The following is a 132,930-nucleotide window of genomic DNA, read 5'->3' as shown; positions in this document are numbered from 1 at the left end:
GGCTCTCCGTGTGTGTCTCTAGGAAAGGCAGATGGGGGGGAGGGAAGAAAGGAGAATAATTATAAATAATAATAGAAAAAGAACAATGAGTAATGTTCATAGTAGCAATGTCATATATTGTCGTCTTCGCGCACACCCCCCCCCCCCCGCCCCACTGAAACATTGAAAATCAAAAGCAGTCGATGTTCTTTGCTCCTTCTCACTTCCAACTCTCGCTTTTTTTCCACTCCTCTTCATTACTCTGCTCTTCCTCTTCGTCTTTTTCTATCGCTTTAAATCACAGGTCCCACTAGCAACGTCTCGTCCTCTTGTATCTTATTAAGTTTAATGTTTCTGACCTAGGAGAACAGGGCGATAAGTACACCAATATAATTATCCCATTTTACACTGCCTTAAAATGTCACTGGGAATCAGAGTTATGGCGTTAATACAATAAAAAGGGCTTTTGGCCATGAGAGATGATGACTTAATACTGGACCAGTCAGAATTTATCTGCTGTACTTTTCCTCCCTGTGTAACACTTATTGTTAGCATTCTGTCGATTTAGCTGTTCATACAAAATTAAATAATGTGATCGCTTATTAACTACTTTTAGCCACTAAGCACATTCTACACTTCATTTAAGCACATCATTTATCCCTGTGCATATTATATGAAATATTGATTGAAATGTCACATTTCTAAGTGAAACTCAAATTGTGATTACGCATTGTTATGTTAGAATATAAAATACAGAAAGCGTTTATACATCCGCATCGTTATAATCATTTAAAACATTTCTACCTGTAGCTGAAAGAACCATGATTATATTTTAACCAACCCTATGATTCATTATAAATTTCTCCTTTGCGAGCAGAGCTCAGAATTACACCATATTATATTTAGATTCTCGCTGTTTTCCAGAAAGCTGGCCGGCGATAGTGCTATTTACTGTGGGGCTGACGGAGGCACATTTGGGAGCAGTTCAAATTCAAAGCCGTGCCAATCTTCAAATTTTTCAAGTTGTTTCATCTCTGTCTCTCCCTGTCTCTCTGTCCCTCTCCGCCCCCCACCAAACCTACACACACTCTCTTTCCCTCACCCGCTCTGGTCACCCCCTCTGTCCCCATAGATGTCGATGTGAAATATTTAAACACACTTTGTAGTGTGTGGGGGGACAATGCACCTCAGCAGATGGGCCCTCCCTGCACAGACGCAATGTATGCAAATCTCCATGCAAAGCAGCCCAGGATGTTTTCAATATAACACAAGCGCCTCCGGCCATGTTTTAATCCCCCTTTACCCGCAGCCAGTGCACCATTTCATCCAGTCAAACGCCTTGAGCACTATGTCAACTTGGACATCTGGCCACTTGACGGAACCCAAAAAATAGTCCGTGTTTCATCTGTCTGTGTGTGTGTTTGGGGTGTTTGTGTGTCTGTGTCTGTGTGTTTCTCTGTGCCTGCGTGTTTGTTTGTTTATGAAACAGCAAGTTTTCAGAAGGTTCCAAGGTGACGTAAAGGTGATGTAGGCTAGTGTGGTGGTGGTTCCTCCTGAGCCAGAGTCATCGGGCGCATGGCGTATGTGCGTGTGTGTGTGTGTGTGTGTGTCTGTGTGTGAGAGAGAGAGAGGGACAGGGAGAGAAAGAGACTATGCCGCCGCCGTTCTGTAGATTGTCTCTTAAGTTTGCTCCGCCGATGTATACTCTATTGGTCTTCCCGCCTCCCTCCACCTCTAGGAATACACAAAGCACACGAACCGCAGACAGACTTGCAGATCGGCAAAGAGTGTACAAACACACCTCCACACGCACACGCAAGCAAACAAACAAACACACACACACACACACACATGCGCGTGTACTGGCACCTTCACACAGAGTTGCCCCCCCCCTGCAGCCCTGCTAGTCAGAGCGGTGTGTTCTGCAGCGGTGACATGTGAAGGGTGCTAGCGCATCGCCAGGCACCTGGAGACACATGGCACCCTTCACTGCAGTGTTTGTCCATATCTATGGCCATGTGTGTGTGTGTGTGTGTGTGTGTGTGTGTGTGTGTGCGTGTGTGTCTTTGTGTGCGTGTGCGTGCGTGCGCCCCTGTGTGGGTGTAGATGTAAATGTATCTGATGTATGTAAATGTGTGTGTTTGTATGTATGTAAATATGTGTCTGTGTTTGTATGTGTGTGTCTTTGTGTTGCTAATGCATATGTCTGCCGATTGGATATATGAGTGTGCATGTATAGTTGCATGTTTGTTTGTGTATATGTATGTGAACATGTGAGAGAGAGAGAGTGTGAGAGAGAGAGAGAGAGAGCGAGAGAGAGTGTGCATGTGTGTGCGTTTTTTGTGTGTGTGTGTGTGTTTGTGTTTGTGACCTAGGTGTGAGGCCAGGTGTCACAGAAGGCCAACCCCCCGAGGGTCTCCAGCTATTTCCTGGATGGACCACAGGATCAGTTGCTCTCGGCGATGTCGCATGTCCTCATCGACCTAGATGGAACACAGTGGAACACTTTGCATCACGATGCACCGCTATGCACCAAAGGTTCTCAGGATAATGAAACCAAACGTATAATTTGACCAATATTCTCACCCAGAGTCATGACTTTGTATTTCCTTTAAATTATGTGTTGTCCCAGTGTTTCTGATATTTCTCGTAAAATTAAATGTAGGGTAAATTCTGAATTAATTTACCACAAACAAATAATTGTGAAATAAACAATTTATTGAAACATTTAGATTTAAGAGTGGAATACTTTAATAACAATGCACGGAAATATTGCATGGTAATAACCCTTATAGCAACGTCTGAGCTTAATGACTATATGTATTACTTCCTTTTCTTCTTTGTCCAATCAGTCATGTTAACAGGGCCAATGTGTCAACCACTGCCTTCTTCAGACATAAACCAAGAAGACAGCCTGAATCATTTTCAGGGTACACACACTTTCTACCAATGCCTCAAATTAGATTAGCCTGCATTTTAGCCTATTCTAGGCTTTGAAAACCGTAACCTTAGTTTGGTTACTACAAACGACATGTCCTAGAGCTGTGACTTGACCTGTTATTTACAGCACATCAATACCACAAACAAGATGGAATAAAAAAATAAACTATAATTGCCAATCCCAAAGGGAATAGCACTATGAAAAATACTTTGTCTCCATGTTAATGTCTAAGCATATTTTAGCTGTGCGATCGTGTCATCAGTGGACACAGCGAAGCTCTGTAAGCATATTCTTTTCTCTCTGTACTTGTGGCTGGCATGGTGAAGACTGCCTGCAGCTTCTATGAGGGTCCGTGGATATGTGTGAATTTAGGGGGGGGGAGGTTCCTGTGTATATTTGTAGTTAAACCCCAGGCTACAATTGAGTGTGTGTGTTTGTGTGTGAGTGTGTGTGTTTTGTCCTGTATGTGTGTGCGTTTGTGTTCAAGTGTGTGTTTTAGGTGTGTGTGTGTGTGTGTGTGTGTGTGTGTGTGTGTGTGTGTGTGTGTGTGTGTGTGTGTGTGTGTGTGTGTGTGTGTGTGTGTGTGTGTGTGTGTGTGTGTGTGTGAGTGTGTGTGTATCTGCGTGTGCTACTATATATGTGTCTGGTTTTGGGTGTGTTTGTCTGTGTGTGTGTGTATGTGTGTGTTTGCGTGTGTGTTATAGGTATGTGTGTGTTTAGGTATGTGTGTGTGTATGTGTGTGTGTGTGTGTGTGTGTGTGTGTGTGTGTGTGTTTGTGTGTTTTTCCCTGTGTGTGTTTGAGATGTGTGTGTGGTTTAGCTGTGTGTGTGTGTGTGTGTGTGTGTGTGTGTGTGTGTGTGTGTGTGTGTGTGTGTGTGTGTGTGTGTGTGTTTGTCTGTGTGTGTGTGTATGTGTGTGTTTGCGTGTGTGTTATAGGTATGTGTGTGTTTAGGTATGTGTGTGTGTATGTGTGTGTGTGTGTGTGTGTGTGTGTGTGTGTGTGTGTGTTTGTGTGTTTTTCCCTGTGTGTGTTTGAGATGTGTGTGTGGTTTAGCTGTGTGTGTGTGTGTGTGTGTGTGTGTGTGTGTGTGTGTGTGTGTGTGTGTGTGTGTGTGTGTGTGTGTGTGTGTGTGTGTTAGGTGTGTGTGTGTGTGTGTGTGTGTGTTAGGTGTGTCTGTGTGTGTGTGTGTGTGTGTGTGTGTGTGTGTGTGTGTGTGTGTGTGTGTGTGTGTGTGTGTGTGTGTGTGTGTGTGTGTGTGTGTGGGTTGGAGGAAGCGTGTAGGTAAGTGTAGAGGACACACCTGTCAGTACCACAGCTGGTTTCTCTGGCTGCAGGGCTCAGACCAGAGCAGGATGACACACAGCATCACGGCACCACTGCACAGGGCCTGAGGTTAGCACACCAACATACACTCTAGATTGAGACGCATACACACACACCCACACACGCACACACTCACACAAACACACACACACACACACAGGCAGCCACACGACTACATTCACACAAAGACCGGAAACAGAAATATTAAAACATTTAAGCATACACACACACACACATACGCAAGTGCGCACACATACACATACACACACATACACGCAAACACACAACTATATTCACATATACACCAAATAAAGACATATTAACACTTGAAAAAACACACGCTTACACACATACAGACACACAGACACGGACAGAAACCCACGCACGCAGACCTTGACACAAAAATCCCCCACCCTCACACAAACACACACACACTCACACATATATACACACACACTCGAACACAGAAGTCTGCAGACATGAACACCTTATAGTCGGATGTCCTCACCCGTGATGCCAGGAGAGCAGTGAAAAACACCACCTGGGCACATCATCATATCTTGTCAAGACATTTTTTTGTTTTTTCATTAAAGTGTTGGCTAAATGAAGGTGTGAATAACATCACAGACCAGATTGCCTGGCAATACACTGACCATCATCTCGTAAGGAAGTGGGTTGGTGGGGATGGGAGGGTTGAGGGGGGGGGGGGGGGGGGTTGTGTTTGGAAGATATATCAGGGCGGGGGTGGAGGGTGAGAGGAACACAGCTCGAAGAAACGAAGAAGAACCCCCCCCCCCCCCCCCCCCCTAAAAAAAAGAGAACACACCAGATAGATTGAGAAAGAGATGACGGGGGGAGGCGAGTGAGTTTTATTGTGTCTGCGTTTACACTTCTCCCTCAACAAAGCGATGTGTCTCCAAGTTGCCTTGTCTCTCCGCATCGTCGTTGAGATCACGGGACTCTGATGTCGGTCGCCGCTGCTGCTGCAGCCGCTACTGCTGCTTTTATAATGCTGGAGGTCGATGCGCTCTGTGAGCTGGTCGCTCCCCGGTCTGCTGAAGAGCATGCATCTCCCCATCCCCTCGGTCCTCCGGGCGAAGCGTTCTCCCAGCCCCCTGTGCTCTCTGGGGGGGGGGGGGAGGTTGGTGAAGCCTCAGGCAATGCCCCTCCCTCAGTGTCCTCATGCATTTCCAAGCGTGTCTTAGACAGAAGAGGAGAGGCCTCTGAGACTGCACTGCACTAGATGTTAAACTAAAGAGTTTAGTAGAGGTTTAACTAGGGAGTACAGTTTAGATATTAAACTAAAGAGTATAGTAGAGGTTTAACTAAGGAGTATAGGTTTAACTTGCTTGATTAGAGAGTATAGTGTATGTTTACCTGGGGAGTATAGTTAAGATGCAGGACTCGAAGGTGTATTTTGAGATTGAACTAGGTTGTATAGTTTAGATGTTTGACCAGAGAGTATAGTAAAGGTTTAACGGGAGATTAGTTTAGATGTTTGACAAGATATTCCTTGAGATTACTCAAGGACCTCACCCTTTAGGAAACCATGTTGAACTATGAAAGTATGAATTACACTGTAAAAAATTTGTTAAAAAGAAATATGTCTCATTGAGATGAGCAGACATCTCAATGAGATGTTATCCAGGATTGTTATTAAGTTACAGGTGTTTATTATTCTGCAGAAAGCTAATGGGAATGGGAAAATGAAAATTGTTTGGACAACCAAAACAAAGCCGTTGTGTTCTCTGCTGAGAATTCAAGTGAAAAAGGAACTAACTGGAGTCAATTATAAAGATAAAGTAAGCATGTTGACAGGAGAGAGGAAACTGTGTTTTGACTGCTGCTGTCATGGGAGGTTCCCTCTTCCCCCGTCTAAAGTTTACATACTAAATGCCGAGGCCTCGCTGATTGTGTGTGTGTGTGTGTGTGTGTGTGTGTGTGTGTGTGTGTGTGTGTGTGTGTGTGTGTGTGTGTGTGTGTGTGTGTGTGTGTGTGTGTGTGTGTGCGTGCGTGCGTGCGTGTGTGTGTGTTTGTGTTGGTGTGCTTGTATCTGTGTGTGCTTGTATGTTTGTGTATGTGTGCATATGTGCATGTGTGTGTGTGTGTGTGTGTGTGTGTGTGTGTGTGTGTGTGTGTGTGTGTGTGTGTGTGTGTGTGTGTGTGTGTGTGTGTGTGTGTGTGTGTACTCATGTACTCATGTGCCCCAGAATATGCGCCTGACAGTGCATGTGAGAATGGGCGGCTGTGCACGTTTGTTAGTGCAAACCAAATGATCAACTTCTGCTAAATACTAATTACTGAATAGTTGGTGCCGGTGCCCTTTCTATTGGGTCCCTTTAGTATAAACATTCATTATGGCTCTTCTCTCCTTTGTAGCCCATCATCATTATTCCACTGCATCCCCCCAGGAAGGAGAGAGAGAAAGAGAAAGAGAAGAGAGAGAGAGAGAGAGAGAGAGAGAGAGAGAGAGAGAGAGAGAGAGAGAGAGAGAGAGAGAGAGCGAGAGAGAGAGAGCGAGAGAGAGAGACCACGGTTGGCCCAGGTTGGTAGGATAGGAGGGGTGTGTGTGTGTGTGTGTGTGTGTGTGTGTGCGTGTGGTTGTGTGCATGTGTGTGTGTGTGTGTGTGTGTGTGTGTGTGTGTGTGTGTGTGTGTGTGTGTGTGTGTGTGTGTGTGTGTGTGTGTGAATGTGAATGGATGGAGGGGCTAGGGGGTGTGGGTGGGGGTGGGGCTGTGGGGTGGTGGGGTGGTGGGGTGGTGGGGCTGTGGGGTGGTGGGGTGGTGGGGTGGTGGGGGGGGGGGGGTACACAGTGGAACTAGAACGGCAGGACCTGGGAATGCACACAAGTGATATTTGTGTGCCGAGATCAAAAAGCATTTACCTTTAGATGTCGCCCTGATATGAATATTCAACATCCTTATTGAAATCTAATTTGGGTCTCCTTGTCTCGGGGGTCTTTTCATCAGTGGCTGTTGCCCGAGGCCACTGCTGATTGACAGCCAAACTTTAGTAAAGAGAGAACAGGGGGAGAGGGGGAAAAAAGAGAGAGAGAGAGAGAGAGAGAGAGAGAGAGAGAGAGAGAGAGAGAGAGAGAGAGAACAGATGAATGCTGGTGCGTGGGGATGGAGGGACGGATTAGGGGGCCTCACCTCTTCCACTGCGTGCACAAACAGAGTATAAAGAGAAATGGAAAGTGTGGAGGCGTTTTCCCGGACCAACAGTTTACGCCCGCCTGCCGTATTCTCTCCATATTCACCTGATGAGAGTCTGATAATGAGGGTGTCATGTGGACATGGTGACAAGAGATGAGTTGAAACAGCATATGGTGCATTTTTATTGTTTTGAATCCCTTTACTATAAGGGCACGTTAACCATTAGTCAACATATGTTAATGCAGTGATAACAAATATTCTATAGCATTAGCATAGTTGGTTAGGGCTAGGAATTTGTTAGCTAAAGTTCTTGTTTGTTGAAATTACTCTGGTCAGGGTTAGGGTTAAGGAAAGGGGGATGGTTATTCAGGGTTAGGGTTAACCATAACACTGATTATTAGAAAGCCTTAGTTAACATTAACACCATTAGTAAATAATTACTGCACAATTCGATACTTTTTTATTAACTGTAACTTAACTTATTACAGAATTAACTATTTTAATAGCTAAGCAATCTGCCCTTATTGTAATGTGTTCCAATACAAAAAAAGCGACATATGCAGTTTTGTTGCATTTAAATATTTGATCAACCTAAAAGTATTTATTTATTATTTGAATACACTGAATATTGAATGCATCTGAGCACGTTAAACAAATCAAAGGCAAAACCGCTTCACAATAATACAATAATGATGAGTATATTTTAATCTTCTCCCCCCTTCAATGTACCGAATCATGATTGAGTGTTTGTCTTACAGAATATGAATACATATGGCTTCTTATTTTCTTTTCACGAAATTGCCAAAGAATTAAAAAAATGTCCTACTGGTGGTTACGGGTCTGACCAAATGTCCACTACTAACGTTCATGGAGGTTGTGGTGTGGCCAGTGGGCGGAGTGGGGGTCCGTGGGACTGATGCGCAGGTGTGGGTCTTGTCCCTCAGGGTTCTATTAAAATGGTGGCCGGCTTCATTTGCTCTTTAGATTCAACACAGGCCATATGTTGGCAGCAGACAAACAGCTGATGGAGTTTAATTGATGGAAATCAAAAAATTTCGCGGGTTGCTTTTGTGTGCGTTCGTGTGTGTGAATTTGTCTGTGTGTGTGTGTGTGTTTGTGTGTTTGTGTGAGTGTGGAGGAGAGAAGTTGCTCGAAGCCTGCCTGCCTGGCTGCATATGTGTGTGTGTGTGTGTGTGTGTGTGTGTGTGTGTGTGTGTCTGTGTCTGTTTGTGTTAGTGTATTTGCATGCGTGCAATCATGTTTGCATCAACATTAAAAGAAGGGGTTCTGAGGAGTAAACTGACAAAAACAAATGAGAAAATGGTCCGAGAGATGTACAATCACCCTAAAAATACACTATAGTGAAGGGATCTGTTCCCCTAATTTGTGGGTTATGATTCCTACAGGAACCCTGCTGTGTTCAGAGTTTAAACTTCATGTTTCATCTGCCTTCACACAGAGAGTGTCCGTGACTGCAGTCAACTTGTACAAATTACCACTGGCATTGAGCTGATTTAAGCACAGAAGGGGACGCAAAACAGATGAGAATTTACATTCACTTTGAGGACAATGAACCCCGATCAGAAGGACGAACGAGAGAGTGGCGCAGAATTATGAATTAATCACACTGACCACGGACCCAAATATGCTACATTTCCACCCCAAAAAACATAGAACGGAAAATATTTTAAAATATATAAAAATAAGCGGGGAGTCACGAGGGACGAACCAACATCGGGTTATAACAGGCGCAACGCAATTAGCACATAAAACCTGCCAATGGCCCTAAATTCAGACTTATAAAGGCCTCCTGATCCATTACGACAAAGTGATTAATCCATCTCACAATAGACAGTCTTAAAATTGCCCTTTATATCATTAGTTATCCCCCTATATAGCAGCTCTTCCTTTAGCATTGCAGTAATTAGCATTCGTATCAGGGGCCCTGGGACCAGGGAGCTCACCGGCCCCTCCACCACACTGGCAGGACGTAGAATGAGGCGGCAACACACAGAAGAAATGTCATTAACTTGATGTTAATTACTAATTAATAGGGCCATTTCATTTACATGTATATCTGCCTCACTGATGGACCCTGCGTTACTCTGCTAGCCCCGACTCATCCAAAAGGTTGGGGGGGAGGGGTGAGGGGGGTGTGAGGGATGTGGGGGGGAGGGGGGGTCACCTCCCCTTCTCTTTGACTCCGTCCTTTCAGTGTATCATCTCTCTTAATTAAATAGTGGACCACTCATCATGATTATGTCTGTGTGGTTTTTATCGCATCATATCCTTATCAGCGAACGATACTCGTAAAAGTGACATTTCGAAGAGGCCTGGCAGATTTTAGTTAAATTAAAAAAGAGGGAAGAGCAGCAGCAAAAAAAGAAAGAAAAAAACGATGTAAATGTGGCAAAAAAAACAAAAAACACTTCAAGCGACGACTTTTACAAGACTTGTGAGTTTCAAACACTTGTCTGACCCCTCCCTTTCTTTTCATCACCACGGCAGCTACAAGCCACCCGTTTCTATGGTAACCTGTGCCATTCAGTCCCAGGAGAGAGAGTGGGCTGGGTTGACTAGCGTCTGGCCATTCACACGTGGGCAGTGCCAGATAGCCAACATGGCACACAGCATCCTGCCATATGGTGCCTCCCCATAAGTCCTTCTCTGCCTGGACCGGGGATACGGGCCTGAAATGGGCTACTGGTGTGAAAGGGACAGACTTACTCCAGAATTCGCCCTCCCCCCCAACCCCACCCCATCCTTCCCCCCAACAGCTGATCCACAACAGCTGAAACGCAACAGCATGGGGACAAATCTTCAGAAAAGCTTTACCTGTTCAAACAAAGTGCTAATTTCATTATAACGTAAGGTTGGGTTTGATAAAAAATAAGAGTGTTATAGTAAGAGTAGTTAGAGTAGATCACAAGGAAAGAAAAACAATGTGCCTAAATTGTCCATATCCAACATTTGCGATTATTGGCTCTTTGCCGTGGTAAGTAATGCAGAATGATTTATACTGTACTGCCCCTTTGTGGCGCTGAAGGGAATGACATGCATCGACAACAATTAAAGGTAAAGGCAGAGATGGAAGAGCTCAGCGCAGTTGATAAAATACATTTATTTAGAAGTTGAACACAATATCATAATTAATATAGAACAAGCTCTATTATGACAGAGGTGAATGTTGCAACCTATCCTACGTAATTCTTGCAAACGGCGATGAATAGAGGACATTCTAAATATTGCATTGCTGTATTTAGAACCCCTTATTTTTCTAGGGGAAAAAAACAAAGGGTATTTGGTTTGAAAAGGTGTTAACTGACTAATGTAACAGCAAACCCAAGCAGGTGCACGTTATGTGCAATGATCACTAAAAGTAACTCTTAATGCTTCTATGGATAAACATTCAGGTAAATAGACTTTAGGTGTACATTAAGGGGACAGAAAACCATAATATTGATTAGATTAGAATAAAATTAGACTCTTACGTAGTAATATCAATAAACTAATAAACTTTGCCAATGTTTTGGGAGCAAAGTGACAAATGCCCTTCTGATCTTGATCTTGATCTTGCCAGTATTAAATAAGTAGTATTTTACCACTGATTATGTTACCACTAATGAAATATGGCTAATTAGCTTGCAAATTGGCAAGAAACAGTGGAAATCTGTTTAGTACTTTACAACGCATAAATTAATGAAGGGTCAACATAGACGTAAGGAAAAACAACATTCATAATTACAGAGGGAGGTTTATTAAAATATAGAATCATATTGCATTAAACTTTCATCCTTGACCGTTGAAGCAAACTAAGCCCAACAATAGATCATATTTCTAAATTGTCAAGACTTTTTTAGCAGCGAAAACAGTAAGGCATATAGATACATACAGGTGCTGGTCAAATTATTAGAATATCATGAAAAAGTTGATTTATTTCAGTAATTATATTCAGAACGTGAAACTTACATATTATATCAATTCATTACACACAGAGTGATATATTTGAAATGTTTATTTCTTTTAATTTGGATGATTAGTACTGACAATTACTGAAAATCCCAAATTCAGTATCTCAGAAAATTAGAATATTAGTTACGACTAGTACAAAAAATGATTTTTTAGAAATGTGGGCCAACTGAAAAGTATGAACATGGAAAGTTTCAGCATGTATGGCAATCAATACTTAGTTGCAGCTCCTTTTGCCTGAATTGCTGCAGCAATACGGCGTGGCATGGAGTCGACCAGTCTGTTGCACTCCTCAGGTGTTATGAGAGCCCAGGTTGCTTTAATAGTGGCCTTCAGCTCTTCAGCATTGTTGGGTCTGGCATCTCGCATCTTCCGCTTCACAATACCCAATAGGTTTTCTATGGGGTTAAGGTCAGGTGAGTTTGCAGGCCAATCAAGAAGAGGGATACCATGGTCCTTAAACCAGGTACTGGTAGATTTGGCACTGTGTGCAGGTGCCAAGTCATGTTGGAAAATGAAATCGTCACCTCCATAAAGTTGGTCCGCGGCAGGCAGCATAAAGTGTTCTAAAACTTCCTGGTAGACTGCTGCATTGACCCTGGACCTCAGGAAACACAGTGGACCAACAGCAGCAGATGACATGGAAACCCAGACCATTACTGACTGTGGAAATTTTACACTGGACTTCAGGCAACGTGGATTCTGTGCCTCTCCTGTCTTCCTCCAGACTCTGGGACCTTGATTTCCAAAGGAGATACAAAATTTACTTTCATCTGAAAACATAACTTTGGACCACTCAGCAGCAGTCCAGTCCTTTTTGTCTTGAGCCCAGGCGAGACGCTTTTGACGTTGTCTCTTATTCAAGAGTGGCTTTACACGAGGAATGCGACAGCTGAAGCCCATATCTTGCATACGTCGGTGTGTGGTGCTTCTTGAAGCACTGACTCCAGCTACAGTCCACTCTCTGTGGATCTCCCCCACATTTTTGAATCGGTTTTGTTTGACAATCCACTCCAGGGCGCGTTTATCCCTCTTGCTTGTACACTCTTTTCTACCACATCTTTTTCTTCCCTTCGCCTCTCTATTAATGTGCTTGGACACAGAGCTCTGGGAACATCCAACCTCTTTGGCAATGACCTTTTGTGTCTTGCCCTCCTTCTTTAAAGTATCAATGGTCATCTTTTGGACAGTTGTCAAGTCAGCAGTCTTCCCCATGATTGTGTGTCATACAGAATCAAAACGAGAGACCATTTAAAGGCTTTTCCAGGTGTTTTGAGTTAGTTAGCTATTTAGAGTGTGGCACCAGGTGTCTTCAATATCTGACCTTTTCACCATATTCTAATTTTCTGAGATGTTGAATTTAGGGTTTTCATTGGTTGTCAGCTATAATCATCTTCTTTTTGGCAAAAAACACTTATAATGTATCAGTCTGTTTGGAATGAATGTATACATTCTACAGGTTTGACTTTCTAAATGGAATTAATGAAATAAATCAACTTTTTCATGATATTCTAATAATATGACCAGCACCTGTATATATATATATATATATATATATATATATATATATATATATATATATATATATATATATATATATATCTCCAAAATGATTATAACATGAGGTATTCGTCTTTCATGCAAATCGAATGACAATAATATCCTTTGGTCTTAAATTGTATGCAAAAAAAATATGAATCTAGACATTGGGAAACGTTTTGAGTAAAAGCCCAGTAACAACAAAGAGAACCGCCCCACCACAGCCTCCCAGATCCAAAGTGAATGACAAGATGATGAGCTTGTAACCATGGCAATGGGCACAACAGAGGGGCAAGTTGTACAGGACGTTTTAATGGCAGCCGGGTAATTAGTCACTCGGTAATGAGATGTCACTCCGACTGGTTTGTTGAGGAGAGGAGGATGGTCGGGGGGGGGGGCTTGTCACTTACTAATACAAAGTCCACAGGTGGGAGAGCCTTGCCGCACACACACGCAAAAAATACCCAGATGGGGTTCACTACCCTCAGGGTAAAGGAAAAACCCTCTTGGTCTGTGACATCTGTCAGAGTCCTCACGAGACATGTCCATCACCATCACGTTGTCATGGAGACCAACCTTGTTCAGACAAACACCAAAAAACAGAGGTGTGACGGAGGGGTGTGGTGGTGGGGTTGGTGGTGGTGGGATAAATAAATGCAATGAAACTACAACAGTAACATATGCCCAAATGTTAACAAAGGTCCAACAAAAAGGCTTTCTTTCAGTAAACTTAAATCTGTGTCCTGTGTAACCCAACTGCGCTTCCCACATTCCTGTGTCCATTGTTTCAAAAAGACTAAGTATCTAGTCTTGAACCATCACACATGTGACTAGACAGTAACATCTGGATGTGTTTTCAGCCGAAATGATTCAAACACGCAACGTAACACCCCAGGATTCTCTTGCCATTAGAATTTCAACAATACAACATACCTCCGGTTACACGGATAACCCATTACAATCCGACCAGTTTCTGAGTCCAGGTCCCATGGCACCCTGTCCCTCATCTCCTTCCTCAGGTTCCTGTTGAAGGTTCCCCCCATGGTCTCTGGGGGATCAGATGTGGATGTGGTTGTAGCGCTGCTTGGCCGAGTCGATGTCCACGCGGCGCGCCTCGGCGAAGGCCAGGAAGGTGAAGAGGCCGAAGAGGTTGACCACCGTGATGAGGAAGAACACAGACGCCCAGGAGCCCGTCGACTCGATCAGGTACCCAGAGAAGTACACCATCAGGACCCCTGTTGAGACACACACACACACACACACACGGGGGTCAGACAGGGAAGGGCAGGAGATGTGAGAAGAGCGCAAAGATGAAGTCAAGGAAGGAAAATATAACAATGATAAGAGCCTAGTTTCATCCAGGGGAGAGCTATGCCCAATATGTTCACAGATGACACACACACACACACACACACACACACACACACCATCTGGCTGTCTTTTTTTTTTTTTTTTTTCTATTATTCATTTGACACAAATTCCAAAAGGATTCCGTAATCATTTATGCATGGCACATAGACAGCAACTTGACAGACAGGAAATACACAGGCCAAAGTTTAACTTCAGACAACATATATTACGCTCGATAGTTAATGAAAGGCCAAACAAAAAGGGTCAACTCTGCGAACAACGATTCGATTCCAGTCCACCTCACCTGAGAAAGCTCCACACGTATTCATGACACCTGGAGAACAGAAAGGACACATTTTCACTTCAAAAGCATATCAAATTGAACAAAGACCTTTTCAGAAGTTGTAAAAATGAAACATCATAAATTATGTCAAGTGTATAATGCATTATGTAGTGACTCATTTTCAATCTTCCAAAAAACAACAACATTATTCCATAATTTTGTTTTCATCATACCAAACAAGGATCCGGCACAGGAAGGGGCCAGATCCTGGACATTTACCGACACCCCGCTGAGAGAGAAGGAAAGATCACGTCACATGTTGTCTCATCACAGCAGATCAAACAAGGGAACAATGTGAAAAAAATTAGAATAGATTATACATCATAAAAACACTCCCTGTTCTCAAACAACACTAGCCACCACAATGTAGGCGAGAGCACGATCGCGTGCGATAACGTGGGATTTTTGCATTGACGTATCCAGATATATTCATACCGAGCATTAAGAAGATGTTATCTGGATTATATGATCTGACTGGAAGAGAACGCAGGCTTATGAAGTGCCTATATTCACACACACACACACACACGCACGCACGCACACAGGATGGCTGCATTCAAGGAAGAAACGACAAATACACTAAGCAAATCTGTGTCCGTGGGTGTGTGTAGGTGTTGTAGAGTTACCTGTGGCTAAAGGTTGTGAGGCCCATGGTGATTGACACAAAAGCAACCGCCCAGGGAAAGGTGGATGTTCCACAAAGCAGAATGGTAAACACACTGGTAACGCCCATGGAAAAAAACTAAAACACACACACATACACAGACAGAGACAGAGACACAGGTGAATCAAAGATCCATCCATCTTGTATAAGTAGTGCGGTAGGCCATACTCCAGCTTACTCATGGATCTAATTCTAGATCAGGGATGGGCAACTTTCATGATAAAGAGGGCCACATTTTTCATCATAACCATCGGAGGGCCACATGACTGCACACTTCAACTAAACGTGAGCTGAGAGAAGCTACACAATTTTGAATTTGGTAGATATGATTTCCTGTATTCTGTTGCATTTTGGGGATGGCCACTACCTAAAAAATCATACAGAATCATAACCTATGTACGGTATGTTAATTGAACCAACATACATTAATTTCATGTTTTCCATGCTCAAACAGCCACATGAATGGTCAGTATTTTTATCAGTGCAAAGGGCTCACATACATCATCATTCAATGAAGTCAAAAAACTGAAAAACAGTGGCCCAACATTAAGTGCAACAACTCAATGAACTCAAACCCAACAAGCAGTTGTAGTAGTTGTAGTGGCGACTTAAGTGGATATCTTTAATGACTGATATCGCTTCTAAGCAAACTAGACGCATGGGTTTGCCTTCGAATTCTATGAATTCTTCTCATCTTTCTTGACCGAGTTTTCTGTAACTCGATCAATTATTATTTTTTTAATTTATTTATTTATTTTTATTATGTGCGGGCCTGACTGAGTGAGGATGCGGGCCGCACTGAGTGAGGATGCGGGCCGCATGCGGCCCGCGGGCCGCCAGTTGCCCATCCCTGCTCTAGATGGTCCAGTGAAAACCTTGACATAAGTAGGAGATATTGATATATTTTGTTACTCATCAAAAGAAAGAGGGTTTTAACCAGCCCTATTTGCTAACAACTGTACTGTTAATACACAAATTATTCTGGGACCCCACTGATGGGCGATATCATTTGAGGAATACAGAGATCATCTCACCTGCATTAACTTCCTCACAGAGGCTGTATCGAAACCTGTTAGGATTAGTAAAACAGACAATGTATTGTCATTATATATGCATGTTAGCATGTGCACATGCTTAAAGTGACTATCGCTATAACCTGCACTATGTATGTCTTCCCATAAGCATCTTCTAGTGGTTTGTGTTGTAGCTATATGGCTGGATGATTATTCTTGAGAAACTTTACCCTTCAGATAGAGTGTAAATAGCTGCAGTGGAAAAGTGACATATTGCAGGTCTACCATTGCGCCACTATTTTACCTTGACAGATGAGGTGGTCAGAGAGACATCCGCTGAGGAGAGAAGAGGGAATGGCCACCAACCATGGAATGACATTGAACACCCATCCCTGATGGAAAAACACAAACACGTCATATGGGATTTTTTATTCCAATCCAAGTAAATACAATAAATGATATACATGTTAGATGACATTATATTGTTGCATTATGTACACGTCTATATTGTATGTTCTCACACAATTTTCCCTGTGTAATATGTTTCATGTAAGCTGCATAGTATGTAAAGTATAAATAATTTAAACATTGGACATTTGAGAAACAAGTATAGGATATATGTAAATTGGATTTTTAGTGAGTGGGAGTCGAGATTGTAATTTATTTATAGGGGTGGCTTGTGGAGGGGGAAACCATTACCTTTGCATCAGGGAACGTGTCCTTAAAGAAAGTCGGAAGCCATGACAACAGAGTGAAGAAGGTGCTCGCTGTGCAGAGGTGAGCAACAATCACTGCACTAATGACGTGGGCAGAGACAAAGAGTTATTAAGAAAGGAACACTTATAGGGCGCCTATTTTACCACCAGGGGGGACTGGGATTAGCTATTATGGCCCTGTCCACACGGAGACGAATTTTTGGTGAAACCGCATAAGTCTTGTGCGTTTCGGCCGACCGTCCAGACGGAGCCGGCGAATCCGGTGCCTGAAACCGGACATTTCTGAAACCACGTCCGAGGGTGATTTCAAATCTATCCGGTCCTATGCGGTTTCGTGTTGAGATTCATGTGGACGCCTTAAACACAAACACAAACGTCATTAGCCCCACACCAGCTGGGCGATGTCAGAGTTGTGTCCGTTTTTTTTTATTTTATTTTTTATTTGTATTATTTTTGTAGCTTTAAATACAGCCCCTTGATAAATGTAATTACTAACTGTAAATTAAAAAGTGTTTCTGCTCAATTTAAAAGGTTGAATCTCCTCGTGACTGAATGCTTATATACAGCGCCCAGGCTGTATGCACGCAGGCTTCATGCGCTCCACTTTTTTCTGTGGAGAACTAGCGCCTTCAATATTTACTACAGCGTTTTCGCCCGTTTTGGCTTTGTGGACGGAGCCTAAAAGGCATTTCCAAATCTGCCTGCCCTGTGACATCACAAGTGGGAGTATCCACCCAGATGTATTATGGATAGATCTGTCTACCAGCCTACCCAGTGTAATGTACCAACTGGTAGGCCTATCTATCCATCAAACATCTAGGTGAACTTCCACTTAGGATGTCACTATGTCACAGTGCACGAAAAAATGGTTTGTAATGGCTAATCCCGCTCACACCTGGTTGTAAATAAGGGCCCTTTAAATAGAGTGATTCGATCTTGAATTTAATGTGTTGTGAAAGGGTGTTCAGAAACACTTACATATGGGCTGAAATGTACGTCATAACACACACACACACACACACACACACACACACACACACACACACACACACACACACACACACACACACACACACACACACACACACACACACACACACTATAGATTAATATTTAACAAACCACACAGCCGGTTGTTTGAAGAGGCGCAGCCAGTGTCTCTTGGTCAGTTTGGACTGAGATCCACCACTTCCAAGGGACTCCAGTGTGATAATCGGACCTGAAAACAAACAAACAACAATGGAGATGAATGAACACAGAAATACTCCACAAAACAGCCCATGCCAACAATGGCAGTGAAGTAAAAGTGATTGCAAGAAAAGAAATGCAATATAGTCACCTTCCCCTTTAAGTAGACACTTCCACATGCAGTATGCCCATAGGACAGAGAGGAGGCCTGTCAGGTAGAACACACTCTCCCAGCCATACACGTCCAGCATCAGAGAGCCCGCCCCTCCAATGATCAACGTGCTGGAGAAGAGAAGAATAAATTGATAATCGTATTAAAGTATATATGGAAAGATATTTTCTCAAACTACAACTGCGTTCTCAGCTTTATCACCTGGGCCTAATTCCCACACCTACTGGTCTGCTGTATTCTCAATTCAACGCCCCTCCCCACAACCAATGTTCTATGTTTTATCAATTATCACATTATTAGACTACATCTATAGAAACTGCAGAATATCTCAATAGAATCCCAAGATTGCATTATTAATTACTATACAATGACAAAAAACCTTTACTTCCAACCCAATATCTAACATTATCCAATGCTGACAAGCTTCCCGTACTGAATCATTCATCTGGAGGTGTACTTGCAATGTGCACGCCCTTTAAAGGCCTACGTGCAGGTTACCCGGAAGTTTTGTTTAATGGGTACATAAAGCACTCAAAACATGTGTATCATTTATAAAATGTCTCCAAAATAGTGTTAAAGTCCAGTTTTGGTCGTTCTGGGCAGTAACGGGTGTTTTCTAACGCCTTTCGGCGATGACGTCACGTTGGGGAGAGGAGGTGGAAGCAGGTAGCCTCAGCCAAAAAATAAAAAATAATAATAATAACCCTAACAAATAACAAGTATGATGGCCCACAGCAGTATCATTTCAAACCTGTCAGACGTGAGAGGGCGAATGAGGCATTGCCGAGAACTGATGGCGGTCAAAGCCAATTTAATGCATGGTCAGAGGAGAATGAGTGGAGAGTTGCTATCATTTAGCAACGCAGTAACGAGCGCGGAGCTAGTCAATGAACAGCAGTGCATACAATAACGACCCTTTTATTTATTTTTACCGTCAGTGAATGACACAGAGTGAAAGTCAACGTTTTCTTTATATCTTGTGACAGCGATTATGTCGTAAGTACCGGTAAACTTAGTCAGAAGATCAAGAAATAGAAGGCATAATGCTAGCTATGGGCTAACTTAGCCTATCGGACAGCAATCAGTGCACTTGCAAATGAGTGCCTGCAAGTAAAGGTTAACCGATCGTGGTGTGACATTATTTAACCATCAATCTACCGCAAATACGAGCAGACAGATGTGCATTGAACACATACACAAAGCACACCGTCCAACCCGGCGGATGCTTAGACAGCCCACAACAAGCCAAACATCACCACGGCGGGTCACTGTGCTCTCTCTCACTCTCGCACGCCCGTACTACACAATCACTCCAACTTATCCAACTCCAAGGCTAGACTGCTTCACCAAGACCACAACTAACCACAAGGCCTTCATAACCATGCAGTATGCCAAAGCCGAAAAGGGCACACGCAGTCGCACGCACACATCTTATGCAAAACAATCCGTTTTATCGTCAACATTCAGTAACTGCAAAGATTTAAAGACAAGCCTCGATCTTACCATAAGCTAGAATGGATCTAAAGTATGTGATTGATACAGTCTGGTTCGGCTTTCGCTTGCTATCCGTTTTTAGTATGACTTCTCAACATTACGTCTTTAGGCGCACATGGCTAATTTGCATACGTGAACAGGATTTGCGGGCTCTGTCACACTAAATCGGTGTGACAGGTTGGGGTGACACCTGTCACACAAATTTGGCAGCCGGTACAAATTTAGTGTGACACCGGCTTTGGTCCGTGTCTCCCCAACGTGACGTCATATAAATGCATTCTGGGGGAAATGAGAATCAATAGCAAACTGCTAAAACCTACTAGTACCTACTTTTTCGTATTACATTCCGTTTGTGATACATAATAACATTAAATACAATAAATAACAGTTTACATTTTAAATACCAACAAGCAAATTGCCCAAATTCGTTGGAAAATAAACCCTGCAACACAGCCTTTAAACAAGGGGCAACCACTCACCCCAAGTAGGAGCCACTGCCAACGGTGCTCATCAGAAAACCTCGCTCACTTTCCACTACCTTCTGAGAGCACAAGCTTGCCAGAGAAGGATAATGTACCCCTGGATATGCATTGGAAATAACCATACAATGCGTTAAGAAACTGTAGAATTTAGGAAAGAGTTATTTATGTGAATGAAAAGGTCAATGACTAAAATACAGCCTTGATGGTTTCTGCCATAACCACCAAAACAAATAAACAAACATGCAGGAATCCTTAGCCTAAGGCCTTTCTTTTGTTGTTGCTTTAGTTTTGTGTGTTTTTTTGTCCCAGGGATAAAAAAACTGTCTGTAAGTATAGGTCAGTTATGACCGTGTTTCTGTCATGTCTAGAGTGGAGAAGACGAGACAAGTCGTGGCACCTTGAAGCAGTCCCATGAGGAAACGAGCCAGGGTCATGGAGAAGATGGGCTGAGAACAGAAGTGGGCCAGCACCGGTGTGAAGGCGGTCATAGCCCCCCAGGCTGCGGCAGACAGGAGTAGGACCTTCTCCCCTCCAACCCTGTGTGAAGAAGCACAGCAGGAAGGTCTGCTCATCTGTGTGCCATTCCTGACTTTTTGCATATAGCATTCCCTCGTGTGTACATTGGGAAACTGAATTAACAAATGTACTCAACCTTCACCCCATTTGCCTAAATGTTGACTTACCTGTCGCTAACATATCCCCCGAGGACTTGTGTAAAGCAGTAGCCCCAGAAGAAACTGCCCAGCACCATGCCTGACTCCCTCTTGGTCCAGTTGAACTGTTGTGCCATGCTGACGGAGCAGATGGGCATTGCCACACGGGCACAGTACAGCAGGCACGTCCCGAACAGCAGGACAACGGTCCATGTCCGCGCCAGGGGTCTACAGAGGATGTCAGAGGTCGATTTACATTTTAACTACCAATTGATTTGTAATTGATGGTTAGTTTTTTTTCAAACCGAGGTTGATTTTTAATTTATAACCACTTGCTATAAAGTTGCATTTAAAACATTAAATGCCTCCTATGAGTCAAAAGAGGAAATGAGTCAAAGTAACACACCACGTCACCGTTTTTACAACACTACGTTTTTTAATGTTTCCACAATACTATGATGTGATCTTGCAACAATAAAGTCTAGGAACGCCAAAACCCCTACTATTCACATCTGGATAATCCAAGTAAGAACATTGTAGTACAAAGTAAACGATAACAGCCATGTGAATAGAAGCTTCGCTGGGCTGAAACATTCAAGTTATTTCCTAAATATGTCGAAAGCTACCTTGACCAATGGGCATTCTGTTCGGGCCACTTCTTCTGACATCCAGAGACCCCGCTCTTGTCATGTGGATGGGTTTCCTTATTGCAGACCAGTTGTGGACAAGAGTTCTTTCCGTGTTTTTGAATAATTGCCATTCAACGCGACGTATCACCAGTCCCCTTTGGATCTTTTTCTTTCGATCGTTCTCTTTTTGAAATAAAGAAAAAGTACACGTAAACAAACTCGTTCAGCGTGCGATTAGACACATATTTGCTTTTCAAAGCTTTTCTCATCCATGCCTTACGTTACATTGATGCAAATCAGGAAGTCACGGGCTGAACACCGAGTCACAGAGGAGAGTCTGTTTTTCGAAGAGTAATCCACGTGTCAGATTTCTACTCAAGCCGCAGTTCTTCTAGCCGTCGATAGGGTTCAGGACTGGGGCAGACGTGTTTCTCCCCCCAATGTCGCCTCGGAAACAAGCCTTTAAAGAGTCTTTTCTGCTCCGCTCGGTCCATCGTTAAGAACATCAGAAAGCCGCTTCAAGCCTAGGCGCCTCTTCATCATGACGCTGCAATACAGACCGCCGGGACTGTGTGGAGTTACTCGGTTGGACGCTATCTGTTCACACAGGGAGCGTGCATCGTTATTGTGGTTCACTAAATACCTCCCGAGACTTCCTCTCCCCTCGTCCTTGGTGGATGACAATGACATTCATGATGCGAGTGTCCCATGCTGAGATGATGCTGCTGCTGTTTTTGTCCACTGTAGGCAGAGATGCTGCGCAGTACCTACTAGGAAGTTTAAGATGGTCTCTGTGCCCCGGGAAGGGAGAATGATCCGATGTCCTTATGCAACACCCTGCATTCACCTGACCGTTGCTATATCATGTGGGCTTTGGGCTCCGTAAATATCAATGGAAAAAATAATAACGATTAATAATATCGGCTACATATACAAATATTATTCACGTCACATGGCCCCAGACCAGTTGAAAAAAAACGTTTATTGTAAAATAATACCAGCAAAGCACATCAAAGTTTTAAAGGGCTACTTATTCTATAAATGTAAAGATTCTTCGGATAAACCTTGCCCATGCCAGAGCCTGCACTTTGTTTTGTAACTCTTATTTAACGTGAAGTCATGTTCGGCCGGGCATTGTAAGGGCTGATGCATCCGAGGTAGTTTGCCTTTGCCCATGCCTTTTAACTGGTTAGTAGTACCATACGTTAGATGGAATAGTGTTTCAAGGGATGGCACAGTATATTTAATTTACACTGTCGAATCACTTTATCCTACTACACCACACTGGAACATATCTTGGATTGAATGCTATTTACAAGCAAAAACATTTGTCTTTCAAAGAAATGTGTTAATTTGAGCCAGTGAACAATCAGCCAAATCCAATAAAAACTCATTCATATTGTATCGGGTTGCATTCAGAACCAAATGCCTAATTTAGGCTTATTTTTACTTCATGCTATGCAATATCCCCTGCAAATTCACAAAAAAAAAATTGTATCTGAAAGAAGAAACCAAAGGACCCTACTTAACTTTATCATACATATGAACAAACATATTTGTAGTCAAAGGTTGTTTTTTTTTTATATGTAGACAATGTTTAAAGTATTTAAAATACAGACAATCCAGTTTGCACATTGCATGTTATTAAAATATTGCAAAAGCAACCTTTACAAAAAGAAAAAAAGTCTGTACTGCATGAGTCACTTTGTTGTGGTATAAATAGAATAATGAAATGTGTCCATTTTGTACCAACGATATAGCTGGTGGTTTCCCTTCAAGTCCTCATTTTGGATCCTCGATGGTTCCCTTGCTGAGGTCTGTCATTTTGGGGTACTTCACTTTCTTCTGATCAAGTTCATTCTGTGCCCAAAGCAGTAGTTTTAGGAGTTTAGCCAGCTTAGGTGTTGATTCTCTGTTCTCATAGTCAAGGACTGACTGATTTACTTCACTCCATACCTAGGAAGGAAATTACAGTTGAACATTTGGACACAAAATATCAACATCTGACTGTTGAATGACTCATCCCAAACAAGCGGCACTGGGGCTGTAACAGGAGCTTTTGTTTCACCTTCTGTCTCTGCATCATGTTCAGCAAATCTCCAAAGGGGGAGTCCTCGGGGTTGTCAAACGCCAGCAGGGCTAGCGTTCTCTCCATCTCGGTCAGGCACTCTCGACTCTCCTCGCCCTGCTCTGCCAGCTGAGACTGGGCGAATTCAAGAGCAGCCTCCGTCTCCCTCGAACGAATCAACTCGATCAAGTGCTGTTGCTGCAGATGCAGAATAAATGATAACGACAAAATATAAAACCACGTTAGATGAAATTGAGATACATAAACTGAAGACAATCCACATTTCCCAGCTGGCATTCTGGTCTATTAAGACAAGCCAACATGTTTTAAAACAAGAAATAAAATATACATTTACCTGTAGGTGAAAGTAAAGGTAACGGTTGGTATCAAGCAGTTCTGGATGCAAGCTGTTGATGAGTGCAATAGCTTCCTGAATCTGTCCCTTCAAGAGCATCTCTCTTATTTTAATTCTTTCGTCTAGTGAATCAAGGTCTACGCTAGGTTCTATTCCAGACTCCATACGAAATTTTTCGGCTGCCTCCTTGAAGCCCTCTATTGAAGTAAAACCAAAGTGAGATAGTTGTTACTTGACATGAAGAACACATTAATAAACAGCATTAAGAATCTGACTTTCAAATACATTTTTGGAAATAAATGCATCTTTCCACTGTACCTGTCACCAGATAGTTCATGATGAGTCTGTTCATGTCGGCTCTCTGAATGTGGACATTGTTGAGTTTTTCCATCCATTCTTCCCTCGATATGTCTTCTGGTTTTTCAGTATAACTCATGATTTAACCTTTGGATAGGGAGGTTGTTGGAGTGCTGGTTAGAACATGAAATTCAACAAGCACTAACAATGACTTCACAAGTTTGACTCACAAGAAGACAATTGGAATGGAAAACGGGTTTCAATAATAACGGCCAAAACGGCCCCTTTTTTTCTGTAGCAATAACGTATTCAACATATTGATTCTCATGTTTCAGGGAACAACTCAATAACGCTTGCCAGAGACAGGTTAGGTTACGTTTATTACAATTGCATGTGCATGAATTTGATGCAACTGAATTATTTACTTCAAATTCAAGTTTAAGACCAACGTATCTGTGTGTGTATGGTGTATTTGTGTTTGTACATAACTCTGAGGAACGCCCCCAAACGCACCATAATAAAGAGCTCCTCAAGAGCCTTGGTTATGTACGCATTTTTGAATTGATTTGAAATGGTTGACTTTAAGCATCGGACACGGGTGGTGGTAGCATAACTCATGTCGTTGACCACATAACTTTGCTTCGGAAATGCTTGGACAAATCAAAAATGAAATCTCTCACACCGGACATTGGGTACATCATCAGAAACACACCGGAAATTCGACGCCAAAAATAGGGCCTTGGATGAAAACACAACATTGAAGCCTAAGCATCGTCCATACACCCGTCCTAACTAAGAACATGCTACTCGTTGTCTAGCCATCTGTTTAACTCTACGTGATAGAACGATACGTTATTAAATAATGCTTCGCTAATATTGTTCCAACGGGTTGAAAACATTCTTAACACTATTGTTATTTTAAATCCATTACCTGGATTATGCCACTACTCCACAGCAGTAGCTAGCTCCTAGCAGGGTAATCGCGCGGAGACCTCGCGTTATGTTCGAAGGACAAAGATGAGATTTCGTTTCGCCCTCGTCGATTGGATACAAATACAATGACGTTGAACCCAGGTCCTGGTGACGTTGCAATATGTTAGACCAGTGGTTCTCAAACTTTTTACCATGAGTACCACCTTAGAAATGATTTGGCTCTCCAAGTACCACCGGAATTAAAATAAAGTGCGTAGGCCTATAACTACATAGAGTTTACACAGAAGGCATTAATATTAATAATACGATTTATTAATCACATAACTTTACTTGACTGAAGCAATCAACTGTCTATAACTCATGTATTGTATTTAAACACTTGCAACGGGATAATACTAACAATTGAACAACTGCTTCAATAGGGCTACCCAGCAAATGGGGATATCATCTGGCATATAACATACCAGTCAATCTAGTGAGGTTATTAACAATTATACTGCATTAAAGCATTCACAGCACTGAATATTAATTTTAACAACTGCAGTCAACCAATCATGTGAGGTAAATTGTACTGCATCAAAAAACATTCAAAGAATTGAACATGAATATTTAAATACTGGAGTCAAACAATCCTGTTATAAGCAATCATGCAGAGCAAAGAGAGAAATCATGTGTACTGCGAAAACACTAATCAAACTATCATGAGTAAGAACAAGCGTATCATAGAAAAACAACGTATTCAGTATTAAAAAATACTGCAGTAAGTGCCATAAGGTCAGAATATAAACTATGTTTAGGTTTGAAGGAGAATGTACTCAGGCACACATTGAAAATTAGGCCTATCATGCTTAGTGAGAGGGGTGTGATGTCTGGGTCGATTGAGGTTTGCTTTAGCCTCAGACTTGGTTCAGTATCCAACCTGCTTCCAGCACTCGAGTTGAGGGGGGATGGCATCCCCCTTTGGAATTAAAATGATCAAAATCATCCCCCTTCTGAAACAGCCATCCCCCTTCCCATCCCGTTATTTTATCAATTAATGTGGAAATATTACCGCTATTTCATTATAGCGGTAGCAACGTTACTTTTCCCAGGGACAGATTTGACAGCGATACTGCATTCTCGGGCAGTATGCTATTGCGCAAGCAAGCAGGCGTACTTGCGCAATAGTGCCTTCACGAGCTCTCATTCCACACCGTACGAAACTGACACTGGTAGCGTGAAGCAGTCTCTGCATCTCAGACATCGCTTCCGCAGGCAACTCTGTCCCCTTTTCTCCCTTTCATTCCAACCCGTGAGCAACGCTAGTCTCCCTTCTCTTCCGAATGCATTTTTTTTTAAAAAAGAATAAGAATCAGTTTTTAAAATCCTTAAATTTGATGCATGCCTCCGAATCGTGTGATGCGTCCGATCAGCTGCGTTTTTGGGGATAAAATAAGAGCGATGACATGATGACAGTAGCCATCGCTCTTATTTGTGACCATTTATGACCAAGAGAAGCCTGGTCGCAAATGGAATGAGAAAGCGCACAGCCTTGTCTGAAAGCGCAGGATATTCGCTGCGTCGCTGCATCCAAAAGTCCAGAAATGTCTGGCCTCTGAAGGCAGACTTCAACGTCTCGTCACAGGACGATTTTGCAAAATTGTTGCTTCCCCTACTCGTCGTCACAGCAGTTAGTCAATGCAGGTTTAACATAATTGCATATGATGGGTACATGCACATATTTTCTTTAACGGTTGCTTCAACTTCAAAAAATTGCTTCAAAAAAATCGTTCATACTCCGCGTACCAGTAGAGGGCGCTCGCGTACCACCAGTGGTACGCGTACCACAGATTGAGAACGGCTGTGTTAGACCAATCAACGAGTAAAGAAAACAAACGCAAGGTGTCATTCCCATGGATGCATTATAATAGTTACTATGAGTATTCTAAAGGCCACTAGTGATTCAACCATGTCAGAACTTTTGTAGGCTTACACTTTATTGCAAATTCACCCTTGTTGTATTTTTGTGTTATATACCCAGGAGATATATTACGTGACAATATCTCAAATGTCTTTACAAAAATATCGCCAAATCATCAAGGCTTTTTAATGATAGCTTAAGAAATGCCTTGAGGGCAATAACTGCAATCTTGGCCTATTAATTTTCATTGAAATAAGAACAAGAGCAACATGTTTCCCATCCGCGCCAGCTTTATTGTTCGTTTCCATGACAACAACATTGTTTACGTTCTCTCCTCGACGTTACGATACAGCTGTAACTCTGACAAAGATGTGCCCTAAAGTAGCGGTGAGTTAACATCAGGAAGAAAGGACTACGCTGACCCATGCAGTACAGCTGAGCTAGTTAATAAAGTAAGTTACTTTAGTATCACACGAAAGAGCTTCTCCGAATTATCCCTTCTTTTAATGATCGAAGATTATGTTTTGCTGCATCTCATATGTTCTTTAGGGAGATGAACCCGCCAATAGAAAACATGAGAAAGTGTCCAGTGCTTCCGCCAATACCAGACCCACAGAAGTTGGGTTTTACTGGGCCACCACAGTCACCAGCAGAAGAAGCAAAGATGGCAGTAAGAAAAAAGATATTGAGACACAGGAGGAGTAAGGTTCAACAACAGCAACTTCATGAAATAATGTAAGCATGTCATTTTACAGTACACCCTAGCAACCATGTATAACCCACCCAGGAAAGCAAAAGCCCAGAACACCTTAGCAGCTGTGAAGAACCCAACATTTGTATCATAATGTTCAATGAAAGACAATCATACAGGGATTGGACACATGACGTGGATGCCTTGTGAGGCTCGCAGGTCAACAGTGATGTCTGATGGACACTGTTCTCTGTGGGTTCACACACACACACACACATACACACACAATCAAACACAAAAACACACACACACACACACACACACACACACACACACACACACACACACACACACACACACACACACACACACACACACACACACAGACGCGCACACACACACACACACACACATACACACACACACACACACCACAATTTCTTCTGAAATTATACTTTTTAAATTTGTTGGTTGGTGGTTGGGTCTAATGGTAATCTCTGTTCTAATGCAGGGTTTCTAGGGCCGTTGAAGCCTACCGAAAAAGCACAGAAAGGCGTTCAGAGCCCGCTCAGCCCCCAGAGCCTCAATTTCCCGCCAGTGTGAGTAATCAGTTGCCCAATAAATATTCCCTACCCCCTTACTGTTTGCTGCAAGAAGTTAATGTCCCCTGAACGGTTTTCAAATATATTAACATTTGACCCTATTTAAATTACAGATGAACAGTGAGAGTCGGAAGCAGCGGGTAATAATTGTGAACGTTCACTCTTGTACATTTTATTTATAATATCGACACAGGGGGCCTATTCATGTCCAATTCTGCTCTCCCATTTTCACTCCTCTACCTGTAGAATAATTTCCTATTCCTGAGAAAGTGTGTGGAGAGCAGAGAGGTGGTGCCCATACAGCAGGAGTGTCTGGACTCCATGCTGTCTCGCATCGCCTGTCCCCTCCAGCAGGGCCCGGGACAAGAGAGGCTGGTACAGGAGCTCTGTGAGGAGGTCAGGGAGGACTTCCTCAAAGCAATGGTCAAGCACACAGGTTGATTCTGTTTTATTTTGTTGAATGTTACATTTTCTATTTGAACTCAAAGTAGCCTTTACAGATTAGATTTCAAAGTTGACAGATGCTAACCATCCCCTCCATGTGATGCACGCCTTCATTCTAGTGAACTCCTTCCTTCGGCAGCCAGAGCCGGACGGAGTGGTGTCAAATGAAAAGAGTGACTTCTCCCCAAAGTGAGCGCATCAGTGAATCCACCCATCCACAGCACCACTGTCCCCTATGCATTAATGTTATGACAATATGCTGCGGTTGTAACACGTTTGATTTTTGGTTTAGGTTACTCCATTTGTCCACGCCTTGGCACGAGAGCTTCATTAGGAGTCGGGAAATGATGAAAGAGAATCTACACGTTCTTCATCCTGTGATGCGGAGCGTGTTGGATATTGGCTACTTAACGTTTTCTCCACTGCTCCTGGCCGACCTTTCACGCTGCAAGTGAGAGTTATTTCCTGAATGACTGCGGTATTCAAATCTATCCACGAGTACAACAGTACATTTTAGGCGGTTTGGGTTACTTTCACTAATGTACTGTCCGCGGTGCGCTGTCGCTGTTGTCGTTGTCCCAGGGCGTCGGGGCCGGTCGACTGTGAAAGCCTCAGGAACCAAGTGATGGTGGAGTGTGACAGGACAGAGGAGCGCATCATGAAAACCTGGTTCCCAAAAGTCGTCCATCTAGTGAACAGCAAGGAGATGATGCAGAGCGTTAGAGCCAAGAAGCTGCAGCACTTCTCAAACAGCTTGTGCACCCTCATCTCCAATCAGGTGAGAGCTTCCCCGATCAAGAACAGGGACATAGAAGTAACACAAATAGGCCTAGTCTTTTCATACCTCTGCTAAATGTATGCATCTTTATTACAGAACATGATGGTTATTTTGTGGATGTTTGTTGATATACTAATTATATTCATGTAGTCCAATATACCTCTGAAGAACAAGTCCTGACTCCGAGGCTCCTGTTCTCTCGGTCAAATGTCTATGGGAAATAACATGCCGTTTTTGAATGATTGTACATAACAAACTCTGCATTGATTACAAAATATATAACAAAATCTGTTTTTGGATTGTCGGTGCAGTTAAAGTAGCATTGAAGGTCCCATGGCAAAATATCACTTTATGAGGTTTTCTAACCTTAATATGAGTTCCCCTAGCCAGACTATGGTCCCCCAGTAGCTAGAAATGGCGTTAGGTGTAAAACAAGCACTAGCTATCCTGCTCTGTCTTTGAAAAAACAAAGCTCAGACGCACTGATTTGGAATTTTTCCCTGTATGTCATCATACAGGGAAATGTTACCTCCCCTTTCTCTGCTTAGCCCAATGAGCCACGACCGTGCGAGCGCCACGTGTGTGTGTGTGTCTGTCAATACACACACTGTAACGCAAGTGTTGTACACTTCTTTGCTATTTGGATAACCGTTCTGCTGTTGGTGCTACGGCGCACAACCCGTCAGGTTCTCTGGGTTATCTCAGCCATGGTCGAGAAGGAATTTGGGGAAAGGATCTATGGCTTTGACTCCCTGAAGTACATGAACCGCGTCATGGAGGAGAAAGGGATTGTTGCCCGCGATTGTCTCCTGCTGGAGCCCCGCTGCCCGCCGCCCACTGCCCGCTGCCCGCTACAACCGCGGGCAACAATCCCTTTCTCCTCCATGTCATGCTTCAGATTGATGTGGACGTAGAAGAACCAGAGACGTCAGAGAACCTGACGCAGTCGTTTGAGATTCATAATATCGTCTGGAGGCGCACACAGCGTTTGGTCGTGATAATATATATTATATGATATAAATATCTATGTATAATATGATATTATTTAGATATAGAGCTCCAGGACTCCCACCGGAGCACCCGGAGTGTTCTAGAATATTTGCAGAACACGGCCAAAGGCTCTGTGCGCCTCGCCATTGCGATACATCCACTGTAAACAGAGTGCATGATACCGTGGCAGCAAGCTTCTCAGGGCCACACGCTCACCCTCCTCCTTGACCCACCTCTCTCCTCCTCATTTGCATTAAAGCTACAGACACCGAAACGGCGCGTATTGGGAAAGCTCAATGTGCGACTGGCTCGTAGTGGCTGTAATTCTACACCGCGGCTGAATTTCGGGAACCTCTTCAAATACTGTGTTAGGGGCCCACTAATATCTATATCAGTGGTTCTCAAACTATGATGCGCTATCAAGTGGTACGCAGAGGAATTAGAAAAAACTGAAAACGTTAGATTAAAAACAATAGGCTACTATCAAAATACTAGTACGAAATGGAAGTACATTTACCATGAGATCATGTTCTCACTTGCTGTGTGTGTATGTGTTTCCATGTCTCTGTTCTAGTGCTAGCACTTTGTACAGCTGACAACAGCTAACAATAAATAATATCATTTTTAAGAATAAATGTGCCTCCTGCATGAGATGTGCGTAGCTGAATAGGGCCGCAGGCCTATTGCATGCAATATGAATATACTCTTAGCAGTTGTTTATCTGCACATTATCTTATCTTATACAAACACATATTTTTCCTTCTTGATTCACAGTTGAAATCCTTACTGGAGAGAAGTGTTGAAGCGTTTGTCAGCTTGTTTGATCTGAGTAATACCAACAAGCTGCCACTATTCCATATGGACTTGACCTTTGATGACGAGAAGATCGATTTGTATCCCAGCTTTCAAGATCTGGAAGATGCTGTCCTGGAAATTCTCAATGCCATCACAAATACTATGCAGGTCAGATGATCGAAGCAGATCTAAAGACAACTGTGTTGTTGTTTTTGTCTTACACCTATTGACGTTGTCCTGCAATATCTATTCACAGAAAGTACAGACGATCCATTTAGGGCAACAAAATGCCAACAACCCATTTGTTGATGCAAAACTGTCCGATCACGTTCTCACCTGGGGTCATGCTACTGTGAAGAATGCTGTGTGCTTGCACTTAGAGGAGCCCAACAAACACTTCCAGAACTACGGTGACTTATTTTTCAATGTGTTAATTCTTCTTCTTTGTGGGAAGTATGGTTTCTATATGTGTAACTTACTTTTAACCTCACGCCCGCAGTTACCAACTATGACTGGCTGGTGAACGGAGCGGCACAGACCAAAGTGGAGAGTTACTTGGAAGAGGAGCACACCTTCAATGAGTACACCGAGGTGAAGTCACAATTGGTCGCTCAACATTTGCGGTCTCTGCGAGGACCAATCCTCTCTGTGTGTACGCCTGACTTGGTGCGTTTCTTTCAGCTTGTCGAGGAGTTTCTTGCACTCTCGAGGGAGATAAGCAGCCTGCCAGAAAAGGCCCACTTCACCATGATTCATCTGGACTGTGTGGATCTGAAGCAGGGGCTCGCCAAGAAAGCTAAATCCTTTGCTGAAGTCATTGTGGCGAGGCTGGTCACAGACCACCGTGAGCAAAACCTTAAGTAAGTAAACCCTTGCTGTGTTATCTAATGGACCAACGACAACAAAAGTTGCTCCTTTCCATCGCGTGTTGTCCTACATTGACTTCTCAAAGGATCTGCCAGGAGTTTGAGACCATCAGAGAGAAAGCGCTCAGCGTCCCGGCGAATACAGAAGACATGACAGAGATGATCACTTACGTCACTGACATCAAGGCGAATGGCGTCGCGGTGTTACAGGAAAAAATAAAGGTCAGCTCAAGACATCACATCGATCCCCATTGAAACACACTAATCATTCAGTCAGCATGTTTTTGGTGTATTTTCTTCATTGATAACATGTTGTTGTCTGACGTTGGCTTTGGGCAGGAAGCCTACAATAGGCTGGGTTATCTCCTGGACGTGCACGTGTTTGACCAGGAATACCTGGAGTTGAACTCAACCGTCTTCCTGTGGCCACAGAACATCCTTCCTGTCTTTGAACTCAATGATGAGGTCTCATCTCAAATCTACGTCTGGCACACAGACTCAATTTATTTTGCTGAACTTGATCTATTTTGGTGACGGTGATGTCGATGGTGATTGTGGGCGCCTCCTTCTAACCCCACATCCAGGTGGTAGAGAAGGCTAAGGGCAAGGGCAAGGAGGAGCTGCTGCTCAAGAGAGAGAAGCTGATGGTGGAGCTGGAGAAGGTGGGACGCAGGATGGAGGCGTTTGCAGAATGCTCCGAGTTGGACATGGCCCAGCAGGTATACTAATGATTTTAACAGCTCTTCAAATCATTAAAGAGGTTGTATTTATTTATATTTTATTAATTGCAGCACCGCATGTGCAACGATATCGAGCCTTTTGTTTGTATTTTGACAGTACTTGTCAGACGTGAGGATGATCCAGAAAATACTCAACTCTGCGGAGGAAGCCATTGAGTTTATCAATAAAGAAGAAGCCCTCTACAAATGGGAAGTGACCAGTTACCCTGAACTTGAAGCAATCAAGGAGAACGTTGAACCATACCAGGCGCTGTTTGGACTAGTGCAGAAGTGGCAGCGCTCTGAGAAGAGGTATTTTTCCAGTTCCTATTGTATTCAAATTATTCTACTACTTCTATCTACGTTTGTTTTTAACACACGTTGCAGGATTTTGGGATTGGTCAATGTATTTTTTTTTTCATTATTAATTATCAATTTTAATTATTGATGCTTTAAGTTGAAGTTTCACTCAGCGGTCCATGATGCGCCATTGTGTCTAGGTGGATGGATGGCTCCTTCCTGGAGCTCAACGGAGAGGGCATGGAAATGGAGGTGGACGAGCTGTTCAGGGAGAGCTACAAGATGCACAAGTCCTTCCATCAGAAACAGAAGAAGGCTGATCAAGAGCAGGACAAAAGGGCCGACAGTGGCAAGCGAAAGCGGAAGCAGGAGGATAAGGGCAAGCAGGAGAATCCCATTCTCCTCATGTGCTCTCGGGTATTGGATCAAATAAAGGAGTTCAAGGTAACTCATGTCCCTGTATGCTTCATGGTCATGTTTGTTCATAGCAAATATTCATAGTTTGTGTGGGTCTTTTCAACAGGCGCATATCCCTATCGTGACCATGCTGTGTAACCCCGGGGTCAGAGAACGCCACTGGCAACAGATGTCCGAGATCGTGGAGTATGACCTCACTCCAGACTCTGGCACCACACTGCGCAAAGTTCTCAAGCAAAACCTGGCTCCTTTCCTGGAACAGTTTGAGACCATCAGCGCTTCTGCTAGCAAAGTAAGAGAACCAGAATCTGACTTTATTTACGTATCAAACCACTTTCTCTAAACAAAATAGTAATATTGCAGTAATTTACAACTAGATTACTTTTTTGTTTCAATAAAAGTATGATGGAGAACAAAAATGTTGCCATATAATTATGATTATTAAATAATTATTATCACAAATAATAATATATCCAGTTGACTGCTGTAAGGTAACCTACTGTGTGTGCGCGTATCTGTGTGTGTGTGTGTGTGTGTGTGTGTGTGTGTGTGTGTGTGTGTGTGTGTGTGTGTGTGTGTGTGTGTGTGTGTGTGTGTGTGTGTGTGTGTGTGTGTGTGTGTGTGTGTGTGTGTGGGGGGGTGGGTGGGTGGGTGGGTGGGTGGGCGTGCGTGCGTGCGTGTGTGTGTGTCTATGCAGGAGTTTTCCCTGGAGAAGGCCATGCAAGCCATGGTGGAGATCTGGGATTCGATCTCCTTCCACCACTACCCCTACAGGGAGAGCGGCGTGTCCATCCTCACGGCCGTGGATGAGATTCAGACCATTATGGACGACCAGATCATCAAGACTCAGACCATGAGGGGCTCGCCCTTCATCAAGCCCTTTGAGGACGAGATTAAGGTCAGCAGGAAGTCTATGTTCCCAAAAACCAGTGGATGATCAATGAAGATCTCCTTGTTTGATTCAGTTTGATATGGCTCATGTTGATGATGACGTGTCCTCCAGCTGTGGGAGGAGCGCCTGGTCCGAATCCAAGATACCATCGACGAGTGGCTGAAGGTGCAGGCCCAGTGGCTCTACCTGGAGCCAATCTTCTCCTCTGAAGACATCATGCAGCAGATGCCCGAGGAAGGGAGGCTCTTCCAGGTTGTGGACAAAAACTGGAGGGAGATCATGAGGCACTGCGTCAAGGACCCAAAGGTAGGTGGCTGGGGATATCTGGTCACAAAAGGGCTGCTCTTGGTAACATAGCAGTATTTCTCTGGAGTCTAAATAATTTGATGTGTGAATCTAGATGATTTTTCTTGTAGATTCTGCCAGCTACCTCTCTGCCCGGGTTGCTCGAGCGGCTCCTTGATTCCAACGGCCTTTTGGATACCATCATGAAGGGACTCAACGCCTACTTGGAGATGAAGCGCCTTTTCTTTCCACGGTAGTTACCTCATCCTTTTTGTTCAGGGTTCTTCCTGTTTGTTCTTCTTCTTTGCACAAATTGACTTTGAGAAACACCTCACTACTTCTGTGTTCATTCTTCCTAGTTTCTTCTTCCTGTCCAACGATGAAATGCTGGAGATTCTCTCAGAGACCAAGGACCCGCTGCGCGTCCAACCCCATTTGAAGAAGTGCTTCGAAGGCATCTCCAAACTGGACTTCCTTCCAAATCTGGATATCCAAGCAAGTCATGTTCACACACTCACTGACTCACTCAGACACACAGAGAAACACAGAAACACAAACACACAGACACAGAGACTAAAATGCATACACACACACTAACTCCCACTAACTCACACTCAGGTTCTGAAGTGTTCCTCATGTCCCCTCAGGCCATGTACAGTAGTGAAGGTGAACGTATTGAGCTCATCAAGCTCATCTCCACCTCGGAGGCCAGGGGAGCTGTGGAGAAGTGGCTGCTGCAGGTGGAGGATATGATGCTGCGCAGCGTCAGAGACGTGGTGGCCCGCTCCAGGGTGGTAAGAGCATCATCCACAATGCAGTTATAATATGGAGCCACCTTCAACGAGAAGCTCCTGAGAAACAGCTAGGGGGCGTTGTTTCATTAAACAGTTACTCTCCTACTGACCAATCAATACTTAATTGATGCGTCTTATTTACGTATTTACTTACCATTATACCAGTATATAACATTGATCATATTGATAATATGCATATTGATATGAATATAGTTTAATGCATATAAAGTAATAAGAAAACATTTAAACAAAGTAGATTAGAGAATTAATTCATGTACAGTATTTCACACTTATTTTAACTTATTTTAACTAAGTTAAAGTAATGTGAGATGGTAAAAATGTGTGTTTGTGCGTGTGTATGTGTGTGTGTTTGTGTCTGTACGTGTGTGTGTGTGTGTGTGTGTGTGTGTGTGTGTGTGTGTGTGTGTGTGTGTGTGTGTGTGTGTGTGTATGTGTGTGTGTGTGTGTGTGTGGGTGTGTGTGTGGCAGGCCTATGCTGAAACCCCGCGCCAACAGTGGGTGAAGGAGTGGCCAGGACAGGTGGTCCTCTGCACCTCCCAGATCTACTGGACCCTGGAGGTGCATGAAGCCATCAGAGAAGGAGCAGATGTAGGTTTCAGTAATACGGGGTCCGAGCAAAATTAAAAGTCAAGAACACACTAATGGAAGATATATAAATATGACAAATAATTATGAAGGAAAGATGTTGATGAAGATGTTCCACTTAATGCAGTACCGTGCCTCGGCTTTCAGGTGAGCTGAAAAGCAATGGCCGAATGTTATGTTCAGCTTGTTCATGATGCTATAATCGGGATTCGAACTCTCAGCCTAAGGATCACCTGTACAAGGCATTATCCCATTGAACAACTGATAAATAACAGATCTGAAAACTTGCACTGTTAATGGTATCCACCTAATGATAGCAGTATGGTAGTTATACAATAACAAAATGGTCTAGTTAACTAGTACTGAAGTGAAATGAAAATTGAGCGGAAGTAGGTAGGTGGGCGGTGCCAGGCTAGATTATTGGTAACCATACCTAAAAATGTCAGGAGTTTTCGACTTACAGTATAGGCTGCAGTGTGTCTTTTACAGAATTTGAGAAAAAAAAAAAACGTTACAGAAGCAATAGGGGCCAAACCCCTAATAATAAAATAATATAAATAATAATAATGATATGAAACAAACGACAAACGAACGATGTTCATCTTTCTTTCGAAAAATATTGGACAACCAGAATGTGTGTGTGTGTGTGTGTGTGTCTGTGTGTGTGTGTCTGTGTGTGTGTGTGTGTGTGTGTGTGTGTGTGTGTGTGTGTGTGTGTGTGTGTGTGTGTGTGTGTGTGTGTGTGTGTGTGTGTGTGTGTGTGTGTGTGTGTGCGTGCTTACCTCGGCAGGGTTTAAAGAACTATTATAAGCTGCTTCAGACCCAGTTGGAGGGCGTGGTGGAGCTTGTAAGAGGCAAGCTGCCCAAGCAGACCCGAACCACGCTTGGAGCGCTGGTCACCATCGATGTCCACGCCAGGGATGTGGTCATGGAGTTGATCGAGAAAGGTACATTAAAGAGCAATAGTCAAAACCTGTACAAAAAAACACACACGACTCAGTTTTAGTGAAAATAAACGATTGCAAGTAAATGCTCCACTTCAGGGTCATTCAAATGGATGGACTGTATATTTTCAGGTGTGTCACATGAAACCGACTTCCAGTGGCTGGCTCAGCTGCGGTACTACTGGACCAATGAGAACGTGCGAGTCCGCATCATCAACTGCGACGTGAAGTATGCGTACGAGTACCTGGGGAATTCCCCCAGACTGGTCATTACCCCGTTGACGGATCGATGCTATCGTACCCTGGTAGGCCGTCCGTTAACGCTGAAGTCTTTCTACCTCACTATGGTGTGTGAAGGTGTGTGAAAACGTGGAGCTGTTAGATTCACCCTGTATTCTGCATCCTCAGATCGGTGCGTTTTTCCTGAGTTTGGGCGGAGCTCCTGAGGGTCCAGCCGGGACCGGTAAAACCGAGACCACCAAGGATCTGGCCAAGGCGTTGGCCGTGCAGTGTGTGGTTTTCAACTGTTCCGATGGGCTGGATTACCTGGCCATGGGGAAGGTGAAGCCCATTGTACTCAATCTCCTCCCCGTGTGACAACGTTACTGATCTCCCTTCAGCAATGTTTAAACAAAGTGTCATCAGATCCAACAGTAAGCTATGTATAGATATACCAATGTCTTTCTGTGAATGTTGAAACATCCAATGCCCTTCAACAGTTCTTCAAAGGTCTGGCGTCCTCGGGTGCGTGGGCCTGCTTCGACGAGTTCAACCGCATCGAGCTGGAGGTGCTGTCGGTGGTGGCCCAGCAGGTGCTCTGCATCCAGAGGGCCGTGGAGCTCAAGCTGGAGTACTTTGACTTTGAAGGGACCACTCTCAAGTTAAACCCCAACTGCTTCGTGACCATCACAATGAACCCCGGCTACGCCGGCCGCTCAGAACTCCCGGATAACCTTAAGGTTTGTCGTTTGAATTTATTACTACTTTTCTTTTGAATTTCTGGATGTGCTCTTACACTAGTCCTTTTTTTTTTCCAAATGTTTTTTTACGGCACAGGTGTTGTTCCGTACGGTGGCCATGATGGTCCCGAACTACGCCCTCATAGCGGAGATCTCTCTGTACTCCTACGGCTTCCTGAATGCCAAGCCTCTGTCGGTGAAGATCGTCATGACATACAGGCTCTGCTCAGAGCAGCTCTCCTCGCAGTTCCACTACGATTACGGCATGAGGGCCGTCAAAGCCGTGCTGGTGGCCGCGGGAAACCTCAAGCTGAAGTTCCCTAACGAGAACGAGGACATACTGGTCAGTACGCCGAAATACATCAACCGTTCATCCATCCATCCATCCATCCATCCATTCATCAATCAGCCCTTTATCTCCATCCTTCATTCTGCTATTTATTTAAACGCTCAACCATCTATCTATCTTATCAGTCCATTGTCCAGCTTGAAATGTAGATAATGTGTTAAAAGTCAATCTCATTCGCTGTTTGTGTATTGCTTTGCAACATGACCAGCTCCTGAGATCCATCAAGGACGTGAACGAACCCAAGTTCCTGTCACACGACATCCCACTGTTCAATGGCATCACCAGCGATCTCTTCCCAGGCATCTCACTACCTGTCGCAGACTATCAGGTTCGGTTGTCCTCACAAACCGCATCGCACACATCATGTCATGTCAAATTATTCTGCTCTCTTCACCTCCAGTGATGTTCTGTCACGGTCGTTTCGCAGCTGTTTCTTGAGGCCGTGAGAGAGTGTTGTAAGAATCACAACGTTCAGCCAACGCAATTATTCTTGGAGAAGATCATCCAGTCGTACGAGATGATGATCGTCCGGCATGGGTGAGATAACACAGCATTGTCATGCGTTACAATAGCTTTACAAAGTGGAGTACAAAAGATGGGTTTATGTTAATGTATTAATCTGTGTTTATGTGTCCCAGGTTCATGCTGGTGGGGGAGCCGTTTGCGGGGAAGACCAAAGTTCTCCACGTGCTGGCGGACACTCTGACGCTGATGAACGAGAAGGGCCTGAACGAGGAGGAGAAGGTCATCTATCGCACTGTCAACCCCAAGTCCATCACCATGGGACAGCTCTTTGGAGAGTTTGACCCCGTTTCCCATGAGGTCGGCACACACCTTCCATGCTAACATGTTAACAAACTGCTCATGTGTGCTATGTGGATCAGCTTTGCATTGGAACTCTAAATGTCAACTGAATTTCTAACTTCTTTCCCCTCCTGTCTGTACTGGTTGACGCGGTCTCTCGTGTAGTGGTCTGATGGGATTGTGGCCAACACGTTCCGTGAGTTTGCTTCCTCAGAGACACCAGATCGTAAATGGGTCGTGTTCGACGGACCCATCGACACGCTTTGGATCGAAAGCATGAATACCGTCCTTGATGACAACAAAAAGGTAGCCATCAATACGGAGCAGGGGCAGGAAAAGGGGGCTGAGGGGGCTTGTCTCCAGGCCCAAAAGGCTCTGGGTTCAGACCACAATGTCTGCAGTCTGTAGGCAGCCCTGAGGAAGATGCCGGCTCTTTAATGACATGTGATGTAATGTAATGGACATTTATTTGTAAAGCACATGTAAAAAACAACAACAGTTGACCAAAGTGCTAAAAAGAACAAAAAACAAAGCAATCATTCATTTGAGACAACGATAGTTACAGTAACATAATAATGACAGTAATAGCAATGATAATGTTGGCTAGACATGTATCTACAATCAACAGAAATTCACTTCTGAAGAAAGCATCTGATGAATGATGAAACAGCATAGTAGTAGCAGTTGAACATGTGTTTTAGAGGTAATGGTTCGGTGCTAGGTTCAATGTAGGATTTTTTTATTGCATGTTTTCTCATTCCATAGCTGTGCTTGATGAGTGGTGAGATCATCCAGATGTCGAACCAGATGAGCCTGATCTTTGAAGCCATGGACCTGTCGCAGGCTTCGGTAAGTCCAATGCTGGAGGGAAAGGTTATTCGTCTAATGCGTGTATTAACATACAACTGATCGAATGCATTTTAAGGGTAACACAAACATACTGTTAGCATAGTACACTATCCATTGACCCGTGTTTCCTCGGTAATTGCTCTGCTCCTCAGCCTGCCACAGTGAGCCGCTGTGGTATGATTTACTTGGAACCTTCTCAGCTGGGCTGGGAGCCTCTAGTCACCTCCTGGATGAACACGCTGCCCGAGGCCCTGACGGGCCCCGACCACAGCGCTCTGATCCAGGAGCTCTTCCTCTGGCTAGTACCTCCTACACTCAGGGTTCTGCGTAAACGCTGCAGGGTGAGCGACCGCGAATCACCCCACAGGGATCCCCGCCTCAAGGATAACGGCATCTTATAATTGGTTGTCATTTTTCATCACAGTTATTGGAGATGTGTGCTTTTCAGTATTAGTGTATTTTCTTATCTGTCATCTGGTTTGTTCATGGCTATAAGCTTTGAAAATGTGTGGAAAAATAATAACAGTGTCTCAAAGTTAATTAAGAACTTGGTTATCATATATTGTTTGCCATGTCGTCACTTCCAGTAGAGATTGAAACTATAGTCAGTAGAGGTAGGTACTGCTCCGCTTGCTCCAGTGTTGCTCTGCATTCCATTGGCCGAAGCATGCCTCTGCCTGTGTCTGATTGGACAAGAACATCCATAGACCGACATCCACATGCATGTGGACTTTTAGTTTGTTATTTTTTCTGTCCTTGCTCTCTCGACTGAGACACGCTTTTCTTTTTGTGAATGATTTTTCTGTCTGCAGGAAGTCGTTGCCACCAACGACAGCAACACGGTGGTTTCTCTGTGTCACCTGTTTGAGGTCCTGCTCGCTGAGCCTGTTGGGGAGGACCCTGGCAGCAACAACATACGTACATGGATCATGGTACCAGAAAGATGCACAACACTGGAAAACACAGATGTTCTGTAGTGCACTGACGCATTGGCCTTCTTTACGTACATACATTCACATTGTTTTCAATTGAAAAGGAGAATAACCATATATACACTACCATTCCAAAGTCTCTTGGATCATGTTTTCCACGAAAGCTTTATTCAACAATTTGCAGCTGTGTTAACATAATTGCACGAATCAATTAGCCTTTTCGCATGATTAACTAAACAATGTACCGTTAGAAGACAGGAGTAATGGTGGCTGGAAATGGGCCTCTGTACACTTATGTAAATATTTCATGAAAGAAATCTGCCATTTCCAGCTAAAATAGTCATTTACCACATTAACAATGTCTAGACTGTATTTCTGATTATTTAAAGTTATCTACATGGATTTTTTTATGCAGTGATGGGTTGATTTGTTTATTTATTAAAATAAGTTAATAAGTTAACACAGAGTTACCGGTATTTAAAGTTGGCCCCCATATCAATGTGTGGTTTTGTGGCTGCAGGCGGCGTTTGCCTTCTCCCTGGTGTGGTCCGTGGGGGGCTGCTGCGACGCAGAGAGCCGGGAGAGGTTCGATGGCTTCTTCAGGGAGATCATCTCTGGCGAGATGGACAAGCACCCCATCCCCGCCGCTGTAGGGAGATGGGAGTGTCCGCTGGACGAGAAGGGCCTGGTGTACGACTTCTCTTACGAGGTAGTGTGTTGTTCACAGTCGTAGGAATCTAGGACACCCCTTAGAGTCGCCGTTCGACAAAAAACTCCCAGACCTTTACAGTGAGTTCTTGTGCAGTTTAAAGGAAAAGGCCGGTGGGTCCACTGGAACGATTCCATCAAGAACATCAACCTCGGGGACAAGAACACTAAAGTGCAGGACATCATCGTTCCCACCTTGGACACTGTGCGCTACACCTACCTCATGGATCTCTGCATCAATAATGCTGTGTAAATATTGTCATTTTTTCCCCTTGATTTTCATGAAAATTATTTGGAATTTGGAATTATTACGAATGAGGAGAATAAACGTATAATTTTATATAAACTTACCCTGCGTTCACACCAAAAGATGCATTTGCTGCCCGAACGCGTTGACGCCTGAGTTTTGCGGCGCGTCAAATCAAGTTTTGCGGCGCGTCAAATCAAGTTTTGCGGCGCGTCAAAGTTTTGCGGCGCGTCAAAAGTTGAAATATTTCAACTCGAGCAGCATTTGACGCGCCGCAAAATACGTGAACGCGCCCTTCGCCCGTGCCCGGCAGCGGGCACGGGCATGCCGCGCCGCAAATCAGATTTTGACGCGCGTCAAATCAAGTTTTGACGCGCGTCAAATCAAGTTTTGACGCGCGTCAAAACGGCAGCAAATGCTGCGGCAGCAAAGCAGCAACGCGTCTCTACATTCACTTTGAATGGGATCACGACGCGCGTCAACTTTTTGCATCTTTTGGTGTGAACGCAGGGTTACAATTTGTTGTCCTCCAGCCAATGTATATTTATTTCAGTACATAACATTTATTTTTCACTTGTTTTTATTGTACAACTCTTTTTCCTCACTCAGGCCTCTATTGTTTGTTGGTCCCACGGGCACTGGGAAGTCTGTTTACGTGAAGGAGAAACTAATGAACAACTTGGACAAAGACCGCTTTCTGCCTTTCTTCATCAATTTCTCCGCCCGCACTAGCGCCAGCCAGAGTCAGGTCAGTAACACAAAATAAAAGACTAGGCGACTTTGAGGTCAATTTATTTCTGCAGTGCTTGGAAGTCCTCAAATGTAAGGACTGTTAAAAATAAAATATATTGATAAAGATATATACTTTATTGATCCCCGAGGGGAAGGTAAAGTATAACAGCTGCAAATAAAAAAAGGGATAGACAATAAGTAAGGAATAATCACCGAGAGGCCGGGCAATAAACAGTTTGATATGCCCGGCTCGTGGACGGCTTACCGCCCGAGACGAAGTCGAGGGCGGTAACCTTCCGCGAGCCGGGCATATCAAACTGTTTATTGCCCTGCCTTGAGGTGATTATTCCGTTTATTCTACTTCGCGCCGGCCAACATAATAAAACAATTCATATACTTTAATAATTAGCCTTTTTCGTATTCGTATTGCATGCTTATTAAATGTATGCTCTGTTTAAGTTCATCTCCCTCGAAAAGTAGTTCCCTTTAGAACTACGGTGAATAACGTTAGCTCAACTGTAGGTAACGCGTTTCTATAGCAGCCACACAAGGTTGCAACTGATCACTAGTTTAACAACGTAGTTGTTACATTCGTATCAAGTCAGCTTTAATGACGATCGATCAAACATGCACTCCTTGGTTTATTTTTACAACGGACCTCATGTTTGAAATGTATGTGATAGAAAACGATACAAGCGGCGTATTGATCTACTGTGCTCAGTCAGCAGCAAGTAGAACCGACAAGTCAGCGGGCAATATGCCGGATTAATGCACCCCTCTCAGCCAATCAGAATCGAGCATTCTTAAATGAAGTAGAATAAAATAAAACAATTCAAATACTTTAATAATTAGCCTTTTTCTTATTCGTATTGCATGCTTATTAAATGTATGCTCTGTTTAAGTTCATCTCCCTCGAAAAGTAGTTCCCTTTAGAACTACGGTGAATAACGTTAGCTCAACTGTAGGTAACGCGTTTCTATAGCAACCACACAAGGTTGCAACTGATCACTAGTTTAACAACGTAGTTGTTGCATTCGTATCAAGTCAGCTTTAATGACGATCGATCAAACATGCACTCCTTGGTTTATTTTTTACAACGGACCTCATGTTTGAAATGTATGTGATAGAAAACGATACAAGCGGCGTATTGATCTACTGTGCTCAGTCAGCAGCAAGTAGAACCGACAAATCAGCGGGCAATATGCCGGATTAATGCACCCCTCCCAGCCAATCAGAATCGAGCATTCTTAAATGAAGTAGAATAACATAAAATAAAGCATCTGCAGTGAAATCTGTATCACCAATACAAAGAGTATGAAATGTCCTGTCAATGACAATAGACATCTTCCACAAGAGTAATACAAACATCGATATAATAACATGCACCATACATTTACGCTGGTAAATCGCCACCCATAAAGTTACAGCTAGGTTTAACTTTCAAATCGTTTTTTCCTCCCTAGAATATAATCATGTCTAGGCTGGATAAAAGAAGGAAGGGGGTGTATGGGCCTCCTATGGGGAAGAAGTGTGTCATCTTCGTCGATGACATGAACATGCCTGCGCTGGAGACGTTTGGAGCCCAGCCCCCTGTGGAGCTCCTCCGACAGTACTTTGACCATGGGAACTGGTAGGAACTGTTCACTGCTGTGTTTACATCATTTAGAAGTTTCAGTATAACCAGCATTATGGCGCCTTTTCACAACAGCTGTCAATTTTTTTTTGGATTGCATTTTCCCGCAATTCACTCAACAGACCTTTTTAAAATTACAAAATCCAAGATGAGTTTGAGTTGTCGGTGGATGAGATGTGTTCTGTAATTAAAAAAACCAAAAAATTTTCCAAGTGTCATGCCTCCAACTATGTTAAGGTTGATTTAACAGTGCAGGTGAATGCAGTTCTTAGGCTAGGGTAGGAATATTTGGAGAAACAAGGCAGATTTAGCTCGATTTTGAGGTATCCAACCAAAAAAAATCCCATCTCTACCTTCGGGCTTCCTTCCAAAGCCACTCCCCCAAAATACATTACTGGCCCACTAGTTCATCCAATCATTTCATTCAAGAGGGGCCTATTACAGGCCTGCGACAGACCCAGACTTTTTCTTTCTTTGTCAGAGCATTGCTGTTAGGAAATAAAGGGAATTGAAACAAATAGGATCCATTTTTTTAATATATATATATTGCCTAGCATAGCTTTAAGCATGTGACTAGAAATACAAACCTGATACAAAACAGCAGCTGGTGCTGACTTGTGATTGTTGTTTGTCAGGTACGACCTGAAGGACACCACCAAGATCACGCTGGTGGACCTGCAGATCATCTCGGCCATGGGGCCTCCCGGCGGGGGGAGGAACGCAGTCACACCCCGCTTCCTGCGCCACTTCAACATCTGCAGCATCAACGCCTTCAGCGACGACACAATGGTGCGCATCTTCTCCAACGTGGTCGCCTTCTACCTGAAGAACAACGACTTCGCCCCTGAGTACTTCGCCATCGGCAACCAGATAGTGGCCGCCACGTTGGAGGTAAGTCCTTCCAATACACACAAGAATTTGTGTGTATTGATTTATTTTTAGAACATCAAAGGATGATGTTCTCAAAAATACATTTACTTGACATTTTATCTTGGGTATCTTGAGTATAGTATTACAATTTCACTGCCTGTTCTTTATGATACTTCTAGAATAGACATATGCTTAAAAAAGGCAAACTTAAACGAATATGTATTCAAACCTGTGCCCAGCCAACAACAGACATAGTGTCCAGTCGTCCGCAACTTACGCACTGTACATATGTACACGGTTGTCCCATGTTTTCCTACTGAGTATTCTTTACCCTCTATCCCCCCCCCCCCCCCCCAAGGTGTACAAGAAAGCCATGAAGAACCTTCTTCCGACGCCGGCCAAGTCCCACTACACCTTCAACCTGCGGGACTTCTCCCGCGTGGTCCAGGGCTGCCTGCTGCTGAAGAAGGAGTCGCTGGAAAACAAGGGCACCATGACGCGCCTGTTCGTCCACGAGGTCATGCGTGTGTACTACGACCGCCTGGTGGATGCCGCCGACCGCACCTGGCTCTACCAGCTCATGAACGACATCGTCAAAGTCCACTTCCGGGAGTCCTTCGAGCAGCTGTTTGACCACCTGAAGAAAGACAAACAGGTGTGTTTTGATTTGGTGGATGTTGTATTGGTTGTCGTCGTTGTTGCTGCTGTTTCTCTGCTTTTGTTGTCATGGATTTAGAAGTTCAGGGACTGACTTGAGTGTTGTCTGGAGGCAGTGTTCCTTAATGGACACATCAGAGCGGATCACAAGAGTGTCATTGAATTTGAAAGTGAAAATATGAACAAAGCCTCAAAGCAGATTTACTGTAGCTTTTGCTATTTACCATTTATACAATATTTTTCATCCCAAACGACTTACAGTGAATTCCGATAGAGATCATAAAGGATCTGGTAGAGGGTTAGACATCTTGCTCAATGATGCCTAAGTAGGTTAGGGGTGCGGACACTGAGGTGTCACTGAGGTATCCGCACCCTAAGTTTTCATTTGGATGTTGCCGCTTCTCCCCCACTCTCAGCTGGTTGAGGAAGACATGCGCAGCCTTTTATTTGGTGACTACATGAACCGTGACCTGGAGGAGGATGAGCGCTTGTATGCAGAGGTGCCCTCCATGGAAAGCTTTGGACAGGTGGTAGAGCTTTGTCTGGAGGAATACAACCAGACTCACAAGAACCGCATGAATCTCGTCATCTTCCGGTGAATTATTTTGACACTATAGAATCGAGTTCAAGAAAACATTATTAAATTATGTATTCTATGTAATATATTATTTTATGTAGACGTCAAACGTTTTTTCTATTTATAATTCTAATACTCAAAGTCATAGACAATATATGATACATAAAATGAATAATGCGAGGCAAAACTTTTAAAGTACTATAAAACAAAATCCAATTTTTTCTTTATGTTAAAAATTAACTCAATGCCAAAATGCTCATGTGACTCACAAAGACCAACAGAGCACCTAATGACCACTCCTGTCTCTCTCCTTCTAATCCACAGTTATGTTCTGGAGCACCTGTCCCGTATCAGTCGTGTGCTGAAGCAGCCGGGAGGTAACGCTCTGCTGGTGGGGGTGGGAGGCAGCGGACGCCAGTCCATCACCCGCCTGGCCACCTCCATGGCCAACAATACCATCTTCCAGCCAGAGATCTCCAAGAGCTACGGCATGAACGAGTGGAGGGATGACCTCAAGGTTGGCATGGTCTCGCTTCCCTTCGACAAAGAAGAGTATCTCTATAAATAGAGATCTGCATATGAATGCAGAATCTCTTGGCAACGGGAGCGAGATTTTGGGATCGGAGCGTTCTGTAGGTTTGAGCAGGCCTTAGTTTCGGGCAGGTTAAAATTCTGTGTGGAGGGCAATGATCTCTGAAACCATCGGCTATCGTCTGACGACGCCTTGGTTTTATTTTGGCTTAGTCAAGTACGGTAAATTTCTCAACAAAGCAGTTGTAGTGGGTTTAAGCTGTTTTCAGAAAAGTTGATTACTTGTGAAAGCATTCGGTCGTAGACATTGACTATCAACGCCAACTCAATTCTTGTTCTCAAGCTGCTAACGGGACAGTAATATTCGTTATTCGTTGTCCATCTCTAGAAATATGGACTGTTGTCCTCAGAGGTAAATCAAAACCAGACTTCGTTGTTTACTGAGATTGGGAAGAATATACATTTTTTATATAATTTTCTTTCTTTATATATATATTTTTGTTAATGTTCTGACACCCAACCTCGGCTGTCTTTTGCCTTTTTAACTATTGTGTTTTTCTTTCCATCACCACAGCTTCTGCTTAAAAACACAGGAGTGAAGGGTGAGAAGACTGTGTTCCTGCTGACCGACGCCCAGATCAAGGATGAAGCGTTCCTCGAGGACGTGGACAGCGTGCTCAACACCGGGGAAGTGCCCAACCTGTTTGCCGCGGACGAGAAGCAGGAGATCATGGAGGTACTGGGGCTCGCTACAGCCTTACAGAGTGGTACATGGTCATGATGCAGGATCTTGATGTGATCTCAGCCTGGTTCTGCTTCCCCGTTCCACAGGCCGTCCGTCCCATTGCCCAGGCTGGTGACAACGACCTGGAGTTCAGCCCTCTGGCTCTCTTTGCCTTCTTCGTTGGCCGCTGTAGGGAAAACCTGCACATTGTTGTGGCATTTAGTCCCATCGGGAACGCCTTTCGAAATCGCCTGCGGCAATTTCCATCGCTCATCAACTGCTGCACTATAGACTGGTTTCAGGTACAGAAGCAAAGAAAATATGAAAAAAAATGATATTCCATATTTCAAGTATAAATATGTTATTAATTTAGTAAGCATAAATCTACACGACTATGTGGTTCTCATGCCATATCGCTGGGAATTTAATAATGCCTTCGAGATGATTCACAACGTTCTATGCGTATGTCAGCCGTGGCCAGAGGAAGCCCTGGAACGAGTGGCCAACACCTTCTTGAAAACCCTGGAGATGAGCGAGCATGAGCGCAATCAAGTCATGCCCATCTGCAAAACCTTCCACACGTCCGCCATACAACTCTCCCATAAGTAGGTCACTCTCTCCTTCATGTGCCTTACTTTCAATAACAATATCGGTAAATAATAAATAAAATTTCATGTTTGACATTCTTTCCCTGAAGATTCATGTCGGAGTTAGGACGGCACAACTACGTGACGCCCACCTCCTACCTTGAGCTCATCGCGGCCTTCCGCCAGCTTCTGACCCAGAAACGAGACACCGTGATGAAGGCTAAGAAGAGGTACACCAATGGTCTGGATAAACTGGCCTTTGCCGAGTCTCAGGTGGGTCGCATTCCAAATGATTTAGAAAATCCCAAATGCGTCTCTCTGTATTGCTTAGTGGGATTTTCTATGAAATTTTGCAGGTGGGGGAGATGCAGATGGAACTCATCGAGCTACAGCCAAAGCTAGAGCAGGCGAAGATCGACAACACCAAGATGATGAAGGTAAACACCCTACACTTCCTCGCTAACGTTAAGGGCGACCTTGACCTCCGGTCTGAACCCTCTGCTGCGTCTTCCACCAGGTGATCGAGGTGGAGTCAGTGCAGGTAGAAGCCAAAAGTAAGCTTGTACGCGTTGACGAGGAGGCAGCTACCATCAAGGCCAACGCGGCGCAGGCCTTGAAGGACGAGTGTGAGAGCGACCTGGCCGAGGCCATACCCGCCCTGGAGGCCGCTCTCGCCGCCTTGGACACACTTAAAGTGGGACTTCAATTGTTTAGCTTAACTCTGACACCTCGCTATTTCTAAATGTTAATTTCTTGCCAATAAAGACTGCCTCAGTAACGTACCTCTTCTACCCCAGCCGTCCGACGTGACGATTGTCAAGTCTATGAAGAACCCGCCGTCGGGGGTGAAGCTGGTCATGTCAGCGGTGTGCGTTATGAGGGATATTAAGCCGAACAAGATCGCCGACCCAGCTGGGACTGGACAAAAGGTTTCACTCTGTCCAGTCAAAAGCCTTTTCTTGTAGCTAAATAAACATGGTCCGCCCTGCTTTGATGTGCTGGGTTGTCGTATGAAAAAGAACACATATGCAGTGGTAGTTTCCAATCTGATCATTGATGTTTTGCCTTTCAGATTTTGGACTATTGGGGACCAAGCAAGAAGTTATTGGGTGATATTAACTTCTTACGAGACCTAAGAATATATGACAAGGACAATATCCCAGTGAGTTGCAATGTCGAAATAAAATGTTTTAAAAAATAGTTTCTTTCTTTTTGATTCTATTTGACTGATCCCTTACTCACTTTCTGCTTAAGGTCGCTGTGATGCAGAAGATACGCAGCGAGTACATGACCAACCCGGACTTTGACCCCACCATAGTGGCCAAGGCCTCCTCTGCAGCCGAGGGCCTCTGCAAGTGGATAAAGGCCATGGAGGTTTACGACCGTGTGGCCAAGGTAGCTCCCATTGTTTTCCATAGACCCCCCCCCAATCTCTCCATTCTGTAGCACCTCAAAGTGCTTTACACTTCCTTTAGCACCCCAGTCTTTCTTCCATCCCCTCTATCTCGTCAAGTGTTCCTCCTTCTACCTCCCCCGCTGGTCTGTAGGTGGTGGGTCCGAAGAAGGCCAACCTGGAGGAGGCCCAGCAGTCCCTGGCCACCACCATGGCCCTGTTGGACCAGAAGAGAGGGGAGCTGAAGGAGGTGGAGGACCGCCTGGCCAACCTGCAGAAGACCTTCGTTGAGAAGACGGAGGAGAAGGCCCAGCTGGAGTTCCAGGTGGACCTGTGCGCCCGCAAGCTGGAGAGGGCGGAGAAGCTCATCGGAGGCCTGGGAGGAGAGAAGACCAGGTGGAGGAGATTATTACACGTGACTAGCTCACCCCATCCTCCAACTCTAGGTCACTTTGGAAAGCGTCTACTGAATAGATTAGTGAATATATGATGTTGTTCTCAAGATGGTCCAAGGCCGCAGATGAGCTGCAGCACACCTATGACACCCTGACCGGGGACGTGTTGATATCTGCCGGAGTCATCGCCTACCTGGGGGCCTTCACCTCCGGCTTCAGGCAGGACTGCGCCAAGATCTGGACCAAACTATGCCAGGTAAAGAGAGAGCCGATGCTGGTTCTCAAGGACCCTGGAAATAAGTTTTGATTTGACTGTTGAATGTAATGAATTATGTTACAGTCGAAGAAGATTCCGTCTTCAGATGAATTCTCTCTCAGCAAGACCCTGGGGGATCCCATTAAGATCCGGGCGTGGAACATTGCAGGGCTGCCCACCGACAGTTTCTCCATAGACAATGGGGTCATCGTAAGCAACTCCCGTAGATGGTGAGGCCCTTGAACTGATGAACTGAACTCTCTCAGGCTACAGCAGAAATATCTGATGAGAATGGTACTTTGAAGTACAGATGATTTGTCATATAAAGAGAAATACATGCATACCATTCATTTAGCGTTCTATGGATGTTATTCCACCTCTCTCACACACACGCGCGCACACACACACACACACACACACACACACACACACACACACACACACACACACACACACACACACACACACACACACACACACACACACACACACACACACACACACACACACACACACACAGACGCACACTTTCACATTCACACTCACACTCAGAAGCTGCTAGTGGTAAGGTGAACCGAAGTTCTAACCCTGCTTAACCCTGCAGTTGCTGTGCAACCTGCCATAACAGCTACTGATCTACTGCCACTGCTTCAATGGACTGCAAGGCATTCATTAATTAAAGGTATCATATAATCTCCCTTATGTGTGCAGGCCTCTCATGATTGACCCCCAGGGGCAGGCCAACAAGTGGGTGAAGAACTCTGAGAAGGACAACAACCTGAGTGTCATCAAGCTGACGGACGGGGACTACATGAGAACGCTGGAGAACTGCATCCAGTTTGGAACCCCGCTGCTGCTGGAGAACGTGAGGGAGGAGCTGGACCCATCGCTGGAGCCCCTGCTGCTGAAGCAGACCTTCAAACAGGGTACAGTCGTGTCCGACGTCGGGACGTGCATTGGCGACCCTTCCTCACTGTCCTCGAGGGAGTACTAGTCTGTTTCCTTCTGGTCCAGGTGGGGTGGATTGCATCAGACTGGGAGAGAGTGTGATTGAGTATTCCCAGGATTTCCGCTTCTACATCACCACCAAGCTGAGGAACCCCCACTACCTCCCAGAGCTGGCCACCAAGGTGTCCCTGCTCAACTTCATGATCACCCCCGAAGGCCTGGAAGACCAGCTGCTCGGGATCATGGTGGCCAAGGAGAGGTAGGACCCTTAGGTTCATAAAGTGTCATCCAAACATCCAAGATTCTAGGAAATGACGCAGTGTGTATAGTGTAGCGATCCCTGTGCCTCCCGCCGCAAGGATCTGGCTGCGCCTTTGAGCAAGGCATCCTTGTGCGAGGTGCCTAACCCCTACCAGCTCATTCATTCAAATCGAGTTGCTTTGACTGAATGTCTGATAATAGTGAACAGTATAGTAGTGTAGTAGTGAATATAGTGGTGGCTCCCCTCCCTCTGCCCCAGGCCAGAGCTGGAGGAGGAGAGGAACGCCCTGATCCTGCAGTCGGCCACTAACAAGAAGCAACTGAAGGAGATCGAGGACCAGATCCTGGAGACGCTGGAGTCGTCCGAAGGGAACATCCTGGAGGACGAGAGCGCCATCAAGGTCTTGGACTCGGCCAAGCTCATGTCCAACGAGATCTCCAAGAAACAACAGGTCAGACCAGTGTAGCTCCGACCTAGAGAGAGGGAGAAAGGGCACCTGATGTGTCATCAAGGATTTGTGTCTGAATCTTAAGGCATCCTAATTGTTTTCCGTTTTTGGTTTTCAAACCGCCCAGATAGCTGAGAAGACTGAGATCAAGATCGCCGAGTCCAGAGAGGGCTACAGGGCCATTGCCAAACACTCCTCTATTCTGTTCTTCAGCATCGCCGACCTGGCTAACATAGATCCCATGTACCAGTACTCTCTCTCCTGGTTTGTTAACCTTTACATCAGCTCCATACAGGACAGGTGAGTTGCTCACAAGGCTTTGAATGCCATATGTTCAATGTGTTAATTGGGTGGTCAAAAAGTTAAATTAGCCGACTAGGGTGTTTAATAAAGGTGGTCAAGGATGGAATCTAAGGGTTTAAGAGCACATCTATTCTCAAAAATAAGTACTTTCCACAAAGAAAATGAAGATCCATTGCAAATTTCCATTCTAGATATCCGTTTCATAAATTGTTATGTTTTCCTCTACTCTCTTAGCAACAAGTCCTCGATCTTGGAGAAGCGGCTGAGATACCTGATTGATCACTTTACTTACAATCTGTACTGCAACGTGTGCCGCTCACTGTTCGAGAAGGATAAACTGCTTTTCTCCTTCCTGCTCTGCTCCAACCTTCTCCTGTAAGTGTTATGCAGCGGAAAAAGCCTCTTGATGTTAGAGCTATCCCTAGGCTTGCCAAAAGTATATTGATTTGCAAAACTATAATGTCCATTTAGAGCAAAGAAGGAGATAGAGTACGGAGACTTGATGTTCTTGCTGACTGGAGGCGTCGGCCTAACAAACGCAACCCCCAACCCGGACCCCTCCTGGCTGCAGGAGAAGAGCTGGGATGAGATCTGCAGAGCCAGCGAGCAACCAGGACTGGCTGGAATCAAGTAAGGCCTCCTGTGAAATATAGTCCTGCCCAATCTGCACAATACACTGGAAACTATTGGGTAGCATTTACTCAATGCAACACCCTCTCTTTATTTACCACCTCACTGTCCCTCCCCTCCGTACACATAGAGAGGCGTTCCTAGACAACTCGGACAGCTTTAAGACCATTTACGACAGCAAGGAGCCCTACAACGCCCGTCTGCCCAGACCCTGGGCGGACAGCTTAAACACCCTCCAGAAGATGATCATCTTCCGCTGCCTCCGGCCTGATAAGATCATCCCGGCCGTCTCCAACTATGTGACCAAGAAACTGGGGAAAATGTTTGTGGAGCCACCGCCCTTTGACCTTAGCAAAAGCTACCTGGACTCCAACTGCACCGTGCCCCTGGTGTTTGTGCTTTCTCCGGGAGCTGACCCCATGGCCAGTAGGTGGCGCGCTAGCACCCAGATAACCCTTTTGAATTGATGTTAGAACCTATTTAATACCACGTTTAAATTCGTAATAAAGCCAGGATCAAGTTTGGTGATTATTAAGTCATTGAATCTTGCGGTGACTAAGTCTGGAGGCATGCTACACATTAGACCGTCACGCTGGACCGGAGACAGGCACCCTACATGTTGGACTGCGTTTGTGTAGTCCGATCCCGACAGAAGGGTTAGTTCTAACATCATTATAACATACCTGGGTCACTTAATGGTTTGACATTTGACTAGTTAATGCTACTGGCTCCCTTAACTTGTGTTCAAAGGCTGGAGGCTTGGAGTCCTGAGGAAACAAAAACAGCCAGACATACAATCACACACCAAACCCTTGTTAAGTGTCTATGTGGTCTGGTGCTTATACGGAAAGGTCAATGGGTTCTAATGTCATTTGAAGAGCAAAATACTGCGTCGTATTTTTAAGACTGTTTGAAAAATGTAGAAGACCCTTCATAGATGTTACCCATGGCTGGTTGCTAACCATATGGGAACATCCGTCTTCCTCTCCAGGCCTGCTGAAGTTTGCCAATGACAAGAGCATGGGTGGGGCCAAATTCCAGTCCATCTCTCTCGGTCAGGGACAGGGTCCCATCGCGGCCAAAATGATATTCGCATCCATGAAAGAAGGTACCTGGGTGTGTCTGCAGAACTGTCACCTGGCAGTGTCTTGGATGTCCACCTTAGAGAAGATATGCGAGGACTTCACTCCTGACACTTGTCACCCCAACTTCCGTCTGTGGCTCACCAGCTACCCCTCACCCAAGGTGGGAGTCTTTTTTCTTATTATTATTTAATTATCTCTAGGAATAGTATTTTTCTCTTGTTATCTCTGCTGTGTCACTTGGATTTCCAGTGTGGGATTATTTAAGTACATCTTATCTTATGTAAGGCTTATCTCAGATCGTGGGAGGATTTGTTGAGGCTGTCCTCAGCTTTTTGATGCCTACACCATTAAAAACTCTGCGGTTGCAGGAGCAAAATATATTCTGTGGTCTCTTGCAGTTCTCCAGCAATTCCTTTTTTGATCTTGAATCTCCATTATGATATTGTCAATATATCAATGTGTTCATTTAACAGTCGTTTTAGTTGTTAAATTGTCAATGAAGCACAAATGCTCTATATAAGTCCTTCCATTTAATTGCATTCATATTGACCCCTCTTTGCTTCCTGCATTAGTTCCCAGTGACTATTCTCCAGAATGGCGTAAAGATGACAAACGAACCACCAACAGGACTCCGACTTAACCTGCTGCAGTCCTACCAGTCAGATCCCATATCTGACTCTGAGTTCTTCAACAGCTGCCCCAACAAGGAACCGGTGGGCAAAGACACACACACACACACACATACACACACACACACACACAATCCCCCACATGCACACACACACACACACACACACACACACACACACACACACACACACACACACACACACACACACACACACACACACACACACACACACACACGCGCGCACACACACACAATCCCCCACATGCATACACACACACATACTCACACACACACATACACACACGCATAGAAGAAGCAAAATGTTTCATTCTTGCTTGTTCATTTTGGGTTGGATGTTCCTGCAGATCTGGGAGAAGCTATTGTACGGCGTGTGTTTCTTTCACGCACTTGTACAAGAGAGGAAGAAGTTTGGTCCTCTGGGATGGAATATCCCTTACGGCTTCAATGAGTCAGACCTGCGGATAAGCATCAGACAGTTACAGGTATTTAGCAAATAAGGCCTGTTATTTAACTAAAGCAGAGTTATCATCATATTATTAGCAATGGTATCATCATTTGTATGTATTTATGCATGTATGTATGCGTATGCATGTATGCATTCATGCATGCGTGTATGCTGTCTAAGGTTTTTCTGATATACTTTACATCAATGTAAATATCTTTTTTCATTTCGATCCCTTAAAGTGGTATTGTGACTGCATTTTTGAAGCACAATAGAACAAACAAAAGTATAAGATTAATCAATTAATAGTTGAATACCTATCATTTCCCCATAATAATTGACTTTCCCAGCTTTGCTTCATAAAGCGACACACTTCAAGTCCATGAGCCAGTATGTTCCCGTCGTTGTTCCCAAGTTTCCCATTCTCCTCCTGCCCCCTCCCAGCTGTTTGTAACGGGATACGAGGAGGTGCCGTTCGAGGCCATCACCTACCTGACCGGGGAGTGTAACTACGGCGGCCGCGTGACGGACGACTGGGACAGAAGGCTCCTCATGACCATCCTGGCCGACTTCTACAACCAGGACATCGTTGTGAAACCCCGCTACACCTTCTCTCCCAGCGGCAAATACTATGCCCCATCTAAGTCCATCTATGAGGACTATCTGGAGTTTATTAAGGTGATAGGATGTGTAAGACTCAGGCTGGTCAAAGTATTTGAGTCAACTAGCTTTAGGTTCCGCCTATTCTAGCAGTTTGTCTGTGTCTTCTAGAAACTACCACTCATCCAGAGCCCTGAGATATTTGGGATGCATGAAAATGTGGACATCTCTAAGGATCTGCAGCAGACCAAGCTGCTGTTTGATTCGCTGCTGCTCACCCTGGGAGGCGGGGTTAAAGGAGGAAGTAGCTCCGGGGGAGACAGCGCCCTGTACGAAATAGCCAATGACATCCTGACCAAGGTATACGTACCAGACTGTGCCGAATGCTCATCCAAACACTGAATCCATCGGGCCATTTCTAATCAGGTTGGACCTGAAGTATCCATCCACTGTTTGTGGCACTATATATACTTTACTTGAATCCTTATCCTGTCGATCATAGGATAAAATCAAAATAACATGACTAGTATGTTGAATGTTTTAGTATTGTAGTAGGTTAATCCTTTCATTGACTGGTAACGATTCAAGTAAAACAGTCATTTATTACTGCGGCTATTTATTGGCTACCTGATCTTTAAATTGAACATAGCCTCTTTTTGCTAACATTGCCTCTGTTAACTTCTGCTCCTTTCTATTAGCTCCCAGACGATTTCGACATTGAGGAAGCACTTTTAAAATTCCCAGTCCTCTATGAGGAGAGCATGAACACTGTGCTGGTCCAGGAGATGGAGCGGTACAACACGTATGTACACTAACCTATAGTATAGTGTGGTATCCAGCATCTACATGCAATATCTTATCTAGTGTTTTGTGTTCATCTGTTTCCCCTCTGCTAGGCTGTGTACAACAATCCGCGTGAGCATTCAAAACCTGCTGAAAGCCATTAAGGGTCTGGTGGTGATGGATGCAGAGTTGGAGGCCGTCGCTGGCAGTCTTTTGGTGGGCAAGGTGCCAGAGAAGTGGGCTATGCGCTCGTACCCAAGCCTCAAACCCCTGGGCAGCTACATCACCGATTTCCTCACCAGACTCAAATTCCTGAACGTGAGTCTGACCGATGAAGCCCATTCAGAAGACTTTATTCTTTTCATTGTTTTTTGTTTAATGAAGTTTGTTCTACTGATTGATGTGACCTTATCCCAGATGACTTATCACAGGTTGCCTTTATCAGTCTTTTCTGATTCGTATCACCATTCCTCCCCTGCCTCCCTCAGGATTGGTTCAACAGCAGCAAGCCTCACGTGTTCTGGCTGACCGGCTTCTTCTTCACCCAGGCCTTCCTGACAGGGGCCATGCAGAACTACGCCAGGAAGTATCGCATCCCCATTGACATGCTGGTCTTTGAGTTTGAGGTCCGGAACACTAATACTGAATATCAATTGTGTCGTCTATGTCATTTTGTCATTTGTAGTTTTGTAGTTTGGTTTTCCATGTACATTATCAGTTTTTTTCCTACAGGTTCTCACACTTGATGTGTCAGAGCAAGCTCCTGAGGACGGCGTTTATATCCATGGGCTGTTCCTGGACGGTGCTCGCTGGGATAGGAACAGGTTCAAATCATGATCGCTCAGCCCGTTGTATTCAACTAAAAAGTAATTTATTATCTTAAAGTTTGTCTCCTCTCCATCAGTGGGGTGATCGCGGAGCAGAAGCCCAAAGTCCTGTTTGACTCGATGCCCATCATCTGGATCAAACCCAGTAAGCATGGCGCTAGAGGCCAATGGGCTAGCTCTCCACGGAATTAGAGAAAAAAATCCTGTTACCACGAGTTTGCGCTGCCGTCCTCAATCAATCCCGTCTCTTTCTTTCTTGCTTTCTTCCTGCCCCATCCAGCGGAGAGGAACAGCGTCCAACCCTCCCAGAAGCTGTACGTATGCCCCCTGTACAAGACCAGTGAAAGGAAGGGAACGCTGTCCACCACGGGACACTCAACCAACTTTGTGATCACCATGACGCTGCCCACGAGCAAGCAGCCGCAGCACTGGATCAAACGGGGCGTAGCCATGCTCTGTCAGCTGGATGACTGACACCTGAGAATACACTCAGGTTTATTATGTGCAATTAAAACTGAATACATATATATATATACCAATTTGTATATCATTTATTTACGTGTCATCAAATCATTGAATCATCATTTAAATCATGAATTCATAAATTCAATAAACGTATTTTGGTTTTAATTTTTGGAATTCATTTGTGTTCATAAAGCTTTCTGAATGCAAAAAAAACCAACAACATATAAACACAAATTTATGCATGTTTAATCATGACCACATGTTATACATTACTCTAAAAATAGTATTCATTAAAAAGTGGTATTGTCCATTTATACAGGAGGAGTAACCACATTATTTTAATGGATTCACATTCATGAACATGAATTGGCAACACTGAATTACAAAATGCAGGTTCTGAGCACGACATCCCATGTTTGGCCATTGGGTGTCCTTCCTGTGTTAAAAATGAACATGCATGTCATTGCAATAGTAGCTGCAGTATTGAGTAGGTCAAATGCAGAGTCTGGCTGCCCTGGCCCAGTCCTGAGGTATTTATAGTTGTGGTGTTATATATTTATACATAGGTATGTTTCTGACTTGTGAAGTCCATTGGTTCTTCTGTTGTCAGAGAGACCGAAAGCACAGAGCCTGCGGACTGAAGGTAAACACAACAATCTAAAATGTATTAATTGAGCGATGTATTATGCATTGAACAACATATGGGCATTGTAGTTCGAATTTCATGCTGTCGAATACTTATATTTATCTTGGAAATGGATGAATTTTCATGACAATTGACATAAATATAATAGTATGTTGTCTCATTCTGTGCCATTTTAACGTCTTTTGTTATTACTCTCTCGATGTTAACTTGGGTTTGCATTATACAAAAGTAATGTTACATGACACCAGCAATGTAGTTTACTAGATGGCGGGAGGCAGCCATGCCTTCAGATGGCTAAACAAGTGCTACAGAATATCATACAACAATAAGAATATTCTATATTTAAAAAATAATAATGCAAAATGTCTCACAATACTGTCTACAGTTGGAGTGCTAATAGATTAAGATCAAATGTATATTTTTCTTAAATTGTATACATCATTTTAACGAGTAAACAACAATAATTGGAACAACTACAGCAGGACCTCCACTGTGTTCAGATGTTCTGTCTATGTGTGTCTTACTGGAATGTTATAAAACAGCTCACGGACTCGAGGGTAGTGTTTAACTGCCATCTCTACTGTCAGTCTAAATTTGACATCGGAAGACGTTCTGAAGGATTATAGATGAACAGAGAAAAAGAACATGACGACAACTACGACTCGGACTTGGATGAAGACGAGGCGACGCAGTACATTATCGAACAGAGTCTGATTCAATATAGAAAACTCAAGGGCTTGAGTCCCGGGTAAACCTCCAAATCGTCCACACAAATACCTTATATTCTACATTGTGCATAGCCTTGTTCATCTACTCAATATGTTCTTTCTGATGTGTGTGTCCCTCCAGTGATCTGAAAGTCAGTGAAGATCCGGAGGAACTCTTCAGAGCAATTAAGGAAGGTAATCTCAAACTTGACACACCCATGAATGACTCAAATGTCATTGATTAATTTCCAGTCGTTACTATCGTATTACCCTTCTGAAATCAATGCCACCCTCATACGTCTGTCCATAGGCGATGAGGAGGCACTGAAGAGACTGACAATACAGCCCAAAGCTCTGTCGAAAGTGGACGAGCGAGGGTGGATCCCTCTGCATGAGGCTGCAGTGCAGGGAAGTCGAGAAATACTGGAGGTTATCTTCTCAGGTACGGGCTATCATGGCCCTGATGTATTCCATTCAGCTGGATTCACTTACAGGACAGATTGATTCATTGTTTGGCGCTTTGCTGGCAGGATCCTCTCAGGGAGCTTGCCAGTGTCGGACACTTAAAGGTGAGACACCACTGTTCCTGGCAGTGGTGTACGGCCTTCGGGGCAACGCTACCTTTCTGATCCAGAATGGGTGCGACCCAGACCTCCAGAACGATGAACAGGACTCTCCTTTAGTGGCAGGTGAGGTTTGTATGTTTCTATGCACAGTTAAGTCTATACAAGGGCTGAAAAGCAGCAGGTTTATGCACTGATTTCTGATCCTTATTGGGTCTTATTATCAGCTATTCTAAATGATCAGTACGACTTGGCCACACTGCTGCTACGCTACAACGCTAACGTGGACCAAACGGGACCCCTGGAACGGACGGCGCTGCACGAGTCGGCCTTCTTGGGGCTTGAGAACTTTGTGCATTTGCTCCTGGAGTCTGGTGCTAACCCCAATGCATTTGACATCAAGAGGAAAACTCCACTGGCTTTGGCCGTGCAGAACGGACACCTGAATGTAGTGGAGATCCTTCTCCAGAAAGGTAGTCATGTGTAATGTCAAATTCGTTTTCACTTAAACACATAATACAGTCCTCCAACAAATTATGCACAACATGAGTTTTCATGTGTGTATCACTGTTTGTGTGTCGGTGTGTGTGTGTGTGTGTGTGTGTGTGTGTGTGTGTGTGTGTGTGCGTGTGTGCGTGCGTGCGTGTGTGCGTGTGTGTGTGTGAGTGTGTGTGTGTGTGTGTGTCTGCGTTTAAAGGAGCCCATGTGAACTACGGATCTGAGTCGGAATTCGGCACCGTCCTGTTCGATGCCGCAGCCTCTGGGAACCCCGACATAGTCTCCACACTCCTGGACCACGGAGCAGACGCCAACATAGCCCTGGACAGCGGACACCTGCCCATCCATCGGACAGCCTACCATGGACACATACTGTGAGAAATGAACCATTACCGTCTAGTTTTCCCCATACACACGTATGATGTACGAGTCATAACGCTGTCCCACACAAAATGCCCTCTCTCTGGGTCTCAGTGCACTGGAGCACCTCATCCCGGTGACCAAAATGGAGGCGGTGAAGGAGAGCGGTATGAGTCCCCTCCACTCTGCGGCGGCGGGGGGCCACGCCCTGTGCATCGAGGCGCTGCTCCGCGCGGGCCACGACCCCAACACCATGCTGCACCAGCGGGTGCGCCGTAACTATGACGACGAGCGGCGCTCCGCCCTGTACTTCGCCGTGGCCAACAACGACTTGCAGTGCGCGCGGCAGCTGCTGGAGGCCGGTGCCATGGTGAACCAGGACCCCGTCAGCTGCCTGCAGGTGGCCCTGAGGCAGGGCAACTACGAGATGATCAACGCCCTGCTGAAGGCCGGGGCCAACGTCAACTACTACTCCCGCGTCAACAGCACCCACTTCCCCTCGGCGGTGCAGTACGCGCTGAAGGACGAGGTGATGCTGCGGATGATCCTGAACCACGGCTACGACGTGAAGCGCTGCTTCGACTGTCCCTACGGCGGCGGTTCCCATGACTACACGCCGTGGACTTCCTCTTCGGTCGTCAAAGACATGATGGTGAGATGAAAGCCGAGACTACGTTTATTTGCAGACCGCTTTAGTGCTTTGTTCCTCAGCCCTGTGTGTGTCTCTTTGTCTGTGTCCTGTTTGTTGTTGTTTCGGGTCCAGTTCTGTGAGGTTATAACGGTTCACTGGCTCAAGCAGCTCGCGGGCCAGGTGGTGCGTATGATGCTGGAGTACACGGACCATGTGTCGTTCTGCACAAAGCTCAGGGACACATTGCAGGAGCAGAAACAATGGGAAGAGATCTGTCACATGCAGAGTGAGGGAAACCTTTATCTTCCATTTTAAGATCCTTTTTTCGGGTCATTCCCATGAACCTGCTTCATTAAAAGGGTTATTAAAAAGACTGTTTGAACTTTAATCTGAAAATGCATTGCAGGAAACCCAAGAGGCCTGAAACACCTTTGTCGACTGAGGATAAGAGGATATCTGAGCCAACTGCGACTGAGATCCCCCGTCTTCATCAGCTATCTTCCTCTCCCTCCCAGGCTGAGGGATTATCTTCTCTATAAAGAGTATGATGTCTATGGCAGGGGCAGTATGGTTGGTCCCTAGGAATTGGAGCAACACAAAATCCTGTGATGGGATGATATGACCACTGGTGAATAATGCTGTCTGTTAATGATAGTCAGTCTAATTATGACATACTTTCTTTTGTTTTTATGTAGATATTTTTCTATAATTTTATGAAAAGGCATACACCACTTGAATAAAAAAATGTAAGGTTAGATTATGATTTACTTTCCCCAGATGCATATCTATGTTTACCTTATTCCTTATCGTAATAATTATAATTGATTGCATGGTGGGGGGAGGGGATACACAGTAGGATGTGGTACGTGGTATGTTTTAATAAATGTAACCATTTGATAATGACATAGCCTACTTATTGCCTCTATTGGTTGTGTAAACACACGAATACATGATTGTAAGACAAACTGAAATAGACCAAGCACATACAGCTTTGAAGGATGTTGACCCCTAATATAAGATGTACACAAAATTCAATTTGTGTGGTTTTCAGGATTTTTTCAAGGTTTTCCAATACTCTCACAGTAAAGAAAAAACTCTTCAGGCGGGCATTATGAGTCCTTGAGACAAAAAGATCCAGCATATCATACGATGAAACGGTGGGGCGGCAGTATAGGTTAGACCACGATCTGTAGCGCCCCCTGTGGTCACCGTGGTACAACACGTTTTGGAGACCTCCTTACTTCCGGTCTACATATTTAAATTTGACATTTCTGAGGTGCTCAGGTTTTGATTGTTTCACTTTAGGGTTTTTGCCAGAAAATCATGTTAAACAAAATTATAAATATGAATTAAAAAAAAAGTATAGAAATTGTAAAAACCGTAGAAGTAGCGCACTGCACTTATTGATTTAAGTGCAATTCTCTGCAATGGGCCTGGTTTTTATACCTGCCATCATTTTTTCAATTACTGAAAGTTAGGCGGAATAACAACAAAAACATAACAGTGGTTGGGCTTGCTTTGAAACCACACTAACGCATTCATAGAAAATCGAAACTGGATATGTCCACTCATTCCCGACAACTGAAGAGCTGTGCTTTACCAGTTTCGTTTTCATCGCTCCACCTCAGAGTCTGACCATGGCTCGCCCGCTAGGGGGCGTGGATGATCTCGCATGTAAACAGAGTGACAGGAGCGTGTTGCAGTGGTGCTGGAGGAGAACGCGTACGTCACATTCATAATGGCGGAGGTTGGGTGAAGAGGAAAATGTGTCTGTGAAGCGGTACTGTAAGTGAAGAGCTACATTGCCGGTGAGACGTGCACTGTCCCCATAAAATGGCCCTGAATCCCGGCGTGGAAGGGAGGAAGGACACAGAATGTACCGAAACGGACGGTATCCGCTCGGAGGAGCGCAAAGGCGTGAGGAATCTAGCGTCAACCGCCACCTCGGCCACAACCAACCAAAATGGCGATCGGATTGTATGCGAAGACAGGGTAAAGCCCGAGCAAGAAGCCCCTGATCGGCGGAGAAGTGGGCAGACAGACGTCCAGAGCTCCCACAGTTCTCCTTTACCAGGCCCCAGACCCAGAGACGAGCCGCCTCGGAAGAATTTCCAAATCCCGAGGAAAATGAAAGAACGGAAAGGTTGTGAAGACCCCACTCTATTTGTACAGGACAGAGCCTGCCGTGTCTAACACTCGGTTGCTGCATGTGGCTAGCTGGCTAGTTTTTAGCTGGCTTCGTTTGTTGTGTTTGTTTGGAAGAACAAGCACACTTAGGTGGAGTTACATATACCTTGTTATTGCATTGTTGTTGCATTGCATCTGTGGATCGGCCTACTCTGTGCTGATGCTAGCCTTATGTTTCGCCTGGTAGTATGTTTCGAGTAGCCCGGATACTCACTAGTTTTGCTGACCTTACTTTGCCCATGCATGTGGACATGGGAATGAGTAATACTTAGCAATAGGTCACGCGTAACGTTAGTTTTGAGTATCCGTCGATGTGTTACGACTATACACACGCGCTTAATCCTAGGCGTTTACATGAGTAGAGGGAAGTGGATAAAGTTGCACACCGCACCTAGCACCATGATCCTTATGTGCTTACTTGATCGGACTGCTGGCTCTTGATGTCATTTTCGATGTATCTCAGATCCCATCCTGTGACAGTGATTTACGTCTATTAGACATGCGCCATATGTTAACCCATTATCCAAGGGACTATATGAATTGTAGTTGATGGTTTGCATTCATTGCACTGAATGAAAGACTTGTCCATCTCCGATCTGTCTGTGCGCAAAGTTGGGTGGAAACACTGCAAAGGACCATCTTCTTTTCGGTAAACATTGCCAAGCCGTAGCAGGTAAAGCATTCTGATGCCGAATGTGTGTAGGCCTATGAAAGTTAGTCCCATGCTTAATTGGCAGTGTGTACTGGAGTAAAGCCGTCTACACCTCAGCATAGTCAGTATCCAAAGTTAACTTCATGAGCAGTCATGAGGGAATATATTCATGGTCCAACTTATTATGCAAAACAATTACATTTAGATGAGATATAGTAAAGTGTTTTTAAACGCCACCTGTTGCAGTTGGCTGGTGATCTTCAATTAGGAACACTGATTGACTTTTCTCTTTTATTTCCACACACACAGCAGTAGGTCATTCTGATAATTTAAACTGTACCCTGTGTACCGCAAACAACTCTGACAACTTAGACATCACCTTTCTGAGGAGAGCATTGGAGTTCTTCTTTACACAGAAAGCAGCTTGAAGGAATCCAGACGTGTAGCCTGAAGACGTGGAACTGTGTGCCACTGCAGTGGGAATAATGTTATCAGTGTTCTGTTGTTGAACCAGTGAGTTTGATGCCTTCCTTTCAAGAGCTTGCTTGAGGCTGTGTACCGTCTGAAAGCTCCATCTTGTCAAAGCTTATTTATGGTGAAGACACAGCGCTTAGCAGTTAACGACTTGAGGTTGGACTTTCTCCTCCATAGACGTGTGGTGTGTATCTGTGTCCATGTATCTATGGCGTGTATAAGTGTACGTGTGTGCACAACACCGCCGGTGTAGTACAGATTGTAACTTTGCTCTCTTTCTCGCGGGCGCAGGTCTGTACCAGTGCCTTCCAACCGACAGCCGGGAGTTTGAGGACCTGGTGAAGATCCTCTCCTCCTTCTACCTGGACTCCTCGTCGCGCGGGACCTTCTCCTACTGCAAAGCCAAGCTCATTCACAATGAGCTCCTGGAGAAGGAGGTAGGCCCTCCCTCACCATGGTCCCATGGCAACGGGAGACGGTGGTTTGAGACTGTATTATTTCATGTGTTTGGAGTGGACTGTATATATAGTCCTCTGTATGGCACTGTACATACAATGGCTGTTCAAGCTACAGGCGGGTGCATATCACCTAAGATAAATAAATATTGACCGGGAGAGTCATTGCTGTTTTATTTTCAAATCTTGTTGGTTTTTGATACTTGAGACTAGGGGTGTGAACGGTTACAATTTTTTTTTAAATGGTTACACAACCCCTATTTTTGCTTTAGACGGTAAACCGTTTTTTTATTCATTAAAGTGGACCGCAGTCGAGTTATCGAGGGATTATCAGTCTACGACACTCCCCGCTCTTCGCGCATGTCATATGCAGAAAGACACGAGAGCGACAAGAGCCGCAATCATGTCTTGTTGTGCGTTTTGGTTTCACAAACCGTTTTAATAAGACTGATTATCCCATTTATTCTACTTCTTGCTTGCCAACATAATAAAACAATTCAAATACTTTAATAATTGTATGTAATGTAAATAGTTATGCTTTTTCTTATTCGTATTGCATGGTTATTAAATGTATACTCTGTTTGAGTTCATCTCCCTCAAAAAGTAGTCCGCTTTAATTACGATCGATCAAACATGTTTTTGACACCTCGGAGGGCATTATCCCGGTTATACCATGGTCACTTGCCAAAGAAAAGATTAAATTAAGATCAATCATTTATATTTTCATGCGTTTTACAATCCAAATATAATGTTTTTCAACTAAATAGGAAGGACCTTAGCTAAGACTTGGCAACGGGATGTATTCTAGTGTGCTGAGTTAGAGCCAGAGAGCTAATGTTATGGATTGTACATATTTATGATTCAAAATTCTCCCCAGCCTTTATCCCACAGTTACTGTAGGGCAGGGGTCACCAACACGGTGCCCGCGGGCACCCGGGCGCCCACAAGGACCATACGAGGGGCCCGTATATAACTAAAGGCAAACTGAGCAAATTTGTTATTTCAGAAGAGTGTATCAAACTGGGTGCCCTTCGTATGACTCAGTACCCATGAAGTAGCTCTCAGGTTCAAAAAGGTTGGTGACCCCTGCTCTAGGGTCTATAGCAAATAACCGCGTTGTCTGATTACACGTGTACCCGTGCACACCCCTACTTAAGACTTAACACAGCGTTGCGGTTTGTCACAGCCCACACTAAACAAAGTTCTACGCTTGCTATCTGTTTTTCTGTTTGGCAGTTTATCGAAAAGCGGAGAGAGATGAAGCAGGAAGGCCGGACCGAGCAAGAGCTGACCGAGTCCTACTGCTTCCTCTATCCAGACAAGTCCAAGGTTGGCCCCGAGCACAACTCTGCACTCACAACTATGAATGAGCCATGTGTCTGACCCGCAGGACTTGGAGGCCGGTGCTGATCAGCAGTTTGACCGTTTGTTTCCCCGTGTGTCCAGCTCCAGTGGATCTGCGAGAAGGGGCTGACGGTGGGCCACTCCAGAATCACAACACTAGGAAACCCAGCCGTGGGTGAGTCGCTTATCCTCTTGACCTGTAAACAAACAAGCCGGACGCGGATGGATAATAATTTCACTAAGACCATAGAAATAAAATGGACAGCAATAGTATAGGCAAATAAGTTGCTAAGCAACAGCTGACAATAATGGTTCTATTTGACATATACCTGAAGTTTGAGTCCTCGGCTCATCCCGGATACTTTGCATGGACAAGCAAATCTCCACATCTTGTTTAGAAAGAACCACCTCAACTACCAAATCATTCAATGATTCAATTCATACGTTCTTACGTTTTTATTTATTTTGTCTTTTCAGGTGTTTATCTCTCCAAATACGCTGACTTGCTACAAATCAACCCATTTGAAGTGGGTTTCACTGGAGACATGATCGTCTTTAAAGTCATGAGGGTACGTGAGTCTCACCTAATCAGATCCACACTCGAAACTAGGGATGGGCATTTGAAGGCATATCAATATTCGAACATTTGATAATAAATTGGAGTACCAGAACTATGAAGAAAAAGAACCAATGTAGCGTACTCATAATGTAGCCTGAAGGGCTTCCGTGATCTGGCCTTCACTAAACAAATGTATTCGTTTTCCATCTATTAGTCAAATGAATAAGGAAATCAAATCCAATTGGACAATTATTGAGCATTTTAGAAGGAAAAAAACACTCAATCAGTGTGCTGAATCGAAACGAGTTGAAACGAAACCATCCTTTTTGACAAGAATATGAATGAAACAGTATTGCATACTTAAGGCACAAACTGAAATTAGATTCAAGTAAATTTAAGTACTGGTGGGCTTGGAAATCAACAGAACTCCACTTGCAGCGCATGGGCCTGCCTCGCAACATCAACAAAAATGTATTATGTGTAAGATGGAAATACAGTGTCTAAAACATTTCCTGTTAACATGGCACATAAGCCCACCTACTGCATCACTCATTCGTGTTAAAAAAACTGAGCATATCTACGTGCTCGGGGGATAGGCGGGTGCGGAGGCGATTTACAATCAAGCCCGCCGTGGAAAAGACTCTGCTGGAACGGAGGTTGCCGGTATAGCCAAGTATTTTTGCATTGGAAAGAGTTTGCATTACACATTTGTTTCACCAATCTGGTCAAAATATTTCCACACTTCGCTTCTTTTGGTCGCCATTCCTTTAAGTGTGCACGCTGCCTGCAAGTTTAAACTATGTGATGCGCAAAGGCACAATCTAATGTAGGGCCCTATGTAATCCGCGATAACGAAAACGCGGACGGAATCACGGAATTGGACAATAAAAACGGAATCAACTGATATTTTTTTTTATTTTTTTTTTTATTATTTTATTAAGCACGAAAGTATTAAAAGTAACAAAGTTACAATTTAAAACGGGCCTGTCTTAGTAAAATAACTGATTTCCAGCAGGTTCCTGTTCTTCAGCACATATAACATGCAACAGGGACAAGGCACATCAGATGTCACATTTACAATATGCAGCGAAATGGAGCGGAATTCGCCATTATTTTGGTGAAATTCAGTTTCGAGGGAAAAGGGAAACAACACAGGTGACATTAACATCACTGAATGTTTAGCAGTCACTCCCACAACAATGTTAAAAAAAAATCCCCGGTCCACCACACAAACAATAGGTCCCGCTCCTAACAAGAAGCCGAAGAAGAAGTTGAAGCGCCCGTAATTCGGTTCTAACCCCAAATTCAGAGCCGAACAATATCCAAAACACTTCTATCACTCAGGTGTTTTGTAGAATATGTCAACATACTATCGATTGGAAACGCAAAGATACGTGCGATGAGCACTTGAAATCCAAAATCCATATGAAAAACAATGAACGCCGTAGCCAGGGCACGCCCCTTCAAACCACAATTTGAGTTTATAAAAAAAGAGTTTATAAGCACTTTAATATTTATGTAATGTTTTTATTTGAAGCACTAAAAACAGTGCCATGTTGTGATGTTTTAATAAATGTAGTCTTCCATCTGATTAAATTGTATTCGTTCGCACTTATTTGACACTCGTTCTGATGATTTTAAGTGTAAAAACGGAATTAATGAAAATTAAAACGGAAAAAACGGAATTTGGAAAAAAATAAAACGGAATTTGGAAAAAGATAAAACGGATTTCATATGGCCATACTAATGTATTGCAGTTGTGTTTTTTCTTTCTTTCTACTTTACATATTTTAAATGGCATTAGTATACACGTTTAATGAACAATATGTAATTAATATACCTAATGAATCATATTGTATTAGCTTTAGGCAAAAATTAAAAAAAATCCACTACAGCTAAAGTCGAATACCCACGTCACTTCGAATAATCAAATATTCGAATAACCGTGCCCATCCCTACTCGAAACATGTGACCCCTCTGGTCCGAACGGTCCTGCGAGCTATTGAACCCAGGAGCGTATTCTCTGTCCCCGCAGGGCCGATTAAAGCACATTTACGAGAACATGCCTAAGAACGCCATGGAACCTGCACCAAAGTTTGACTGTCACGTTTCCAAGAACGCCAACAAAGTCACGTCACTACTGTCATACCGCGCCTTCGAGCACACGCAGGTAAAGGAATCGCGGTCACGTCGACGGCGTGCACCCCGCACATCTCTCAGTGTGATGGAGGTTGTGTTGTTCTTAGCTGCTCTTATGAAAAAAATGTTTCACGTCTTTCGTCGTTGCCTTTCAGCAATACTACTTTGAGTTTGCGTTTGATGAGATCAAAGCGCGGCCGAGGCACATCTGTCCGTACGCCGTGGTTTCCTTCCAGAATAAAGGCAAGGAGGCCGGGTCTGTGCCCTCTACTGTACACAGGTATGTCTCGAGCGTAGCGCTGTATTGGCAGGTTAGAAAATTAATGTTTGTGTACGTTTGTGGAGAATGTTGCACCAGAATTTGTAAAATCAAAAATCTCTTTTGCCCCCCCTGTTCCTTCACCTGGAAGGTTCAACACGATACCCCCCGAAGTCCGAAGAGGTATGTTGCTGCTCATTCATCTCTGTCCACTAAGTAATAGTTTAGCTCCTCCACTAGCAAGAGCAAGGGCCTCTATGGATCACTATGACAGCATGCCGCTATGTAAACACATGTGTACTCTGGCTTGGAGAGTTCCGCTAACCGTACTAGTTTCAGCGCTCAAATGAAAGAAGCATGCAAATGTTTCTTAAGATGGGCTACAAAAGTTTGTGTCAAATTTGACACAACATTGCAAAACATGAATCGCTTGCAACAAGTAGTAAAAACATATTTAGACTTTTCACTTATAATGTATTTTTAAGCAGGTTTTCAAGCAGGTTTTGGCGTAACGTAAAAAATAACCGATTTGTTCCAAGGTGTTGTTGAGCTAATCTCTCAGGTGACCACTCAGTTGGGGCTGTGTTCTGTTGGTATCTCCTGTCCGAACTTTGACCTGTGTGAACAGGGAAGTGCTACTTGGTGTGGAGCGGCCTGCTGGTAAACAAGGGCCAGGAGCTGTTCCCTCTGTGTCTGCGCTCTTGTGGGCGACCCTACCTGCCTTTCAAACTGTGAGTAACTCCCCCTACAACCCCAGCTTAGCACCACAACTACACCTACACTGCTGCTGCTGCATCTAATGCCACAGATCCTCTCGCTGTTATTCCTCACTGCAACCATCCTGTTTGATTTGATTTATTTAATTGCATCAGTAAACGTCTCGCACACATTAAAAGACATCAAAAACACAATATAGTCCAGGACTTATTTCCATTGTGGTCCTCGATTGTGGTTCCTTTTGTAAGGCTACTAGCCTTTACGGCTACGTGCCCCTGCTAACAGGCGCTTCTATGTTGTGTCTGGGGTTTGTGTTGACAGGCCTGAGAGGCTGGAGGTGAGTCAGGGCATGCAGCTGGACCAGGTGAAGAGGAAGATTCCCTCGGTGCTTTTCTCGTGGGACTCGTACAACATTTCGCGGGAAGGTCGGTGGAACGCTAAGCCCTGTTTTTGGCTCTAGTTTCTAATGTTGCGTCCCGTTACTGTATTTTTAACCAAGTGTGAAGCTTCTGTGAAGTGATGAGGAAAGGGGAAATGGTTATGCGTCAACTAGATGGACACTTCTACCTTAGCTACCTATAGTTAAGCTAACAAACTCAATGGCACTCTTGATGCTAATGGGTCGGTTGTTCACTTCAGATCAATCCGTGCTGGTCCGCTCTGATGACACCATTTCAGATCTCCTCTTCTAACATGCTTTTTAACTGCCCCCTAGTGCTGAAGTTCGGGATGTCCTGCAGCCTGTTTGATGTGGTGGACGGGAAGGGGAAAGGGGCCAGCGGCAGCCTAGCGGGCCTGATCCACAAGCTGGAAAGAGACAGGATGGTAAGGAAACGCAAGTAAAAGTGCTGTCAGTTGGAGTCGGCGTAACTGTAGAGAAAGAAACCTGAGGTGCGTTCAAGTTCAGCGAACATAGGCGAGCGTTCGCAACGAACGCGTTGACATTAAACAATTAATTTTGAACGATTTTTGAACACCGTTCTAAACAAACTGTCAATGAAAAAAATGGATACGAAGGCCATGGTATTAGCGGCAGCCTCCATGTTAATGGAAGAGTTTACAGAAGAGGGTTTGCAAGTGGTCGACCTCGTTGAAAGCCTACTGCAGACAACCAGTACGGAAAATTCAAGAATAGAGGGCTACGTCACCGAAGTTGTACCCACTTACTGCGATATAACGTTCAAATCGCATTTTAGGATGCAAAAGAAACGTTTTATCTATTGCTTTCTGTGTAGGAAAGGAGTAAATGATTTCAATATAGTTTAGTTTAATGCCATGGCAACGAATGTCACGTAGCCGAAGAGAGCATCTGTTTGTGGAGAACTACCTCTTCAGACAGTTTGCCTATGTTCGTAAACGTTTGCTTGCTTATGTTCGTTTAACGGAAAATGTTTAAAATCGTTCGCGAACGTTCGCCTATGTTTGCGATTCTGAACGTACCTCTGGTGAGAAACAGGTTTTTCCTGCTTAAAACCTAATGATCCGTTGTCTTGTTTATGTTGAAAGATCTTTAAAGACCTTTTAATCAGGCTAAATTGCCATGGGTGGTTTAATGTCTGCTAATTAACTGCTTTGTAAACCGGACTGCTTTGTTGTCGCTTGTGACTGTTTCGTGGAAGACCCTCCCTTAAGGCGTACTGCTGACTGCTGTTTCCCTGTCCATTCTGTAGGTGCTAGTGAAGCCCTTGCACGACCGGGGCTTCCTCTTCCTGTTGTCTTCGGCACAGATGGTCAACAATAAAGGTGTGTTGAAGACCCTAGCCTAGACGCACTCCTTCCTATTCCGCCCCTACCCCCGATCCCCACACCTGTCTGCTGTGTCTGTGACAGAAAATTGAGAAAGCTCCGCTCTGTTTTTGCTTTTCCAGAACCACGGGGGCGTTTTGAAAAGAGCCTTCAGGCATTGTTCATCTTTCAAGAGTCAAGGATGGTGGTCAAGTATTGTAAGTATTCATCTATGCCCATCCATCCATGCACTTCTCTTTTGCATTAAGCATGGAGGGGGAACACGGTCAGCGCTCGCTTTGTAAGTGGGGTTTATCATAACACTGTGTCCTCTCGCTCTCTCTCTCTCACAGCGTCCAGACTATGCGAGCCCGAGGCCCTCTCGGCGGACACCAAGCCCGCTGGCCTGTCGTCCGTGCTGCCGTTCTTCCCGGCGCTCCACTTCTCCCTGTTCAAGCTGCGGCCCCACCCGGGCAAGGACCTGAGCTCGTCGGTGGAGCGCCACTCCAACGAGTACCTGGCCCGCATGGAGAGCGGCACGGGGCGGGCCTTCATCCTGCCCGAGTACAAGCAGAACCTAGACGAGCGCACCAACATCCACCCCGCTCCCCGGACCAAGCCCAACCTGGACGGTCTGCTGCGCAACTACGTGCACAGCCCGGCCACCTACGTCCTCCCCCTGAAGAAGGCCAAGGAAATCGTGGAGAGGTCGCAGACCCCCCTTCCCCCCGTGGAGCCCCCCGCCCTCGCCCCCGTCCCGGTGGAGTACAGCCCCGTGTCGGATTGGGGCGGGTCGGACCGGGGCTCGGACCGCGTGGACAGCAGGCCGGCGGAGGTGCCGTCGCAGGACAGACCGCCCCCCGAGAGGACGCCGCTGGACAGGCCGCGGCCGGAGGGCAGCCGCAGGCGGGCGTCCGGGGCGGCCCAACCCAACGGGGGTGCGTCCCAGCAACCGTCCCTGCCGGACCCCCAGGCTCTGGCCCAGAAACAGCGGATGTCGCAGGACGAGTACGACAAGGAGAAGATGAAGCAGCTGCTGAAGCTGATTCAGCTGCACAAGAAGGCGCTGGTGAAGGAGCCGGCCAAGGGGCCGGGGGAGGGCAAGGAGGAAGGCAGCTGGGACCCCCTGGGGCTGAAGAGGAGGCTGGAGGCGGAGGACAGGGGAGGCGTCAACAAACGCCAACGCGCAGACCCCCTGAGCAACGGAGAGTCTAGCAGAGGTGAGGGAGGCGCTCCGCTGGCAGTATTTACTTAGTGGGTTCGCTCTGTGTGATATGTTAAATATATCCGTGGATGTTTTCGAATAACTCGTTTTTTAAATCTCAATCCTACGAACGTTGGATTAGACAAACAGAGCCCGCGCGCCCCTCCCTTCCACGCTTCGTGCATCCAGTAAAAACGATCATGAACGCAGCGCAAAACGCCGCACCACCCACCCCTTGTCGGTTATTGGTTAGAATACTATTTATTTTGAGTGGTTGGTAGTACCATTTGTTTTTGTGTGCGATCTCTGAGCATAGGCTGCCTACAGAGACAGGTTTTTTTGACGGCCTGCTCATGGGGCGGGCAGCTAGCGGATCGTGAGGAAAGAGCAGATGAATGTTCTAATTTATGTTTCGGCCTAGATCGCTGATACAATCTTTCAAGCTAATTCTTGAGGTAAGGTTAAAGCTAGACTAGGCAATTTGGGGAACCATGGTCGATTTATGAAAGTATCTAACGAAAATGATCCCACGCCTCCCTCAGACCTCCCTCTATCACCAACCCCCCACATGACTAGCTCACCAGCTCTAGCGATGCGTCTGAGACTCCTATGTTATGCTCTTGTATGTAAAGAGAATTTCAACTAACATGACAAAATGCTTCTAAATAAGCCGCCTACGCTGCCTTGTAACGTGTGCGTGTGGACGTGTGTGCTGCCCCAGGCCCCCAGGCGGAGGACCCCCTGGAGGAGGCGGGGCAGGGCTACAACCTGATGGCGGTGATGGAGAGCATGGGCATCTACGACACGGACCTGCGGGCCACGCGCGCCAACGCCCACGGCTCCTCGGTGGGCGAGACCCAGCGGCTGCTGAAGATCCTGCTGGCCACGCTCAACAAGGCCATGTCCCAGGGCGGCGCGGCGGAGCCCGCCAGCGCCGGGGAGACGTCCAAACAGGAAGTAGGAGCTCAGAGGGAGCCGGTGCCCCCCGACCCGGACCTGAGGAAGCCCGGCGACCCCCCCACCAACTACGCAGAGGTGAGGGCCGCCGGGGGGTGGTCGTCCAGTGAATCCATGGGGGTTTATTTCAGCTCATTCAGATCCCTTAGATGACCACATGGCTGAGGTCTATGGGAGTTGGGCTCATTACATATCACATAGTATATGAGCGCAGCTGTGCTTCAGCCGTGAGGAACTATGACGGATATTCACTTTGACTAATATAACAACTGACAGACAGACAAACAAACTATTGATTAAGGGTTTGAGTGTTCTGAGTCCTCATGGCAGTGGGGACCAAACTGATTATAAAGCAGGATTACTTGACTACTACGCTGATGGCTATTGATGATGATGATGATGATGATGGTGATGATGATGATTGTGATGTTGGAATCAACTCAGGAGGACATGGACTGCAGCCCCGGGAGCCCCTTAAGCCTGGGCTCCCCGGGGGAGCGGCCCCACACCTCCGAGGACCCAGCCTGGAGGGCCCCCGCACATGAAGGTATGCCCCCCCCCCCCCCCCCCCCACGCCCAGCACAACCCATCTGACTCCAGGCACTCTGTCTCGGGTTTCACACACACGATCACTGTGGCACGTTCCCTTTGGGAGCCGTTATAGTAAAACATGTGCGTCTTTCCCCCCCCCCTGCACCCCCACACCCAGAAAACGCTCAGCTGTTCCCCGAGCCCCTGGGCCTGGCGGGCAGCCAGCCAGAGCTCAAAGTGCCTCCGGTGGTGGAAGTGCAGAAGGCGGCCCCCGCGGCGGTCCCCCGGCCCACCGCGGCCCCCCGGCCGGTGGCTGCGACGGCGGTGGTGGAGGAGCCTGTGCACAGGCCCTCCATCAGCCTGGACACCATCCTCAAGCAGGAGGTGCACAGCCTCACCTCGGACATCAGGAGCCTCATGCGGGGCCAGCACATCGCCTACACCTCCCAGCTGCCCCCGCGGCTCACCCCGCGCCATTCCTGGCTGCCCAGCAGCTCCTTCTCAGACTTTGTGGTACCCTACGTCACCCCCGTCCCCGTCCAGGGACACGTCCGAGCACTGTGCGAGAAGATGGAGTGGCTGGTGCCGGCGCTCCCGACTCCGCCCCCGCCGACGCCCGCGGCCCAGCGCGAGTCGTCGTCTCCCGCCGTCGCTTCCGTGGCCGCTGTTGACGTGGCGACGGCCCCCGCCTCGATCCCCACCCCTGCCCCGACCCTGACCCTGACCCCCAAAACCAAAGTAGAGCCCAAGACCCCCCTCTCCTGCTGCTCCTCTTCCTCCTCCTCCACCTCCTCGGGCTCCAAGAGCATAGCCGCCGCCCACGGCGAAAAACCGGCCGGCGCCAAAGACTCGCCGTCGACCAGGAAACAGGGGGACGCCTCCGAGGTGACCGGAGACGTCTATTCCCCCTCGCACGTTACAGACTCCCCGGGGTCCCAATCCAACCACAACTCTGCCTCAACCACGGCGCTCGCCGGCTCTGGCTCTGGCTCTGGCTCTGGCTCTGGCTCTGGCTCTGGCTCTGGCTCTGGCTCTGGCTCTGGCTCTGGCTCTGGCTCCGGCCCCGGCCCCGGCCCCGGCCAAGGCTCCGGCTCCGGGTCAGACCTGCTGGCCAGCAGCCTCATCGGGCAGCTGAAGCCCGAGGTGTTCAGCAGCCTGATGGAGGTCTTCAAGGACGTCACCAAAAACACGGTCAAGTTCTACATCTACGCCAGCGAGGAGGCGGACGAGAGCGCCGTCTGCAAGGAGATCAAGGTACCCCCCCCCCCCCCCTCGCTGGAATGTGGTTGTGTACGGCGCTCGATGGGAAACGAGTCGATCCGCTCTGGGTTAAAGAGCTGCACGACACTTTGAGGGAACCTGCTTGAACTATGCTGTGACCTAGATCCAACAGCGAGGGCGTGCTGGTCGTGGTGTTAATGTGAATAGATGTGTGTTTTATAGAGTTCAGTGACGATGTGTAGGGTTTGAGCCTCTTGGTGGTCACACCTCCCATCGGTGCTAGGGCAAACAAACGGGATTGCAAACAGTCTTCTCCTCCCCGTACTTGTCTTGGCGTGACCCTCGCCCAGTTGGTACGGTCGCCAGCATTCACTCAATCACAACCAGCAGGTCGAAGCAAACAAACCTCAGCGGTTGTGACGGTTCCTCAATTCAATTAATATTACTCCTGGTTTTACCACTCTTTAGGTTGCTTCCTTGTGCATGAGCTGAGTTATTTTCGCGGAAGAATGCCTTGGGCTTGTTTGTTCCGCCACAGAGGGGCATAACTACTTCATGTGGTAGGGTTTGTGAGTGGCTGTCGTTTTATCCTCCTCTATACGTGGCAAGCACGCCCACTGCAGTAACAGGTAGCATAAACACAAGATTTTACTACACTGTGACTTTTCAGTCAAGGCCAATCAATCCAACAAGCCTTATGAGGCTCCAGTCTCGTTACACGGCACATTGCGTATCTTATTTGTTTACTTTCTTTGCCTGCACCCTTGGGTTGGGTGTAAATCTACTCGGAGAGCCGCATTGACATCATACAGCGCATGCAACTGTAGGGAAAACTTAAATGACTAAGCTGCTTTATTTGATCAACCGCATATTAAAACTGTAATTTGTAGGTCGGGCACCATACTAGGAGTCATTTTCATTATGCTGGGCAATATTTGCTTTTCCATTTTAAAAAGTAGCCTCCATCTACACAGGTGCAAATTGACTCTGGGTTTTATGGGTAGTGTAGTATTTACAGCCCTCAGTGACGGAGGCTTCTCCTTGCTCTGTTAGAATATGATCTGGATTGCACAGATGGTCTCTCGACTCGTCACTGAGAGGTGCTTGCGTTGTGGTTTCTTGGCCAAACAGGAATCTCACTGTAAATACTTGCCTGGACTAAGACCTCCTCCAGACTGTAATATATTATGCACTGTCAGAGCAGACTCCCTTATATCTTGCCCATTACAGATCTTTTACGTGTATTATTTTATTATAATTGTATTATTATAAGCCTGTGCTGTTAGGGGACCTTTAGCGGTGCAGGCCCGAGTCTTTGAGTCTGCTGCTGTCTTTGTTTATAGAGGAGGTTGATTAATAGCCCGTTATTCTTACAGTGCATTAATTGTTATTTATTTAGAGCTCGCTCTGTTGCACTCAAATTGTCTGAGAATATACAGATTTATAAGAATATATTTCACAGACCTTGTTGGGTGACATGTACTTGTCAGTTCTCCGATTTGCCAATGTGCAGGACTATGTCTGTGCGTTTAATGTTAACTCTCATCCAAACAACAAACATGTATTTTCTCTTTCACTTACCAAGGAGTACTTGATAAGTCTGGGCAACCGGGAGTGCAGCCCCCAGACCTTCCTAGAAAACAGCAGCTGCTTGGATAAACTACTCATCATCATCATGAATGAGGACATCGCGGCACACGTGCATAAGGTACACCCCCTCATCACCTGCCCCCCGATGTGGCCAGTTACATCGATTCTTAATTCCCAATTCAACAGATTTGGGATCCAGTACATAGGTGTGCTACTTCAGGATCTACTCCGGTAGAAAGGGTGAGAGGCACTCGTGGCAAATTATAGAATGAAAGTAAAGTGTTTAAACAATGATGTGTTATTTATATTAGAAAAGGTTCAACTGAGCAAGTACCTAAGCATTAGATAACTTAAAATTAATTCTCCCTGGATAGAGAAACGTCTATCTTGCCCTTTTGAGGGGCTAGGATTCTAAGGTCTTAAAGTGTCGCCTCAGAAGCCCTCTGAGACTGTAAGTGTAATCAACGGCTTGACTGCAACCCGTGCCGTGGCCCCTGCAGATCCCGGCCCTGGTCTCGCTGAAGAAGCTGTCGGCGGTGAGCTTCGCCGGCGTGGACACCCTGGACGACGTGAAGAACCACACCTACAACGAGCTCTTCATCTCCGGGGGCTTCATCGTGTCGGACGAGTTCGTCCTGAACCCGGACCTGATCTCCCAGGGTACGCTAGGGTGTTTATGGATAAGCGACGGGGCTAAACCCTCACAGATTATGACTGGGAATCAACAATACAGAGTCAACGGTGACGACGAGTGGGAGTAGAGAGGGCACCAGAGGGGGACCTCCCCCCTCCGAACGGTGGGATTTTAGAACACTGCAGGGAAGGCAAAAGAGACTGGTTCAAAAGGACATTCACTCAGGAGAGGGAACGGGAACCGACACGTCACGGCCACACCCCTGCAAGATGGCCTGGGGGGGGGGGGGGAAAGCCGAACCTACCCCCAGGTAGAGACAGACCACAACAGGCTCTACCCCCAGGTAGAGAGAGACCCCAACAGGCTCTACCCCCAGGTAGAGAGAGACCCCACCGGGCTATACCACAACGGAGCGGCAGACCGCTCGAGGCTCTACCCCCAGGTAGAGACAGACACCCCCCCCCCCGAGCCCACCACGCTCAACCACCCAGGCAGATGCACCCGAGGGAACAGAACCAGAATAGAGGTCATGGAAAATGAACTAGGTCACAAGGACCACCTGACCTAAAGGAAAGGGAAAGACGAGCCCCCGGGCCAGCCCAGGAAGTATGCAGGTCATACTCGACAGCAGAGTGGCAGGCACTGTTGAGGGAGCGACTACAAAGAACAGCAGAGGAGAGGGGCCAAAGATTTAAACCAAACCGGGGAGCAGACTAAGTGGTCAGAAGTGCGTAACACATTGGTAGTGAAAAGAGGATGTCAATCATAAATCTTAGAATGACCGTTGGCCTAGATCGTAAATGAATGATGAGTGCGTGAGCAGAAGGTTTTTGTATAATGGATAGGATCTAATCTCTGCAGAAAGAGCAAAGGGAGGTCAGCGCTCAGCCTTAAGTTCTTAGGCTCCAAGCCCTTTTCTTTTTGGCTCTCACCCGACCTGATCAGAATAGGAAGCATTTGTCGATTGCTTTTTAGGCTTGGTTAAAAAATTATTGAATAGGACAATATTCTTGTTAGGAATTCAAAATCTGCAACAACTTTGCACATCTTTTTGGACACAAACCTGTTTTATATTGAAATCCCAGGGCCCGATTAGTTAGAGACCGGGTAGTCCAGTGAATCTATATCCTATCCATCCGCTGGAGGATGCACTGGGTGCGACCCAGTGCATGGGTGTGTTGGAAAGTCCTCGTCTACAACACTTATGAATCAAAGCAGATACACATTTTGTCACCTACAATACTACTGTAGGTCTAGTGGTCTGTACTGAGTTTCTGTTGTCTCTTTCTCCCCCAGAACGGCTACAGGCACTGCTCAAGTTCCTAGAGGACCAGAGTACCCCCGAGCAGCCCTGGCAGTGGAAGGTGCACTGCAAGTCCCAGAAGAAACTCAAAGAGATGGGGAGGTCAGTGTGAGTGTGTGTGTTTTATGTGCGTGCAAGCAGCGCCCAAAATAGCAGTGGCAGTCGTGGCAGGGATCCCAAATGTCAAAGACCTCATGGACGAGGCGGATATAAATGCTCAGATTGAACAAGTGCATGTAGGGTTCGTGTGACTATCCGTTACTGAAAGGCCGACACCCCCTGCCGCAGGTTGAACACCAACGCCATGGCCCTGCTCAACCTGCTGACGGCCTATCAGAAGAAGCACCTGGTGGAGTTCCTGCCTTATCACGAGTGTGATGCCCAATCACGACAGGCGCCGGACTTGGACTGCCTGATCAAGCTGCAGGCCCAGCACACCCAGCAACGGCACTTGATCTTCCTCACGGGTACCCTAATCATCCTCATCATCATCATTGTCATGACAACCCCGCCCCACAAACCCACCGCTAATGGAGAGGCCATTGTTTTGTGCACGCATCTGAATTAATCTGTGTGTGTTTGTCCTTTCTACAGAGAGACCGTTTGAGATGTTCCTTCAGTACTCCAGGAATGGAATAGTGATCGCGAGCATCGACGACATCATGAACGGTTTCCACAGCCTGATCGGCGCCATCAATCAGAACGATTTACCAACACCGCCCTCTACTGGTGGGTTGTGTGAAGAGAAACTCAATGCGTCAAACACTATTCCGTAGGATTTATTATTTTCGGTTGGATGCCATTAATAATAATGGATGCAGGGTGGGGCGGGACTTCCTTATGTAGCTGACACAATTCCTGGAACCCGCCCATCTTCAAACACTTTTAGTCTTTGCCGATTGGTTCTGTTGAAGCGCAGCTAAACTATTTTACTGTCTCCTCCCTCTCCCCTGTGCGTTCCCTCGCCTCTCCACTCGGTGTCCCCCCCCCCCCTGCTCTCCCAGTAGTGAATGATGAGTGTGTGGAGGAGGACATGTCTCTAGACTCGGACGACGGCGAGGGCCCGGTCATATCGGACTCGTCGGAGCCCGGCAAGGAGCCCCCCGCCGCGGCGCCCCCGCCCCCCCCGCTGCCGGACGCGGAGGAGTTCCGCCCCCCGCTCCCGGAGCAGCAGAACCCCTCCTCCTCCGAGGGCGTGCCCAACCTGTCCGACTACTGCCGGCTCAAGACGGCCATCTCCCAGTTCAAGGTGGCCAACCCGCAGGTCTCTGAGGCGGCGGGCAGCCTCTCCCCCGGGGGCTTCAGCGTCAACCCCCACCAGAGCTTCCTCTGTCCCCAGGCCTCGTGGGCCGGCTACACGGGGGCCTCAGGCTACAACCCCTCGCCCGCCTACTCCGGCTCCCCGTGCAGCAGCGCCGCCAACGCCGCCGCCGCCCCCAACCCCCAGGAGCTGGACTACCGGCCCCCGGGCGTCGGTGCCGGGGATGTCCCGGCGTCGCCCAAGACCCTGCTCACCAGCATGGCCTCGCTGCCCATGGAGGTCAAGCCCCCACCCCCACCCCACCTCATGCTGCTGGGCCACACGTACGGCTCGGACGTCGGCGGGGCCTTTAACAACCACGCGCCCTCCGGGGGTCCTCCTCCTCCCGGCCCGCTCTACGCCGACAGCACAGGGGCCTCCGCCGGCGGCGTCCCCCCTCCGCAGGGAGACCGGACGATCAGCGGAGCCGCCGAGGCCATGTGGGGGGCGGCGCTGGCGGGGAACGCCGGCTGCGGGGCCGACGGGGGCCAGCCGACAGGGGCCCACCCGGGCCCGGCCTCGCACAACAGCGGGCTCGCCACGGGCGGGGAGTGGGCTGAAACGGGCAACGGAGCCCCGGGGGGCCAGGGGGGCCAGGGGGGCAGGACAACGCTTCACTGTGCAGACGGCCCGGGAGCCGCCGTGGCTGTTCCCACAGCGGCCACCAGGGGGAGCCCGCTGGTCAGGCCCAAGATGCCTGCGCACGGGGGCTACGGGAACAGGGGCGCCATGCCAGGACACATGGATCACGGGTCCATGCGAGGCAACATGGGCCCCGGTTCATTAGGGGGCTTCCGGGGGAGGGGGGCCCCACCCGGAGGGCCGTGGCCCATGCCAGGCCGAGGTCAGGAGCCCAGGGGGGGGATGGGAGGGGGACCCTGCTCTTGGGGCTATCCACCGGGGCGAGGGCGAGGACAGGAATACTACAAGGACTACACATACACACACAACTAACAGCCCTTGAGACAGACAATCACGCGGGCGTAAGAGGGGAGCCCCGACGCCAGGCTCCAGAGACTATTAGAACGTGGCTGAATGTAAATATTCACTTGTCATAAACCGTTTGAAACTCAAAACTTAGAATTCTTTTTCTACGTTAATAAAAATTGATACAGGCAGCGCCGAGTGTCCTACTGTCGTGTATACGTACGTATGTTCTTTCCATGGTTGCTGTTTGAGACCCTGTCCAAACCACTATATTTATATTTGCCATGACATGTTATGGCCTTCCAGGTTCTTGGATTTGTCACGTACTTTCTGTTAAGTCTCAATTTTGAAGCGGTTTGTGAACAAGGGCGAAAGGCTATTTTTTTAAAGGAAATTAATTGTGAATAGTAATTCACTTTTTTGCTGTTTTTTTTTACATCCTTGGTTGTTTAAAAAAAAGTATATTAAAATAAATCCTTTCAAATTATGTGTGTGATGGATTTGATGACCGTGTCAAGCAATCCATTAAAAATCTAAACCGCTGCTCTATCAACTGTCCTCAATGTTCACTCTCTTATTCACACACACAAGTACATCTCATATTGAATGTGCTTTATAGATTAACACAGATTTTGTGTTTTATTCCATCGTGTTTCTTTGTGGAGGGAATCAAAGAGAAGAGAGAGCATCAGTTATGTACACTTCAGAAGAGTGGAGTTTTAAAGATATTCTTCTCAACCTAAAATCAAACAAAATCCCTAAACCAAAAAGTCCTAGAAAAACCAAATGCTTAGCAGATACCAATACCTTCCTTATTCCACGACATTGCATTCAGGGAACATATAATCAGCAGTGCTTGTTATTAATTTAATAAGAACTTAATGACTTGACGTTAATACTTTCAACCATATAAAAACTCAATCATTTCCATTCACCCAATCATTTCAGTTCAGTTTTGTCCTCTCTTTTTAATTGCATACGTTCCCTTTGGGCCATGTTCAATGGTTCACAAAGTTTTAGCCTTTCGTTATTTGTCATGATAGTCACTTTATTGGCTGATTGACCTTATTCATTTATTTTGGAAATGCATCCCAAAAACTATTTGACGAAGTCAGAAAGATTTCTCCCTTCCCCGAGAGTGATGCGTTTCATCAAGGCCAATCAACTGGGTGGAGTGTAGATCAAAAGGGGGTGGGACGTTGAGGAACTTATTTGCATACTCAGAGGTCTGCACCAAATGTTGTTAGTTCAGGTGTCGCTGCAGTGATTTGCACTTTAAATTAAATAAGTGAATCCTGGGTTTTCTTTCCTCTACTGCTGTGGCCCCCGGCAGTCTGGCTCTGCTAGTAAATAATGGACCGCCCGTGTTTCACAGTAGCCCTTCTGCCTCTGGGCAGTGGACCCGCAAATTGAACTTGGTCGAACTTTCTGCAGACTTTTCGAAGTCTACCCATTGGTGTAAGTAATTGAGAAACTAGGATCCAAAGGTACTGTGGATATGTGCAAACTGAACTTGATGACGTTCAAACGGACGCCAGAATCCGGATGAAGTTTACGTGCATCAATCAAACGGTGAGGATGACAAAACTGGGATTGTTTGAATATTATGGCGACTGAGGAGACAATTATCTTTTGATAAATAGATCATGGTATTTTAAATCTGTTCATGTTAACTTAATCTGTTCATGTTTGCTTGTCTTGCATCAAGCAGACAAGCAGTATAATTCCACCAAATGTGTGTCAGAACAGACCAAACTATTAAAACCCTTAAACATGCTAGTTAAATTAATAACACTAATTAAGTATTGCCTCATATCTTGAATCTTTCTTTAGTAGTAATGTGTTTTTATTATATTAGTAGAAATGCAACCTACGTCGAGCACAATCAAAATGATGAGGATGTAACACTAGAGGGCACCATCTCATGGACAATTTCTGTCGATTCTTCCCTGTGACAAGAATGCAGAAAATGGTAAAAATAAATCTTCAGTTTGGAACTATAGAGTCAATATATCCTCATCATGTGCCTGTTTTCTAAAGGAATAATCTATTTACGCCAAATTATTTGTTTTTATATATTAGAATTGTTTATTATGATTATTGTGTATTTTTTACTTTCTATATATTTGTTTTTCTGGATAATTAAGACCTCCCGTGGAAGTATTCCATCCACTGTACCTCCAATATCAAATAGTCAGAACCCAGAACCATCCAATCAAATCTCTTCTTTGTTCAGTCCAGGCTTACTTCTGTGTGGCACCCCACCGACCTCAAAATGTCCACTAGACCTCACACAGAACAGCCATGAACCATAATGAAACCTTCTGCGATCTCCTCCAAATACACAGAGGGAACAGGAACAATACCCGGGACAAACATGCCACAGTGGGGGGGACAATCCCAGGACACCTCCTCTGGAACAGACACAGTGTCCCTGGGGGACAGGCAGGGTGAGGCATCTGTCTCCCCAGAGCAACCCCTGCTGCCGGAGCTCCCAAGAAGAACAGGAGCAGTGATGGAAGAGCTGCCGCTGCAAGGTCAGTGGAGGATGAGCCACATCTTCTCTCATCGACAACAGTCATTACCCAAAACCCCATGTTCGGGGACCAAAAAGTGTGTGCAACATAAATGAATGAGCCCATTGGCAGCTGCTGATTTCCCTGTACCCATGTGCACAATGCAGGGCTTTTGTGTTTCGGCTTTGTGTGCAATGGAGCAGGGCCAAACCCAACGTCGACGCCAGGTCATGGCCGTAGAGAGATAAACACACAGCGCCGGGCGCTCAAGCGCTGTCGACACTCATGCGTTTTGAGTAAGTTCTAAATTATCTGAGAGAGGCCGGCTCTTTGATGACTGTGCTCTGTTTTCTAGAATGGGCAGTCTGAAGGAGTTCACTAGGCCATTTGTTTATTTCCTGCTCCCTGTGTGTTGTTTAGTTGGTGAATACTTCACAAGGGCGTAGACTAGGCCTGTGTATGAGACACTTTCTTGGTGAGTGATCAAGTATCCCCCTTCTGCAATGTCTCAAGTATGCGTCAAAAAGACTTGCATCCACCGTTTGCTGCTGTTAAGATCACTAAGGCCCATCCAAAAGGTCTTGATACTGGATCCGTCTTCTGTATCTAAAGCACAGCAGTGATGTCTCAACCAATATTCTTGAATTTAAAAGGGACATTTTTTATTGTTGTGTTATTCAAACAAAGACAACCTTTTGTGTATTTTCTTGCATATCATTCCAACATATCCTCCCTGCTGTAGACTAGACAGCATCTGCAGTACGGTGACATCCATACAATAATAGTATGGTGATTAGAAAGTATGAATGGAAGAAATGACGGATGCACACTGGAAGAGTCACAAAAAATTTTGCGACCATTGTTTTAGATGAAAACAATCCACAAACAGCTGTCGGCTGGCAGTGCCTGCTGTAACTCCCCACACGGCTCACAAACTTAATCAGTGTTAAGGAAGAAGTGACACCTCCTCGCTGCCATTTCCTACCAGCTACACTACGCTGCGCTACTCGAGTGGCGTGAGACCCACTTAACACTTCTCTGAAGATCTCTCCTTGCACATGCTTGATGATTATGCGTTGTGGTGAGTGGATCAGTTTAGGCAAGTGCAAAATCATCAGCTTTACCTTTGTCGCTGCAGTAATGGAAGGGGATTTTATTATAAGTCAGACAATTGCTTCGATGGCAATTGCTCAGATTTCCAGGAAGAAAAGATCTCAAACATGTTTGGAACATTCTATGGTTCTTAAACAAGTTATGGAGAGGCAGCTCACTCAGCTGGATCTGATCCAAAGCTTTTGTGAAGCAAGTCCAGTTTCTCTCAAGGCATTATATTAAGGTCTTACATTCGGTCCGGAAATGGTGTCTTCCAGGCCCGGTACATTTCTGGACAGAAATCAAAGTAAACTTTAGTATACCAAAGCTTAGCATTTCCCACCAAATCAGACACGAGTAATGCTTTATGTGCTGGCTGGATCTACTGAGGCTCTGGGAGTAGATGAACAGGATTGAAGAGGAAAATCCCTTGATACCCTTTGGATTTCATCAACACATGCCCCCCACTGTGGCAGTTCTCTCCTGAGAGCTACAGTGTGCAGCCTGATGCTTGGCTATAAAGGGACGAGTGGAAAGTGGAAAGACTCCACTCTTTCACCTGGCGCATTACTGTACACGACGCTCACACACTACGCCTCCATTGTTGTCTGAGATTTGCCGGTGCATGCATTGAGACGGTCTCATGAGGTAACACTTCTGTTAAGGGAGTTGTAAGCATAGTCGATCCTCATGTAGCCTCAAGTACATGCAAGTCTATTTTGGTTTGTAGTGATACAGGTCTGACACCTGCTCAGGCTGTTCCCTCTATGCTGCTGAAATATTGTACTTCCCTTTGTGCTTATTGATGTTGGAGTCTGGCTATAGAAGTGGAGGAGGAAGGAAGTTGCCTTTAGTATGCTCAGTCAGGGTAGCATTTCGAATAAATCTAAAGGCATCTCCATGATGAATATATGATAGGCCTATATATATGTTATGTATACATATATTAGAAGTACTTGTATATTGCTAATAGCTGCTGCAGTTGTGATGGTTGTCATAGGCATCATTAGCCAAATGGGGAAGAACTCGAGCTGAAGTTACACGATTTTAAAAATGAACAACCCCCCCCAAAAAAACTCCCCTTCCCCATTGCTCTGCCATTTGGATGTGTTGCAATCAAACACCTGTGGTGGAGTCATGTTAACGCTGTGTGAGCACGTGTGGTTGACAGGCACGATGGATGCCCCAAGCCAATAAGCGAAGAGAGGTCTTGATTAATCTGAAATGTTTCGGGTGTGCTCAAAATCTAAGATGCAGTCTCAGTCAACCAGCAGAAAAAAATAACTAAACATTTTTTAGCACTTAAAATGTAACCTATGAATTCTTAGCTTAATTCATAAGCTCAATTCAAAAACATTGAAGTATAATATAATCTCTGAGGGCATTTGGTTTCCAAAGGTTTATATGTGACGATGTAGTACACCACCTTGACCGTTGCTCGACACCAAATGAACTGTTGCCAGGCAACTGAGAAGTCACAGAAAACTCCCAAATTCCCCACTAATAAGCATGCCTAACTGTACCTCTGGGTTGGGCTAATTGGAAAATCCTGATTTGGGACTCAAAATACTGGAAAGCACGTTTACCCTCTGAATTAAATGACCGTATACAGTCCGTACATTAGTAATTCTGCCCTCTAAACCTCTGAACCCCTGCTTCACATAACACAGGCAGAAATCTCCTCAGGAATAATATAAATCTTTCCATTACAAATAGTGGATTAAAACTCTGCACCTGCTTTGTTGCAATTTGTAGCTCACATGCAGTGCAGCTGTGGACAATTCATTTGAATAAATTATATAATTAATTCATAAATCCAGTGGTTCACATACAGGCGGCTATCAGAGTAACATCCACATCATCGCAGAGACATGCAATGGGCATACTGCGGGGCAGGGCAAATTGGTTCTATGTTTGTTGATTTCGGAAATAGCCATAGATCTACTTAACTGTGCAAAGTTTATGTGTACTGTGTTTCGTGTGTGTGTGTGTGTGTGTGTGTGTTTGTGTGTGTGTGTGTGTGTGTGTGTGTATGTGTGTGGGTGTGCATGCATGTGTCTGTGTTGGTCTTAACGGGCCTTTTTTGAGGTTATGGTAATGACGTTTTTAATCTTTACAAAATTCCGTGCACACACACACACACGCACGCACGCACGCACGCACGCACGCACACACACACTCTTTGCATGTCGGTGTAATAGGTGTCCGCGTCGGCACGGTGTGTGTATTTATCGACTGCAGCTGGATGCTTCCCCCTTGAGACTGTTTTGACAGGCCTATAATAGCCTCTTTGCCAGGAAGGGCCATGCCCCAGAAGTGAATGAAATTCCTTGCCTGCAATGGAAAGTGTAGACCCCACTTGACAAATTTGATTAATTCATGAATTAGATCACTTTGAACTCCTATAACCTAGCCACAACCGAGCAAAATATCCTGAGCATATTTAAATGTAAATTTAAATGAAGTGCTAGAGTTTGGTTTACTATTCAAATTATTTACAGAGCCTTGTGTTCCATTTGAGTTGCTTGCTATTTCTGTACAGGTTTGACGATGAGAATCGTTGAATTGGAAAGTATGATTGTATTATATCACTACAGTGTACCTTATGAATGGGGACATGTCAAACTTGGCAAACAAATATTATTTAAATATAAACATGATTAATAAATAGAGTGATATTAAAACATCCATAATCCCATATTTCTCATATTGTAGACAAGAGGCTTAATTCCCAAATTATCTGTGCTTACATAAGCACTGTTGCATGGCCATCTCTGACCAGCCATCCTCAGATCACATTGCCCTGTGTCTGTGCGTGCGTGCGTGCGTGCGTGCGTGCGTGCGTGCGTGCGTGCGTGCGTGCGGGCGGGCGGGCGGGCGGGCGGGCGGGCGGGCGGGCGTGCGTGCGTGCGTGCGTGCGTGGGTGGGCGTGTGATGTACCCCTATGCTTGTCATGCCAGGAATGGTGCTTCCCGGCCTGATGTGTGCTCTGTCAGAATGGGCTGAGGGCTTAGAGGGATTAAAAAGTGAAATTGACCAAGCACCTGGTCTTTATCCCAGTGGTAATCCCTTGATACCAAACCTTGTTCCGTCCCTCCGCTTAAAGTCTACAGAGCCATTTTAGATTATAAACAACTGGTCATGATTGAAATTACATTTGTACTGAATCCATTGTTTATTTAATGACCAGTGCTGTTTGATTTTCACGTATATTTATACTAAACTGTGTTATTCTCATATTCCATGTTCAGTATTCCAGATGTTGTCAAAGGATTCATTCACATGGATTGAAATGTTCTCCCATGAATTGTATTTAATTCATTGATTGTAAAGAGGGTGCAAATTGTTTGAGTTTGCTCCAGTCTTTAAACGTATACTGGAGAGGGGAGATCTACTGCTGTTGTTTGCTCTTATCAAATGTTGTAAATAATCCCATCTTCAAATAAATGTTTTTCTTTGGGCACATCAATCCACCCCTATGGGGAAGGCATGACAAACGTAGCTGTAGCTCCTTACATTTATTTGTTTGGATATAGTTGAAGCTTAACCATGTTTAATCTACTCATTGTATGCAATTGTTTCGTCCTGTGCCCTGCACACCAAGATTAATCTATAGTCTGAAGATGGCATGGCCGTTAAATTGCTTCCCTCTAGGAGGTAGGTCTGCTGGCAATGTTTGTAATACCCCTTTATCTTAAAACTGTCCATGTAATGTCCTTGCTCTTTCATGTCAGTGACCTAATGTTATTATCCCTCTCTGAAATCCCAGCCTGGCCCTGCCTGTGAGTTCACAGGGTTTGTTATTTTTAGTGTTTTTTTTGGTTTGTGCGATTTAAAACATGTTGCAAATCATTCAACCGGACACATATCAAGACAAAGCATCCCCACAAATGCCTCAGATTTGCTTGAAGCCAGCGGCACAATGCCATTTGACGCTTGAGTTCTGATTATCGCCTTTTTCCTCAGCTTGTTTTTCCAGCAGTTTCCTTGTGATAGTGAGCCTCAGCTTTAGACTTGGTGAAACCCTAAGATTTCTTTAATCTTTGACAAATTTGCATATAAATGCAAAATTGATCACCAGATTCTATATTTATTTATAGGTATGATGGATGGGGTATTCTGTTTTTCCCATTTAAAGAAAGACAAGCTCATAGAAAGATCAGTTGAAAAGCGATGAGGATTCATTCTACCATCTGATTTGAAGGTTATAAATCTAAAGAGTGCTATCTCCTTTTGCATTCATCTTTCAACAATGTCTATTTGGGACGTATGAAACAGAACATAAAAAGGTTCCGGTTAGGGTTTTGATGCTAATCTCATCAAGCAACATTTCATACCAACACTAGGAATTTTGCTATTGGCTTTTACAGAGTTGGTGAATTACTGAATATGGATAAACAAAGTACACTTTTGAAAGTTAATCTAACACAATCTTTTATGGCTTCTGAAGGGTTTTTATATCCAGCGCAATCAAAATGTGAAAAATTGCTTGGATAATCATTCTCAGTACAAAACAAAACAAAGTGTTTTGTATTGGTGTAGTCCTTGAGATGATCAACAGTTTTCTGTTTTTATACGGAAGGGTTCTTCTGTTGTTTCTTCATGTCCACCCACTGGGCAGGACATCCCAATGCCAAAGCCTTGTCGCTCCCGAACCCTGTGAGTACAGCTGAATGCATTGTTTTAGGGGACTTTCACAGTATTCGTTTGCAATCATGCGATGGTCGCCATCCTCCTCCTCCTCAGACCTTAAGGACCCCGTCCAAAAAGGCGGTCTCGTTCATCACGGCGTTGTCCCAGCACCACTGAACCGGAAGCGTGGTCTCGTTCCCCTTGGTGCGCCCGTTCTGGTTCTGCTCGATCATCAGCGGCTCCAGGAACGCCACGCGCCGGCTCTGCACCCGCTGCAGCACCTGCTCCTCCGGGCCGCCCGCGGGGGGCACGCCGCTGTACGCCACCGGGCTGTAGATGGAGACGGGGTCGGCGGGGGGGCCCGGCGGGCTGCAGCAGCCGCACTGGCACGGCGTCAGGTAGAGGTACATGAGGATGAGCACGGTGGTCACGGCGCAGCCCAGCAGCGTGGTGTAGCCCGTGCTGAAGGTCTCGGCCGGCGGCCGCACCACCGTCAGGTTGAACTCGCGCGTGGCGTTCACCATCTGCTGCTGGTCCACCGCCGTGCACACGTACAGGCCCGAGTCGTTGAGCCTGGCCGCCGGGATCTCCAGGGTGCCGTTGGCGAACACGCTGATGAGGCTGTCGTTAGTGGCGCTTTGGTTCATGTAGCCCTGGCCGGGGGTGAGCCACACGTACCAGGGGTCCTTGGTGCCGAGGGACGTGTAGCAGTCCATACTCGCCCGCTCCCCCTCGAATATCACCAGGTTGGAGAGCAGGACGGTCGCCTGCAGGGACTGCGACTTGCCCACGGTGCAGTTCTGGAAGACGCGCCTTTGCCGGAGGAAGTGGATGATGGAGCGGGAGTCGCCACGCACCGTGCACATGTAGTCCTCGTAGAAGTCCTTCAGGGAGTCGAAGCCCTTCATCTCCCAGTGCCAGAACATGCCGTACATGGAGCAGTCGCACAGCAGCGTGTTGTTGTGGAGGAAGAGCCCCCGCTGCACCGTCCCGGGCAGGGCCTTCACGTCCTCCCACGGCAGTGTGGCCAGCCGATTGGACGAGAGGTCCAGCATGGTCAGGAAGGGGTGACTGTGCTCCCGGATGGAGAAGAATGGGAAGTCTGTGATCTGGTTGAGGCTGAAGTAGACCTTCTTTAGGCTTCTCAGCCCGTTGAGCGTGGCGCCCTCCACCTGGGTGATCTGGTTGTTGAAGAGGACCAGCTCTTCCAGCCGCCACAGGCCCTGGAAGTAGTGCTGCTCCATCACACGCAGCTTGTTGGAGGACAGGTCCAGGTGGCGCAGGCCCGAGGCGTTGTAGAAGACGTCGGGACCCAGCGAGGTGAGCTGATTGTGGGTGATCCGCAGGGTCTCCAGCCTGGGCATGCTGGCGAAGCCTCTGGGCACCAGCATGCTCATATGGTTGAAGCTGAGGTCCAAGGTGAGCGGGGAGGACGGCATGTTGCGAGGGAGCCGGCTGAGGCCGCTGGAGGCGCAGCTCAGCGTGTCCGCGGTGCACATGCACACGGAGGGGCAGATCTGTTCGGACCCCGGCAGGAGGAAGCAGAGCAGCAGCAGAGCGAGGCCCGGGCGTGGCCTGGAGCTCATCTTGTCCAGCGCTTCTTGGGTTCCTGAAGGAGTGTGTGGCCCCCCACCCCGCCCCTCTGAACGGCCCTAGAGATCAGAGGAGAGATATGTGATATTAGTAGCATTCTTAAACCTATACCTAACCTAACTATACCTTACTAGATTAACATACATTATATGGTTACATGCATATGTAGGCCCTATTGTCTGTTGCCAAATAAAAGAGGATACATCTAAACTAATTCTGATGACAGCAATGCATGATCATATTTTCTTTTTAGTATCAAAGATGAGACTCGACTCCTCGTAAAAAAAATAGCACATATTGAAAAGTTAAAATAAATATAACCACAAATGTGACATGACCACTGACGCATGAGAATGTGAGATTACCTTAAATTAATGTTGGTCCTGCTCCAATATGCAACGCTCGAAATGTCTTCTCTGATATAACAGATAATTTAAATTGGGCTTTCATCTGTTGGAAGTCACAACTCTGAATTCGGGTAAATCACTCAGGCAATCCCCTTTTCCCGAAAATGGCACTTCCAAACTGAATAGTCCACTCCAATAAAAAGGTGAACAGCAACCCGAGTCTCTTCCCCTTCAGTGCAAAGCTTTTTTCCCTGCCAGTTGCATTCCACCTGGGTCTACTTTAAACTGATCCGTCCAAACCTTATCTTCCTCAAATTCTCCTTTACAAGACTCTTCGGGAAGAAATAAATTGCCCTAGCTCTTTTCGCTCAGAAAAGTGAAATGTCCCCTTCTGGATTTCTGCTCTTCCTAAATGAGAGGACTGCTTGACAAACATCCCGCACTGCTTTTGCAGGGTCTAAAAAAAACAACACAGCTCAGCCTAATCTCCTACAATCCCCTCCTCTGTGTGTGTTTGTCACTTGTGTCTGCCTGTGTTGATGTTAAATAATAATGCTGGTTGATTATCGTCTCTCTCTCTTATAGCTCCCCCCTCTAACCTGTCTCTCACGCTAACAATAATCTTTAAAGAATATATACTATTCGGTATGTGTACACAATGTGTACACGTGTTGTTTTTTACGTAAGAATATACTTTGCTCTGTACACTTTGCAAGAACACTTCAAGAATCACACAAATGTCATCCTGTCCCCATCTACAAAGTATATTAAACCGTAAAGATGTATCCCAGGAATTGCAGGATAATGCGAGTACATACCATATATCAAATAAACAATCTGCTTCAACTGCTACATTTTAAAACGAGATAGAGAACCATTTTTTAGGTGGCTTTTTATTGTAATCTTTAGGTTTACGCGTGAAGATGATTGTTATTTCCCCAAGCCCTACATGTCGTGCTACCAGCCTCTCATTGCATGAAGCCACCCATAAAACCTCTCTACTTCATATATGTGTGTTTGCCATGCTCATCCTCCCATCTACTCTCGTAATGAGCTGTTTCTGTCTGTCTGTGGACAACACCCACTCTCATTTGTCTCTTGTCTAAGTTTAGTCGCTTGAGATCCGTCTCTCTCTCTCTCTCTCTCTCTCTCTCTCTCTCTCTCTCTCTCTCTCTCTCATGCACACATGCTTGCTGCTCGTGTCCTACGTGTCCCCGTTTTCTTTTCTTGAGGTGCTGACACTGTTCACCGTGGGCTGGACTGTATGGAGGCTGTCTACGCCGCTTGGTCATGGCTGCCTGACATCTCCCAATTCTGTCACAGTAAATTAGCCTCGCGAGGAGCCCTCCTCTTCCCCTCATTTCTTTCGATCCACCCACCCCCACCCCTGCCCCCATCACCACCCACATCACCATCACCACCCCCGCCCCTCGCTCATCACCAGCTCCTCCATATGTGCTCTGGGGGGGGCCTTGGCTGACTCCCACTCGTCTTCTCTCCTCCTGTGGTACGTTGTTCCCCCGTGGATTCACATAGTTAGACAGTGCTGCTGCTGGGGTTCCTCTTGTTCTCTCTCTCTCTCTCTCTCTCTCTCTCTCTCTCTCTCTCTCTCTCTCTCTCTCTCTCTCTCTCTCTCTCTCTTTCTTTCTCTCTCTCTCTCTCTCTCTCTCTCTCTCTCTCTCTCTCTCTCTCTCTCTCTCTCTCTCTCTCTCTCTCTCTCTCTCTCTCTCTCTCTCTCTCTCTCTCTCTCTCTCTCTCTCTCTCTCTCTCTCTCTCTCTCTTTATGATGATAGTAATACAATGTGTTTCTCGACCCCCTGCGAGGCGAGGCCCCATGCAGTTGGAGATATGAAGGCAGGTGGAGATGTGGAGGCAGGTGGAGGCAGGTGGAGATGTGGAGGCAGTTGAAGACGCGGAGGCAGTTGAAGACGCGGAGGCAGGCAGTGGCGTTTGACGTGGATCCTTCTTCTGCCCGCTCCACAAGCGCGGTGGGATTAGATCGAACACATTTCACATATGGATTTCTTCTGGGGGAAGAGGAAGAATAAAAACAGACACCCGTCTTGCAGCTGGTGAATTACACACAGTCCTGTCTTTAGACCAGTGTTCAGCCTGGCTCCAACATTGAAGAGATACATTCGCCCACACATGCACATAGGACATTTTGGCTTTCAAGAATTTGCTGGAGAAGTTGCTTCCAGATATTGTTTGCATGGATTTAAGTCACGGTTGATTTGGCCCTTGGAAAAATTATTTAAGCAAAGGCTATTTTAACTCTGTCCCACGCAGGGATGTGCTTTCATCCGGCGGCATTGAAATTTAATTGAGAAACTGATTTTATTTGATACATTATATAACATTTTAATTATATTGGGATTCTGCATCAATTGACAAGATAGAAAAGATTATAGAATAGATTTAGAATTGTGGGGGATGCAGTTTCATGTATATTAGTATAATTATAGCCCAGCAGTGTATGTGCAAGTGTTTGTTGTTTGTTTGCATCTGATCTTTGTCTGTACTAATGTTGTCTCTCTCATGTCATGTATGGTAATGTATCTACCTGCGTTTGTCATTACATGTCCCCCCCCCTCACTCTGTCTCTCTTCTCTGGCTCTCCCTCTCCCCTCTCTCTCTCTCTCTCTCTCTCTCTCTCTCTCTCTCTCTCTGTCTCTCTGTCTCTCTGTCTCTCTCTCTCTCTCTCTCTCTCTCTCTCTCTCTCTCTCTCTCTCTCTCTCTCTCTCTCTCTCTCTCTCTCTCTCTCTCTCTCTCTCTCTCTCTCTCTCTCTCATGTGCGGTGTGAGACTGTCGTGAGATTCCACCGCTTGAGCGTGGCAGGCAGCCGCATTGTCAAACCTCTTATGTAAGCGGTGTGCACCCTGCTGTACAAATCCCCGTCTTCACATACATGTGATCAAATGTGCCTATGCAAAATACATCTGTCAAATCATCCAGGGTTAGAGTTGATGGGAGGGCTTAGAGTCGGTCCCTGGCGGTGCCCCCCCCCCCCCACATCTGTAGCAAGGGATTCTTCTTCCAGGCCATCTGGTGCAGAAAATAGCCCCCCACCACCCCCACCCCCCACAGCACCACCACCACCCCCACCATAGGGAAGTGTGTGTTGTTGTTATCTTGCCCTTGAGTTGTGTTGAATCTCCCTGGGCCTCGGTTAATAGCACGCACACACACACACACACACACACACACACACACACACACACACACACACACACACACACACACACACACACACACACACACACACACACACACACACACATCTGCACCCACCTCCCCCCCCTACACACACACACACACACACACACACACACACACACACACACACACACACACACACACACACACACACACACACACACACACACACACACACACACACACACACACACACACACACACACACACTCAAATATTCTCATTGAACAATAAAAACAAAAAACATATCGGATTGTTAGTAAGTTGCATCTTGTAAATGCAATCATTTAGAGTGTTTTAATTAATTTGGATTTTTTTGGGAAGGATCTTTCTCTATTATCTAACATTATTCAGTCATTTCCATGTATTCAAATAAGCAGCAACATACTGAAGCTCACAATTTCATAGACAACATATTAGACCCCTAACGACAATGCGCACCATAATTACCCGATGAAGAACTGGGAGAATGAACACTCTGCTTTCTACATACCTGACCAGCCTACTGTACGACGATTAGTGAACATGTGTTGTGTGACCTCTGCCTGTTTCATGACGAACCTTGCAGTCCTAATTAGCATTTGTCATATACCATCTCTTTATAAAAGGCCCGCTCTTGTATATGAGTGAGTCAGCTCGTGCAACTAAGGTTTGTTTTTTCTTATGCCAAGAGTAAATGCTGCCCTCCGGATGTGCACTGGAATGAATTGGATTTATTTTTCTGAGTGTTTTTTTTTTTTTTGGTGCCACTTTAGTTTTATATTTCCCAAGCCCTCTGCTCCAATAGTGGAAAAGATGATACCTTGTTTTAGAAAGTTTGAACCGAGAAATTAAAGGTCAGGTTTTGCATAGTTTGGAAATGTGTATTATGCTTAACACACATGCAGTGTCCACAGACGCTGACAGCTTCTCTCTTTACTCAAGTTACCCCCATCTAGTGGATGTATATGTTAAGCAGAGCAGAAAGAGGCGATTGCGCCATCTAGTGGTTGGTGATCCAGTCGCCCACCTATAAATCGTTACCTGGGCTCGAAGACAAACCTAATACATCCCATCAGTGTGCAAAAATCTCACCACCGAGCGATCATATGCTGCTAATGCATTCAAACCATACCCCAGTGTGGGCCAGCTCATAAGATTGACTGCTCACGGCTCCAGGCATGTGGGACGCCTCGCGTAACCTGGATGAGATTTTGTTCCTCGCATCACTCTCTCTCACATTTGGCTTTGATTGTTAACTGATTTAAATTTGGGCTTGCAGGAATTAATATGCCCTGCCCGCTGCCTTTTCCCTTTGCCTCCTCTAAAGGATAATTATGCGCGAGGAGGGGCCGATGTGGGTGGTAACTGGACGCCCGGTTATGCCCACACCTCTTCCTGTGTGTTCACATTACCGGAGGATATGGCTTGTGAAATGAGATCACTACTGACTACTGCGCACCCTGTGATTGTGCTATAAAACATTATGAGCCGGAACACAACGAATTGTGTGAAACGACTGTGGTGTGGCGAAGAATGTCTGGAGTTGTAGCCCCCCCCACCTCCCCCATTACCCAGCCCCCAATCTTAACCCTCCCCCCTTTCTCCCGTATCCTTTGATCAGCAGCATCCTCCATCTGCACGTCTGTCATCTCTTTTTTTATCCTCCATCTCTTCTGCTCCTCCTCCTTCACCTCCTCCTCCTCCATCCTGTTGATCTTTCCAAGGAACAACTCATCTGTTTCCAGCCCTCCTGCCCATCTCTCCACACGTCGCTTCTTTACGCCACTCCTTTAAATCTCTCTCACTCTCTCTCGCTCTCTTTCTGGCAGGGAGGGATGAGCCGACTTCCCAAGCCTCCAACCCTCTCCCTCTCTGTCCCCCACTCATATCTTTTATGTTGGCGGCGTGGAACTCTCCCACAGTCCATCATGTCCGGATCAATAGGGATTAACAGACACGATGGGGCGATTTCAAGGGGAAATCGCCGCAGCCGTGTTGATGAATCACAGTCGTGACTCTGAGCGCTGTGTTGTTGCCGGGGCTGGTGCAGGTGGTGGTGTGTGTGTGTGTGTGTGTGTGTGTGTGTGTGTGTGTGTGTGTGTGTGTGTGTGTGTGTGTGTGTGTGTGTGTGTGTGTGTGTGTGTGTGTGTGTGTGTGTGTGTGTGTGTGTCATCCAAATTGATGGCGTTTGTACTCTCTTTCCAAAGCGTGGAGCTGAGGCACTGGGAGGAGACAGGAGGATGGATCATTCAACACATACATATTCCTGGGAATATGTAACAAAGGAAGTGTTGGGGGCCAATGGGGGGCAGATTGTCTAGTAGTGAGGGTGCTCGCCTCTAGGTGGAAGGGTTATGGGTTTGCAGCCCAATGTCCCAGTGTCATGCATCCTTGAGCAGGACTCTCCCATCTGCTTCTTACTAATCTAAAACGAGTCACTGTGAGTCACTTTTGATGCAAGTGACTCACATTAAAACCAAAATGTTCTGGGTGTAGAGTTCCTTCCGTGGGTGTCCTGAGTTAGTTGGATTAAACCAGTTGCTGCATCTCGCCTGGTCCTGCTGCTGGTGGTGGTGGTGGTGGTGGTGGTGGTGGTGGTGTTGGAGATGGTGGTGGTGGAGGTGGTGGTGGTGGAGGTGGTGGGTGTGGTCTCGAGACAGATGCTGAGGGACACCAGAGGTGATGACTGGTTAGCAGTTCTATCAAGGGTCTCTGACGGCCATCCGGTCGAAAATGAAACAATCTCTGGAACAGGTAACTCAATTTATCTGCTGGCTGCCCTCCGTGGTGCTCTACAAGGAGCAAGTACTCTCCAAGCTGATTGGATAAGGCAACAGAGCGTGGTCGCCCAGTCTCGCCGAGCGAGGCCCTAGGCCCCCACTGTGCCCAGACAGCCTATGGACCAAGAGGGCCCCCGGAAAAGAACGTACCCTTTTCCACCGTGGAGATGGAGGAGGGGGGCTGGACCCGCTCACCGCTTTAGGGTATGTTTTTTTGGACTCTCTCACTTTGTTTTTCAATCGATGGAATAGAGTTGCCTTTAATCAGGGCGCTATTGAGTGCTGAAGCTAGCAAAATGAAGAGTCTCTCTTGCGGAACCATTTTGTACAACTATGGACTTTTCTCTTCAGCAGGTTGTGTCTTTATGCACTTGTAAATTGCATTGCTCTATTTGGGATAAAAGGGGAGTGGAGATTAAAAATATAACTGCAGCTTTCATATTAAAACTTTCTGAGTTATCTATTTTGTCCAACATTTGCGCCTCATCGATAGTGATTGGATAATTTGATTGGAGGGCTACATTCTTTCCACGATTCAATTCAAAAGAAGAGAAGATTGGAATTCTTTAAATAGAACATAAGTGATGGATGGATTCACTCATAGATATGGTCACATCGTTCTCTCTTCTTATTCGAGGTAATTCGTTCTTAGGAGCACATTTAATCATTTTTCTTTAGCTATATATTATATACAGACTAGGTAGACCTTTTGTCAGTCCTACTTTGCACGCTGAGATTGTGCATTTGGGAAAATTAGTTGAATGTGTGACTCAATGTTGCTAATAATCAATTATAAAATCATTCAACACCATTCTTTACAATAAAAAAGTTGGCTCTGTTAATTATTGCAAAAGTGGTGCTATCAACCCTCAGGCGGTTGGTGGCAGGTGATGTATTTGTTCTCCCTTTACTTTCTGGAGGCCTACTCATTAAAAAAGTGGAGACGGGGTTGTGTCTTCGAGAAAGGCTCTTTCAGTGAGTGGCCATGACGGCCGTGTTCTTACTGGCTGGTCTGACTGCATTAGGTTAGACAAGATTGGGTTGCTTTACTTTTAGTTCAGAGGAAACCTAGAATGGCACTCAAGTTTAGAAAAAAAGGAAATCCAGGTGTCTTATAAATAAAGAGAACATTTTGCCAAACCAGGTAGAAAATGTGTTGTATAATGTGAACGAGTGTGTGACAATGTGTTTCATTTGTATTGCCTAAGTGTACTTGAGAAATTGCTAACTTCCTCCCACGGTCAGAACTCTTTGTGAGGAGGCTAGTAGGCCAAATTAAAATTGCTCCTTAAGATGTAAAAAAAGACAAGCAGCTATTGATCGTGGCCGTTGCTTCTCATTGAATGGAAGGTGAGAGAACAGAAAGGGGAAAGCAGACATCAGCATGTTGATGGTATAGAAAAGGATGTTTTAGTTTCACCCTTAACAACAAAATATCAAAGTACATTTGACATTTGTCAAAGTGTATTTCTTCTGACAAATGTACTTATTGTAAGTCGCTTTGGCTATAAGTGTCTGCTATCTGCCCTAATGTAAATGTAAATATAAAATGTCAAAGCAAAGTGCTATATCAACTTAGGGTTGAGGGAGATTCATGTGTTTACCTGTCCCAAATAAAACAGGTCATTTGTAATGTTACATCGCAAAATACGTTCCAGTTTGTCTCCAGGGTTAGCTTACCCTGGAAGGGAAAGCAAACAGAGGAACGTAATGCGGAGCTATGTGGCCTGTCTGTACTCTGGTCCCGCCTTGACACAGAAGACCCCACCCTTCACAGCACTCCTTCAGCTCAGTTCATTTGACTCTGTTTTGGCGCTTTCATTAAAGTAACAAATCACATGTCTGAGTTTTGATAACGCTGCAGCCATCAAGTGGTCAATACGCCTCGTGTCTCTCCCGGGCTCGACCTTTCTGTCGTCCTCCCTCCCTCTGTAGCTCTCAGACTGTACCAGGTGCAACAATGTCTCTGTGTGCAATCCAATCTGGCTTCAAGGCCAGGAGGAGATTTCACTTATTGCTCAGATACCAGAACAAATCATAAGCCTGGCAAATATCAAGGGTTTGTGGAACCCAGGGAGGGGCTGCGGGCTCCGAGGAGTTCGAGATTTGCTTTGTTGTTTGACTGATTACGCCATGATCCCCTAGCCCCCCTCTCCCTCATCCCGCCCCCCCCTCCCTCACCCCTTCCGCCCCCCGCGGTGTCGAACGCATGCTGTGCTGCAGAAATCTGCGCCGGCACAAGGGCACTTCAGGGAATTACGCTGTTTGTCTTCATCTAATTTTTAATAGCTGGCGCGCTGATAAAGTTGATAAAAATAATTCCCTCATTTCGATAGATTGGGTTATCACCGAACCCCTCCGCCTGCGTGGCTTGCTCATCGCTGCAGAGCGTGGCTAATGAGAGATAAGGACGTTTAGATAAGGTGGTTTTGGGCCCGCTGTTGTTCTGCTTCTGTGTTGTGCACAAAACAGAAGCAGAGAAAAACCTTGAATAAAGCCTAAATATTTGTATCATTTTTGTCGATAAACATTGACACGTAACCTCGCAGAACAACTGTGGTTTGGTTTTTTGAATCAAAAAAGGCAAATGTGCACAGCCCCAGGATTTACATGGGGTAAATCAAGTTTAGGCCTTGGTCTCTGCTTTAGATTATTTCCTTATCTGGGTTTCCTCTCCGGCGGGTGGTGAGTAACATTGACCTTCCCGATTGCATTCTGGACTGTATTTCCTCGGGTGACTCCTGCCTCGCCATCCGTTTCTAAGACCGATGGATTCATTCGAAAAGATATTAAGCTAGGTATTCCACAAAGCCTGGGACAATCTGGGAACAGCCGCATAACTTCTAACAGCCCAACAAAAAAAAAATGCCCACACGGTTAGGATGCACAGGGGAACTAACATAATACGAGATCTAAATTAACTTGTGTGTTGAGTCTACAATCTAACTGTGTGTTGTGGTTGAATCTTTTGTTTTAATTTGCAGGATACCCAACACACTGGGGAGCAGGGCTCCGATATATGTAATTAAAGAGATTTATTTGGGATTTACAGATCTCTTGTGACAAACTCTGAGAGCCAAACAAATGCAAGATAAAAAAAAAAAAAAGTGCCATCTGAAATACCACATCAGTACTTCTCTGCTTTTCTTCAAATCGGAAATACGATCTATTATGCACAAGTGAATATTATGATTATTTTATAAAATGGTAACTTGGAGGTATGCAAACATAATGACGTAAATAGATAATTGCCTTCTTCATTCACCAACACAATGAAGACCTTCCATCCACACCCACGTGAGCCACAGCACTCTCAAATTGGACACCGAGGCGTCTGTTCAATAGCTTTTCTTCTTCCATGGTCACTGGTTTTGGACTCTTCTGTGCTGAAACGATCAGTAAAAAGGTGGCTCATTAAAACACGTAAATCAATGCCAGTGGATTTGAGTGATTATTTAAAATGGGATTTTAGAAGCTCCCACCTGGCAAAGTCAATGCGTTCTACCTCACGCGCAATTGGTTGGTCGCACCTGACTGTGACACACAGAAATGTGAGCATACTGTATTATCACACATTACCTGGTCTACTTAACTGCAAGATGGAACATCTGCAGTTTGTTTGTGCGTCGGCATTGGTGCATAGGTGCATTCATAATTATTCATGAATAAATACACACAGAGCGGCCGGCATCCACTCATCTCGGGGTTCAGACCGTGGCTCCCCTCACTCTGTTCCTTTCTCTTTCTTTAACAAGGCTAGTACTTTAGCCACGGCGGCGGCGGCGGCGGCAGATCTCAGCGTTCCATCACCCCGGTAACCAGTGCCTCAGAAGACGAACCCGTCGCCATGCTAACAACCCTGGCACCTTTGATGACGAGCCAACTGACAAGAACCGGTGGAGAGGGGGGGAGGGCGGAATATTAACTCTGCAAGGTCACTGCAGACACGATCCCATCTGTCTCTCTGCAGCCTCCGTAGATCCCAGACCGACCCCAGCCTCCAACCCATCCCTCGCCGCCCGGCAACCCCCCCCCCCCCCCCCAACTCGTCCCACCTACCCGCCACCCCTGCTTCACTATCGCTGTGTCCCTGGAGCCATTGAACATGTCCCATCAATCTGATGGAGGCAGTCTTCGGCTAATGTCGTAATATCAACGCTAAATAACGCCGCTTCCCCTGCTACACGCCACGGCCGCCCCCAACCCCATCCAAGGTAAACTCATGACGGCCAGTGGTGTCAAGCTGTCTCGTATCGCATTACATCATGCTGCTTTTTCCTACCGCCACACCACTCTGGAGAACGCCCGGGCATTACCGGGCAGGAGGCTAGACTATGGTCCGCGAAGTTAATCGCTGAGTGTGCTGCTAATGGCGCCACGCTGAAGCTAAGTATGCGCTTATGCGTTCATACTGTATCAGTGAGGCAGGTTTTTTTGTACCTGCCCCCTCTAGTGTTTGGGGTATTCCCTGGGACTGTCCCAGTGTTTTATGGGCAAACTCCCTGGGCCCTTTAGGGCTTTGCCCTCCCCCCCCCACACACACACGCACACACAGATACAAACACACTAATGCACTTACACAAACACAAGCACAAACAGACACACACCTCACAAAGTAAAAAATGCATCAGCCAGCCTTTACATTTTTTCCAGCTTGTCTCTTTCCCTCTCTGAAATATTCCCTCTCATCTCAGGCTCTCTCTGTTCATGTCACTTAACGTGTCTCGCTCATTCCGCCCCTATGCTTTCTTTGTCTGAGCAACACACACACTGACATTCTCCTCTCGCAGGGGGGCTGCAGTACCAGGCCTTGTAAGATCTGCAACAGCTTTATCCAGGTTGCAGGACCAAAAAGCCTGCCGGATATTTACACCATAAAACCTCCATCCAGCCACCCACACACACATACACCAATAGACATATACTTTACGCAACACTTTTTAACTTTACATAGAATCCAAAAAATGCAATCCCCTCTGTGCTGCTTCTAGTCGTCTTTTGCTCCTGCTGTTCCTCCTGTCTTATCAGACCGGCCCACCTCACCAAAGCAGCTCCTGCTTGCATTGTGTAAGTGTGTCTCCTACTGGAGCATCTCATCCAGCAAAGGAATGTGCGATGAAAATAACACAGGGGCCTTAAAGCTGTTTTTTTGGAAGCTGGTTTTCCCTCCGCTGCTTTCAATGCCACTGGAACAATCCGCAAATCCCACCGGCAGGGATGTGTTTTTGTTTCCTTCCTCCCCCGCCCCCATCCTTAGGTTTTGCCTTTCTCCCCGGCATCAGTAGGGGGTAATTCGTTTTTTGTATATGGAGTGTTTCTGCGTGCTTTGGTTACAAGGGCGAGCCGGAGGAGGCCGGGACGGGGAACCCCTGGTGTCTGCCGTGGCCCCAGCCCGAGGAGCCTGCTGCTGGCCGGGCATCAAGCACAGCTCACTACCCTTCTCATACCCCCATTGTCTTTATCGCCCCCCCCGGATGGGGGAGGCGGGGGGATCCTGGAAGCTGTTCCTTATGTGCTCTCGCAGACCCATGCCTACGAAGCATGCCCAGATTTCAATTCTCTTTGAGGCATTAGTCTGAACAAGCGCGTGGCGTCCCCCCACTATGCCAGTATGAAAGAAGGTCTTCTTCAGCGTCCTCCTCTCCTTCCCTCTGACAGGGCGATATTGTTTCTACGGAAACTCAGTGTCGGGAGGAATCCCCAATCGCCGGAGATAAATGGTCATAATCAGCATAATATAATTGCCGGCTAATGCGTGACGTGACATTAAGCAGCGGGCGGGGGGGGGGGGGGGGGGGGGGGCGTCTTCCTGATCCACGTGCTGATTAGCATGACAACAAGTGCACCTCCTTCTCTCCCTCCTCTGTGCCTCCTTCCTTCCCGGTGCACGCTGCCAACTCCTTCCAGCCCGTGACTACCGAGCCTTTACCATATTCCCATTCTAGGGGTTTGCAACGTCTTAATCCCTCCACATATTGCAGGAGATTATCTTTCTATAATTAACTAGCCCCTTGAGACTGCAGAGATAGCAGCTGGCTTCTTTTTTCGTTCTTTTTTTTTTTTAATACCACGCCGTGAGTTTTTAACAAACAAATCGTTTTTTTGTTGTTGCAATTGGGAGTGTGTGCTCACATTTACTTTAGTTTATGTTGTTCCCGAGGTGGTGAGATTATACGTCTATTATGCAGCCTCGTCCGCTGTGTGATGGCATTCAGGTAAAGGAAAGCCCTGAATAGCGGCTAGGGGGTTCTGACGGATGGAAGCCGCTCTGTGTATTGGCTGTTGTGTTGGCGGTGGCAAGGTTCACACATGTTGTTTTGCTTGAACCTGGGTTAAGCATTGGTGCACACACACACACATACACACACACATATATACACACACACACACTCACACACACTATTGTACACAAACTACACACTCACACATACATACACGCACCCATCAAGCACAAACACACACACACACACACACACACACACACACACACACACACATACACATACACATACACATACACACATGCCCAAATGGCAAAGCCTCATCTGGGGCTTCACTTGTAGTCCACTTGAGTGACCATTCAGAGAGGCTGGCCAGAAGCACCCTCCCAACAACAGCCGGCCCTGAACACGTCCATCTTCAAAGAGAGACAAGCGAGCCACCGCAGCGCCTCACCAACGTCTGATTCTTTCATGCAAACAGCATTTACGGGCTGAGCACCATGTTTGTTCTAAATTGCGTTTTCCATCAACTCCGTCAATGGTAATTTAAACCATCCTGTAGAGTGGATCCCATTATACCGTAATCCGATGATTTTCCGGGAGGCGTGTGTGTGTGTGTGTGTGTGTGTGTGTGTGTGTGTGTGTGTGTGTGTGTGTGTGTGTGTGTGTGTGTGTGCGTGTGCGTGTGTCGCCCCTGCCCCCCCTCCCCCGGCGGCGGTGTCGGCCCGCGTGCGGGAACGCCGCTTTAGCCCCCCCTGGTGTGTGCAGCGCTGATGAGATTGCAGACGTGCGGTGAGCGATGGCGGGAGCAGCAGCAGATATTTGTCACTGCCACTGTGTTTATTGTTCGACGTGCCTGAACGTCACTGCCGGGCTCTTCGGTCGATACGTGGTTCAGAGGGGGGCTTGTTAAGGACTAAAGAGGCAGACATCGGTTTGTCTCAAACACTTTTTACTTTCTGTAGAATAACTGGGATGAAAAACTCCCCGGCAGCTGCTGTTAGTTAGAGGCGTTTTACGCTGCCTTATTCATTTGGTCGATGTTAAATCCATTGCAGACTCTACTATCTCAGTTAGATAATATGGCGTGTTTCGGATTTGCAAGATGCTATTTTCACATATTTCCACCCACTGCTTTGCCATGAGTGAAACCCATTTGCTGACACCGGTAAAGCGGAACGCACACAAAAGCCCCCCAATGAACCTATAGCTCTGTTCCCAGTACGACTTGCCTCCAAAATATCCTGATTAATAGGTGTTTTCAGGATCATACAATTTGAGAGGCAATACAAAACTGTTGTTTATATTGTAGGCCTACTCATGCATAAACGCATGCATTGACTCATACGAATCACTTGAACGTGACCGTGACGCATCGAGAGCACCAAAGCAATCAGGGGCGGAGACGTGACCCATTACACAGAGTACTGTGGAGGAGACACTAGCTGTCCACGTCCAGTGGCTGGCTGGCTGCTGCCATTCTTTCTGTTGCTGTCGTGTCGCTGAGGCAGTCATCACTTTGATTCAACCCCAGGCTCCTTCTGGGGGCACCTCTCCACTCATTATCCAGGGGAAATGTCTATTATTTAGTTACTCGTACGGCTGCTAATGGCTCGGTCGCTCCGAGAGGGATGGGCCCCTTGTCTGACGTGTTGCTGCACTCTAGACCGGCCTCGCGTTGGAGAGCTCCCCGCGGGGCCCCACTCCGGACCCACGCTGGTCACTTTATCGCTCCGCCTCATTTCCTGCTTGTTGCATTAGGTCTTGGCACGTTAAAACCGATTTTCGCTTAATAATTGATGGCACAATTTATGGAATCTAATGCCTGAGGTTGAAGGGTTAAAAGCATTCATATCTCTTCTCTCTCTCTCTCGCTCTCTTGCTCTCTGTCACTCTCTCTCGCTCTCTCTTCTCCCTCGATTTCGTTAGCTCTCTCTCCCTCGCTCTCTCTCTCTCTCTCTCTCTTTCTCCCTCTCTTTCTCGCTACCTCTCTCTCTCCCTCTCTCTATCTCTTGTTCGCTCTTTTCCTCTCACTCTCACTCTATCACTCTTGCGCCTTTGCCACTTTAGACTTCCCTGATTTATATCGTCATGGCGATGGCCATTGAGTTTTTCCATGCATAGATTGAGAACGGTTCTGCACTCCTTCAGAGTTTGGACTGCAGTTCTTGCAAAGGAAAATAGCTATGCGGAGCACTTTCTCCAAGCACACAATAAAAATAGTATTGGCACGATAACCAAAGTACTACTTACATCTACATTTTCTGGCCAGGTATTTTGTATATTTTGGTTTGGCACTGGGTACTGTGCTTGGGGTGTATTAAGGCAACAGGCTTAGGAATCCTCTCAGGAATGCATCATTAGATCTGATGTGATCTCATACCCTCCTCTGCATGGATAAAATAGGTCACGTACAATATTTACAACTCTCTGTATATTGGTTGGATTCCAGGCAGTCGCTGAGAAGATTCAGATGGTATTTTAAATGTCATTGTTTAAATCTCATTACACCATTTTCTTGCTAATATTTGTATTTTTGAATGTAATCGTAAGGCATAATGTGCTCAACGTTAAAGTCACGAAGGCATCTTAACTATATTTGGTTTGAAGTAATCTATTCATGAACAGAAAACTATATTGTGTTTATTCTTTCGTTCCGGAGCAGCTCAAAAACTAAACCGGGTGAGATGCACCTGTGATAAACCGCAGCATTCATGAGCAATTGGAATTCATGACATTTCTGAGAGAATGTCAACTCGGCTTTTCAGGTAAATGAATACAGCGAGAAATAAAGATCCATCCATATTCAGAGGGAATACAAAGTGGGGTGCAATACTGGAGGAATGCTACCTATGGGATCGTAAATTATTTGTTAATTTCTTATTTATTTCGCTCTCTGAAGCTATGGAATCTCTAAAGGATTTAAATGTCCTTGACTGCTCGTCTCCTTATCCCATCGGCTTTTATTTATGCATAATATTTTCAGCTGGAAAGCAAACAGGGAGATATTGAAAAGCAAAAGAAAAAAAAACATGCTACATCAAGCAGCTTATAGGTGGAGGGAATGGGAAGGATATGAAGTGCCCATCACATCGCACCTTAGATTAGATACGAGGAATCGTCTGAGACCGGGTAGCGATACTTGATGTGTTGCAAATGAACTGGGTTTTATTGAATCCCAAAGCAGCCTTAAGACCAATTTTTGCTTTCCGAATTGTGTTGTGGCCTGGTAGACATAGCTAGCGTTCCCCCTGTAGCAGCCCCAGTCTCGTACGACACTGTCAGACAACCATAATCAGTCCCTGCCACATAGTCTGCCCTCCTTTTCAACTCTGAGTCGGCAGCATGTTCTCTGTTTCTCTCCTTTAGCCTTAGAGTTGGAGTTAATGAATTAGCTTCAGGGGGATTTTGAGTGAAAGCTGAAAGGTCCTGGATTTAAACCCCACTGTCATGCCTTCAGGCATCCCTGCGCACAAACGCCTAAGCCCTGCACGCACGTTAATGACATGTATCTAAAAAAAAATTGCTGAATGATCAATATAAAAATATCAATAATCTCACTATTGTGGAAACAAGTGGTATGGCTCATGCCGTTTTCATGGGGCCTAAAGAGATTTGAATATTCTGGTGATAATCAGCAATGCATCGCTTGAATCCTAATTTCATTCCTACTCCTACCCCCACACCCTCCTCCCTGATCATCTCTCCCTCTCTTTAGATGAGATGGATCAGCTGGAATAACACACAAGCACACGCACATTCACACAAACACACAACGACACTTACATACACAGACACACACAAACACACATACACACACAATCACGCACACACGGACAGACACACACACAAAAGCCCATACACACAGACACATACACACAATCACGCAAACACAGACACACACACACACACAAACCGAAAAACCCACACAGACACACACATACACACAGACTCACACACAAACACACACACACACACACATGGTTCAAGCCAATGCATTCCTGTGGGACCTGCAAGCCAAGTGAGACAGAGCGAAGCCGGAAGACAGAAGGGATATTGGTGGAGAAGGAGGTGTCACTGGAACATTGAGTTCAATGAGCAGGAGAAAAGGCTCGGGGGAGTGCTTGGAGACCACATATACTGGCCCTATAAGCCTCCACTCCATCGGAACATGAGAGCTACCTAACTTAATATGTCCATAGGCTAAACACATTGATTCCAGTGGCTGAGTCTGTGTCCGTGGATGTCCATTGAAGCAGAGGGTGTTCATACAAAAAGGTTGTGATTTACCATTGAACCGTATAGAGAAGTCATTGGTGCTGATTTTAATCACAGTTAATTAGCATCTTAAGAGGACATGTGATCAATCCATATGCATGTTCAGTTGAGCAGCAGCACTGAGCCAGCCAGCTTTATCGGGTGCGTGTGTGGGTGGGTGGGTTTGTGTATGGTTGGGTTTGTGTGTGTGTGTGTGTGTGTGTGTGTGTTTGTGTTTGTGTGTGTGGGTGGGTGTGTTTGTGTGTGTCTGTGTGTGTGGCGATGGTGGGTTGTTCCTCAGACATGCATGGAGCTTCAGACATGCATTCATTGCATTGAAATTTAATTTATGAATTAATTAGCTAAGATACCACCAATACCACCAGAATCTATTGAGTTCCATTTTTCTATTCTATTTTTAATCAAAACTAAAGTTTACACCAGAGGTATCGCAATTCCCCACCTAATTTTTATTTAAAATGCATCACATTCAGTTTGAGATAGGTGCCTAATCTGAATTCTGTTCGGAATCACTCATGTCATAGATTTAACCATTTGTTGCATAGAATTGTAATACAATTGAGTGTGGCCGTATAGATCCACTCTTTCTGGTGCTCCCTGCTGTGGGATGTACAGCATGACATACAAACGTCAGATACAGAATACCAACAGCATACTAACATTTGACAACAGGGAGCACTATACAATCCCACATTGGGTTCATTAGGTAGCTCAACCCATCGTGTATGTTACATAAAGTACAGAGCAGAACCAGAGCAGGTGGAGGCTGGGGTGGGCATGTTTCTGCTCGGCACACCTAACTTTGTGTGTGTGTGTGAGATAATAATGAATGGGATTTATATAGGGCTGTTCTAGGAATCAGAGACGCTTCACATTAAGGGGCGGTGTTGGTAAAACAACAGACATACAGGTGGGCTAAGAGTAGGCAGTAGAGAAAAGATGGGTCTTGAGCCGCTTCTCAGTGTACGTGTTTTTATTGGACCACGTTAACAGTGAGCTGATACGGGTGCATGACTAGAGTGTCCCTCCAGAACTGGCTACGCCCATTAGCTTAAATATGACATTGTGCAAACCCTTAAATGTCAGCCATTTGGTTCCACCTAATTGTATGATACGTCATTCCTGGAATGCTAAAAGTAAGTGACATTGGGGCTACAGAAGGAGACGTGGTAAACTGAGGGAGTGTTAAAGTATTTTTCTGGAATTACACATAATCATTTGAAGTCGTCTCAGAACACATTGACGATTCAGTGGATTGGAGGACAAAAAGTGGTTCACTTCCAGGAAATCTTTCAAGAAAGTACTTTGTACTCCTGTCATTTCTAAGCAATCTACTGTTCATTTGGTTTGGGAATAAATAATCCATTTGGTTATTCTACATTAAATAATGAATGACTATCAAGTAGTATAGTGCATTAAAGTAAATGAGTGTCTACTAAGGACCTTTTCTAACGGGATTGATTAAATAATCAGTGTACGTAAAACAGTTAATTAATTGTTCACGGGGGCAAGCATCTTGCATTGTGCACGTTTATTTGTGAGGATAAACATAAAAAGATTTAAAATAACCTTTTAATCACTAATACATATTGTCGAATTAGTGAAATGCCTAAAAAATTAATCCATATTTCATGCAAATGTCTCTCATCAATGCCATATCTTATCATTGTTTTACATGAAAGAAAACATATCCAAATATGTTGCATGTGACATGTTACATATCAGGAGATGACACACATGACACATTGCATGACGGTGGATGCGTGACACCTCAGGAAGCGCTCCTCATTTGGGTCCGTTGGGTTGGGCCGAGGACTGCCCACTAATAGACGGCTCTAAGCTTCAGAAGCGCCTTGTGGTCTGTCACCGCCATGCCAATACCTCTGCTCATTACCCACACCGCACAGGCTGCCAGTCAAAAACAGTTACACGCCACTCACACTAAAAATAGCCAGCGTTAGCAGTTAGCTGTTTGTTTTGTGTGTGTTTGTGTGTGTGTTGTTGTTTTTTTAATAGCTTCAGCTGAATAGTGTCAAAACAATGTGTTTTTTCAGCATAACTTCCCGACAACTAACACTACCGCATAATAAGGGATTGAAAGTCCTTTGAAATAAATGTATCCCTTTGGCTTTACAGAGAACGCCTCTTATTGGCTAGCAGCTTTTAATAAGTGCTACCAAGATAGATGTACCTCAGCCAGGCACAGCAGTGACATCTTTTAATGGTCACTTTGGCATTGGCTGTCATGTGTGTCGCAATCCACAGGGAAAGGTGTCGGTGCGAGTGCGGCTGTGTTTCCACGTGCACGTGGGGCACGCCCGAGCGTGTAGGCGAACAGGGGAAACACACTGCAGTGGCTTTACAAATACATCATTAATGGGGAACAGGGATGACAGATGGATCACAATGATAATTGCAAATGTGTGTGCGTGCCTGCTCTCCCACTGCAGCAACGCTGCACCTGTTTGTGACTTCTGAAACCCAGCGAAGCCCAAGAACTCATTTCTTTTTAATGTACAGGATTGAATGCAAAATCACAGCGTTAGATTTGATCCTTTCTCACCGGATCCCTCGAGGCCCCATCTCTCTCTCTCTCTCTCTCTCTCTCTCTCTCTCTCTCTCTCTCTCTCTCTCTCTCTCTCTCTCTCTCTCTCTCTAGTTTCACAGATAAAAAACAGATGGCGAGGAGCTGAGTCATGTGACCCTGCAGCCCGCTGACCTTGGCGCCGCTAATCTAACACTGACCCTTCACATTGATCCAACATTAACAGCTCCCGCCGTGCGACGCCAAGGCTCCCGACCGGCTGGCTGCGGTGGCGGCGGCGGGCCGCGAGAGCCTCGGAACAAATCACCTGGACGTGCAATTACCTTACTCCACTGTTATTGTTCTCCCTCTGCAGGCCGCAACCTTTCATTCACGTCCAGGAATTAAAGAGGTTTCCGGGTTAATTAAGTTGACGGACAGCCCCCATTGTGGCCGGTGTCAGCGCGAGTGAAACACTTCTTTTTTTTTAATGCCTTTTAGTCCTGAAGGTTGACTTTCTTTCTTTCTTTTTTTTATATTGTTTCTCGCTATTTTTTTAAGCAGCACACTTTGGAATTGGACTGAATGAGAATGATGAAGAGTGAGTGAACGTAAGGAGGAATGAGGGAATCTCTAAGACAAAAGGCATCTCAGGTCTCCATGGAAGATATTCATAATATTGTGAAAGAGTTTTATGTGTATGCATATAGATTTATGTGTGTGTGTGTGCGTCTGTGTGTGTGCTTGTGTCTTTGTGTGTGAAAGTGTGCATTTGTGTGTGTGTGTGTGTCTCTGCGTGTGTGTGTGTGTGTGTGTGCATGCGTGCGTCCCTGTGTGTATGTGTGCATATCTGTACATTTGTTCAGAGACTTTGTATAATCTGGGAAAAATATTTAACATCTTTCCCTGATTGGATTTTAATGTGTATGTGTGTGTGTGTGTGTGTGTTTGTACGTGTGTGTCTGTGCGTGTGCACCAGTGTGTATGTATGCAGGCATGTGAGCGCGTGCACTTGAAGAGAGACGAGCCAAACCTAAAGTTTAATCTCGCCTTGAATCTAAACACATACCCAGGGGGGAAAGGCCTTCTTCCCGGGGGTTAATCAGTGGATTAAACCGCGGCCCGGGTCCCATCTTTCAACCGTAACCTTTCGGTTGACAGTGGAAGTGGGAGTCGCTGTCCCGGAGAAGAGGCTGAAAGGTTGGAATTAGTGTCGTTGCATTGCGAACGGTGGTCTCTCTGGGTGTCATTTGTAGGGGCTGTTGCTGCTGCAGCTTTCCCAGGCTGCCTGCCTGTATCAGTGTGCTCCTAGTGGAGGAACGCCATCTGTCCGGGCACTCTCACTTCCCTCTCCGCTCCCTCTCCCTCTCCCGCCTCCTCCTCTTCCTCCTCCTCCTCCTCCTCCTCCTCCTCAGCAGGCTGTTCCCGACAGCTCTCCTTCTACACACACGCACACACACACACACACACACACACACACACACACACACACACACACACACACACACACACACACACACACACACACACACACACACACACACACACACACGCTCGCACACCCTCACACACTCAGACACACATGCGCACGCACACATCCGCACGTAGACACACACACACTCACACACACATGCAGACACACTTGCAGACACTCACCCACTCAAATACACACACAATCACACATTGATACAAACACACACGCACAAACACAAACTTCCACACACTCACCCACTCACACAGACTCACTCACACACACAAACAGATTCACAACCTCACGCAGCCGCTTTTCTGGGCTCAAATGTTATGCATTAGTGCATTTTTGTTACATTTCACAAACGTCGGGTACCCACCGTTTACACTGTATGTTTACCGGGGGGACCAGAGTCAGTACTCACGGCGTTGGGTTGCTGGTGCTCCAACGCGTTTTAGGGGGAATGTGCGCTCTTCCTACGGCAATCATGGAAGCTAATAGAGGTAAATAGAGTACATGTAAGAATCAGGCTGGGATAAATCTGTCTATTGGATTGAATTAATGAGAAGTAGCCTGCCCAGGCCTGTGGTGTCAACATGGCATGTTTCAATTAGAGCGACATAACCCGGCCTAATCTTTTAATTGAACCAAACAAATATCCAATGGGTGACGCCATGATATGCAGTCCTGGATACCACACATTATTCTGTCATGGGTTTTATGATTTTCTTGCAAATAATGTTTATAGTGTGTGACCAAGACCGCCAATTGAATCGTGACATGTTACTGCAGTTACTACAAAATGGTTCTAAAGTAGGTTTATAACATATAACGTTTGCTAATTACAAAGCACAACATATCCTATCATCAACACATTCTTTAGGAAGTTCTCGAATCAACAAGCTGAATTTCAAACTCAAAACTTCTGTGGTATTATTCTGAGTCTATATATCGTTCGACATTGTCACAGAGACAAACTGGAGGGCACCCACCCGCTGGGTGTCATTTGCTGTTGGCTTGTGTGAAGGCCTGCGTTGGTGGACAGAGAAACTCAGATGTGTCTGCGGTCCTGTCACACTCCCGTCTCTCACCTCTCCTCTCCTCTGCTCCTCTTGCTAGGGACATTAGTCACTGGATAAACTAACTCCATATTATTTTAATGATGTATGGAATGCATTAATGATGTGTGTGTGTGTGTGTGTGTGTGTGTGTGTGTGTGTGTGTGTGTGTGTGTGTGTGTGTGTGTGTGTGTGTGTGTGTGTGTGTGTGTGTGTGTGTGTGTGTGTGTGAGTAATGTGCAGGTTAAGATTATGGTTTAAGTGTCATGTTATTCATATCTTCAGAGAGAGAGAGAGAGAGAGAGAGAGAGAGAGAGAGAGAGAGAGAGAGAGAGAGAGAGAGAGAGAGAGAGAGAGAGAGAGAGAGAGAGAGAGAGAGAGAGAGAGAGAGAGAGAGAGAGAGAGAGAGAGAGAGATACTGTTTATTATAATGGTGGCGAGCAAACATTTTGTCGTGACATTCACTGTTAACGTTTGATCTACTATCAGCTGTTCTGTTGTTTTGGGGCTCGGCTAATCCGTTCCCCAAAGACTTTTGCTTTTTTGTTTTTTTCCGACCAGTCTGTTGGATGACGTCTCTTCAGCGAAGGTGGTGAAAACTCGGCACCCACGGTGATTTCCTCGCTCTGACTCATTCGTTTCGTGCGCGCCTGCCTTGCAGAGCCAAACAAACCCAATGTTATAATTAGTTCCCTTTTTTCCCCGCGTACATTTCTTTTTTCGCTCAATGGACGCTCATCTAAGCACAACGTTACGGTCCAGACCAGAGGCTTTCTGAACAGGACCCGGGTGGAGAGCTATACTTGGGGAGCGTCTGAGATAACGCTGCGCTCCTATGGAGCTCCATGGAACGCCACCGAGTTCCGCCGGTCAGAGGATCGACGTGTTTCATCTCAGACTCATCTCGTGCTGTTTGGTGTCATCAAGCCGGCTTGATGTTTGACTCTGGTACAGAATCGGTGGAGACGACTTAAGGCTACTGTGTGCTGTTTGAAAGAACGATGGCTTTCACCGAGGGGCAGTTATCTTTGCGTGCAAATGTTTAGTTTTATTGATGTTTTCTAACGGATGGATGTCGCCTGCTTCTCCAAGGAAACTGAATCGTGTAACAAGGCGGTTTAATTCAACAAGCTCCCGGGTCCAAGGGGCGCAGTGGGAACGGTGGGTTGCGACTGGTTTTCTTCAGCCTTCTTGTTGAATGGTGACCACAATGGTTCCGCGGTAACAAAAACTTGTTTGCCTTTTCTGGGGCTTATTTTCTTCCCACAGCGGATTTGCAGACGACATTAATATTTTAGTTTTGTATATATTTTCTTTGCTTTCCCTCCGCTACAACTTCTTCCTACTGTGAGCAGCAGGCACCATGGCACGCCTCACCAGCCCGGGTCTGAACATGAACGTGTGCTCGCTCTGGAGAGCGCTGTGGCTCATGAGGACCGTGGTGGGGTTTGCGCGCCCGCAGGAGATTTACGCACCCCATTCCATACGGATCGAGGGCCAATTGACCCTCGGGGGACTCTTCCCCGTGCACGCGAGGGGGGCCGACGGCACGCCGTGCGGGGACATCAAGAAGGAGAACGGGATCCACCGGCTGGAGGCCATGATGTATGCGTTGGATCAGATCAACCAGGACGAGCAGCTCCTGCCCAACGTCACTCTAGGAGCCCGCGTGCTGGACACCTGTTCCAGAGACACGTACGCCCTGGAGCAGTCGTTGACTTTTGTCCAGGCTCTGATCACCAAGGACACGTCAGACGTCCGGTGCACCAACGGGGACCCGCCGGTGTTCGTCAAGCCCGAGAAAGTGGTGGGAGTCATTGGAGCGTCGGCGAGCTCGGTGTCCATCATGGTGGCCAACATCCTGCGTCTCTTCCAGGCAAGTTTTTCTTTACAATTATTCAGCGATTAAAACATATATATATATACATATGAGCCTGAGCCTGTGTATGAATGAGCCGTGTGTGAAAGAGTGGCTATTACTTAAACGAAAGAAAAAGTAAAGTGCCATTTCGTTGGGATCTCAGCTTGTATCTTTCAGTATCTTTCAGGGTTATGTGGTGTGTGTGTGTGTGTGTGTGTGTGTGTGTGTGTGTGTGTGTGTGTGTGTGTGTGTGTGTGTGTGTGTGTGTGTGTGTGTGTGTGTGTGTGTGTGTGTGTGTGTGTGTGTGTGTGTGTGTGTTTTGGAACACACCGATGAGGTGAAGAGCCGTGTGGTGCTGAAAGAACAGCTCCCTCCGGCCCCGTCCACGTCTCGCTCTGCGGTGGATTCTAATGCGCGGTTCACGGACCGGTGACAATTTGACACTATCTTACCCATCCACCACCGAGTCCCCCTTTAGAAACTGTATCTCTGCCGCCACAGCTGTTTCCATGCGATTGTATCAGTCTCTTGTACTAAGTTGAGCTTTTTGGGGATTAATATAACGAATTATTGTGCGTATGGCGTATTGAACTGTTGAGTAAGCACCCTAACGGAAACACCGTTGGTAGGCCTGGAAAATCATTGTCTCCGGTGGCCTAATTGAGTAAAGGCGAGGTAAAGACAGAAATACAATCACTAATGTGAACAGGAGTATTATGGCTATAGAGCCAGTCAGACACCCAGGGCGAGGCAACCAGCAGAGCAGGAAGCCTCAAAATGAATAATTAAAGACAAATCCTCACAGCAAACTAAGTAATTACTTGAGATGTGGTATGCAGGGATATCTGCAGTATCAGCCCATACAGTATCTTAACCTCCTGCCTACGCCAAGAAGGACCATCAAATTTGGGTTGTTGCAAATGATTTGTGGTCCCACACACTGTAACCCACGGTCACAGGGCGTTTTCTGTGTTCTCCCCAGATCAATTACACAAACCAAAGGCCTGGACCTAAGTGCCTGTTTAACAGAAAATAAGGAAGTACTTAACATGCTTTTAGCTCCAACCATTTACCAAAACACACGTCCACAAATACACACAATCACGCAGAACCCTTCTTCCATTTCACAACCGATCAAGTTGTTAGCAGACCAATGTCCTCAGGCCCATTGATCTTGGCCCTCCCATTAGCTGGTCACAGCCCTGTCGCCCGCAGCAACACAACGAGCTGGGCCATGACTCCATCTCTACTGTATTGTTTGTGATCAGTAATATATGGACTTTGTTGTAAATTGTATAGACACACACACACACCCACACACACACACACACATATGAACGCACGCAGGTACACACAAACACGCACACACTTGCATGCGCACCCACATATACACAAATGCGTAATCACGCACACACCTGTGGACACCTGTGAGGGGTCATCATGGGGAGGCGGGGGGTACGTCCCCTTATCATGCAACCATTCTCCTTCCCCACTGGCCCCAGGTGCTCCATCAGGTCTGTCAGGGCCCAGCTGAGCCTGGTGGGGGCTGGCAGCAGGGTGATTGGACGGGGGTATGGGTGCGTTGCTTTGACAGGACTGTCGGCATGGTAATCAAGCTCAGGGAATCAAGGGAGTTTTGACAGAGCCTGTCAAGCACCTTCCTCCCGCGTTCCTGCAAACCCCCCCCCCACCCCCCCACCTGCTCAGTGTACAGCTGTAGAAGGCGGGTTCTGAGTGACTCCCCTGCAGACATAACCCCCTCAGAGCCTACGGGCCGACCAGGAGACACTACACACTAACAAGTCTGTACTCTCTCCACGCTGGACGGTCGTAGAATCTCACGGCTCTCCGGGGAGGTGACCTACGGTCGCTGATCGGCTCGGGACGGAAAGTAAGGAAAATAAAAGCAAGGAGGAATGATGATGATGTTCTCATCATCCCGGGCTTACAGAACACTTGTACCTACTTAACACTGTAATCCGTAATGCAGTTCCTAATTAGCATGTTGATGTAATGAACACGTGCGCTATATCCTACACGCTAATCCACCTGGCACGATGACAAATCAGCGCCGTCAAACGAAACAAACAATCAGACAACAACAACAACCGCCACCCCCTGTCACAAAAAAAACAACAATTTCCCCATCCCTGAAACAAGTGGCTATCAAAGGTGATCAGAGCGGCAAGTGCTTTGTCTAAAGCGAGCTATAATGTGTATCTGCCTGACTGGCTTCCTTAACAGATCTAGTCTGGGGGAACAAAAAGACCCTTCTGTCTTCTCTTAATCTCATTCCCCTTACCCCCAAAATTGGCGCCTGCTGCGGGGTCTCTGATTGGCCGCGCCACGTGCTCCTCATCACCCCCTCCTCGTGGCCGCCTCCCCCTCTGAGATAACGGAGCGTCAGGAAGGCTTAATAGCCTACGTCGATTGTATTGCCTCCCCCAGCGTCCAATAGTAAATAGAGCCCCTCATTATTCACAATATGAGTGGTTGCTAAACAGCTAATGTTGGCAACGGGTTGGATTTTCTTTTTCTACCCCCCCCCCCCCAACCCTCCCGGGTACCCAAGAGTGTTGATCAATACTGTTGCCATGGTGAGGCCAATTTGTTCCTGAGATGTTTTCATTTGAATGCCTTTAAACGCCTCCCTGCTCTGCTGGGGATGAGAAACAGCGTGCCACACCGGGGCCAAACTTTCTGAATCCCTTCCAAGAGCGGTTGTTATCCGCGTCACCTCTTCCTTTGACAAATGGTTAGACGCTGCGCTCTGTTCCGCGCAAACAGCTGGTCACACGGCACAGACCAGAGCAGCGAATGTCGGTCGCTGCATAAAATATACAACAAACTATAAACAGCGCATGGAATATCGGTCACGCGGGGTAGATTATTCCACCCTCATGACGTTTCAGTCGGGGCGATCTCTGCTTTCAAAGTGAGCAGAGGAGGAGAGTGACGTTGTGCTGGAGGTGGGTGAAGGTGGGGGCTCCAGCCTGCCGTGGGCTGGGTCGGGGCTGGGGCCCCCGGCGGACCGGCTGTCTACAGTAGTGATGCATTGATGTCCTCTGCTCCAGCAGCCTGACTGGCCCCGACGTCAGATTCTCCCCTCATCGCTGTGATTGATTTGAAGGATATTGAAGCTCTGCTCTGTGATCTGCTTGGTGTCGGCGTTCAAGACAGCGGCTGACTGGGGGAATGTAGGGGAAAAACAAGGTGTAGAATAACAGCCATGGACAAACACGTCTGCCTTGTTTCAAACAAAGCTGCCTCGACCCCAGCCCAACCCCCCCCCCCCCCACGAAGCCTGACACACAGCGGAAGGGGTAGCGGGTCAGATGGGTCACCTGTTTGATGTTCATCCTGTCGATTCCTAATGCTCAGTGCGATGTAAAGGTTTATACTGTCTCTATACAGCAACAAGTGCTGTGGACACACTGGTTTCACTCTACAATGGAGAGTAAAGGTTCACATTCATTAAGATCAGATACACACCGCACGCACGCACACACACGCACGCACATGCACGCACAAAAACACTCCGATTACCCTTTGAAAGCATGACAATACGCGGGTGACTTGTGGATTTTTCTTGTTCTGTGTCAGTGGTTTTCGGAAAACAGTAGCATTTTCCTATGAAACCTGGCTTGCTAATTGGCCAGAACGCTGAGGGTGACACGAAGAGCATGCTCAAATTTCCATCACTAGCCCCCTAAAACACTGAATGCATAATTTATTCACTCATTCAATTTGGGCTCCCAGAAGTGTCTACTTATCAAATATCAAATGAAGCTTGTGAGCTCGACTAAAGAAATTTGCTTCCTTGCTGACAGTCATAGCGAATGGGTTTTCTGAAGCATTAGTTCTGCTGAAGGGTGACATATGCATTCACACTTGGTACACTTGTCTAGGTTAGCGATTTAGTATCAATACCAGGGTTGGGGTAATCTGGGTCCAACCAGTTTCCAGTTGGATGGAGTTCATGCACCAGTTGGTTTCCAGGAGGGCATGCAGGGCCTTGAGACGATGTACAGACAGACAGACACACACAGCTGGATAACCACACACTGCTGGGAGGCTACCAGCTCAGTTCCCATGAGGCACTTTGTTATTATCGGATATGTATGGACATCCATGCATGTACACATACACAAACACAAACATACACACACATGCAAGCTGCAGATACATACAAACGGTTTTGAATAAGAAAAAAAACAAAACATTACAATCCTGTCAATTTGTAAGAAAGGAAGAATGCTAAATGTAGCTGTTAAACCGAATGCCTGCAGACGATTTTGAAGCCAGTCCTTGTTGAAACCATTCATTTGAAATAACTCTCTATGCTCCGTGAGGGACGGGAGAATGGTGTTTGAGGCGGAGGCGTGCTCGGGGCCCGCTGCAAAGGAGTGCGGTGCCATTTATCTGGTTTGCAGAAGCAGTTAACAGGAGAGGAAACCCCATTATGTCCAATCCTCTTAAGCCGAGGAGCAGGCCCAGGTCTCGGCAGGCCCCGGCATAGTCCACTCGCTCATTCCCTCAGAAAGGGAAAGGCGTCTGTGATACCCGGAGGAATAAGCCAAGCCGTGCTGAAAGTCATTACCATAGGCTTTATTGTTGAGCATTTGAACCAACTGAGGTGCGGTCAGTACAATGCTGCAGGCTCAGCCTTAACGTTAAGACTCGGTCTGGCATTACCGGGGACATTCTCAGAGAGGATAATGCCACTGTTTTTTAAGTCAATAGCGCTACTTAATAGAATGCACTACTTAGTGTTTCCCCAAACCGCATGCTCTGTGCTTTTGTTTTAAATCAGAAGAAGATACCTTTCAGACATAATCTATTTTTGCAAAAATCTATTTAAGGATTGTCTTTCTGACTCATTTGTTCTGTAACCCCCTCTCTCTTGGCGTAAAGAAAACACTTGCTCCTCGATTGGCTAATTTGAGTGACCAACGTGACAGCTGACAGTGGCTCTCTGCTGTGGAAACATGCAAGCTGTTCCACTTGAAGCAATGGGACGGTTAAAAGAGAGAAATACAAGCTTTTGATTAAAGTCGCACAAATGGGAACCCCCACCACCCCGATCCTAAAGTACTCTATTTCCACATTCACAACGACCTTAATCCTTTAATTCACGTGCACGCCTCGAAACCTTCCTTCTTCATCCTGATCCCTCTCACCCTTTATCTGCCGCTCTCTGTTCCCCCCGCTCACGTTTCTTTTTCCCTACATCATTCTCATGCAAACCTATACCGTCCAAAACAACCACCCATGCATCGCACACATTCCTCAAATCTACATTTATTCCATGGGACGCGTTGTGCAGTTGGCTGACAGCCCAACTAAGTGGAAAGTGCAGTGTTCATATGGCTAACTGAGTGCCGTCCCTCCAGGGTGGTGGCACTAGATTCCGCTAGTAGCCAGCCCTCCGTGCAAGAGAGGCCTGATACCAAAAGACACGCTTGAGGAGGGGCATGGGGGCAATGTAGGACATCCCGGTTTGACATGCCTTCTTTCTGGTTGACTGGAGGGAGACAAATGTATTTGATTAAGGAGTATATCACGGATGTGATGCAAAAGTTGTTGTGCTTGTGTAGGGGTGGAAGCTTCTGCACGTGGGCGTGCTTTTGTGCGCTTACAGTAAAAATACAGTGTAGCTGTGAATGTAGGTGTGGTGAATGAGTGTCGTGCCTCTGTTGGGGGACCCAGGTGCATGCTCGCAGTTATGCACGCTCACAGCCATGCACACTCCAAGCCGTGCGCATTCCCATCCGTGCATGCTCACAATAAGCCGACACATTGTAAAGTCGTTTCTTTATCATCAGCTGTGCTATTACTGCAGGCCCTGCGGCTATGTTGAAATAACTTCCAACAACAAATAATAAACTGCCGTAGCATTTCACTACAAATTCTCGCATTCACATGCCAATGCCGTATTAGAATAATCTCAAACCCCCTCTGTACTGTTGGATTTCTCTTTCATTTTCTTCTTTTCTTCTTTCACATTTCATTTTGGTTGTTTTTCCGCTTGTGAAATCGCAAACCATTAGGGATTCTGAATGTAATTATCCAACGCTTGCTTTTGGAAGTATGCATCCTCGTAGCATGACTGCGACATGGGGCTCTGTTTGTGTGTTCCTGCTCTTGCTCTTTGGAGCTTGAAAAGTGCATCGTACCGCAGAAGAAAGAATTGTCAACAGGAAAAGTATTTTCACATGCAAATGAAGCCTGTTATTGTGTTTTTTTGTTGCAGCGCTCAACAGCCTAAATCTGACAGGCAGACTGATTGGAGGGGAACAGAAGTCAATTAGAGTTGACATGGTGAATGAAAAGATGGTGTCCTCCTTCCCACTGTGTTTGTGACTTTTTAGCTGGCGGCCATTAAGGTCATCTTGGGGAATTGATAACGATGAGTCTAGTGTGTCTTATCAGTGGAACCGTATCCATGGAAGTGGATCACTAGCCTAGTCTTTTATCACTTAAATGAATACTTCACCGATACAGAACCGGCGTTCTATCATTATAAAATCGCTATTGTAATCTAAAAAAAAAAGATTTTTTTTCCCTCAGTCTAAACCAGTCTTCCCTTGGCCCAGCTGTCCTGATCTAAATTTCTCCTGACCTGACGTCAAATGATGCGTTTGACGTCATCTCAATAAAACTTTGCTTGCCTGCTAGAAGGGCCCAGGACTACAAAACACTGCCTCCGCAAATTTGCAAGCCCGCCAATAAGGAATGAGGGGGGCGGGTGCTCCCATACGATGTGTAAACACAATGTCCGATATGTTTCTTCACCGCTTAGCACGAGAACTAGACAGACACAAACTTCCGACCATGGCAGAAGCAAATTTGCAATGGGAAACAGCCGAAGTGGAGACCCGTGTATTGATTCTCCAGGGACGTCGGAGAACCCGACGCAGTCGTTTATTCATAATATCATCTCAAACGACTGCGTCGGGTTCTCCGACGTCTCTGGTTCTTCCACTTCCACATCAATCTGAAGTAGACTGATCTGTGACCTGGAGGTGAAAGGGATTGTTGACCGCGATTGTCGCCCGCCGGAGCCCGACAATCACGGGTAACAATCCCTTTCTCCTCCATGTCGCGGTTCGCGGTTCCACCTCAATCTTCTGTCCATCACCGAGTCAAAGTGATATAATTGATTGCATCACAAGAAAACCGTGAACAAAGTACACTTCAATATATCCGTTTTGATCTTAAATTTATGTCTGTGTAAATGATGTTGAAGATTACAGGAAGATATCTTGATAACATATTTAATTCAAATATTTGTGCATGTGTGTTTGACTGTGTGTGACTGTGTGTGTGTGTGTGTGTGTGTGTGTGTGTGTGTGTGTGTGTGTGTGTGTGTGTGTGTGTGTGTGTGTGTGTGTGTGTGTGCGTGTGTTTTCATGTGCGTGTGCATGCATGTGTGTTCCTGTGGTTGCATGTGCGTGCATGTATGCGTGCGTGTGTGAGCATATGGGCAAGCATGCATGTGTGTATTTGTGTGTACAAGTGTGTTTGTGTGAGTGTGTGCGCGGGTAGGATGCTCTGAGCTTCTGGAACTGCATCACCAAGGATGTGAGCAGTGGAGGGCAGCCCAGCTTGACAAAGCCGTTAACGTGAAATGTTAGCGGAGGCCCATCACACCATATGACATCACGCAGGTTTGTCACAGTCTGTCTGGGCTCTCAGTAGAGCTCCAGCAATCAATCACGTGGGAGTTTCTTAGTGTTGTTCTGGAGCTGCTTCAGATCACAGAGTGCCCGCCAATTAGTCGCAATCGTGTTTGATTAGTTTGCTAAGTTCTCCTTTCGTAATATTTTTGTCCCCAATTAAACCACGGCTTATCATCAGTGCACCAATAGCGGCAATAAACCGAACAATGAATCATATTCAAATAACATGTGAAATGTTCATGTTTTCAGTAAAGTTGCTCATCTCATGATTAATAGTACAAGGCCTTTCAGTGCAAAGGCGGTTGATTCCCAGTTCTAAAAGTCCTGGCATATTTTATAGCTAAACCTGCAAGCTAAAGCTGCAATTAGTTTAAATCTGATCCAAGAACTTCTATGGAAATCTAATTTATTAATCTAAATGATATTCTCCCTACAAGGCCATTTGTAGATAAAATATATTCAGCCACTGCTGCATTAAAAATGTTTTCGAATGTACTGCGTGGCATTCAATATTAAGAACATTCAGGGCGATGTTGCACAACATAGAATCACACCCTCTTTTATTTATTATATCTGTTAATCCTGAATCCCCCATTAAACAAGCCTACAGTGTTCAGGTCTTTCACCTCCGAATGCTAAGCTTCCAATACTATTGCATTGCGAGTGTGAAACTCAAGCATCCATTTAAAAGTAAAATATCAGTGCTGCATTATAGATAACATTTCCATCCTTCCCTCTACTGTGTACCATTCATGTGTATTGGTACGACCCTGGTTTCTGAAAATACAGCATTTGTAACATTTTCATTTGAAATACCCAAAATAGCCCTCCATCTACAGCTTTGATTTTTCCCAGCCGTTCTGAATGGCTCATGTCCAAGTTTCTCCGGTGAAACCGTCATTGGTTTGAAGCAGAGATCACTCTGCCTTAAGCTGTCCCTGACAGAGCCACGCTCTGCCGGTCGGTGGGATATCCATGTCACAGCGACACACCGAGCTGCAAACAATTCTCACATCGGAGGTTTGAGGGGAGTTCAATCATTAGTGGGCCCTGCCTCATCCCCGCTAAGCCTGGTTAGCCTCACTGAGGGTAATCGTCTGATCTTATGTCTCTTATGCATCTCTGAGTGTGGGACTGGGAAATACATTGCTCTCCGCCCCCCCCACCACCCCCCACCACCCCTCACCACCCCCCACTGCCCTCCAGCGGCTTTGACGCTTCCATTCGAGAAGAGATACCTGAAATATGAGTGTTAACGGAGACACACACACAGAACATTAAATCATCTCCCCCCCATTAGCCGAGACACGTGGTGTGAAAAATTGAGACCTCTGGTCTTTAGGTACACAAGCCGTCTTCTTTTGTTCCATCCTTTTCGCCAAAAAAAAGAAAGGAAAATGTAAAATTACCCTTTGTCCTCTGCGTCACGTTTACGATCAAGAGACCAATGAGGCGTGGAGCCGGGGAAAACACCTTGCATACATCAACACGACAATTGTATAGAATAAAAAATAAAGCATGGATGGGCGGTGAGGCAGAGCAGGGGCGATAACGGGGAGGAGGTCGTATCCTTCCATGATGTATTCTACTGGCTCCATAAAGAACAGAAGAGGGCCCAGGGACACAGCCGAACTGGGGCTGGCCACAAATCTCTCACTATAATATGTGTTAGGAAATCTCCTGGAGGAGATAGCAGGCTTGCAAGGGAAGAGGGGATAAATGCTTATCAAGGGTTTATTCAAAATCTCATTTTTGTCTGGGTAATGTTTTCGAATGTGTATCGTCCTAGCAGTCTAGTCTGATATATCGAGTAATGTAGCAGTAGAAAAAGCCGATTGTATGACGATATATGACGAATATGGTGATTGCAATCAGTGTCAGTAATCCTCTATTCTCAAGGCTCATGTTGGGATCTGTGTGTTGAATGACAAACAACTCAATGTAAACATATTTTCAGCCAAAGCATAAGCTACAGAAAGCAAAGATACAACCGAGTGTAGTCTCGATTCCAATACGGGAGCACCACAGCCATGTGTGCTGTCAGAGCTCCGGGCTATCAGTGAACCGCTTCTCTGGGACTCAGGGAATTGTTGTGATGCACTTCTGAAAGTACCCCCAAACCATTTATTTACCGTCACTGTTCCTTAGAATCAACGTCAAAGGGAAATGGGGTTTTGATTGGCAGTGAAATATGAAATAGATCGACGTTGATGGGCCTGCCGTTCCCAACCTGCACAGGGATTTGGCGAGCCAATGACTGGCGTGGACCGCACTGCAACGGTATACATCACGCAATCTCACACAAAACGTACAGCTTTGAACTTAAATGCAAGCTATTTGTAGTCCCTAGCTGTCAGAACCATAATTGCAGACACTTACGCTGCTGACAACTACAAATGCATTGCAGACGAGGCCCAGTCAATGGCAAATTCGAGTGGGAGATTTAAAGTATAATTCTTTTCACAGCTGTCACAACCCACATAACGAAATATCTTTTGAATTCAAAGTTTCCGGCTCCGCCAGCAGCAGCAGCAGCAGCACACGACAGAGCGGCTGAATCCCCCCGTCTCGGCGAGCAGAGTCATCTATGTTTTATTCTATTACATTCTGCTACATGCATCTCAAGCGCGCGACGCAGAGTGCTGCACGGCTCAGGGGACAGAGTAGGGGGCTATCTGCTATTTGCCCGCCGTCGCCATCAGGAGGTAATTACATGGGCCTGTGCTGAAGAAGGCTCGGGAGGGGTGGAGCGGAGATAAGATCGGGGTGAGGGGCCGGGGGGGTTGGGTGGGGGGGGGGGGAGCTCACTGCCTCCTGCTTTTTGCTTTTGTCTGCGTTGTTAGGAGTGAAATGGGCCCGCTGATGGTGCTCTGGCAATGCTGAGAGAGAGAGAGAGAGAGAGAGAGAGAGAGAGAGAGAGAGAGAGAGAGAGAGAGAGAGAGAGAGAGAGAGAGAGAGAGAGAGAGAGAGAGAGAGAGAGAGAGAGAGAGAAGGAGAGAGAAGGAGAGAGAAGGAGAGAGAGAGAGAGAGAGAGAGAGAGAGAAGGAGAGAGAGTGTAAAAGGTAGGCAGCGACTTGGAGGTGAGGGCGGTAGGGGCGAGCGAGGGGCGAGATAGGGGGTGACGGAAGGAGAGCGTGTCACACAGGAGGGTGGAAAGGAGGAGCTGGGAGTTGCGATGGTTGAAGGGTGTTATGGGGGATGGGGTAAGGAAGGGGTTGTGGGAAGAGAGAGAAGAAGAATCATTGGGATGCAGGTCAGGGCGGCTGCGGCAGGCGGGGAGGGAGGGAGGGAGGGAGGGAGATAGACAATATATGTGGGTCGGGGCGTCAGGTGTGGGCAGGGGAGATATGGACCCCGTGCCAGCGCCTCCTTGCTAAATTATGTGTCAGGGCGAGACAAAGACGAGGAGGAGCGGCGGGGCGGGGCGGCCAGCAGCCGTCGTCTGATCTAGCGATGTGTGTCAACACACACACACACACACACACACACACACACACACACACACACACACACACACACACACACACACACACATACCTTTACCTCCACCCCACATACACACACACACATATATATATATATATATATATATATATATATATATATATATATATATATATATATATATATATATATATATATATATATATATATATGTATCTGTACAGATACATACACACACAAAAATTGACATCTAGGGCCCCAATTGATGCTCACCCACGCACAGAGCATCACTATATATACTGTATGTGCTGATGTTAAAGTCACAATGTGTATGCTTGAGACCCTCCCAGTCAGCAGGCAGGAGGGAAACTTTAAAAAATGATATAACAGTGATCTGCCCACTCTAAGGGGTGACGCATACTGGGGTGGCTCGGCTGAGCGGTGCGACTGGGAGGGCTTTGGGGAGTGTCGATAGTAAGATTCTTGTAAACAAAGAGGGAGGTATGGGCTGGCCAGCCTTTTTTTATTTGTGGAATATATCATTTATCTGTATGTGATTTGATCACATTATTGAAATCATTATTGATAAGCACTGACATTAGCATCAGCATCAGCTGACAGCTATGTCTGCTAATTTGAAGCTACGAGCTCATTGAAAGGTTACGCATTTATACGCGTTATTAAAACAAACGATATCGCTGCAGTAGAGGCACAAACACACGTTGGGATCGAGCAAAATAATGTCTCTCTCGTCGGCAAGGTGTTCATCCTTGTTGCTGTAATTATTATCTGTGGTTTGATGCGCTGCTGTGTAATTATTGTTTATGGATATAAGCCACATATGCTTCATATTGTTCGAGTAATCAACAGAAAATAGAAGAAAAATATGAAGATGTCAGAGCAGCACTGCAGAGGAATGAAAGCTTGTGTTGAGTGCACTTAGCAGTCGGGGGAAGAAAATCAATAACAAAACTATCTGTAATGTGATAGCCTGTGGATGGAAAGGAACACATCTGAACACTTAGTCACAAGCCTGTGGGCTATGTTCCGTTCATAATGTGTATGCCGTTTCTCCCAATACCTGGGTGAGAATGCATATACTCGTAAACACGCACCAACTCACACGCATACGCACAAATGCAAACACATACACACACACAAACACAAACACACAAAAACACACGCATAAATACACACGCACACACACACACACACAAAAACACACGCATAAATACACACGCACACACACACACACACACACACGCACACAAACATTCACATGATGATCAAGGCTGCTCTGCACTGAACTCCATTGTTCACTGCAGGCTTGTGATTCCTCGTCTTTAGTCCATAAAGAGAACAGGAGCCGTGGAGTCAGGTCTTAACGGGGTTCTGGCTCCGGGTTTGTGATAAGTCCCATGAGCAGCAGACTTCAATGATGCGCCGTTACTGCAGTGTGTTGTATGCCTTGTAAAAGAAATGAGCAGAATATCTGTGCTGCTCGCCCCTCCGCCTTTACTCACGGGGGAGCTCCCGATTGCAGCACCCTCACCTCGGTTTGGCTCTACCCCACCACCAGCACCCACTCAATCCAAATCGCAATTTTGTCGAGCACCCGCGGGTGCTTCTTATTTTGGGTGGTGGTAGTGTGGGGGAGGGGGGGGGGGGTATTATTTGATACTGCAATGCGTTTGGAATAGCAGCAGTGCTCGTTTGCCAGATGGGAAGAAAAGAGGGCCAAGCAGGGCCGGTGTCGGCGGGTCGGCCAGGCTGTCTTTGCGAGCGGGGCTCCACATACTCCCCTCCCACGCGCCGCCGCCGCCGCCGCTCCGGCTCGGCTGCTCGTGAGGCGCTCCCTCCCTCGGTCAAACATCCTCTGCGTGAGTCATCGCCAGCTCCTCTCTCCCCGCGGAGGAGCCCTGCTGGGTGTCTTAAAATACGGAGGCTGGGGCCCCGGCGCTCAGCCTCCAGTTGCCCAGGGGACCGCGGAGGGAGGGAGGGAGGGAGGGAGGGGGGAGAGGGAGGTGTGGAGGTGAGAGAGGAGTGAAGAGAAGGTGAGCGAGAGCCGACTGGGAAGGAGAGAAGAAGCGCAGCGGGGGTGGTGGTGCTGGTGGTGGTGGTGCTGGTGGTGGTGAGAAGATGTAGCCCCGCCCACCTTGCTGCGTGCATGTGGGACGCTCCGGAGAGCCACGGAGGAGAGCGCTGTGGGCGATGCAGGAACGGCTGGGTCACCGGGGACGTTGCTTAAGAAGTAGAGTGAAACATCACGCTAAACAAGTCCTGAGTTTTAAAACTTGATGAGGAGGAGGTGGTGGTTGAGGAGGTGGTGGTGGTGGAGGAGGTGGTGGTGATGGTGGTGGTGGTGGTGGTGGAGGAGGTGGTGGTGGAGGAGGTGGTGGTGATGGTGGTGGTGGTGGAGGAGGTGTCTGACAAATGAGTGAAGGAAGGAGCCCCGAGTTCGACAAGTTGGCTTTGAGTAAATAGCGTGTTGATCTAGAATGGGAGTGAGTGTTGGTGGGGGTACGAGAGGTAGCATGATGGATAGAGGGATGAAAGGATGGAGGGGTAGCAGGGTTATTGTAAGAGGCCAGAGAGAGAGAGAGAGAGAGAGACTGGAGGAGAGCTGGTTGTGGCTGATATGTCTGGCAGATGACTGAGGGCAGATTGGTCTTTTTTATTTTTTCTTCTTCTTTATTTGGGAGGGGAGGGCTCTCTGGCAGTCCCGTCCGCTCACGGGAAATTTCTGCTGCGCATCTGTGTGGGCGTGGCCTCGTTCAACCACCTGACAGGAAGGGAGGGGGAAGACACAGAAGGGGACCGGTGATCATGCTGGAAATAACACACACACACAAAGGCACACGCACTACACACACCAACACACTCATGCACGCACTACGCACAATCACACACACACACACACACACACAGACACACAAACACACACACGCACACAAACCCGCACGCACCACGCACGCTCACACACACACACACACTAACTCACCCACATGCACATACACAAACACACACACTCAAACACACACACACTCACCCACATGCACATACACAAACACACACACGCACACACTCAAACACACACACACACACACACGCACAGGACACACATAAACACATATACGCTCACAGAAGCGCACACACACACACACACACTGTCTGAAGGGACTTGGAGACAGAGGCTGGGCGACGGGCTGTCACAAGGAGGGTTTGAGGAAGAGGAGTGATGAAACACGGGGGGCCCCCTCTCCCCCAAAAACACAGGAGCTCCAGTGAGCGTGCGAGGCACAGATGGGCAGGGGGAGAGAGAGAGAGAGAGAGAGAGAGAGAGAGAGAGAGAGAGAGAGAGAGAGAGAGAGAGAGAGAGAGAGAGAGAGAGAGAGAGAGAGAGAGAGAGAGAGAGAGGGAGGGAGGGAGGGAGGGAGGGAGGGAGGGAGGGAGGGAGGGAGGGAGGGAGGGAGGGAGGGAGAGAGAGAGAGAGAGAGAGAGAGAGAGAGAGAGAGAGAGAGAGAGAGAGAGAGAGAGAGAGAGAGAGAGAGAGAGAGAGAGAGAGAGAGAGAGAGAGAGAGAGAGAGAGAGAGAGAAAAGAGAGAGGGACATAGAGAGAGAGATACAGGGCCCACAGGAAGACAGGGGAGAGGAGGTGGAGCAGGAGGAGGAGTAAATGGGAGGGTAGAAGCTGTTGCCTTTTCCCTCCCCACCCGTGATCCTTTCCGCGGGTCGTGTTGGAACTGCCATGCTCTGGTGTGGAGAGATTATCAAAGCTGGGCCCGAGGTTGCGTGTATGGACACAGTCGTTACCTCCTCCCTTGCTGACAAGACTCACTGCCATCTTGATATGGGGCCCCTCCTGCTCCGAGGGCCCCTCCGCCGCCACGACGCAGGGCGCTGAGGGCCCCGTGATTCATGAGGAAATGTGTAAAAAACGGCATGAAAGTTTGATTCAGTTGAAAGGGTGTTGAACCGTGAATGTTTTTTTGGGAGGGCCTTAACAAGTCGACAGCGAAAATAAATGTTTTGGCACACCACTCAAAACTCCATTAAACTCCATTCAAGGTAGAAGTTTTATTGCAAAGAATTTCTCGAGCGTATTAGTGAACTTTTGCATACACTTATGCATGCACAGTATGTGTGCGCGTGTGTTGGCGTGTGTGTGAGTGTAAATCTATGTGGGTATGTGTAAGTGGATGTGTTGCCGTGTGTGTGATTGTGTACGTGTGTGGGTATGTGTATGCGCATGTGTTGCGTGTGTGTGTGAGCGTGTGAGTGTGTACGTATGTGTGGGAGTGTGTATGTGCATGTGTGTGTATATGTGTGTGAGTTTTTCTGTATGTCTGGGTATTTGTATGTTCATGTGTTGGCGTGTGTGAGTATGTGTATTTGTGTTTGCATGTGTTGGCGTCTGTGTCTATGTGTTGACGTTGACAGGCGCGTGGGGGTCACTGCGGGTCAGTGAATCCACCGGGCCACGCCGGGTGACATTGGGTTTGCTTTGGTTACGCCATCAACACACTGAGAAAGTGTTAGCGGCGGTGTCCCTGCACGGAGAGATGTGGGGATACACTTAGCAGCTAGTCATGCAGTAAATGGAGGAGCAGGGCCTTCCTGCACGCCGATGTGCCTGAACACCCTCACCTCCGCGGACCATCTATTCTAGGGGAAGATTCAGCCCTCTGTCACTCAGAGTTACTGGTTTGTTTTGGCTCTTTTTTGCTCCCACCAAGATGGAGACCTGCAGGGTTTAGTTTGTGATACCTTCTCTGGGTAACGGAGCGTGGGGAACGTTGATGCAAAATGTTCGGCTGTTTTTAATCGCACTAGGAGAAAGAAGCTTTTGTGTGAAGACTTTTTGGTGTTTGATATATTAGGACGCCAGCAGTGGTGTGATGCTGTCTCTTTGGGCTAAGCAAAAAAAAGAAATGCACAGATGGCGAGGAATGTTGGAAGACATTCATATATCGGTTTAGACATGTACAGTTACTTTACTTAACAAAATTAAAGTAAAAAAGACATGGATATAATATAAATGGTAAGTATACATACATTCATATACATTTTTACATATATATATATTCATATACATATATATTATAGATAAAGGTCATTTGATTATTTTAGAATAAGCCGGCTAAGTGTTAAAGCCTAATACCCCTACCTGGCTTATTGCATCTTCGTCATGGTGCTTGTGGCCTTCTGTATGGGAAATTGCATTGAGAAGGCCAAGGAACACTAATTATGTTCCCAGAGCGCTATAATGCTGCAGCGACGATTGCTAACCTTTACATAATCTCACTTCTTCACCTTTCCTCTCAAACAACCTTTGTCAAATTCTCATTTAATGTCAGTAAGCAGATTGCTGCCATGTTCCTCTTTCTACTGTCTGTCTGTCTTTCTGTCTTTCTCGCTGTCTCTCCGTCCATCTCACTCTCTCTCTATCAATTTCTCCAATTTTCCTCTTCTCTTTCACATTTTCAGTATTCCTCTGAGATTGACCCGCTCTTCGCTCTCTCTCTCTCTCTCTCTCTCTCTCTCTCTCTCTCTCTCTCTCTCTCTCTCTCTCTCTCTCTCTCTCTCTCTCTCTCTCTCGCTCTCGCTCGCTCTCTTATTCGCTCTTGCCCTCTCTGTCTGTCTCTTGTTCGCTCTGTATCAACCCCTGGCCAGACTTGATATTTGGATTCGTATTCATGGAAGAAGCGGGCACTTGGTGGTGGCAAATCAATACAACAGCGTCCCCTATAACAGACCTGTGTGTTTTCCTCCCATCGATCCTGTCCACCCTGATACATTCAAGAACAAGCCAGGCCATTAGCCTTTGCAACCCTTACCCTGATCTATCCTGCAAATGACAGGGGCCAGGCAGCGGCCTAAGGTAATTGTAACATTGAGAATAGTTCTTCATCAGCTCCTATCTCTTAGTTCCCCATGTTCAATTAAAGGGCTGTTGTTGTTGAACGAGCCATGCAGTTCGTGGCAGACTGTTCGACAAACTCCTCAATCGGAGCCTTATTCACCAACATCGGGGGAGGATATTACCAGGTTCATTTCTTAGACCACCCATCAAGAGATCATAGGCGAAGCGCTGTTGCATTTCTTAAGTAATCCTGCAGCAAACACAACATCAACAACCCCCCAGTACTGGGAGTGCCTGCCCCTATGGATTCCTGAAGGGAATATAAGTCCTGCATCTTGATGATTCAGTGCATGATAAATATCATATGATTATAGTAATGATAATAACGAGAAGAAGAAGAAGAATTCTAAATAAATACGATATTTCAATATGATTAAGAGGAGAAAAAACATGGTAATAATGCTATATAAACAAACATTAAAACATGAATGCTTTAAGTCCATTAATAGAATGTAGGATTTCCTCATTTGACCATTAAATGACCGCAGGTCTATAGTTTAAACTTTCTTGTATGAACATGGATTTTGTTGAAGAAAAGGGTTATAGATCCAATGCAGTCTTGGGAAATCAATCAAGCAAGGGTGACCAGGAACTGAAAAGTTCAGCTCTTCAGAGCTTGTGATCTTCTGAGGAAAGACATAATCAACTTCTGGACAACCGTAATTGAATCCATGTATCATTAAATTACAATCTCACGTCCTCCAACATTTTCTCCCTATTATAGTGGCCAGAGAGGGGAGAAACAGCAGGTATTAATTTTTAATCAGACTCTTTATACAGTCAGAAACTCC

The 132,930-nt window shown here is 46.1% G+C and overlaps 7 protein-coding genes across 16 annotated transcripts in view; 4 read left to right on the top strand and 3 right to left on the bottom strand.

Moving 5' to 3' along the window:
* Positions 1–12,947: 12,947 nt before the first annotated feature.
* slc17a9b (solute carrier family 17 member 9b) lies at positions 12,948–22,276 on the bottom strand. Its single transcript, XM_030355462.1, has 14 exons — positions 21,893–22,276; positions 21,610–21,795; positions 21,014–21,211; positions 20,728–20,867; positions 20,328–20,427; positions 18,334–18,464; positions 18,117–18,213; positions 16,978–17,074; positions 16,583–16,670; positions 16,300–16,334; positions 15,228–15,343; positions 14,775–14,830; positions 14,563–14,592; positions 12,948–14,143 (listed from the first exon to the last, which is right to left on the bottom strand). Exons 2-14 carry the CDS (start codon positions 21,741–21,743, stop codon positions 13,965–13,967), a joined length of 1,401 nt encoding a protein of 466 aa, XP_030211322.1. The 5' UTR covers positions 21,744–21,795; positions 21,893–22,276; the 3' UTR covers positions 12,948–13,964.
* A 298-nt stretch (positions 22,277–22,574) lies between these two features.
* LOC115542953 (glucose-induced degradation protein 8-B homolog) lies at positions 22,575–25,369 on the bottom strand. The gene is made up of 5 exons (XM_030355475.1): positions 25,264–25,369; positions 24,354–24,479; positions 24,036–24,232; positions 23,681–23,878; positions 22,575–23,568 (listed from the first exon to the last, which is right to left on the bottom strand). Exons 2-5 carry the CDS (start codon positions 24,469–24,471, stop codon positions 23,395–23,397), a joined length of 687 nt encoding a protein of 228 aa, XP_030211335.1. The 5' UTR covers positions 24,472–24,479; positions 25,264–25,369; the 3' UTR covers positions 22,575–23,394.
* Positions 25,370–27,410: 2,041 nt separating this feature from the next.
* dnah12 (dynein, axonemal, heavy chain 12) lies at positions 27,411–58,101 on the top strand. The gene is made up of 74 exons (XM_030354448.1): positions 27,411–27,617; positions 27,715–27,900; positions 28,368–28,455; positions 28,572–28,598; positions 28,705–28,894; positions 29,022–29,091; positions 29,195–29,353; positions 29,485–29,680; positions 31,445–31,633; positions 31,722–31,875; positions 31,965–32,056; positions 32,147–32,325; positions 32,418–32,553; positions 32,671–32,796; positions 32,916–33,050; positions 33,169–33,362; positions 33,551–33,794; positions 33,874–34,059; positions 34,465–34,665; positions 34,771–34,965; positions 35,076–35,197; positions 35,304–35,439; positions 35,592–35,738; positions 36,228–36,347; positions 37,135–37,291; positions 37,421–37,593; positions 37,697–37,849; positions 38,008–38,247; positions 38,345–38,590; positions 38,805–38,924; positions 39,024–39,133; positions 39,235–39,418; positions 39,566–39,706; positions 40,166–40,249; positions 40,402–40,590; positions 41,062–41,181; positions 41,702–41,890; positions 41,987–42,138; positions 42,746–42,884; positions 44,332–44,498; positions 45,137–45,392; positions 45,730–46,026; positions 46,445–46,623; positions 46,930–47,122; positions 47,711–47,872; positions 47,968–48,162; positions 48,332–48,465; positions 48,558–48,720; positions 48,804–48,884; positions 48,965–49,141; positions 49,245–49,376; positions 49,520–49,609; positions 49,702–49,842; positions 49,995–50,236; positions 50,344–50,491; positions 50,576–50,721; positions 51,203–51,417; positions 51,506–51,698; positions 51,960–52,152; positions 52,277–52,449; positions 52,687–52,827; positions 52,924–53,082; positions 53,213–53,508; positions 54,074–54,327; positions 54,740–54,880; positions 55,164–55,301; positions 55,706–55,939; positions 56,033–56,221; positions 56,560–56,663; positions 56,758–56,962; positions 57,133–57,270; positions 57,377–57,468; positions 57,549–57,616; positions 57,752–58,101. The coding sequence occupies exons 2-74, from the start codon at positions 27,719–27,721 to the stop codon at positions 57,943–57,945; spliced, it is 11,895 nt and encodes a 3,964-aa protein (XP_030210308.1). The 5' UTR covers positions 27,411–27,617; positions 27,715–27,718; the 3' UTR covers positions 57,946–58,101.
* Positions 58,102–58,186: 85 nt separating this feature from the next.
* On the top strand, positions 58,187–62,244 carry asb14b (ankyrin repeat and SOCS box containing 14b). Of its 5 annotated transcripts, none has more exons than XM_030354418.1 (10): positions 58,187–58,579; positions 59,201–59,330; positions 59,432–59,484; positions 59,600–59,731; positions 59,820–59,978; positions 60,080–60,325; positions 60,550–60,724; positions 60,825–61,362; positions 61,474–61,627; positions 61,748–62,244. In XM_030354418.1, the coding sequence occupies exons 2-10, from the start codon at positions 59,209–59,211 to the stop codon at positions 61,921–61,923; spliced, it is 1,755 nt and encodes a 584-aa protein (XP_030210278.1). In that variant the 5' UTR covers positions 58,187–58,579; positions 59,201–59,208; the 3' UTR covers positions 61,924–62,244. The 5 variants fall into 5 exon arrangements, with proteins under 5 accessions (XP_030210278.1, XP_030210286.1, XP_030210260.1 ...); XM_030354426.1 differs by having other exon boundaries at positions 59,170–59,330; positions 61,510–61,627; XM_030354400.1 differs by having other exon boundaries at positions 59,170–59,330.
* An 802-nt stretch (positions 62,245–63,046) lies between these two features.
* Positions 63,047–82,072, top strand: tasorb (transcription activation suppressor b). 6 transcript variants are annotated; one of them, XM_030354391.1, is made up of 23 exons: positions 63,047–63,484; positions 64,946–65,091; positions 66,346–66,438; positions 66,556–66,628; positions 66,931–67,022; positions 69,048–69,182; positions 69,307–69,431; positions 69,562–69,593; positions 70,039–70,141; positions 70,449–70,552; positions 70,843–70,952; positions 71,798–71,870; positions 71,996–72,070; positions 72,206–73,072; positions 73,778–74,091; positions 74,458–74,560; positions 74,723–75,798; positions 77,351–77,473; positions 77,856–78,015; positions 79,286–79,394; positions 79,581–79,759; positions 79,887–80,021; positions 80,297–82,072. In XM_030354391.1, the coding sequence occupies exons 1-23, from the start codon at positions 63,175–63,177 to the stop codon at positions 81,544–81,546; spliced, it is 5,787 nt and encodes a 1,928-aa protein (XP_030210251.1). In that variant the 5' UTR covers positions 63,047–63,174; the 3' UTR covers positions 81,547–82,072. The 6 variants fall into 6 exon arrangements, with proteins under 6 accessions (XP_030210251.1, XP_030210242.1, XP_030210234.1 ...); XM_030354382.1 differs by having other exon boundaries at positions 79,286–79,400; XM_030354374.1 differs by having other exon boundaries at positions 74,446–74,560; positions 80,300–82,072.
* Positions 82,073–89,260: 7,188 nt separating this feature from the next.
* LOC115551222 (amphoterin-induced protein 3) lies at positions 89,261–92,285 on the bottom strand. Its single transcript, XM_030367235.1, has 2 exons — positions 91,718–92,285; positions 89,261–91,411 (listed from the first exon to the last, which is right to left on the bottom strand). The coding sequence occupies exon 2, from the start codon at positions 91,343–91,345 to the stop codon at positions 89,870–89,872; it is 1,476 nt and encodes a 491-aa protein (XP_030223095.1). The 5' UTR covers positions 91,346–91,411; positions 91,718–92,285; the 3' UTR covers positions 89,261–89,869.
* Positions 92,286–113,665: 21,380 nt separating this feature from the next.
* LOC115549543 (metabotropic glutamate receptor 7) overlaps positions 113,666–132,930 on the top strand; it is a 51,181-nt gene continuing 31,916 nt past the window's right edge. Inside the window, exon 1 of the mRNA XM_030364814.1 lies at positions 113,666–115,105. Coding sequence (XP_030220674.1) covers positions 114,593–115,105 — 513 coding nt within the window. The 5' untranslated portion in view covers positions 113,666–114,592. The remainder of the gene's footprint in view (positions 115,106–132,930) is intronic.

This window comes from Gadus morhua, chromosome 1 (assembly GCF_902167405.1).
Source record: "Gadus morhua chromosome 1, gadMor3.0, whole genome shotgun sequence".
Lineage (NCBI taxonomy): Eukaryota > Metazoa > Chordata > Actinopteri > Gadiformes > Gadidae > Gadus > Gadus morhua.
The sequence above is the reverse complement of the archived record's forward strand: the minus strand, read 5'-3'. Positions and strand labels throughout refer to the sequence as shown.

What these genes read in the sequence shown, in the direction of transcription:
- LOC115542953 (XM_030355475.1), bottom strand. Translation starts at nt 24,471, where the DNA reads ATGAGTTATACTGAAAAACCAGAAGACATATCGAGGGAAGAATGGATG. An exon ending in CATGAACTATCTGGTGACAG is followed by an intron (nt 24,233 to 24,353) that starts GTACAGTGGAAA and finishes TTACTTCAATAG; the next exon opens with AGGGCTTCAAGGAGGCAGCC. An exon ending in ACATGATGCAGAGACAGAAG is followed by an intron (nt 23,569 to 23,680) that starts GTGAAACAAAAG and finishes TTTCCTTCCTAG; the next exon opens with GTATGGAGTGAAGTAAATCA.
- tasorb (XM_030354354.1), top strand. Translation starts at nt 63,175, where the DNA reads ATGGCCCTGAATCCCGGCGTGGAAGGGAGGAAGGACACAGAATGTACC. An exon ending in CCCTACCTGCCTTTCAAACT is followed by an intron (nt 70,142 to 70,448) that starts GTGAGTAACTCC and finishes TTGTGTTGACAG; the next exon opens with GCCTGAGAGGCTGGAGGTGA. An exon ending in GTACAACATTTCGCGGGAAG is followed by an intron (nt 70,553 to 70,842) that starts GTCGGTGGAACG and finishes ACTGCCCCCTAG; the next exon opens with TGCTGAAGTTCGGGATGTCC.
- LOC115551222 (XM_030367235.1), bottom strand. Translation starts at nt 91,345, where the DNA reads ATGAGCTCCAGGCCACGCCCGGGCCTCGCTCTGCTGCTGCTCTGCTTC.
- dnah12 (XM_030354448.1), top strand. Translation starts at nt 27,719, where the DNA reads ATGAACCCGCCAATAGAAAACATGAGAAAGTGTCCAGTGCTTCCGCCA. An exon ending in TGTACGACTTCTCTTACGAG is followed by an intron (nt 41,891 to 41,986) that starts GTAGTGTGTTGT and finishes GTTCTTGTGCAG; the next exon opens with TTTAAAGGAAAAGGCCGGTG. An exon ending in ATGACAAGGACAATATCCCA is followed by an intron (nt 49,610 to 49,701) that starts GTGAGTTGCAAT and finishes TTTCTGCTTAAG; the next exon opens with GTCGCTGTGATGCAGAAGAT.
- slc17a9b (XM_030355462.1), bottom strand. Translation starts at nt 21,743, where the DNA reads ATGGCAATTATTCAAAAACACGGAAAGAACTCTTGTCCACAACTGGTC. An exon ending in ACACGTTCCCTGATGCAAAG is followed by an intron (nt 16,671 to 16,977) that starts GTAATGGTTTCC and finishes TTTTTCCATCAG; the next exon opens with GGATGGGTGTTCAATGTCAT. An exon ending in CTGTGCCGGATCCTTGTTTG is followed by an intron (nt 14,593 to 14,774) that starts GTATGATGAAAA and finishes TCTGTTCTCCAG; the next exon opens with GTGTCATGAATACGTGTGGA.
- asb14b (XM_030354418.1), top strand. Translation starts at nt 59,209, where the DNA reads ATGAACAGAGAAAAAGAACATGACGACAACTACGACTCGGACTTGGAT. An exon ending in GCCTACCATGGACACATACT is followed by an intron (nt 60,725 to 60,824) that starts GTGAGAAATGAA and finishes TCTGGGTCTCAG; the next exon opens with TGCACTGGAGCACCTCATCC. An exon ending in CGGTCGTCAAAGACATGATG is followed by an intron (nt 61,363 to 61,473) that starts GTGAGATGAAAG and finishes TTTCGGGTCCAG; the next exon opens with TTCTGTGAGGTTATAACGGT.